Source organism: Heteronotia binoei, chromosome 9 (genome assembly GCF_032191835.1).
Source record: "Heteronotia binoei isolate CCM8104 ecotype False Entrance Well chromosome 9, APGP_CSIRO_Hbin_v1, whole genome shotgun sequence".
In the NCBI taxonomy this organism is placed as follows: Eukaryota; Metazoa; Chordata; class Lepidosauria; order Squamata; family Gekkonidae; genus Heteronotia; species Heteronotia binoei.
Genome location: NC_083231.1, coordinates 108,874,620 through 109,017,564, shown reverse-complemented (window position 1 = coordinate 109,017,564; position 142,945 = coordinate 108,874,620). Strand labels below are relative to the sequence as shown.

At 45.1% G+C, this 142,945-nt stretch overlaps 3 protein-coding genes across 4 annotated transcripts; all 3 read left to right on the top strand.

The window, feature by feature from the left end:
• The first annotated feature begins 9,425 nt into the window (after nt 1-9,425).
• Nucleotides 9,426-24,448, top strand: CCNG2 (cyclin G2). Its single transcript, XM_060247161.1, has 8 exons — nt 9,426-9,748; nt 14,138-14,266; nt 16,825-16,962; nt 18,119-18,369; nt 19,210-19,288; nt 19,380-19,478; nt 20,905-21,110; nt 23,979-24,448. Exons 2-8 carry the CDS (start codon nt 14,138-14,140, stop codon nt 24,097-24,099), a joined length of 1,023 nt encoding a protein of 340 aa, XP_060103144.1. The 5' UTR covers nt 9,426-9,748; the 3' UTR covers nt 24,100-24,448.
• Nucleotides 24,449-33,302: 8,854 nt separating this feature from the next.
• TMEM237 (transmembrane protein 237) lies at nt 33,303-66,090 on the top strand. 2 transcript variants are annotated; one of them, XM_060247465.1, is made up of 13 exons: nt 33,303-33,405; nt 38,623-38,654; nt 38,881-38,894; nt 40,167-40,223; nt 41,838-41,951; nt 43,578-43,671; nt 47,847-48,001; nt 52,098-52,221; nt 54,098-54,289; nt 59,112-59,185; nt 62,014-62,107; nt 64,475-64,596; nt 65,794-66,090. In XM_060247465.1, the coding sequence occupies exons 1-13, from the start codon at nt 33,388-33,390 to the stop codon at nt 65,853-65,855; spliced, it is 1,152 nt and encodes a 383-aa protein (XP_060103448.1). In that variant the 5' UTR covers nt 33,303-33,387; the 3' UTR covers nt 65,856-66,090. The 2 variants fall into 2 exon arrangements, with proteins under 2 accessions (XP_060103448.1, XP_060103449.1); XM_060247466.1 differs by lacking the exons at nt 38,623-38,654; nt 38,881-38,894 and having other exon boundaries at nt 33,334-33,445.
• Nucleotides 66,091-72,655: 6,565 nt separating this feature from the next.
• Nucleotides 72,656-127,370, top strand: APAF1 (apoptotic peptidase activating factor 1). Its single transcript, XM_060247153.1, has 28 exons — nt 72,656-72,752; nt 75,427-75,579; nt 76,125-76,305; nt 77,787-77,976; nt 80,039-80,236; nt 81,452-81,635; nt 84,599-84,711; nt 86,600-86,731; nt 88,411-88,649; nt 89,443-89,610; nt 95,150-95,281; nt 95,970-96,083; nt 99,037-99,221; nt 100,518-100,644; nt 101,934-102,059; nt 102,889-103,023; nt 105,147-105,272; nt 106,686-106,847; nt 110,192-110,320; nt 111,442-111,567; nt 114,647-114,766; nt 117,323-117,448; nt 119,616-119,741; nt 120,674-120,793; nt 122,105-122,230; nt 122,421-122,546; nt 124,762-124,908; nt 126,867-127,370. The coding sequence occupies exons 3-28, from the start codon at nt 76,168-76,170 to the stop codon at nt 127,020-127,022; spliced, it is 3,771 nt and encodes a 1,256-aa protein (XP_060103136.1). The 5' UTR covers nt 72,656-72,752; nt 75,427-75,579; nt 76,125-76,167; the 3' UTR covers nt 127,023-127,370.
• Nucleotides 127,371-142,945: the final 15,575 nt, after the last annotated feature.

Below are 142,945 nucleotides of genomic sequence, written 5' to 3'. Positions count from 1 at the left end.
TGTGAACATTAATGCATCGAACCCAGTATTTCACACAATCCCCAGGTGGTAGTTTGAGATCTGCTATTACAACTGAACTCCAGGTGACAGTTCACCTTAGGGGTGCCAGATTACCGCTGAGGGTAGGTAACCCCCATTTTTGCAGGGTGCGTCCCACCCGCAAGTGGCCCGACAGGCAATGTGATAATATCACCTGGAAGTGATGTCATCACATGGCCAATGTTGCACAGCCACACTCTAGCTTTTAGGCAAAACTCTATAGTAAAATTGACTACCAACTATAGAGTTTTGCCCAAAAACTAGCATGCCATGCCTGACGTCAGCAACGTGATGTGCTGCCTTTTGGGCCAGATGGGGATGCGATAAAATCCTGGAAAGGACCCAGGATCCCCCCCACCAGCTGCAAGGCAGGAACTGGCAACCCTAATTCACCTGTAGAAAATTTATTTATTTATTACTTTAAATTTCCATCCCGCCCTCTCCGCAAACGGACTCAGGGCGGCTGACAACATTCATGTTCTCAAGTTAAAACCAATAAAAACCAATAAAACATAATTACAATTTAAACTTTTAAAAACCATTTTGTGGTGCTGTGTAAATAAATAATAAAAAAATACATAAACCTGTAGAAAATGGCCACTTTGGAAATTGACGCATAGCACTATACGTAATTGAAGCCCCTCCCCTCCTCAAATCCGCAAATTAAACAATTAGGCTCTACCCCAAAAATCTCCAGGTATTTCCCAACCTAGAGCCGGCACCCATAACTTTCCACCTATGAAGGGTGTATTGGGTGAAGTGAGGGGCACTTTTAAATGTATCTTCCTAAGTGTTATGAGAAAACAGCCAGAAAGAAGCGTTTGTCCAAATATAAAAGCAAGAGGAGTAAGGGAAAGTCAGGACCTCTTGCATGCACTGAAACCAGGAAGCGAAACATTAATAAAGAACAACCAGTAACAAAAACAGAAGAACTCCTCTACTCGACTACACCTACTGGTTGTAATACTTTCATGATGTTTAATCCGGAAACTATGACTCCTACAACTTTGCGCACACTAATGCAAACAAATATATAACCCAGAACCAACCTTGCAAGTTGTAGAATCTTAACATTCTCCAAGATGCGATTGTCGACAGCGCGCAGAGAAGTACAGCATTCTGGTGTTGAGCAGAAGCAGCTCTGCAGCTAGTGGCTGATTTTGAGCTTGGCTCGGCAAGGAGAGAATGTCCATTGGGGTTTAAGACAGTGAGAAGCAGTGTACCTCCCTGAATAGAAACCCAGTTGGGGCCGGACACATAGCGGAATAGAAGATAGGTACTGTGTTCTCTGTCTCATTATGACCTCCTTCTGATGGCAAGATGAAGGCATTTCCAACAAGAGCTTCCATGTCTCAGTCTTGTAGACAGGCAAAAGAGAAATCAAGCTTAGGTACGGTTTACCATCTTTGCCAAAATGTGGCATATAAAGCAGCGCTTATTACATCGTTTCCTGATAGAGAAAGACACAAACACTTTTATTAGCATGCTTTCTACAGGAGAAATTAAACAATTACAGTTCCATTAACCCTGATGTTCACAAAAGATACAATCCCATTAAAAATTATTGTTTTAGTTCATACTTTTAAAATTGTTACAGATTCTCTGTTATTTGTTTCAGTAATAAAAATACATAGCAATAAAATAACAGGAAATACCCACTGAAAATTTATGTACTATATATGTCATGTATGCGTTATTATTTGTTAGGATTGCCAATTTTGGATTGGGAAATTCTTGGAAATTTGGGGGGGGGGTGGAGCCTGGAGAGGGTGGAGTATGGAGAGGAGAGGGGCCACAGCAGAGTATAATGCCATAAATCCACCTTCTAACCTTGAGGGGTTTTCTGTCCTCTCTAGTTGCCTTCAGATTACTGGTTACAGACAGGAGGGAAAGGGGGAATGAGACTAGGCCAAAATTTACCTAAAGTTCGATGGTCTCCTCACAGATAGTTAAATCCCCACACACAAAATGGCATTTCTCTAGAGAGACAATTGTCCAACCCCAGAAAGATAAAAATGGCTCTGTTGTGGTCACAGCTTCCCACATTTTCCCCTTTTAATTGCCTGAGGGTTCCAAGGACAACTATTGGATAATGGGCTCTTACAACATGATATGCATTTTAAAGGGAGGGGGGCATAAGAAGAGCCCTGGTGTATGAGGCCAATGGTCCATCTAGACTAGCATCCTGTCTCCCGCAGTGGCCAACCAGTTCTTCCAGGAAGCCAACAAAAGGACATACAAACCAAGACCTTCCCCGGATGTTGCTTCCTGGCTCTGGGATTCAAAATGTGGAGGCTTCCCTCAGTAACCATGGCTACTAGTAATTGATAGACATCCTCCATGAATCTATCTAATCCCCCGTTAAAGCTGTTTATTCTTGCGGCCAGGGCTTTTATTTTCTGGGGGAACATGGTGGAATTCTGGAACCTCTTCATGGAAAAAGAATTCTAAAAAAATGTCTAAAAGTTCACATGGAACATTTGTGTCTCTCCTTCATTTCCCTCTTGAGAGTTCTGGCACCTCTTTTTCCAGAAAAAAAAGCCCTGTCTGTGGCCATCACTATACCCTCTGGCAGTGAATTCCACATTGGAATCACTCCCTGTGTAAAGAAGTATTTTCTACCCCTGACTTCTGTCCATCTTGAACCTACTGCCCTTCAGCTTCACTGGATTCTCATGAAATATTAGTAAGACATATTTTTGCATGTGTGTGTGACTTGTGACGTCTTGGCTGCATCTTGCATCACAGTCGGATTTGCAAAACAGGCCTGGCTTCCTTTCTGAATCATCCCACATTCATTTTTAAGAAATGCTGGGCGGGCAAAACCCACACAGGGTTTATCAGCTTAAATCTTAATCTTGTCGAGGGTCACATGTAGATATAACATTCTTGTTGCCACCTCCCTAAATGTACTTGTCTTTCCTCACAGCAAGCCTCTGGGGCTGCTCATTCAGGTTTTTCTAACCCGAGGGAGGCTTCAGTAAGAAATCCTTTTATCTTACTTTCTGGAGGAGTGTCCTCAACTTGTACAATCATTACCGCTGTACCAATGGTGATAATCTTCTTATTCCGTGCAGGCGAAGGCTTTCTGAATCAAGTGTAACGCAGCGGCTAAGAGACTGAGCTGTGAACCATGGTCTAAATGTTGAAAGTTGTGATACGCTGAACATGTGAAGGTGCTATTTGTTGAAACTAATCATTGGTCCATCCAACTCTGTTCCACGTGGGATTGATTCCCTGTTGTGCATTTATTGCACTGTGCATGTGGTGGAGGGTCCATGCAGAAGTATTCCCTGTAGTATGTTGTAGTGGCTCTCACCCCTTATTCTCCATCACTGCAAATACTTTTTAAAGGTTGAATGGAGGGATGCTTGCCTGCCAAGTAAAAAGCAGTACAAGCAGGCCCCACTTCTCCAGCTCAGCCCAGGCCAAAACTGTAACACCCAAGTCTAGGGTTGCCAGCTTTGGGCCAGGAAATTCCTGGGAATCTGGAGGTGGAGCTTGGGAAGGGTGGCTTTGGGGATAGGAAGGACTTCTGCAAGATACAGTGCCATAGAATCCTCCCTCCAAAACAGCTGTTTCCTTTAGGGGAACTGGTCTCTATAATCTGGAGACCAGTTGTAGTTCCATGAGGTCTCCAGGCTCCCCCCTGGAGGCTGGCAACCTTCCACTAAGACTCCGTTGCTCAACCTGGAGATTTCTCTTGAAATGGAAAATCAAAAGTTGCTCACAGGCTGCCAGCTGGTCATCTTGGAAATAAATGCCTGCCTCAGTTCTATTCCATTTCCATTGTTACTACATCAGCACCCTTGGGCATGGAACTGTCTTTTCATAAACCACAGCTATTATTTCCATGGCTTAAAAACTGCTCTGAGGCTTGTTCTCAAATGGCAAAAATCATTGGCTTGCAGGCAAGTCACAAAGCCTTAGTCAAATTAGTACATCCCAGAGTCCTGAAATCTCCAAATTGGGGTTGCATTAGTGCAATCATGCTTCTCAACTCACGTACAATGAATCAGCTTGGTGACCATCATGAAAATTATATGCTTCACAGGGATTTGTAATAAGCTACAGAATACCTTCCTGCACCTTAGCAGCCTGCATCGCACAGCAACAAAGGTAAGAATGAAAAGCTCATTACTCAGAGCAAAAACTGCATTGCTTTGTGAAAATATGCAGTGTTTATCCCCAAAACATATCAACACCCAGAAAAATAAAGGGAAGTGGGTAATATTGCTGAGCAACTTGCATGAGTCATAACTTTTCAAAATGTTTACCTTTAGAACTAAAATTTTCCAGACGGGGCCTTCTCTCAGAAGTATTGCTCTAAAAAATTCCTTTGGGTAACTATCCCATCCCAAAAACCTAGCAGTTGTCCTAACTAGAAAAGATGGCAAGTATAGCTAGGGTTGCAGATGGTTATTTTAAAAGAGCTGCTCAATGAGGGGAGGGGGGAGGAATCAGAAGCCATGCAAAGCAGACAGAATCTAAAATTTACTGATTTTAATGGTTGTTTCTGCTTACCTGGCAGAACACATACTTATTCATAAAATTATTGCTACTAAGTCCTGCCAAAATCAAGTACTTTTCAGTCCCACTGACTTTCATTGGAAAGTGCTGAGAACCCATTCGGATCCATAGAATTTAAGACTATAACAGAAGTAATGTAAAGGGATTCATGAAAAGATTCCTCACATATTTCAAAGAGTGCTTTTGGCTGCTACAAAGGGGCCTAATTTAAATTGCACCTGCAGCTGGCAGGGGAATGATGACCACCTTCCCTTTATTTCTTCCATAAAGACTCATTCCCTCTCCCAGAGCTGCTTTTGCCCCGCATGGGAAGCACAGTCATATGGTTGTCATCTTCCACGTGGGGTAGGGTTGCCAATCCCCGGGTGGGGGCAGGGGATCCCCCGGTTTGGAGACACTCCCCCAGCTTCAGGGTCATCGGAAAGCGGGGGAGGGGAGGGAAATGTCTGCTGGGAACTCTGTTATTCCCTATGGAGATTTATTCCCATAGAAAATCATGGAGAATTGATCCGCAGGTATCTGCGGCTCTGTGGGGGCTGTTTTTTTGCGGTAGAGGCACCAAATTTTCAATGTAGCATCTAGTGCTTCTCCCCAAAATACCCCCCAAGTTTCAAAAAGATTGGACCAGGGAGTCCAATTCTATGAGCCCCAAAAGAAGGTGCCCCTATCCTTCATTATTTCCTATGGAAGGAAGGACTTGTGATGGCCAGAACTCCCTTGGAGTTCAATTGTGCTTGTCACAACCTTGCTCCTGGCTCCACCCCCAAAGTCCCCAGATATTTCTTGAATTGGACTTGGCAACCCTAACGTAGGGCCTGAAGAACATTAGGAAGAACTTCCTGACAGAGCGATTCCTCAGTGGAACAGGCTTCCTCCTTGGGAGGTGGTGGGCTCTCCTTCCTTGGAGGTTTTTAAACACAGGCTAGATGGCCATCTGACAGCAATGAAGATCCTGGGGATTTAGGGGGAGGTATTTGTGAGTTTCCTGCATTGTGCAGGGGGTTGGACTGGATGAGCCTGGAGGGTCCCTTCCAGCTCTATGATTATGTGGGTTGTTAACCACCAAGTGGGAGCTGGAAATCTCCTGGAATTACAACTTATCTTCAGGCTACTGAGATCAATTCCCCCTGGAGAAAATGACAGCTTTGAATGGTGGACTCTTGGCATTATACTCATGGCTGAGGTCTTCCCCTTCGCTAACCTTACCACCCCAGGCCCCAGATCTCTGGAATTTCTAGAGCTAGCAACCCTACCTGTAGACTTTCCAGAATGATAACTGATCTCCAGACTACAGAGATGAGTTCTCTTGGAGAAAATGGCTGCTTATCTCTGCCAGCTAGAGATCAAGTTGTAAAATCAGGAGATCTCCAGGCTCCACCTGGAGGCTGGCAATGCTACCCTTTCCCTGGGCTCTACACCACCACCCTATTCTGTATGAATTTCCCATTCTGGCATTGGCGATCCTAATTTAAAATGCTGATGCGTTTGCCCCAGAGGGCAAATAGCCATTTTTATGAAGGTAACTGAAGAAGGACCACAGGGAACCCTGTGCTCCAATCTGAAATGCCCCTCAGCTGCTACTTATTGTTTAAAAAAAGACCCATTCACATATTTCCTGATGCCGCTCTTACTTCGGCCCTGATGTTTAAAGAATCAGGTTCAAACCACAATTCCCAGCATACAAAGGAAGATATACTCAGCACGACGAGTTAACATAACCCGACTGTGGTGCACTTTATTTAGTGTTTCTACTTGTTTAATTTTAATGTATTGCTTTGACTTTGAATTGTAGGTTATTGTTATTATTATATGTTGTGATCCGCCCTGAACCTGTTTACAGGAAAGGTAGGAATATAAGCCTATAAATAACATAATAGCTAGAGAAAGGCTTATAACTTCACTTGCAATCTCTTTGTTTAACCTGCACCCCCCATCACTTAGTAGGGTTGCCAGCCTTAGTAGGCCTGGAGATCTCCTGCTTTTACAACAGGCCTGCAGCTGGCAGAGATCAGCTCCCCTTGGGAAAATAGCTGCTTTGAAGGGTGGACTCTGTGGCATTGTACCATGCTGAGACCCCTCCCCAAACCCTGCCCTCTCCCAGATACACCCCCAAAGTCTCCAGGTATTTCCCAACACAGACCTGGCAGCTGTACTTAACAGATCTTTTTTCCAGGCTTGTGCAGGACCTCATTATTTTTGTGTCAAAAATCCTACATAGTCTTGTAGAGAATCAGTGGGAGAGACTTGCTTCATAAACCACTGTTTTTAATTATGGCCTTCACATAACAATTAGCCTTCCCGATAATATCCCACTCTAATCAATAGGGAGCAATTTACCCACCTGTAATGATTCTCAGTCAACATCTGGGCTGACTAGCCTGGACATGCTAATTCACACCATGAGTGGGATTGGGGCAGTCTCAACATGTTTAGGATCTGGGATCAGGAGATGTGAAGTACTGCCTGTTCTCATAGCGTTGTGCTGACCTTAATGGACCTTGCTGATATGTTTCTAGGCTTCTTTAAACAAGTTAGGCAAGCAGCAGTGTCTGGCAGTTTTCTTTTTCAGCTCGAGTTTTGGAACTCCCTCCTCAACGAAGTTCACCAGGATCCAAATGCACAAACTTTGTAGGGATCAGACAAAGCCATTTGAAATGTCTTAAGGTTTTAAGGTTGACCTTCCCTGCAGTTGGTTCCTTTTGTTTATATATTTGTCAGGTTTTAAAGTATACTAATTAATGATAATTCCTGGTTTCTCCTCTATTTTGGTTGGTGTTTCTAAACATGAAATACTTATGCTGCTATAATTATTAGCTGCCCCCCTTTTTAATGCAAACTTATTAATAATTGTATTGCTTTTTGTTAGGAATGCATGCTGCTAGTTTTTCTGGTTTAAGTTGGTTTATTGTTTCAATGAGTGTTGAAAGCAGCCTCAGAAAAGTCCCCCACCAGAGTTGCCAGTCTCCAGGTGGGGCCTGGAGATCTCCTGCTTTTACAACTGATCTCCAGCTGACAGAGATCAGCTCCCCTGGAGAAAATGGCTGCTTTGAAGGGTGGACTCTATGGCACTGGACCATGCTGAGGCCCCTCCCCTCCCCAAACCCCACCCTCTCCCAGATCCACCCCCTAAATTTCCAGGTATTTTTCAACCCAAACTGGTAACCCTAACCCAAAAATTGAGTATGCAGGCATAAATATTTCAAATGGGTATATTGTTATTAGCTAAACAAAATAAAAGTCCAGTAGCACCTTAAGGATTAACATTTATTTCAATATGAGCTTTTGTGAGTCAGAGCTCACTTCTTCAGATACGGTGAAAAAAGCAAACTAAATTTGGGGGATTATAGGGTTGCCAGTTCAAGGTTGGGAAATACCAGATTTTGGGGGGGGGGGGGAGTTAGGGGAAGGTGGGGTTTGGGGAGGAGTAATACCATACAGTCCACCTTCCAAAGCAGCCATTTTCTCCAGAGGAACAATTTTGGTTGCCTGGAGACCAGTTGTAATTTCAGGAGATATCCTGGAGATTGGTAACCCTAAAATAAGGAAGGGATTGAAAATAATGCCTCTGTGTAGATCTATGATGTGGTCTCATTTGGAAAACCTTGCACAGTTCTAGTCACCATATCTTAAAAAGGACATTGCAGAGCTGAAAAAAGTACAGAAGATAGCAACCAATTTGATTAGGTAGTTGGAGCAGCTTTCCTATTGGGAAACCTACTGGGACTTGTCAGTTTAGAAAAGAGATAACTAAGGGGAGACATGATAGAGTTTTTTTCTGAAGAAGCGTGCATGCACACAAAAGCTTAAACCCACAATTTAGCTTTGTTGGTCTTCAAGGTGCAATATCTGAAGAAGCGTGCATACACACAAAAGCTTATACCCAGAATTAAACTTTGGTCTGAAAGGTGCTGGTACTTGAAGAAGTGTGCATGCACACAAAAGCTTATACCCAAAATTAAATTTTGGTCTGAAAGGTGCTGGTACTTGAAGAAGTGTGCATGCACACAAAAGCTTATACCCAAAATTAAACTTTGTCGGTCTTGATTGTGCCACTGGACTACCGACTTTGTTCCACAACAGGAAACTTAACGTTGCGTTGGGTTTAACTCACAACCACAGAACTGTCTGCTGCTGTACTTTCAAAAGGGCTTCAAGAGACTTTGGTTCTGCCGTTTGTGCCGCTCAGAATGAAGCTTTGTCTATCTATTTTCCACCTCCTGTCACTTTTGACCGTTGTACTGCCCCCCCCCCCTTCTAAAACCAGCCTCGGGTAGCGGGAGGGGGATGGGTAGGGAGGAAGCAGAGAAGTCTCTTCTTATTGGTCAGTTGAGAGCTTTGCCGTCACCAGCTGTCCTAACAACACACCAATTCTTCCAGCCACAAAAACATCCGGGAAAGTTTGGCCCGGCAACCCTGCCTCTGTCCAATGAGCGCTCGCGCCACGCCGACCAATCACCAGGCGGACATTTGGGCGGACTTTTCAAAACGCGGCAGCCTCCGCCCCTCCCCTTGTCCCTTTAAAGGAGTGATTTAACCTCAGTCTCCTTCCGCCTTTCTGTTGCCCTCAAAGCAAACCGAGCAAAAAAACAAAACTCAAGGCGGCCGAGCAAACCTCACTTCATGTGAGAAACTAACCTCTTCTACTCAGCACTGGGGCTTTATGATCCCCCAAATGAAGTAAAGAAAACCTTAAAAAAAAATACCGACGAAGGACGCATCCCTCGATTTAAGTATCCCTCCGCGCGGGAGGAAAAACAAAAGCAACAGGCGGAGCCGTCGTGGGAGGGTCATGTGACTGAGGGGGGCGTGGCCAGAGGGGGGTGTCCGTTGCTCTCGGTTGGGGCCGACTCCATTTTGAGGTCTCGCTGAGGCGCTTCTGGCTCGGCTGCCGCGCGGAGGCGTCCGGAGCTGGGCCCGGAGATGGTGTTGCCGCTGGTCTTGCGCTGACTCCCGGGGCGGGCGGGGGAAGATCGGGGCTTGAAGAAGGGGCAGCAGGGGAGCCAAGGCGCGGGGGCGGCTGGATGCGGCGGGGCTTGTGGGGAGAAAAGGGCCACAGCTGTCGTCGTCGGGCTCGGCCGCCGCCTCCCTCCTCCTCCTCTGCGGCCGCCGCTGCTGCTTCTTCAGCCCCCGACCTTCCTCCTCCGTCCTCTCCGAGGGAAGGCGAGGAGGCGCCGCTGAAGTGAGTGGGGAGACCGGGGAGGGCTCTGCTTGTGCGTTGCCAGGTTCGATTCAAGAGATCTTTGGGGGCGGGGCCGGGAGGTTTGGGGGCGGGGTCAGGAGCAAGGTTGGGACAGACGTGATTGAACCTGCAAAGGGAGTTCTGAGCATCGCGTTTAAAAGCGACCGCGCACCTTTTAAATGCCTTCCCTCCATTGGAAATCATGAAGGATAGGCGCACCTTTTTGGGGGGCTCAGAGAATTGGGTCCCCTGGTGCAATCTTTTTGAAACCTAGGAGGGGGGGGGTGTTTTGAGGAGACGCACAGGATTCTGTGCTGAAAAATATGGTGCCTCTGTCTCAAAAAATAGTCGCCCCCCCCATACCTGCGGATCCATTCTCCATTATACCTTAAGGGATTAGTTTCCATAGGGAATAATGGAGTGCCCAGCAGATATTTCCCTCTCCCCCGCTTTCTGATGACCCTGAAGCGGAGGGAAGGGCTCCAAACCGGGGGATCCCCTGCTCCCCACCTGGCAACTCTACTCCGCTGCCACTGGGAAAGGCTCTCCGAGAGCCAGCCTTCCTTCCCACCCTCTCCCGAAAGGCTGAGGGGGTGGGATAGGGAGACGCTCTTCTTTATTTTGGAGGCTGCTGCCAGATTTGTAATTGGGGCACGCCTCAAGACAGCTGCTGCAAGATCTGTGTGTTGTTGTTTTGGGGAGGCATCGGGGATAAAGCGTGCAGGGCTTCGGACTCTTGGAAGCTGAGGCTGGGCTATTAAAAGGGGGAAAAAAACCCTGGCTGGTTTGGAACAATAGCCATAAGGGTGTCCCGCGTGAATCTCTCCAGACGGCTTTAGAAGGGGGGTAGACAGATTTGTGCCCTGGCCTTGATATCCCAGGCTAGCTCGATCTGGCCAGGTCTTGGAAAGCTTCTTAGGTCAGCCCTGGTTAGTACTTGGTTGGGAGATAATCAAGGAAGTCAGGTTTCTATACTGAGGCAGGCGACGGCAAAACCATCTCTGCTCCTCTCTTGCCTTGACCTGGATGGCCCGGGCTAGCCCAATCTGGACAGATCTTGGAAAGCCACGCAGGGTTAGCCCTAGTTAGTAGTTGGATGGAAGACCACCAAGGAAGTCCAGGGTTTCTAGGCAGAGGCAGGCAACAGCAAAATTCACCTCTTGCATATCTTTTGTTCTGACCTGAATGGCCCAGGCTAGGCCAGTCTCATCAAGATCTTGGAAGCTAAGCAGAGTCGACCCTGGTTGGTACTTGGATGAGATACCATCCAGGAACTCTGAGGTTGCTACGCAGAGATGGGCCATGGCAAAGCCACCTCTGTTCCTCTCTTGCCCTGATTTGGATGGCCCAGGCTAGAGCAATCTGGACAGATCTTGGAAACCAAGCAGGGTTGGCCCTGGTTAGTATTTGGATGGGAGACCACCAAGGAAGTCCCTTCGCAGAGGGAGGCAGTGGTAGATCAGCTTTGAGCATCTCTTGCTTTGAAAGCCCTGCCTACGGGGTTACTGTAAGTTGGCTGCAACTTGATGCCCCCCCCCAAACATAATAATAATGGAGGACAAGGCTATCTGGCTGCTAGCCACAGTGAATTATCAGATGCGGTAAACGTGAATCCTAGAGTCCGTGCCTCAGCCTGTATGCCCTGTTGGGCCACCAGTGGAACCAGTATGAGATGGAATGCTGGACTAGATGGACCACTGGTCTGATCCAGCCAGGGGTCATCTTGTGCTCTTGTGACAAAGGAAAGCAGCAGGGCCCATATGAGCATTTTATTTCCCTGAGGGGAAGCTGTGTGAGATTGTTACCACAGAAGTCATTCAGAAGATGAGGTTTGCATCAATTTAAAAGATTTTTTTTTTCCATTTCCTAGCATAGACCTATGAATGCTAATGCTGGATTAAAATCTTGGGGCATTTTATTGAGAGCTGAGACTTGGGAGGGTGGGGTTGAAGGACTTCTTGGTTCTTAGGAAGTGTGCATGCACACAAAAGCCTGTACTCATAATTAAACTTTGTTGGTCTTAAAGGTGCCATTGGATTCCGACTTTGTTCTGGCTCTCAGTCTGGGTAATTAACACCTTTCTTTAGATGCAGTGCTGTTGAGCTTCCTCCCCATAGATAACTCATATTCACGGCCCCTTTCTACATCAGCTTCTTCCTCACCCCTTACTGAGATGTACACTTGAAAGGCTGATGATGTAATGGACATCAAGCCTTTTCCCAGCCCCATAAGATTTCTCTTCAGTTTTCCTATTGCATGTCTTTCTGGCGAAGCTGCTCATGAAATAAATGTCACCAGTCTTGGACTGGTGCTGCTGCTGGATTTCTGTTTTATTTTTGCTATGTCAGGGCACAGGATTTAGAAATCCGAAACATTTTATTTGGAGGGAGAGTTTGGCCAAAGGTGGCGGTGGAAGACACTTGCCCAAAATGCAGGAGAAGGCCAATTGGAGAGGGTTCTTGTTGTGGTGAGAGGCTGACGATGCTTTGAGAAGGAGGGTCTGATTGCATGCCTGGAATGGGTGAGTGCAGTGTTGATCAGGAGTGAGTCTTTTATGGAAGGAAGCAGGGTGTTGTAGAAAGCGATCAGAGTTTTTCAGGATCACTAGGGATAGGCTAAGGGTGAACAGAAGACACTCTGGAAGTTCAGGCTGGTGAGACGGTGCCAGAGGTAATATAATAAGGGCTGAAGTTCTTTTCAGAGGGTTTCTTAGGTAGGGAGTGGTATACTTGCTAGAGAAGAGTAGCAAAGAAAGCTGGGGAAGGCATTCGTAATTAGCATAGATTGCAGTGTTTCTTGGGAGGACTGAATTGTGTGGAAAGTCAGTAGAAAAAAAATCAGGAATTAGCTAATTCTGGACGAGTAGCAATATCAGTGATGTGCTGTGAAAACAACATTTTAAAACCAGTAGCTGATCCAGGGGGCAGATGAAGCAGAATAATTCTGCTTTCTTATAAAGCAAAAGAAATTCTTCAGGATGGAAGGTAGTTGTCTGCATGAGGTGTGTATGTGCGATTCAGGAACTATTCATCATTTGACTTGTAGCAGCATTAATTGTCTCCTGTAGATGTGGGTGTCATTAGGATCCTGGCCTGTTTGCATTAATCATTTTCATTTATGTACCAAAGGCTTATTTTATCTGGCCTCGAGCTCTGGTTTTGAGGAGCTTGGCTTTGAAGGCCAATGCGGATGAGAAAGTAGCTGGAGATAAGTACTTAATCTACTCCTGCCTCAGCTTCTCTGGTTTGTTTGTGTGTGTGTGTGGTATTTAGAAGGTGAACAAAGAATGCCCCCATATGCTGAACAAAGGACAATCAGGGTTGTACAAATGTCCATAAACTAGCAACTAGGCAGGGGTAGTGAGATCCAGCCAAGCTCCCATTGTGTTAGGAATGCACTAAAACTTTGTGGATAACCCCTGAAATCTGGTAGTAAAAGTGCAGGCTCACAAGGCCATAAACAAAATAGGAGTCAAGTCGCACCTCTAAGACCAACTTAGTTTTATTCAGAACGTAAGCTTTCATGTCCTCTCTAAGCACACTTCATCAGACAAGGAATACGGTACAGTGGGCAAAGCCACGTTGTAGCTGGTAGTCAGTGGCTCAGAATGCAAACTGGTACAAATTTAAGAACCAATGAGAGTATTGTAAAAGTATCTGGTAGGGAGTGGTTTAGAATGCAAAACGGTAAAAAAAAAAATAAGATTCAATGACAGAATAGTAAAATTAACAAATTGAGCAAACCTTTGATCTGAGTAGCATGGCCATAAACAGCTACTAGAGGACGTCAGTGTTGTCTTCCAGGATGGACTGTCAGAGGCGAAGGCTTCCTCAGAATTTAGGCGCATTGATTTCAGTGGCTCTTACTTCCATGAAGTAAGTGCATGGCTGCAACTTGATTGTGAATGTGCTGGAGCTAATTGCTTGTTTCTGTGGATGCCTGATTTCTTCTTTTTCTCCCCCTCCCTTGTTTGCTCATACGGAAATTGCTACCACGGTGCATACGTGACAACTGCTCTTCTTACACTTCCCCTCCTCCCCTCAGCAGCCTCTCTGTCAAATGCACCCTGTGAAAGAGGGAGGAGTTCCATTGTTTTCAATGTGAGCCAGTGCAACATCATATCTTGTCTCTCTCAACGCTTTTGACATCCGCTGTAAAAAGATTAGATTAGACAGATGGATCAGTTAAAAATACATAGTTAAGCCCCACCCCCTCAGGATCGTTAGTTTTTTAGATAAGGCAGATTGGAAATTTAACACTTGTCTTTGGGGTTTAGATGAATGTTGATTACATTGACTATATAGCTTTAAACTGTACAGCTATAAGCAAATGTACCATTTTAGATTTTTTTAAATTCATCTGAGAATACATTTTTTTTCTCTTTCTAAGATGAAGGATACTGGAGCGGAAGAACAGATGGGCACTTGGCTCTTCAAGCAGCTGAAGCTTCATTTAGAGCAAGAATGGAAATACCAACCTCAGGAGAAGGGCTTGAGCCTGATTGAGTGCACTGCGGAGGTGAGAAGGCGCTTGTGCCCCCCGGGGATGGGGATTAATGATGGAGCGGCAGCCCGGGCAAAATAATCTTCCAAGGGAATGGCCAAAAGCACAGCTTCCTCTCCTCGCTGCCTTTTGTTGTGCAAGGAGAACATCTTGCTTTCAGCCCGTTCTGGCTCTTTCAAGGCTGGATGCAAACAAGCCCCAGTTTAAGCTCTGTAAATCTCATTGATTAGTTAGAGAGCTTTTGGCATGGGGGTAGCTGTCCTGTTCAGATCTGCGGAGCGTTCAGTTGTCAGTATTGCCTAACAGAAACAAAAGGATGTTATCACGGGTATATACACCTGTCCTTGCTGGAACAATCTCTTCGTCCTCGTGACAGCTTTTTTGTAAAGTCTGCCCGATGGCACTGCACTCTTAAGAGCCCGAATAGTGTGATGCTGGTCCTTAAAAATTAAACAAGAAGTATTAAGAATGAAAGAGCCCCGTGGCGCAGAGTGGTAAAGCTGCAGTACTGCAGCCTGAACTCTCCGCTCACGACCTGAGTTCGATCCTGGCGGAAGCTGGATTCAGGTAGCCGGCTCCAGGCTGACTCAGCCTTCCATCCTTCCGAGGTCAGTAAAATGAGTACCCAGCTTGCTGTGGGGAAAGTGTAGATGACTGGGGAAGGCAATGTTTGCGGTGAAAACATTGTGAAAGCAACATCACCCCAGAGTCGGAAACGACTGGTGCCTGCACAGGGGGCTACCTTTACCTTTTTATTAAGAATGTAGTTTGGCCTGAGGGACTACGGGAGTCCGAAAACCAAAGTCACGCTGCTGCTCAGCCATGCCTCCCCGTGTAATTTTAGGCAGGAACTGGCAAGTAGTGTAAGCGATGTGTGCTTTCTTTTGCAAGTGCCTGTTGAAAAAATGGAGGAAGAGAATGAGGGCAGCCTCTAAATTCCATATAAAAAGAGAGCTTGCCTGGACATCTGCTTTATGTGTCCTTTAGCCTGACTCTGCTTTGCTGTGCAATGACTTCATTGGCCAGTAGGGGCAGTGTCTCCTGGGTTCTTCAATCTGAGGCCGAACTCTCTCTAGGCTTGCAGTTTAGGTGATACCGGGACAGGATGGGAGTACCGTATTTGCCGGCGTATAAGACGACCCCCCCAACATTTCCACTCAAAATATAGAGTTTGTTATATACTCGCCGTATAAGACTACCCCCTCTTCCGCACACCTTCCACACACCAAATAAAAGGTAAAAGAACATCCGGCCCGCCCCTGCATCTCCCTGTGACTGGCACTAGTGCGCAAGTGTGCATGTGCGAGCTCTGCGTAGACAAGGGGCGGGCCGGAGCGCCGCTGCTTCCCACCGAGCAGAACGGGCCGGTCATGCCGAAAAGGCTGGCACCCTGTCTCGCTGCTGATGCTCGCCGCAGCCATGCTGATGACCCGCTGCAGCCGCACTGGATACCGCACAATAGTGGACGATATGTAGAATGAGGGGCGCAGGGATCGGGAGGCCACTATGGGCACCGGGCGAGCATCGGAAGGCCACTATGGGCAGCTATGTCTATCCCAACTGAAGTGCACCCGGCGTATAAGACGACCCCCCCACTTGGAGGCATGTTTTTTAGGGCAAAAAAGTAGTCTTATACGCCAGCAAATACTGTAGTTCTTGCCCCCTAGGCAGCTTGGTTGGAGGGTGTTTCCCTGATCTCACTGCCCTTCCCCCACATGAAGAAGCTTGTCATCGCTCTTCTATTAGAATGCATAGACAGGCATCCAAAAACGCTAGCTTCCCTTGACTTTGATTCCCTCTGCCCCTTCTCTGACAGGGAGAGGGAGTATGGGCTTGCTCCTGATGTTGCAGTGACTTCAGATCCATGCTGAAAGCAGCAAGGCTTCTGTCTACTTTCAAGGGGATTTTGTGGCTGCAGGCGATCAGGGGAAGCCCATGCCTTGTTCTTCACTCCTGGAGGCAGGTGGGAGAACTCTCAAATGTGTTCTCCCCTTTTCAGTGTGCTTTTGAGGTTCGGTGCCACATCTGGAAGTGTCTCTGCTCTTGGAGAAGGGAAGGGACAGGACTCTTTCTGCCCTTCTTGTCAATCTCACCCATTTGCAGAGGGGTGCCTTTTTTTGTTTTTCAAGCTTTTTTCAAATTTTATTTTCATAAAGGGAAAATTGGGGGGTTGTGGGAAAAGAATACGAAAAAGGAGAAAAATAGAATACAATTATTTCTACTTTTAAAAAGGGGGGGAGTATATAGTTCCTTATACCTGCAAGTATTCAGGATTATTACATAAGTTACATAAGTATTAATTTTAGATACTACAAAAATTTTGTGACCTTTTAGTATTTTTATACAATCCTACTGTTTTGCAAAGCATTTAATAACAAACTCCAGATTTATTTCTATCATATTACAAAGTCAGATCAAAATATCCTTAATCTCTAAGACAAAAAGAAGGAAAATAGCAAGAAATTCTGATCTTCAATACAAGCTTATTAACCACCAATATAGAACTGCTCCAGCTGTGTTCCTTTGTCTACGTTACTACCTTTCTGATGAACTTAATGTTTGTCTTGTTACAGAATGAAAACACTTTATGTCCAAAATTGAGGAATGCAAAAGTAGAAGATCTCTGGAGTCTAACCAACTTCTTTGGGTTTGCCATGGAAACATTTGTCCTGGCTGTCAACATTCTGGACAGATTTTTGGCCCTTATGAAGGTATCTAAAAGTGGAAAGAATTGTTGTATCAGATTGCATCCCGATTGTCTTGAGCAGGAGATCCCAACCTTTTGTGGGCACCGTTGGAATGCCAATACAGGCTGGTGGGCATAATCACAAAATGGCTGGCGCAGGAGGCAGAATTGTCGGGAATGAGGTTATATATAATTGTACCTCTTCAACAGTGTAGGCCGAGTGTTCTGTTTTAACAGGGTACCTTTTAATCTGCACAGCCAATTAGAAGCCCACTAGGCAAAAGCCCCACCCACTTGGTGGGCACCAGGAAAGATATCCATGGGTGTCATGGCCCCTACAGGCACAAATTGGGGATCCTTGCTCTTAAGTATGGACTTTTACAGATTTTGACACCAGCTTTGTCGTCTAAAGGCTATCATTCATTTCTGAGCATCTAGGACCATTACACGAGAAATTGTGTTCAGAATTGGGGAGTTCACTTCACGACATCCCATCTTGTTAAACGTTGGTGTGCAGATGTGTAATATTTAGTAATCCATGTTCTCTTCTCCGGTTTTCCTGCCTGAGCCTGTTGCTACCTGATCTCAACTATGATTGTTGTCATGCCCTTTCTAATGTGATCAATAGAATCCTTCTGCCCAATGCCAGGTGTGGCTTCGTAAATAATCTTGCAGAACTTCTAGTGAATGCCCTTTGTCATTTTTAGCAGTGTAAATGCAGTCGAGGGTTATGGACTGGATTAGCTGCAGTCTATTTTAGTATTGCAGTTGAGCCTAGCTTTCTGATTTAAGAGTCTTGTCCTAGTCCAGGGGTGGCCAACCATGGCTCAGGAACCACATGTGGCTCTTTCACACATATTGTGTGGCTTTTGAAGTTGCCACCACCCTGTTGGCTGGCTTGAAGAAGGCATTTAAAGTTAAAGTTCCTTTCTCTTTCCACCTCTCTCCCTCCTCCATCTATTTGCCTGCCTGCCTTCCTGTCTTGAGGCTCTCAAACATCTAATGTTTATTCTATATGGCTCTTAAATTAAGCAAGTTTGGCCACCCATGTCATAGTCCCTGTAACAACTGAATTTCAACATACCTCATGGAACATTGGATGAACCTGTTACATTTGCTGTCCTTTATGTATTATTGCCTGCCCTGTCATAGTTCTTAAGTGCTCTTTTCCTCCTCCTTAGGTGAAACCAAAGCATTTGTCATGCATTGGAGTTTGTTGTTTCCAGCTGGCCGCTCGAGTGGTCGAAGAGGAATGCAACATTCCATCCCTCCATGATGTCATCCGCATTAGCCAATGCAAATGCACCGTGTCCGACCTAAAGCGAATGGAAAAAATAATCTCGGAAAAACTGCACTTTGACTTCAAAGCTACTACTGCCTTAACCTTTTTGCACTTGTACCATACTATTGTACTCTGTCATACCTCAGAAAGGTAAGTGTTGGATCAGTTTATTTACCATCCTTCCTGATTTGCTTCTTCCCTGTGCCATCTTTATTTAGACTGACATAACATAAGAGAAGCCATGTTGGATCAGGCCAATGGCCCATCCAGTCCAAAACTCTGTGGCCTCTGAACCATAAGAACATAAGAGAAGCCATGTTGGATCAGGCCAATGGCCCATCCAGTCCAACACTGTGTCACACAGTGGCCAAAAAACCCAGGTGCCATCAGGAGGTCCATCAGTGGGGCCAGAACACCAGAAGTCCTCACGCTGTTGTCCCTCCCAAGCACCAAGAATACAGAGCATCATTTGCCCGAGACAGAGTTCCAACAATATGCTGTGGCTAATAGCCACTGATGGACTTCTGCTCCATATGTTTATCCAAACCCTTCTTGATTGGATAACTGTACTGATTTTAGGACAAAAGTACGAATCCAGTGGCACCTTTAAGACGAGCATACAGCTTCCCGTTTGCAACTGTTAAAACATCTTCATTATGTTGTATGCTAATTTGCTGTTCTATCTCTGCCTTATATGTATGGACTGGTAACTTCCATTTCAGTGTCTCTGAGGAAGTGTGCATGCACACAAAAACTCATACCTTGAATAAAACTTTGTTGGTCTTAAAGATGCCACAGGACTCAAACTTTGTTCTGCTGCTTCAGACCAACACAGCTGCCCACCTGGATCTATCTCTACTGGTTTTAGATATTCCAGTCCTGGTTGACATGTCACCTTTCATGGGCTCATGCACAATAGGGTACCTCTTGTTATGCATAGAGGCTTCTTTGTCCAACTTGTTTTTTTTCCCCCCATCTTGCTTCTTGTAGGAAAGAATTGCTGAATCTCGACAAACTGGAAGCACAACTCAAAGCTTGTAACTGCCGACTAGTTTTTTCAAAAGCAAAAGTAAGCAAATGTGATGGCTGTTGAGCAGTTAAGAGTCAGAGCAGAGTCACAAGTTACTAAATTAAGTGTTTTTTTGTGTGTGTGTTTTCAGCCATCCATCTTGGCCTTGTGCCTTCTCACTCTGGAAGTGCAGACTTTGAAATCCATTGAATTGTTTGAGATTGTCATGCATGTTCAGAAGCATTCAAAGGTAAAAAAAAAAAAAAAGTGGCTTTTTCCCCCTTCCCCCCCCCCCTTGGGCCCTGGAATCCTCTTGGTGTAATGAAATGCTCCTTTGGAAACTATAAAGAGGCTCTTGAAGGAAAGCTTCCACATGTACAATTGAAAAGGCAGATGTCTTAAGGCCAGAAGGCAAACTAGATGCAATAACAGTTCTTTGGAAAGTGTAACGAAAGCAGTAGTCTCACCTCATTGAGTGTCACATGGGGATTGTGAAGAAGAGATAGAAGCAGTAGTGAGGAGGCCTCAGGCAGCAGATTCATTGCAGTTGCTGCTTCTGAGCAACCCATATCTGTAGCAGCATATTTGAAAGTGGAGGCTGTGCAGTTACCAGCAATATTCCGTGGAGGAACTTAGGTATAAAGTTGGTAAAGTAGCTTAGAGATAAGAGCCAGTACTGGTATAGCAGCTAGAGTAGCAGATGAGGACTCTGGGTGATCTGGGTTCGAGTCCCTACTTCTACTGTGGACACTTGCTGGGTGACCTTGGACCTGTCACAAACTCTCAGTCTGGCCTACCTCCCTGGGTTGTGGAGGAGGCAGGGGAATGTTCTTCTGAAGCTACTTTGAGTCCCAACTGGGGAGAAAAGTGGGATAAATAAATTCATAGAAATCTACGTCACGAGTATATTTTGAAAATGCTCCTTTCTCAATGCAAATACCCCCTTCCCCTAGAAAAAAACACTTTGGTTGTGGAAGATTTTTATAAGATCTTTACTAGCTCAGCAATAGATGTGCTGTGACTGAGACGGTGAGAATGCCTATCTCATAGCAGACGCTGGCATGTGAGACCCGGCAAATAAGCAACGGCAAGAACGTTGAACACAGGTGACATTCCGGCATGTTTGTAAAGACCAATGGTGGCGGAAAGCACCGTCGAGTCACAGTTGATTCACGGTGACCCCTGTAAAGTTTTCAAGGCAAGAGAGGTTCTGAGGCGGTTTCCTTCCTCTGCATTGCGACCCTCAACCCCGTGGTGGTCTTCCATCCAAATGCTAATAGGCTGACCTCACTTAGGTCCTGAGGTCTGACAAGATCCAACTAGCCTGGGCCATCTGGATCAGGACTTGTATGGCTACCTGAAGCTGTACTTACCTGTTCATGATGTGTCCTGGACTGCAGTCCTCGACAGACTCCTTTGATGTAATCTCCTTTGGAATTTATGTATTTGCTTCAGGCAAGTGTGACTAGTGTGCTCTTTGAAATCCATCTACAGCATGAGCCTTTGCAACTTTGAAGTCACGGGGGCTTGTTTCCAAATTAGTGCATTCATGGGGGCTTACTTCCAAATTAGTGGTCATAGGATTCTAGTTGTCCTAGATTTGTTATCATTCTTTTTTAAAAAAAAAAAAACACCCTGTAATTTAATTGTAAAAATTCTTCGTTTCTTTGTTCAAGATAAGCGACAGTGACTTGCTGTATTGGAGAGAGCTGGTCTCAAAATGTTTAGCGGACTACTCTTCTCCTGCGTGCTGTAAGCCAGATCACAAAAAGCTAGTCTGGATTGTTTCAAGACGTACCGCCCAAAACCTTCAGAACAGCTACTACAGTGTTCCTGAATTGCCCACCATCCCTGAGGCTGGATGCTTTGATGAAAGTGAGAGGTAGGTCCCAGTGGCATGGGAAACAGCGGTTGAATCACTGAGGCAACACAAAAACAGCTTTGTGATGAGCGCCTCTGACATTGGACAAGATAAAACAAAGTTAAGGATATCAAAGATTTCAGGTTTTCACGACTGGCAACATCATTAGGGTTTGTAGAATCTTTCGGGCTCAAGTGCCGTGTTCTACTGGAGAAAGTTTTTCTTCCATGGAAGAAAAACTTTCTCCAGTAGAACACGGCACTTGAGCCCGAAAGATTCTACAAACCCTAATAAAGTTAAGGATATCTTAATGCAGACGATCCTATAAATGGTTGGGCATTATTTTTTCTGTGTTGTGCTCAGTGTTCCCTCTAAACTGAGTTAGCATGAGCTAGCTCACAGATTTTTAGCCTCCAACTCACACATTTTTGTCTTAGCTCAGGAAAAATGGCCCCAGAGCACAATAATTTATGCAGTAGCTCACAAAGTAGAAGTTTTGCTCACAAGACTCTGCAGCTTAGAGGGAACATTGGTTGTGATCCTGCATACTTTTTAAGAACACCAAGTGCTTTGCAGGTTATCCCAGTTCCTGGGATTCTTCTAACAAAAAAACTGGACTAGGTAAATTCTTTTGGAGGCATCCCAGTAAATGCCATGTAGTTAACCAGCAAGTGGCTAACAGTCTAGGAGAGAATAACCTCAGATTGATTACCATTGCTTTTACAATTCTTGGGAGCAGTAGCTCGAAAAACATCAGCTCCCAGCTTCTGCGTTACAAATATGGGTGATCAATACACAGAAGTACCCATCACTTTTTACACAATGCGCATTTGTACTTGGGTGCATCAGCCCAGTAACAAAATACGATTTTAAAAGCTGCTCTGTGTTTTCTGCAGTGAGTGGTGGCATAACTGCACGCCGTGGTGAATCAATTGGCACAACTGTCATCGTTGGATTAAACGCCTAGGAGTTGCTGACCAAAAGCCCAAAAAAGGATTTAGATCTCCTGCTGACTACTAGTGGAAATTTCATAGTCCATTACTGGCTTTGCAAACAGATCTAAATGCCAAAGGCCCTTTTAAGGAAGATAGCGTTTTCAAGCTTGCTGTGAGCAAGGAGGAGATACGAGGGTAGAAGTGTCAGTAGCATCCAGTCCTCTTTGCATGTAGAAGTGAAGAAAGCTTTCTGTGTAGTTAAATGATGTTTGCAAACACTTTGGGGCCTTCAGAAAGCCTTCAGATCTAGCAGAACCCATTTTGAAGAAGTCATTAGTATGGTACCATTTTAGTTGGTTTGGCTCAGCGCTGCTCTCTGAGTTAACCTGCCATGTTCCTGAGTTTTTGGTATTTGGGGCTGCTGGAGCTGGCCAGTGGCATGAGAGATCAAGCTTTGAGGCAATTGCTGGAAGTGCTCTCTGTGTCCTTTGGCAGTGTTTTGCAAGTGAAAGTGATTAGGCTTTGAATTTTACTCCTAAGTGATGGCCCCTAGCACCTTTGTTAAAATCCTGGGCAATAATTACATCTGGAAAAGGACTAGGCTTGTGAGCCTGTGGATGTTCATAGACCCCGGCTTTACTGTTTGGAAAGGAGGCTGGCATAGTGGCCAAAATCACCTTCTTTCAGCTGCGTTTGGTTCACCGGCTTTCTCCATTTGTACACTGACCAGTCCGGCCACACCTATCCTTTTGTAATTTCAAAGCTGGATTACTACAACATAATCTATATTGTGCTGCCCTTGAAGACAAGCCGAAACTGCAGGTGGTCTGGAATGTAGCAGCCTGATGACTGTCAACAGCTAGCCGGCAGGAATATGTTGCCCCTTTTGTTGGCTGCCGTTTTGTTTCTGAGTTCAATTCAGGGTGCCATTTATTACCTTTAAACCCCTCCATGGCTTGGGGCCTGCATAGCTGAAGGACCTCCTCCTTCCATATGTTCCTGTGTGCCCCCTACAGTTCTCAGATGGCCACTTGCTGGCTGTTCCCTACCCCCCCCCCCACACACACATACTTCAGGGTAGCCCACCTGGTAAACATGGGCATTTTCCATTGTGAGTCCCACATATTAGAATGGGCTTTCTCTGAAGAGGGCAGGGGAGATCCCTCAGTATTGATCTTCAGGAGGTGTCGCGAGGGTGGTTCGTTTGCCAGGGCTTTTGTTGGGAGGACTGGGCATCCTGGGGGTGGGGGGGAAGAGGTAACTGGGGTTTTAGTCAACATTTTGATTATGATTTGTAAGCTGTCTTGAACCAGGAGGAAAGGCGGGGTATTATAAAACTGTCTGGATGCTGGACTCATTTACTATAGGAAACAGTTTTTCTATGTGGGAGTATTCAACAATGTGGCTTTCCCTATCTGCAGATGGAAATATTAGTTAAAACGCCTTGCATTTCATTCTGAGTAATATTTTGGGAAACTCTTAATAAAATGCTCTGAAAGCTACATCATTTTACCTCATTGTCTCTGTTATGAGGGAGAACATTGGTTTGCTGTCACCTAGCTTGGTGGAAATTGCTGACTGCTGCGCGTTTTTAACAGAACTGCAGGAATTTGAAGAATTTGGTGTTTGTTACTTGAAAGCACTTATAACTATAATGTGAATGTCAGACGGTTTTAGAAAAAGTAGATTTTATCGTATCCTTTCATCAGTCTCTGAATAACTTAATGTGGGGGGTTTTTTTGTATCTGTCTTGAAGTTATTCTCCGGCATCTCCAGTTAAAAGGACCAGGCAGTAGGGGATGGGAAAGACCTCTGCTTGTGACCCTGGGGAGCTGCTGCCAGTCCAAGTAGACAGTCCTGATCTTGATGGGGCAAGGGTCCGACTCAGTAGGAAGCAGCTTCATTTGTGTTCATGTGTGACTGATCTGTGGCTTATTTCCTTCCTCTGTTCTAGTGAGGACTCCTGTGAAGATATGAGCTGTGGAGAAGAGAGCCTCAGCAGTTCTCCACGGGACCTGGAAAGCACTTTCTTTTTTGACCTTAAACCCAAAGCCAAGTGGCAGGCTCTCTTCTGACTTGCTGTGCTGCACGGAGCTGTTAATGTATGGTAGTACTTTCGGCAATAAGTAGCTAAGTGCACTCTGAACCTTGGCAGGAATTCTCACTGAACCCCCAAGCTGTGTGTTATGTACTTTCCCCCTTTAGTGTGGCAGTAAAGTCAAACGTAGCAAGTTAGATCAACTGAGGCTTCAGCAAGATGCATTAAAGGCATGCTGCCTCCTAGTACTTTAAAGGTAAAGGTAGTCCCCTGTGCAAGCAGCAGTCGTTTCCGACTCTGGGGTGACGTCGTATCACTTTTTCACGGCAGACTTTTTTTACAGGGTGGTTTGCCATTGCCTTCCCCAATCAACTACACTTTCCCCCCAGCAAGCTGGGCACTCATTTTACTGACCTCGGAAGGATGGAAAGCTGAGTCAACCTTGAGCTGGCGACCTGAACCCAGCTTCCGGTGGGATCGAACTCAGGTCGTGAGCAGAGTTTGGACTGCAGTTCTGCAGCTTTACCACTCTGTGCCACGCAGCTCCTATCCTAGTACTTTACAAGATGGCTGTTAATATGCTGGAATGCCCTGCTGAATGGGAAACCTGGGATATACTAGGTTAAATCTTAAAAGAGGCGTTTGGGGGTTGGCTAAACTGCAAAGAAGTATGTGCTTTATTTCATTTGAAACTGAAGTACTTAACCAAAGCTTTAGTTGTGCTTTCTTTTAAAGAAAGGAGTGGGTTTTTTTTTTTAAATATGTGTTCAATTTTAGGAAGCTTATATAATTGGGCAGATGCTCAGATTATTTAAGGAGACATCAAAGCCAGAGAACAGCCGGTTAACACACGCTAGGGTATGTATTTGTGTTAGTTTGTAAAGATCGGCTTTGACATCTTCACTCTGCCTTATAAAAATCGTAGCGTTGAACTTCAAAAAGCATTACTCTGAAATTGGAAAGATTGGTATTCAATGTAAATGCCACATTCCCTCTTAACTACTCACTCCTGTAGCTTATTCCAGTGTTTTCCCATTGTCATAAGTAAGTCCATTTCATAACGCGTTTGCATGCTTAAGTGAAACCTGTTAGCAGAAAAGCAGTTGATTTATGCGGAAGTGTTGGTAAAATGTGAAGTTGATGAAAGTGGTTGTAACGACACTTAATCGCTTGCAATTTTTTTCTTCTCGAAGCACACAGACTTCGTGGTTGTGTTATTTAGTATTTTTAAATATTATGCAAAGTGAGCAAAAGAAGAAATTGTACTCTGTAGTATGATGTAATTAGTGATGCCATGGTAGAAATGAAGGGGGGGGGCCAGCAGAAATTAGGGTTGTAGCCACGAATTCTGTAGCTCTTTGTGTAGGCTGACGTGCGGATGTGAATGGTAATGACGTGTGGTGTGCGTGCCCTGATTTTTATAAAGGAAGAAAAAGTTTACAAAAAAAATGTAAAAATGTAAATTAAAAGCTTGTATAAAAATGAAAAGGCAAAATAAGCTGAAATACTGTATTTTTACAGTGTGTATGTAACTAGGTATGTTGCATGTAGATATTAATTTATTGTATCTTGTATATGATATAAATACTGTACATTGAAGGCTTGCTCTTTTTTTGGTACTGCAAGCCTGAAGGTCAAAAAGACGTTTTTCTGGAAGCTATTTTCTCTCCAAAATAACACGGATCTCTTTGCTTCAGTTCAATAAAACCAAATGCATTTCCTATCGGAGTCTGCTGTAGTTTTGACAAAGATACCCAAAGCACAATGACGTTTTCTAGAATGTTTGTGCCTGCTGGTTGCTTGAACCATACATCTTAGGGCCAGAACATGCTTAATTCAGAAATCCTTTCTCAGATTTTGATAGCCTTCTCGAGTAGGTGTCAAACATACAGTTCGGAGGCTGAATCAGGCCCCCGGAGGGCTCCTATCAGGCCCTCAAGCAACTGGCTGTCATCTGCTTCCTTCTCCCTATGTCTTGCTTCCTTCTGCATAACAGCTTGCTTTGCAAGGCTTGCTCAATTGCACAGGAGCTACAGAGCAAAACTTCTATTTTCTCCATTGGCTGAGGCTCCTCCCGGGGAGGGGGAGCTTGTTTTGCCAGGCTCTCTCAATTGCACAGCAGATCTACTGAGCCAAGCCTCTCGTCCTTCCATTGGGTGAGGTTTCTCCCCCGGTCCCCTGGGGAAAAGAGCCAGAGCTTCCTTTGCCCATTTCCCTGGATCCCATGGGAGAAATACAAAAGAAAGCATCTTTAAGACCAATGAGTGCTAACATTTTAAGCATGTTTTATTTTTTAAAAAATATATGTATTTGTTTTTGTGTTCTTTATAAAATTTTTATCTCTGCTACCTAACCTTAAATAGGTACACGCATGGCCCAACCTGACATGACCAGGCCCAATAAGGTCTCATTTATGTCAGATCCGGCCCTCACAACAAATGAGTTTGACACCCCTGTTCTAGAGAGACGGCACTGAACTTCCTTTACTAGGTTCTTCAAGAGATCTATGACCGTTTACAATTATTGTAATACAACCGTCTAAGGCTATTCCTATTTGTACTGGAATCCTGGAAAGCTTTTAAAAACTTCTATAATCTGCAACTGTAAGATGAGTGAGTCCCTACCAAAGAGGTGAATTGCATTCTAATAGATAAAACCCTACATTTGTCCGCACAAATCTACCAGTGGGGAGCTTTCCTGCAGGCTTGTGGCCGTTCACCTTTGTGAAAACGTGCTGCACTTTCCCTTTGACGCAGCATAAAATGAAAATTTCAAATTAAAATGGATGGCAGGCAGTGCATGGAGCTCTAGCCTAACTTTATGGGTTCACCGTTGCAAAAGCAGGCCTTGCGGTAGGTGCCCAAACACACCATAGTGAAGATACATTCCTTCTCCCAGTACTACTAAAAAATCGGGGAAACGGGGCTGAAATCTGAATGCTTTCAGTCTGTAGGGACAGAAAAGGATGGTGAGTTAGCAACGACAAGTTTGTATCCTAACTATATTTCCTGTTCATGAGTGTCTGACTTCCATTGCAAGCCCCCCCTGCTGTTCCTAAGAGTGCAGCCTTCAAGGAGAAACGTCAACTGTGGGGTGACATGATAAGAGGTTTACAGAATTATGAATGGGATAGAGAAGGTAGAGAAAGAAGTACGTACTTTCCTCCCTTTCTCACAATATAAGAACTCGTGGTCGTGGACGTTCAGTGAGATTGCTGAGCAGTCGGGTTAGAACTGATAAAAGGAAGTCCTTCACCCAAAGGGTGATTAACATGTGGAATTCACTGCCACAGGAGGTGGTGGTGGATAAAGCATAGACAGCTTCAAGAGGGGATTGGATAAGCACATGGAACAGAGGTCCACCAGTGGCTACTAGCCACAGCATATTGTTGGAATTGTGGGGCAAGTGATGCTCTGTATTCTTGGTGTTTGGGGGAGGGGCACACTGGGAGCGCATCTAGTGTCCTGGTCCCACTGATGGACCTCCTGATGGCACCTGTTTTTTGGTGGCACTGTGTGACAGCGTGTTGGACTCGATGGGCCATTGGCCTGATCCAACATGGCTTCTCTTACGTTCTTATCTCCAGATAAAATGGTCAGGTGGTGAGGGGAAAGACCTCTATCGAAAGTCCCTGGGGAGCAACTGCAGGTCTATGTAGTCGATGTAGAGGAGGTGGTGGCGGCTACAAGCATAGCGAGCTTCAAGAGGGGATTGGATAAACATAGAGCAGAGGTCCATCAGTGGCTATTAGCCACTGTCTGGGGCAAGTGATGCTCTGTATTCTTGGTGCTTGGGGGGGCCTTCTAACCCCACTGGTGGATCTCCTATGGCACTTGGGGTCTTTTGGCCACTGTGTGACAGTGTTAGACTGGATGGGCCATTGGCCTGATCCAACATGGCTTCTCTTACGTTCTTATGACATGCTGTAGTGGGAGAGAGCTTTTCTCACGAGCGCTGCTTCATCACCTAGCAGAAGGTCTGAGTCAGAAAACTGGGGCTGCCCCTGCCAAATAGTGGTGACTGGGACATCTGTATGAATGTGGCCTACCTGACAGCTCAGCTATCGAGGCAGGATGCTTCCTAAGCCAAGCAGGTCTACATCAACGGTTTGGCGACCTGCAGTCTCAACATCACTTTACAATGTGGTTGAGTAGCCGTATGCAGTGGGCCATACTCTGGAAAGGAGATGGCACATACATAATAGAAGCAATGAGGGACTAGCCAGTTGTGGTCGTTTGGGATACCAGCGGTCCAGGAATGAAGGTAAAACATTTGCTTGGGGAGTGCAAGTCAAGAGTACAGCAGGAATTTAGAGGGATTATTAATACAGGGGGTTGGGGTATAAGAACATAAGGGAAGCCATGTTGGATCAGGCCAGTGGCCCATCCAGTCCAACACTCTGTGTCACAGAAGAACATAAGAGAAGCCCTGTTGGATCAGGCCAGTGGCCCATCCAGTCCAACACTCTGTGTCACAGAAGAACATAAGAGAAGCCATGTTGGATCAGGCCAGTGGCCCATCCAGTCCAACACTCTGTGTCACATAAGAACATAAGAGAAGCCATGTTGGATCAGGCCAATGGCCCATCCAGTCCAACACTCTGTGTCACATAAGAACATAAGAGAAGCCATGTTGGATCAGGCCAATGGCCCATCCAGTCCAACACTCTGTGTCACATAAGAACATAAGAGAAGCCATGTTGGATCAGGCCAGTGGCCCATCCAGTCCAACACTCTGTGTCACAGAAGAACATAAGAGAAGCCATGTTGGATCAGGCCAGTGGCCCATCCAGTCCAACACTCTGTGTCACAGAAGAACATAAGAGAAGCCATGTTGGATCAGGCCAGTGGCCCATCCAGTCCAACACTCTTTGTCACGCAGTGGCCAAAAAAACCCAGACACCATCAGGAGGTCCACCAGTGTGGCCAGGACACTAAAAGCCCTCCCACTATGCCCCCCCCAAGCACCAAGAATCCAGAGCATCACTGCCCCAGACAGAGAATTCCATCAATACCTTGTGGCTAACAGCCACTGATGGACCTCTGCTCCATATGCTTATCCAATCCCCTCTTGAAGCTGTATATAAGCTTTTTCCAGTTAATACTAGCAGAGGCTCTGACCCAGATGGCCCAGGCTGGCCTGAACGTGTCAGATCTCGGAAGCTAAGCAAGGTCAGCCCTGAATTAATACTTGGATGGGAGACCACCAAGGTAGTTCAGGGTTGCTGCGCAGAACCAGGCAAAGGCAAACCCCCTCTGAACACAGTTTGGGTGAGCTGGACAAAAGCGACTGTCTTCCATACCAGCCAAGTACAGGTAGTTCCCCTTCCAGGCTAGAGTCTGGGGTGGAGTTTTAGCAGGAGCTGCTTTGTATATTAGGCCACAGATCCCTGATGTAGCCAATCCTCCAAGAGCTTTCAAAAAAGAGCCTTGTAAGCTCCTCCCCCTCCTGGTTCCTTAGGGAAGGAAGGAAAGAGCCAGAGCTTCCTTTGCCCAGTTCCCTGGGCTCCACGGGAGAAATACAAATAAAGCACCTTTAAGACTGAATGCTAATATTTTAAGGATGTTTTAAGGTTTTTTTCAAAAAAATCTTTGTCTGTGTCCTTTATAAAGTTTATATCTCCGCTACCTAATCATAAATAGGTACACACATGGCCTGACCCAACAGTACACAGGCTGGGAGAACCGGGTTTGATCCCCCACTCCTCCACTTGCACCTACTGGAATGGCCTTGGGTCAGCCATAGCTCTCTCGCAAGAGTTGTCCTTGAAAAGGCAGCTGCTGTGAAAGCTCTCTCAGCCCCACCCACCTCACAAGGTGTCTGTTGTGGGGCGGGGGGGAGGTAAAGGAGATTGTGACCGCTCTGAGATTCAGAGTATAGGGTGGGATATAAATCCAAATTCAAAATTCCAATGTCAGATTCAGCCTTCGTAACAAATGAGTTTGACACCCCTAGTCTAAAATATTAACCAACATAGAAAGGGGGGAAATCCAAAGATGTCATTTTTAAAGAACAACTTCATTTATATGTGACTTGCATGTTGTATGTTATTAGCATTAGTCACCAAGCCAAGAGATAGCTGGTAGAATTTTTCCTAAGGAGACTTCTCGGTCATGGTGAGCTTCTTCGGGACATAGCAGTGTGTTCGCTCACTGGCTTGAGCAACTAGGATCCTATTTCACTGAATCTGGATTCTTTGCATTGTTAACTTGAGAAGGATAAGTTCTAGTGGTTTTGCCCTGCTGCTGGCGGCCTTCAATGAAATTCTGTCTGCTGAAGGAAATGTAGAAATTGTAAGTTTAATGGAGCTAAAATTCCCAACTACTCTAAATATTAACATAAATCAGGGGTTCTTTTGAGCAGGAATGCACAGGAACACAGTTCCGGCTGGCCTGGTGTCAGGGGGTCTGGCCTAATATGCAAATGAGACCCCACTAGGCTTTTTCTGCAAAAAAGCCCTGCATAGAACAATGGTGATGTCAGGGTGTGTGGCCTAATATGCAAATTAGTTCCTGCTCAGCTTTTTCGGCAAATAAAGCCCTGACAGGAATCGAATCATTAGGCTTTCTACTCTTTCCAACAGACCCACAAGATTAAAAGAGACAGACTTTTCATGGTTCAGCTCCTGCTAGTTTGTCTCCCAAATGGGCAGCCTTGTGAAAGATATTCTAAGCTGGCTGTGTTCCACAGCTCTTCTCACCACCTTGTATGCTCAGTCCCTGTTACTTTGCTAGATTTGCCTTCACTGGTTTGGACGTCCCTTTGAAGATCACTTTCACAGGCTTTTGAACTGAGAGATGCCATTCCCAGTTCTAGGCCTCCAAATGAAGACAGAAGCTCACATAATCATTAGCCAGGGTTGCCAATCCCCAGGTGGGGACAGGGGATCCCCCGATTTGGAGGCCCTCCCCCCGCTTCAGGGTCTTCAGAAAGCAGGGGAGGGGGATGTCTGCTGGGCACTCCATTATTCCCTATAGAGACCAATTCCCATAGAGTATAATGGAGAAGATATGTGGATATCTTGGGGGAGCTGGTTTTTTGAGGTAGAGGCACCAAATTTTCTGCATAGCATCCAGTGCCTCTCCTCAAAAGACCCTCCAAGTTTCAAAAAGATTGGAGCGGGGGGGGGGGGGGTTGCCAATTCCCAGGTGGGGGCAGGGGATCCCCCAATTTGGAGGTCTTCCCCTCACTTCAGGGGGGGAGGGAAATGTCTGCTGGGCATTCCGTTATTGGAGACAGATTATCATAGGGTATAACGGAGAATTGATCAGTGGGTATCTGGGGGGGGGCGCTGTTAGAGGCATCAAATTTTCAGCATAGCATCTGGTGCCTCTCCTCAAAAGACCCTCCAAGTTTCAAAAAGATTGGACCAGGGGTGTCCCTATCCTTCATTATTTTCAATGAAGGGAAGTCATTTAAAAGAAGCACTGTCCCTTTAAATGTGATGGACAGAACTCCCTTCGGAGTTCAATTATGCTTGCCACAACCTTGCTCCTGGCTCCACCCCCAAAGTCTCCTGGCTCCACCCCCAAAGTCCCCAGATATTTCTAGAAATGGACCTGGCAACCCTAAGTGACCATGTGATTTTGGAATTTACAGTCTTAGGGAAGGGAAAAGCTGTGTGTACGTAGTCAGACGTATAGGTTGGACTTCAGAGAAGCAAACTTTGACAAACATAGAGTTATGCTGGGTTAAATCCCATGGTCAGAAATACTTGAGGAGAAGGGAGTTCAAGAGGGATGGGAGTTTCTTAAAAGTGAAATATTGAAGACACAATCACAAACAATTTCTACGAGAAGGAAAAATGGGAGGAGCCTAAAAAAGCCAAGTCGGCTCCATAACTTAGAGCAGGGGTCCTCAAACTTTTAAAATAGGGGGCCAGTTCACTGTCCCTCAGACTGTTGGAGGGCCGGACTGCCGTTACTGTACAAGGCCACGGGCCGTCAGTTCTCCGTCTTCTGCATCTCTCTCCCTTCCCCACACCACACACCCCGGCCTGGGAACTCACCTCACCTCGGTATCACCTCACACTCTGTCTCCACCGCCTCAGCCCAGTGCTGGAAGTGTGCGTTGCTAACACGAGTTTAGGTCGAACATCACTTCCTGTCTGATTCTGCCATAACCCGGCGGGCCGCATAAACGTCCTCAGTGGGCCGCATCTGGCCCGCGGGCCGTAGTTTGAGGACCCCTGACTTAGAGTAATGCTGGGTTAAATCCCACGGGACTTCAGAGGCGGAGTGAAGAGACTTGGGGTGGAGCCAGGAGAAAGGTTGTGCAGGGCCGGATTAACAATTAGACCAAGTAGGCAATGGCCTATGGGCCCCCACACCTTTAGAGGCCCTGGACCAGCTTCCTCCCCCCATTTCCTCCCCTGCTTGCAACCCTCCCAGCCTGCACACGCATCACAAACTGAGCCGCTCTTTGCCCAACTTGCCTGGTGTGACTGCTGCTGGCGTTGTTGCCAAATTTGCCTCTCCCCTGCACCTTTGTCAAAGGAGCTTTTGATAAGGTGCCTGCATGCTGGGGCAGGGGGCTGCAGGTGGTGGGGCAGGTGCTCCAACTCTGAGGTCATTTGCTAGGGGGCCCTGCGATTGTGACTGCCTAGGGGCCTCCACAAGGTTTGATCCGGCACTGAGGTTGTGACAAGCATAATTGAACTCCAAAGGGAGTTTTGGCCATCGCATTTAAAAGGACCGCACACCTTTTAAATGCCTTCTCTCCACTGGAAATAATGAAGAGGGGCACCTTCTTTTGGGGCTCACAGAACTGGACCCCCTGGTCCAACCTTTTTGAAATTGGGAGGATCTTTTGAGGGGAGGCACTGGATGCTATGCTGAAAATTTGGTGCCTCCACCTCAAAAAACAGCCCCCACCCCCCAAGCCCCAGATATCCACAGATCAATTCTCCATTATACCCTATGGGAATCGGTCTCCATAGGGTATAATGAAGTGGCAGCAGACATTTCTCCCCCCTTTCTGATGACCCTGAAAACCCGGGGATCCCCTGCCCCCAATTGGGGATTGCAACCCTAGACACACGCCATGCATGCATGCACGCACGTATATTTGCAAACTGCAATGGCTCTGCGTTTTTGGGGGGGATTCAAGGAAAAGACGCCTAGAAGCTCCAGAGGCCAGCAGGGGCCGCCAAGACTCCAGCAGAAGCTGAAGCTCAGCCTTTCCTCTCTTTTCCCCACCCGGAACTGGCTCCTCTGCTCCCCCGCCTCTTCCCTAAGCTCTGTTTTAGCAGCGCCTTGGAGACTGGCGGGCTGCTATGGCGTTGCTGCTTCACAAGACTTACTGATTGAATCAGACAGGGAATAGGATGGAAAACGGCCGCCCGGTGAGGGAGCTCTCGCCACGTTGCAAAGCCATTGACTGTCGTGGAAGTGCTGCTAAACCCTGTTTTTGCTGGGGAAGGAATCTCCTTGTTGTTGTGGGTGGGGCTGGGTTTGCAGCTCCGGGAAGGATGTCATTTACACACCGCCTTCTTTAGCATTTAGGGTTTTGCCCCCCCCCCTTCAGGGTCATCAGAAAGGGGAGGGGGGATGTCTGGTGGACACTTCATTATTCCTTATAGAGACCGATTCCCATAAGGTATAATGGAAAATTGACCTACGGGTATCTGATGCTCTGGGGGAGCTGTTATTTAAGGTAGAGGCACCGAATTTTCAGCATAGCATCCAGTGCCTCTCCCCAAAAGACCTCCAAGTTTTAAAAAAGATTGGACCAGGGGGTCCAATTCTATGAGCCCCAAAAGAATGTGCCCCATCCTTCATTGTTTCCAATGAAGGGAAGCCATTTGAAAGGTGTGCTGTCCCTTTAAATGTGATGGCCAGAACTCCTTTGGAGTCAAAACGATGGTGGCATCAGGGGGTGTGGCCTAAGATGCAAATGAATTCCTGCTGGGCTTTTTCGACTAAAAAAGCCCTGAGTTCAAGTATGCTTGTCACAACCTTGCTCCTGGCTCCACCCCCAATGCCTCCTGGCCCTGCCCCCAAAGACTCCTGGCTCCACCCCCAATGTTCCCAGATATTTCTTGAATTGGACCTGGTAACCCTATTGACACTTTAGGGATTTTTCTAAGGAGTCTTCCTCAGGAGTATTTGCAATTGGAGCTGGGTTTTGGGTTTTTTTATGTTTTACTGTTTGTGACCATGGGGGCTTCCATTGTGGGGTGTTTTTTCCTCTCTGGAGTGGGGTTATTGTTGGGGATGCACTGAAAATGCCCAGGCTGAGACTGCAGCTGTATCACAGCATGTGAACATTTACGTCCCACCTAAAGGTCAGTTGGCATGGTAATACCTGCATTGTGGAGGATGGTTTGTATTGTTCTGCATGGTTCTTGAGCTCTTTGCACGTGGGACCAGGTTTTGATTTAATTTTTAATTCTTCCTCGTGAATTAGATTTTTGAGAAATCTTAATAAAGTACCTTAGCAAGAAATATTATACTTTGTCATATCTGTAATTACTTTTTTACATTCCCTCCTCCCATTATTGGACAGCACCAGAACATATGCAGAAAATCTATTCCAGACCACTGTAGAAGTTAAGAGTGGTGGAATCTAATTTAAAAAAAAAATTCTAAAGCTTTATTGAATAATTACAAACGTACAGGTATCATTAGCAAATAGCAGATTAAAAGTTTTACAAATGTAGAACCTTTAAATAACATTGAAAAGGTGAGTTTGGTTGGTATTATGGAGACTGTATAAAGCAAAGCAAGACAAAATCAAAGAAAATTTAAAAAAAAAAAGTGGGGGAAAGAAAGAAAAAAAAGGGGGGGAAAGAAAATGAAGAATCTGATATTGCTGATCAGTAGGCATACTCTAATCTTGAGAACCAGGTTTGATTCCCCACTTCTCCACATGCAGCCAGCTGGATAACCTTGGGCTAGTCACGGTTCTCTCAGAGCAGCTCTCTCAGCCCCATCTACTTCACAAAGTTCCTATTGTGGAGTGAGGAGGGAAGGCGATTGTACACTGCTTGGGGACTCCTAAAGGTAGAGAAAAGCAGGGTGTTATAAACCAGCTCTTCTTCTTTTGATGGCACAGACCGCTATCCAGCAATAAGCTCTATGCACAGCTTAAATTTAAAAGTTTCAGATACTACTGAAACTGGATTTTAAATGTTTTTTCATATATCTGATTATATTAGGTAAGAAAGATGTTTTAGACCAAATCCACTCCTAGTCTTCTGTTCCATCCCTTTCTCTGCAAAACTACAAACATCTGTGAAGTCACAGTGAGCCTATATTTTGTGCCAGTCGAGCCTTTTGTGGCATTACCTTCATAATCATATTTGCTCCTCTAAAATGGATGATTTCTCTGTAGCATTGTTAATATTCTATATTTAATGTTGAATCATTAATATTCAGCTGCTTTTAATGTGTTGTCTACTTAGTGATCTGCTTTTAGTATTGTTTATTTATAGTACACGTTGCTTTGGATAGTTTGTGGTTTGTATTATTCCCCGAGTCTGTTAATCCTAATCCCATCGCACTATTTGTTGTCCTCTGCTGTCTGACTGCACTGTTTATATCCTGTAACCCGCTTTGAGTTTCAGCAAGAAAGGCAGATGATAAATAAAGCAAATAATTGTAAGTAAGGGGAGGGATAGTGGCTTAGTGGTAGAACATCTGCTTGGTAAGCAAAAGGTCCTAGGTTCAATCCCTGGCATCTCCAACTAAAAAGGGTCCAGGCAAATAGGTGTGAAAAAACTCAGCTTGAGACCCTGGAGAGCCAAGGGATGGTGGCTCAGTGGTAGAGCATCTGCTTGGTAAGCAGAAGGTCCCTAGTTCAATCCCCGGCATCTCCAACTAAAAAGGGTCCAGGCAAATAGGTGTGAAAAACCTCAGTTTGAGACCCTGGAGAGCCAAGGGATGGTGGCTCAGTGGTAGAGCATCTGCTTGGTAAGCAGAAGGTCCCTGGTTCAATCCCCGGCATCTCCAACTAAAAAGGGTCCAGGCAAATAGGTGTGAAAAACCTCAGCTTGAGACCCTGGAGAGCCAAGGGATGGTGGCTCAGTGGTAGAGCATCTGCTTGGTAAGCAAAAGGTCCCAGGTTCAATCCTCGGCATCTCCAACTAAAAAGAGTCCAGGCAAATAGGCATGAAAAACCTTAGCTTGAGACCCTGGGAAGCTGCTGCCAGTCTGAGTAGACAAGACTGACTTTGATGGACCAAGGGTCTGATTCGGTATAAGACAGCTTCATATGTTCAAGTACACCTAGTTTGAAAATACTGGCATAAAGGCAATTTATTTTTTTTTTAAAGTTAATTTACATTTATTATTCTTATTCCATGGACAAAATAAATTACACCATTGAGTTCTTGCCAGGAAAGTTCACTAAATTCTTTTGAGATGCGTCATAACGTCTCTTTAAATTTTACATTTTGAGAAGGAGAAAGATTCCCTTTCATTTCAAAAACCACTCGTCAGCTTTAGGGTTTGAATCTGATATTCAGTGATGTGTGAACACTAATTCTTGTAGCTGCGAAATTATGCTCAATATGTGAAATTATACTCAATTTATGTTTTGGTAACACAACAGTGTAACATTATAAAATAACGTTGACTGAGAAAGGGAGATGTGTACCAAAGTCTTTTTAAAACTGTCAAACTTAGCACAGCCAACAACCATCTTCCTTATCTTCAAACCCCTTCCAACCCTCCCAGCAATTAAAACAGAACAATGGTCACATTCAACAGCCAGTTTCCTTATCACTACCCTTCCAGGAAGCCCCACCAAACAATGGGCACATCCACAAACCAATTGCCCTCTCACCACACCCCCTCCAGCCTAGAAATAGCAGCTCTCCAGCAGCCCTGGCTCCACTCAATGCACAGCAGCCAAGAAGGTCTGAGCGCCTGCTCCGGCTGCAACGCCACTGAGGATGTTCTCCACAGCTGAGAACGAAACGTCTGGAAGGAAAACTTTCTCCAGTAGAACACGGCACTTGATCCCGAAAGATTCTACAAACCCTAATGATGTTACCAGCCGTGAAAACCTGAAATCTTTTTAAAACTATTCTGCGACAGAAGACCAAGCCACATTTGGAGTATTGTGTGCAGTTCTGGAGGCCTCACTTCAAAAAGGATGTGGACAGAATGGAACAGGTGCAGAGGATAGCGACGAGGATGATCAGGGGCCTGAAGACAAAGCTCTAGGAGGAAAAGCTGAGGGACTTGGGAATGTTCTGTCTGGAGAAAAGGAGGTGGAGGGGGGGGACATGATGGTTCTCTGTAAGTATTTGAAGGGCTCTCACTTAAAGGAGGGCAGAGAGCTGTTCCTGTTAGCAGAGGAGACGACTTGCAATAATGGGTTTAAATTAAGAGCGGGAAGGTGTACTGGATGGATATTAGGAGGAACCTTTTTACAGTAAGAGTTGTTCCACAGTGGAATCAGCTTCTTAGGGAGGTGGTGAGCAGACGGTGGGACAAACACTTGTCAGGGATACTTAAAGCTGATCCTGCATTGAGCAGGGGGTTGGATTAGATGGCCTCAAGGCTACTTCCAACTCTGTGATACTTTGCTTCTAAGGCCAATATTTTTTTGCTCTGCAACATTTCCATCGCATAGGCAAGTGAGCCCTATAATTTTTAGCTGGAATAATAATAATAAGAATTGCAGATTTATATCCCGCCCTTCTCTCTGAATCAGAGACTCAGAGCGGCTTACAATCTCCTATGTCTTCTCCCACCACAACAGACACCCTGTGAGGTGGGTGGGGCTGAGAGGACTCTCACAGCAGCTGCCCTTTCAAGGACAACCTCTGCCAGAGCTATGGCTGACCCAAGGCCATTCCAGCAGGTGCGAGTGGAGGAGTGGGGAATCAAACCCGGTTCTCCCAGATAAGAGTCCGCACACTTAACCACTACACCAAACTGGCAATTAAAATCCATCCCGTCACTTCAGCCACTTATGTAAGCCAAGTCAATAACATAAATACTTAAGAACAAAACAGTGAAGGCAAGCCAGAGCATAAAGTATATAAAATGAATAAAGCATTCTAAAATACTTGATTCTGTAGCCATTACGAACCACACCAGATTTCAATGAAAGCACCATCATCCCCTTAATCAGATGTCACGTTTCCAACTAATTCTGGGCACTGGAAGTTTATTTTTAGTGCTGGATTAGCAAAGGTTACTGGCAGATCAGGAAATTGTTTTAGGTTGTAGAGAAACTCAATTGCAGCATGGGCAAGAAGCAAGTGGTAAGCCCAGTTTTTTCTTCACAGGTTTCTCTTGCTTGAAAGTGCAAAGATTTTTGTCTGATTTTTGGAAGCGAGTTTCCTTTTCTTGAATACACCTAATACAAAATCTGATTTTTAAACTGTCTTGTTGGAAGAGAGATAGCTGAGTTATAGGTTGTACTTTAGTTAGCCCGATAAAGAGCTTTCCGTTGCAAAACTTGTATTCAGAATGCTTATTCTTTCATTTTGCTAATAAGCATGATTAGATTGAGAAGCGTGTGATGGTTGTAAATACTGCTTTCTTATGCTAAGAACAGGTACCAGTGTTTAATAAACTAACACATATCTGGATTCTTGTTTCAGTGTCCGCCCCGTGTCCTTCCACCAGTACCAAGGTAAGATTGGCTGATTTACTGTGAAAGTTAACAAGACAAAATGTATTGAGGAAGCAGAGTAATCTTTTGTGCCCAAGGAGCTAATCTCTGGATATACTGAGGGAAATAATCCTATCTCACACACATGAAAGTTTTAACATTTCTGGTTGCTATTTGTTCCAAATTTAATAGTATTCTTTGTTTCTTTCTAACTTTTTTCATCTTGATTGGAAACATTTGTGATCAGCGGTGGAAACCAGGGTGAGTTTATTCATTGACCAATCCTCCATTTGTTAATTAACAGATTGCCATATATTTGCTTAAAATAGGCTGCTAACCAGAGGGATAAGGTAAAGCCTCCTCCTTCCTTTCTTACTGTTGTTTTGACTTGAAGAACTTGAACAGATTGAGATCCAGCTCTCTTATGGGCAATCACGCAGCTAAATATTTGGTGCTGGTACTGGTAGTTTTCTCATCCCCATCTACAATTAAAAACTGGACAATTTTTTTAGATGATAAATTTACATAACGTATCAAGGAGAGGGCAAATATCTTCCTCTCAAATCACACCAGATTCCACTCTCCAATAAAATGCGTTCTAGGCACTCAAGCTGACCAAATCCACATTTATAAATTCTGTCTGAATACCCTTTACCTGCAAATTGGCCTTCTAGTATGGCTGAGGGAAAAGAATTTAACCATGTGAGCTTGGACAACTTGTGTCTTTGGACATCCATGGTTTGAATGTGTAACATTGTGTACTCAAATGTTACTCCTTTAATGTTGGAATATTTTAATGTTTTCCTCCTTGGAGTTCCTATTTGAGTAGAGATGCAGCATAGAAATGTTTTAAATAAGTAAATAAATAAAGGAGGGCATCTTCAGCTGTGTTTTGGGTGCTACTTGAGCACAATCCTCCTGTTCAAGGTTCCCTTTAGTGTGAGCTTGTGAGCAAATACACACAGATTTTCATTGGTCTGCTCACAGTTTTTCAGTCTAAAAGCACAGACGCTTCCTCTAGGCTAAGTTTACACGATAGTCAAATGTAGGCTTGCTCACAACTTTAATGCTAGTAGCTCACACAGTTGAATTTTTGCCCACAAGAACCCCCAGCTTAGAGAGAATCCAGTTCATTTTTTTTTATACTTAGACCAAGGGTGGCCAAATTGTGGCTCAGGAGCCACATGTGGCTCTTTCACACGTAGTGTGTGACTCTTAGAGCCCCCACCACATTTCTCTCTTTAAATCACTTCTCTGAATCATGACAGCCAGCAGCTTGGAGAACGCATTTAAAGTTAAAGTTGATTTATTCCCACCTCTCCTTCCTTCCTTCCTTGCAGCGCTCAAACATCTGATGTTGATGTCTTTCGGCTTTCAAACAGCCGACATTTATTCTATGTGGCTCTTATGTTAAGCAAGTTTGGCCACCCCTGACTTAGATTCCTATCTCGTTCTCCTCCAAAGACCCAGTCGATGGCAGAAGTAAATTTCTTCATTGGGATGTAAACTTGTTTTCTTTTTTTCTTACTCCAGATGAAATCCCTCTCGGTCGTTCCAAAAAAAAAAAGGCTAAGGGAACGCATTCGTTAGGTAAGTGAGTGACTCAGTCAAGAGCGATGCATGGAAAATAGGGTTCCAAAGCCAATGCAGCATTTGAGGTGACAACATAGTGGAGGATGTAGCCATCCCATGATTCTTTCGTACTGTGTCAGCTGGCCCGGGTGATATTCTGCCGCCTCTGTGTAGAATCATAGAGTTGGAAGGGACCTACAGGGTTATCTAGTCCAAACTCCTGCATAATGCAGGAAATTCGCTTGTGGGGTATTTATTTATTACTTTAAATTTCTATCCCGTCCTCTCCGCAAGCGGACTCAGGGTGGCTAACAACATACATTTTTTCAATTTGGGTAGGGTGGGAGAGAAGTCCTGAAAATAAATAAGATTCACAAGTACCTTGCATGTGCACAAACACACCCAGTGAACATATGCAGCTGCTTTCTACTGAATCAGACCCTCGGTCCATCAAAGTCAGTATTGTCTACTCAGACTGGCAGCAGCTCTCCAGGGTCTCAAGCTGAGGTTTTTCACGCCTGTTTGCCTGGACCCTTTTCAGTTGGAGATGCTGGGGATTGAACCTGGGATCTTCTGCTTACCAAGCAGATGCTCTACCACTGAGCCACCATCCCTCCCCTTACCCTGGACCCCTGGTCCATGCCCAAAAGATGGCAAAAACCCTCCAGGATCCCTGGCCAAACTGTGGACAGACTTTTTGAAGCTGCATGTATATTATTTGTTTAACTTTGACTTGTAATATAGATACTTTTCTATCTTTCTAAAGTGTTATCTTTTTCTGGTGATTATTTTCGATTTGCAGTACTATTTGTACACCGGTTGCTGTTTAATTCCGTAGCCTATCTGGAGGCTGGCAATCCTAGCACCTATACCTTAGGAGCTGTCAGTACATCTGGTAACAAGCAATTGGATAGTCCAACAACTAAAATGAGCCACATGCATAGCTTACACCAGGGGTGTCAAACTTCTGGCCTGGGGGCCGAATCAGGCCCCTAGAAGGCTCCTGTCAGGCCCCCGAGAAACTGGCTGTCATCTGCTTCCTTCTCCCTCTCTCTTGCTTCCTTCTGTGTCACAGCTTGCTTTGCAAGGCTTGCTCAATCCCACAGGAGCTACAGAGCAAAGCTTCTATTTTCTCCATTGGTTGAGGCTCCTCCCTTGGGAAGGAAGGAGGGAAGGAAGAGCTTGCATTGCCAGACTATCACAATTGCACAGCAGAGCTACTGAGCCAAGCCTCTTTTCCTTCTATTGGCTGAGGCTCCTCCCTCTTCTGGCTCCCTGGGAAAGGAAGGAAAGAGCCTGAGCTTCCTTTGCCCAGTTCCCTGGATCCTGTGAGAGAGATACAAAGAAAGCACCTTTAAGAGCAATGAGTACTAATATTTTAAGCATGGTTTAAGTTTAAAAATTTTTGTGTGTGTTTGTCTGTGCCCTTTATAAAGTTTATATCCCAATTATCTAATCTTAAATAGGTACACACATGGCCCGGTCCAACATGGCCCAACCCTACAAAGTCTCATTTATATCAGATCTAGCCCTCATAACAAATGAGTTTGACACCCCTGGTTTACACGGATACCTCAGCAGCTACTTTGCTGGGGCGCGGCCTGAAGTTATTGTTGATTCTCACTCTTTCAGAAAGTATTGTTCCTGACGCCGTTCGCCGGCCATTTGAAAGCATCGGCCCTCTGACTTCCGAGGCGCGGGATGTTGCCCCTCAGAGGAAACGCAAGAAAAAGAAGTTACCTCTGGGTAAGTGGGCGTTTGCAGGACAGAATTCAAGCAGATAATACATTCAGCAGAGTAAGGCAAAGTTGTGGGGTGGCCAGAATTGGAGCGTGTGGGGGGCAAACCAACAAGGGAATCCACTTCCCTGGGGCCCAGGAAGTGCACAGCCTAAGGAAAGCCAGAGTTGCTGCTGGAAGTGAAAGAACAGACAGGCAGTATGATGAACAGGCCGGTTTTGACTTGTAGATCCTGCTCTGCCCACCCTTCCTTGGCGTTGCCAACTCCTGGAGGGGGGGGGGTTACTTCTTGCTTTCACTAGGATAACTCACTGCTGCCACCTGCAGTTTTGGGGGGTTTCCTGCTAGAGACAGACAGGACTCCTAGCTCCCCTTTCCAATCTGAGGCCCCTGCCTTGATGTCTGCCAGTACCCTGGTCGCCATGGAGACCAATGACAACTTTGCAGCTCCCCTGCAGAAATAGCCATGTCCATATGGACTGCTTCCCTCTTGACGGGGTGGGGGTGGGGTGGTGGCTTCTCTTGGGGAGCCAGTTTGGTGTAGTGGTTAAGTGTGCGGACTGTTATCTGGGAGAACCGGGTTTGACTCCCCACTCCTCCACTCGCACCTGCTAGCATTCCCTTGAGTCAGCGATAGCTCTGGCAGAGGTTGTCCTTGAAAGGGCAGCTGCTGTGAGAGCCCTCTCCAGCCTCCCCCCACCTCACAGGTGTCTGTTGTGGGGGAGGAAAGTAAAGGAGATTGTGAGCCGCTCTGAGACTCTTCGGAGTGGAGGGCGGGATATAAATCCAATATCACCTTCTTCTCTTGCCCTAGCATGTCTGAGACAGTGGGGGAATCTTGGTGGTACCAAGACTCCAAAGTAAAAAAAGATTTATCAAAAAGAAAATATTTACAAGCATCCTTAAGCAAAGCATTAGATCAGCAAACAGATTTCATGTCTAATCTTCTTTCCCTTTTCTAGACATCTCCTAATAAGGCACTGATGTTCTGTACCCATAGCAATCAGTATACACTGGTGATTTGTGGCCTTCTGAAAATTCTTAAGCACAGCCACTGAAAGTCAGCCCTTTTGGCCTGAGAAGTCTTTTTCTGTGTGCATGAAGTACAATTTCCCAAGTGATTTCTTTGCAAGACATCTTAAACATCTTCCTGGCATCTCTCTTACTGTCTTCTGTGCACCAGGCCAAAACATTTCTTTTAATTAGGAGTTTGATCTTTCCAGCTGATTTATGCTCAGTTCTTTGCCCCTTCAGTTTTACAGATAGTTTTATGCAGTTTTGATGTCCCTGGGCTCGTTTTAATGACTTGTTTGTTTTTATATTGACAATTTATCACGTTAACTTTGAGCTACTTTGAGCAGCGCTCAGGAAAGGTGGCATCGAAGTCTCCTAAATAAAAAAGCAAATGCAGGACTTAATGGAATATTGTCAGTTTTATTACTGCAGTAAACAGAAAGAGCTCTAAAATTAAGGCTTGTGGTTGCATTCCTAAATCTATCAGAATTAACTATTAGATGTTGGAATCGCAGGGGGAAAATGCTCTCTTCCCAGCCTTGTGATGTTCCCATACATATAGACTGTATCGCTGGCTTGCAGTGCAGTTTATCTTGTTTTTCCATTTTTAAACATGCAGAATTGGAGAGCTCCTTCACTAAACAGAACAGAAATGGCTTGGATCCTGGGCCGGTCGAAGAAATCCTAACTCATAAGCCTCGGAAAAAAGTCAAGTAAGGATTTGCCACTTGGTTCTCCTCTCCCCCAAGACATTCCGTGGCCAAGTTCTATTATTTCTCTTTGAAACTGTTGCATCTGGGTAACCATTCCAGTCCACCACAGTTCATTTGCTCTTAGAATATAATGGTATTTTGATGATCCTAATCTCTGTACCATATCTGATCTCGGCCACCTGTCTCACAGTCATAAGAACATAAGAGAAGCCATGTTGGATCAGGCCAGTGGCCCATCCGGTCCAACACTCTGTGTCACACGGTGGCCAAAAAAACCCAGGTGCCATCAGGAGGTCCACCAATGGGGTTAGGACACTAGAAGCCCTCCCACTGTGCCCCTTCCCAAGCACCAAGAATACAGAGCATCATGTGCCTCAGACAGAGAATTCCAACAATACGCTCTGGCATAATGATCTGCTTATTTACCACACAGCACTCAATGAGCGCTCCCATTCTGCAGGCACCCTATTGGCTCTTCATTTGTTACTGGACTCATGAAAACATGAAGCTGCCTTATACTGAACCCCTGGTCCATCAAACCCTTATACTGAACCCCTGGTCCAACAAAGTCAGTGCTGTCTACTCAGGCAGACAGTAGCTCTGCAGGGTCTCAGGCAGGGGTCTTTCCCATCACCTCCTACCTGAGTTTTATCCTGGCTATAAACTTTTGTGTACACGCTCCTTTTGTCCCCAGCAGAAGAGTCAATGGAATCCAGTTTGCTCTAATAAAGCTGATGACAATATTAAACCTAAGCGGAGCCACAGATCGGGCATAAATTTACAGCCCTGATGTGCGAGACAGAAATGACACCGGAGAGAGATGGTCATTTTTAGTCCAATAATGTAACTGGCCCACCATGCCGATGCAGAACTAGTAACGGGATATTCGGAGAAAAGGGCTCTTTTTCTAGCAGGAGCTCCTCTGCATAGTAGGCCACTCCCCCTGACGTAGCCAGTCCTCCTGGAGTTTGCAGTAGGCCCTGTACTAAGAGCCCTCTAAGCCCTTGGAGGATTGGCTACATCAGGGGGCGCGTGGCCTAATATGCAGAGGAGCTCCTGCTAGAAAAAGAGCCTGTACGGTTGTTGAATCAGTCCAGGCCAGGCTATATGGGCAGAGCTTGACGACTTGTGCTGTATTTAATTCCATTTCTGCTCCTTGGGAAAACACACGCACACACAAAACCAAGCTGCGCTGTGTCAGATACAGCTTGCCCCACACCCTCAAGACACCTGGCGCCACCGAGAGTTCCAGGGCCCCGCATACCCAACCCTTTTGCAAGACTGACGTTTCACATTTGCACAGGGATTAACTGCCTGATCTAGCTGCTGATTTCATCGAGGGAGGAAGGCCATCTGAGAAGAAGGGGGAAGGCATAGTGAGGCTTTACAAAGAACCACAAGGAATGATTCCTTCTGAGCCGCCCTGAGCCCGCTTCGGCGGGGAGGGCGGGATATAAATTTAATAAATAATAATAACTACAGACCTCAACAGATCTTGGAAGCTCAGCAGGGCTGGCCCTATTTAGTACTTGGATGGAAGTCCACCACGGAAGTCCAGGGTTGCTAGGCAGAGACCAAACTATGTATCTCACATATAAGATAAACAATAACAGATATTTTTCAAAGATTTCAGGTTTTCACGGCTGGTAACATCATTAGGGTTTGTAGAATCTTTCGGGATCAAGTGCCGTGTTCTACTGGAAAAAGTTTTCCTTCCAGACGTTTCGTTCTCAGCTGCGAACATCCTCAGTGGCGTTGCAGCTGGAGCAGGCGCTCAGACCTTCTTGGCTGCTGTGCATTGAGTGGGGCCAGGGCTGCTGGAGAGCTGCTATTTCTAGGCTGGAGGGGGTGTGATGAAAGGGCAATTGGTTTGTGGATGTGCCCATTGTTTGGTGGGGCTTCCTGGAAGGGTAGTGATAAGGAAACTGGTTGTTGAATGTGACCATTGTTCTGTGTTAATTGCTGGGAGGGTTGGAAGGGGTTTGAAGATAAGGAAGATGGTTGTTGACTGTGCTGATTGTTCTGTGGAATTTGCTGGTTGTTCTGAGACTTTCTGCAATTTATCGTCTGTAGGGTGTTTTGCAGAGCTGGGTACCAAGATTGGTGGATGAAAATGCCTTCTTCCTTTCTGTTAAAATTGTGCTGGTGTTTGTGAATCTCAATAGCTTCTCTGTTCAGGCGGGTATGATAATGTGAGACCGTAGAAAGGACTTCAGTTCTTTCAAAGTGGATGACGTGGTCTCCTTCTTGAAGTGCATGTTCAGCTACAGCTGATTTTTCTGGCTGAAACAAGCGACAGTGTCTCTTGTGTTCGGTGAGACGGGTGTTGATACTGCGTTGGGTAGTGCCAATGTAGACTGCACCACAGGAGCAGGGTATTTTGTAGACTCCAGGGGTTGAAAGATATTTTTGTTTGAAATCTACTTCCTCACATGCTTATATTCAAAACTCGTTCTCATTCTGTTTCTGCATTGGATTACGTTTATATTCATAGCAATACGTTGGTTTACAGTTTTCAAACTGTTTCTCATTCTACATTTGTCTCCTTGTATAATAAGCATTCCATCTCTCCACTTAAAGGTGCCACTGGACTCAAACTTTGTTCTATTTACTTGCAGCAGGCCTTGACTTCAGCAGGAGCTCACAGGAGCACAGCTCCTGAACTTTTCTGACGGCTCTCCCCCTCCTCCCCACCTACCTTGTCCATTGAATAGTAGGTGCAGCTGCATAACAATCCCTGGATTAGGAGAGCGGGCAGCCAGCCAGCCACCAGGAGCTTTGCCACACCCCCAGCAGCCCTCATTAACCCCTGGAGAAGCCCACACCACCCTTTCTCCACTTCTTATATGATTTTGGGCAGCGGGTGGCTTGCTGGCCTTTTGACTGGGTGGGGGGGGGGGGCGGGTGGCCAAAGAAAGCCCCAGGCAAGTGAGGCCTGCTTGGGCTGGCTGGGTTTCTAGCCAGCCCAAGCAGGCCTCACTTGCCTGGGGCTCTTCTTTCTTGCATGGGGTTGCTTTTGGCTGTGGGGGGACGGCATACGCTAATGAGTTATGCTAATCAGCTCCACCACCTGTTTGTCTACAAAACGACCCCTGATCTGCAGAAGCCTTGTTTGCGTTAACAGAGTTTCTATCCAAAATAAATGTGTCGAGAACTGCAATAAGATGAAAGGTCTTCAGGCTGAATGTGTTTGTTGCGTAGATTTGAATTAAGAATCACAGACACACACCCAGCCATGTACACCCTGGTGCTTTTGAAGCCAAAGGAGCACAGGTTTGTTCACCCTTGGAATTCCATGTGGCGTGACAAGCCAGGGGGGATTTGTCCCTCTACCACGCAATGCGATTTGTGGGGAGAGACAGTAGCTCAGTGGTAGAGCATCTGCTTGGTAAGCAGAAGGTCCCAGGATCAATCCCCGGCATCTCCAACTAAAAATGGTCCAAGCAAGTAGGCGTGAAAGACTTCAGCTTGAGACCCTGGAAAGCCAAGCGATGGTGGCTCAGTGGTAGAGCATTTGCTTGGTAAGCAGAAGGTCCCAGGTTCAATCCCCAGCATCTCCAACTAAAAAAGGTCCAGGCAAGTGGCGTGAAAAACCTCAGCTTGAGACCCTGGAGAGCCAAGGGATGGTGGCTCAGTGGTAGAGCATTTGCTTGGTAAGCAGAAGGTCCCAGGTTCAATCCCCAGCATCTCCAACTAAAAAGGGTCCAGGCAAGTGGCGTGAAAAACCTCAGCTTGAGACTCTGGAGAGCCAAGGGATGGTGGCTCAGTGGTAGAGCATTTGCTTGGTATGCAGAAGGTCCCAGGTTCAATCCCCAGCATCTCCAGCTAAAAAGGGTCCAAGCAAGTAGGCATGAAAAACCTCAGCTTGAGACCTTGGAGAGCTGCTGCCAGTCTGAGTAGACAATACTGACTTTGATGGACCGAGGGTCTGATTCCGTATAAGGCAGCTTCATATGTTCATATATGTTCATATGTGTTACTGCGCCTCAGTTCTTGTTTTTGCCCATGCATAGTCACAGACTCTATAACTGCATGCAGTTGTGCCAGTTCTTTGAATCACATGCTACTGAATTTCAGCACAGCGTGGCCAAGTCCGTGACGTGCAGCTGTTTCCCCCAGCCCCAGAGGGGAGGATCACTGCTGTCCCTTTTCTTTCTTTCCTCTCGTACTGGCAGGAAAACTCGGCCTATGGAAACTGCCAACGAATTAGGTGTGGAGGAAGAGGATATAATCGAAGAGGAACAAGTCCGACGCTCAGAACAACAGCTTGTGTTTGCTGTTCCAGTCAGCGTTAGCCAGCCAGTGAGCAAGGTGTTCGTTGAAAAAAATCGTAAGTAATTTCTCAGTGTTTCAATGTCAGAGCGTGCATACGTGATTTTTTTTTAAAGGAGAGCCGGTTTGGGTAGTTGGTTAAGTGGGAGAACTGGGTTTGATTCCCCACTCCTCCACTTGCAGCTGGTGGAATGGCCTTGGGTCAGCCATAGCTCTGGAAGAGCTGTCCTTGAAAGGGCAGCTTCTGGGAGAGCTCTCTCAGCCCCACCTACCACACAGGGTGTCTGTTGTGGGAAAAAAAGATAAAGGAGATTGTGAGCTGCTCTGAGACTCAGATTCTGAGAGAAGGGCGGGATATAAATCTGCAATCTTCTTCTAGAGAGAGAGTTTGGTGTAGCAGTTAAGTATGCGGACTCTTATCTGGGAGAATCGGGTTTGATTCCCCCCTTCTCCACTTGCAGCTGCTGGAATGGCCTTGGGGAAGCCATAGCTCTGGCAGAGCTGTCATTGAAAGGGCAGCTTCTGTGAGAGTTCTCTCAGCTCCACCTACCTCATAGGGTGTCTGATGTGGGGGAGTCAGGTAAAGGAGATTGCAAGCTGTTCTGAAACTCTGAGACGCTTTTAGATGCTTTGGCTTCTCTTATGTTCTTATTAAAACGGATAAAAGGAAGTACTTCTTCACCCAAAGGGTGATTAACATGTGGAATTCACTGCCACAGGAGGTGGTGGCGGCCACAAGCATAGCCACCTTCAAGAGGGGTTTAGATAAAAATATGGAGCAGAGGTCCATCAGTGGCTATTAGCCACAGTGTGTGTGTGTGTGTGTGTATATATATTTATAATTTTTTTTGGCCACTGTGTGACACAGAGTGTTGGACTGGGTGGGCCATTGGTCTGATCCAACATGGCTTCTCTTATGTTCTTATGTGACACAGAGTGTTGGACTGGATGGGCCACTGGCCTGATCCAACATGGCTTCTCTTATGTTCTTAGATGCTTTTAGACAGGTTGCCCTTTGGGACAAGTTATGATTTTGGGTTTCTTAAGCTAGTCCCATTTATACTGTGTATAATGAAAACTGGCCCTGACTTGGATGGCCCAGGCCAGCCTGATCTCCTCAGTTTCGGAAGCTAAGCAGGGTAGTCCCTGGTTAATACTTGGATGGGAGACCCACAAGGAAGCGCAGGGTCACGATGCCGAGGCAGGCAATGGCAAATCACCTCTGTTCAACCCTTGCCTTGCAAAACCCTATGGGGTTGCCATGAATGGGCTGGGCTTGATGGCATTTTTCACCACCATTAAAAATGGTGTTTAATGTTTCTGCCTACAGGACCAGCATACCTTAAGGCAGGGGTGTCAAACATGCAGCTTGGGGGCAAATCAGGCCCCCGGAGGGCTCCTATCAGGCCCCAAGCAACTGGCTGTCATCTGCTTCCTTCTCCCTCTCTCTTGCTTCCTTCTGCATCTCAGCTTGCTTTGCCAGGCTTGCTCAATCACACAGGAGCTACAGAGCAAAGCCTCTATTTTCTCCATTGGCTGAGGCTCCTCCCCCTCCTGGTCCCCTGGGGAGGGAGGGAAAGAGCCAGAGGCTTCCTTTGCCCAGTTCCCTGGATCCCATGGAAGAAATACAAAGAAAGCACCTTTAAGACCACTTGCTAATGTTTTAAGCATGTTTTATTTTAAGTTTTTTAAAAAGCCTTTAGTTGTGTTTGTCGTTTAAAAAGCTTATATCTCTGCTTCCTAATCTTAAATATGCCCAACACGGCCCGGCCCAACAAGGTCTCATTTATGTCAGATCCAGCCCTCATGAGTGCGACACCCCTGTCTTAAGGGCTGCCTACTCCCATCTGAACCTACCTGACCACTCCGCTCATCTGAGAGCCAGTTTGGTGTGGTGGGATAAGTGCACGGACTCTTATCTGGGAGAACCGGTTTTGATTCCCCACTTCTTCACTTGCACCTGCTGGAGTGACGTTGGGTCAATCACAGTCCTCTTAGAGCTGTTCTCTCAAGAGCAGTTCTCTCAGAGCTCTCTCAGCCCCACCTGCCTCACAGAACATAAGAGAAGCCATGTTGGATCAGGCCACTGGCCCATCCAGTCCAACACTCTGTGTCACACAGTGGCCAAATACACACACACACACACACACACTGTGGCTAATAGCCACTGATGGACCGCTGCTCCATATTTTTATCTAACCCCGTCTTGAAGCTGGCTATACTTGTAGCCACCACCACCTCCTGTGGCAGTGAATTCCACATGTTAATCACCCTTTGGGTAAAGAAGTACTTCCTTTTATCCGTTTTAACCTGACTGCTCAGCAATTTCATCGAATGCCCATGAGTTCTTGTATTGTGAGAAAGGGAGAAAAGTACTTCTTTCTCTACTTTCTCCATCCCATGCATAATCTTGTAAACCTCTATCATGTCACCCCGCAGTCGACGTTTCTCCAAGCTAAAGAGCCCCAAGCGTTTTAACCTTTCTTCATAGGGAAAGTGTTCCGAACCTTTAATCATTCTAGTTGCCCTTTTCTGCACTTTTTCCAATGCTATAATATCCTTTTTGAGATGCGGTGACCAGAATTGTACACAGTATTCCAAATGAGACCGCACCATCGATTTATACAGGGGCATTATGATACTGGCTGATTTGTTTTCAATTCCCTTCCTAATAATTCCCAGCATGGTGTTGGCCTTTTTTATTGCAAACGCACGCTGCCTTGACATTTTCAGTGAGTTATCTACTATGACCCCAAGATCTCTCTCTTGGTCAGTCTCTGCCAGTTCACACCCCATCAACTTGTATTTGTAGCTGGGATTCTTGGCCCCAATGTGCATTACTTTGCACTTGGCCACATTGAACACCTCATCTGCCACGTTGATGCCCACTCACCCAGCCTCAAAAGATCCCTTTGGAGTGCCTCACAATCCTCTCTGGTTCTCACCACCCTGAACAATTTAGTGTCATCCGCAAATCTGGCCACTTCACTGCTCACTCCCAACTCCAAATCATTTATGAACAAGTTGTGAACAACAGGGTGTCTCTTGTGGGGAGAGGAAGGGAAGGAGGTTATAAGTTGCTCTGAGACTCCAAGTGAAGGACAGGGTATATATGCACTCTCCTCCTCTTCATCATCTTCATGGGCCCCTGCCATCTGAGGGTAGACAGGTGGCAACCTGAGAAAGGGCCTTCTTGGTTGTGGCACTTTTGCCTTTCTTGCCTCTCCCACTTCGTTCCTGCCTCTGCAGCGGGTGATTACATCAGTTTTGCTCCCCTATTCACAAAGGAGAAAAGGAAGCATGGCTTTTGTTTCAACATCTTACTTGACCCTGCCTATGCACACTAATTTATGCAAGTTCAGTTTTGTTCATTGGGGTTTACGAGTAAACGAGCATAGCATTGTATACTTGGTACAGTAATGATGAGGGCGAGCCAGTTTGGTGTAGTGGTTAAGTGTGCGGACTCTTATCTGGGAGAACCGGGTTTGATTCCCCACTCCTCCACTTGCACCTGCTGAGATGGCCTTGGGTCAGCCATAGCTCTGGCAGAGGTTGTCCTTGAAAGGGCAGCTGCTGTGAGAGCCCTCTCCAGCCCCACCCACCTCACAGGGTGTCTGTTGTGGGGGAGGAAGGGAAAGGAGATTGTGAGCCGCTCTGAGACTCTTCGGAGTGGTGGGCGGGATAGAAATCCAATATCTTCTTCTTCTGTGGAGAACTGCAGTGAAATGAGCTCTGTTATAGCAAAAAGCCTCCTGGTACAATCTGGATTTAGTAATCGGTAGCCCTGCACATACTTTAGGGTTGCCAGTCTCCAGGTGGTGGCTGGAGATCTCTCAGAATTACAGCTGGTCTCCAAGTAACAGAGATCCGTTCCCCTGGAGAAAATGGCTGCTGTAGAGAGTGGGCTCTGTGGCGTTATACCTCCACTGAGGTCCCTTCTGAAGCACTGCCCCCAATTTTCCTGACATCTCCCACATGGGTGTGTTTGGGAATTTTCCTTTTTATATATTTCATAAACACTTTTACCACAGTTCCCCAAACCAACCTGAAACTCTCAGGAATTCAATACATGAGAACCCAGTAGCTTTTCAAAACAACCCTGGCACACTTTTACAAGAAAAAGAAGTCACAGAGTCCTCTGCTTCTCTCCTAAGGGCGTTTCCAGGCAGCCGACCGCAATGATTTGATCAAAACCACTGAAAACATTGATGTATTTTTGGACATGAAGTCTTCTTGGACCACCAAGGATGTGGCGCTCTCGGTTCACCGCAGTTTTAGGTATGAGATCAGTCCCCCTAGGATGTCATCGTTTGAGGTGGACGGACGGTTTAACTGGATGCAATTCCCCAGCGGTTCCTTTTCCTGAAACGACCATGGGTGAACATGGAAAGGTTTAAAGCGGGCAGGGGCAGACTGCTTTAAACCTTTCTGGGAGCTGCTTTTAGAAAATGAAGTCTTTGGGACCAGTTGTTCCCAAAATGGTGGCTCTGTGGCTGGAGAAGCCAACAAAAAGGGGGTAGAAAAAGACCTGCAAGCAACCCAGGGACCCTGAAAACAAGAGAAATTGATACAGATAAATATCTAAGTGCTGAATTATAAATCCAACATCTACATCGGGGTGGCCAAATTTGTTTAACATGAGAGCCACACAGACTAAACACCAGATGTTTGAGAACCTCAAGACACAAATGTCAGATGTTTGAAAGCCACAAGGGAGGGAAGGAAGGAAGAAAAACGGGGAGGGAGGATGGTGGAAAGAAAGCAACTTTAACTTTAAATGAGTTCTCCAAGCTGCAATGATTTACAGAGATAAATGAAATGCATTAGGGTTTGTAGAGATAAATGCCTTCTCCAAGCTGGCTGACAGGGCGGTGGGGGCTTCAAGAGCCACACAATATATGTGAAAGAGCCACATGTGGCTCCAAAGCACCATCTTTGAGGCAGGGATCGATATCATGGTGCTTTGCTGTCCTGAGAAAGAGTGAGTGAGTGTGTGTGGGTGCATGAAGGAGGAGAAAAGACAGATGGAAAAGGGGCTGGTACTGTTGCTTTTGGAATTTTTGATACAAGCTTGTAAACGTAATTTGAGAGAAGACACAATTTTTCTTTAAGATGGTAACATCACAACACAGTGTCATGAACAGTTTTCCTGCTTTTGACATTGCTGGTTGTTTAACCCGCGGTGCAGAGGCTAAGGGTAGCAGATGCCAATCTGGATAATTGGGTTTGATTCCCCATGCCTCCTCCACCTGAAGTCTGCTGGGTGACCTTGGGCTAATCACAGTTCTCTCAGAACTCTCTCGGCCCCACCTCTGCAACTCCTTTAGATAGATAAAAGTGGGGTATAACCAGGAACTCCTTTGCCTATTAGGCCACCCACCCCTGATGTAGCCAATCCTCCTGGAGCTTACAGTAGGTCCTGTAATAAGAGCCCTGTAAGCTCTTGGAGGATTGGCTACATCAGGAATGTGTCCCCTAATATGCAAAGGAGTTCCTGCTACAAAATAAGCCCTGGGTATTTTTGGTGTAGTGGTTAAGTGTGTGGACTGTTATCTGGGAGAACCGGGTTTGATTCCCCACTCCTCCACTTGCACCTGCTGGCATGGCCTTGGGTCAGCCATAGCTCTGGCAGAGGTTGTCCTTGAAAGGGCAGCTGCTGTGAGAGCCCTCTCCAGCCCCACCCACCTCACAGGCTGTCTGTTGTGGGGGAGGAAGGTAAAGGAGATTGTGAACCGCTCTGAGACTCTTCGGAGTGGAGGGCGGGATACAAATCCAATATCTTCATCTACCTCACAGGCTGTCTGTTGTGGGGTGGGGGGAGGTAAAGATATTGTGAGCCGCTCTGAGACTCTTCGGAGTGGAGGGTGGGATATAAATCCAATATCTTCATCTACCTCACAGGGTGTCTGTTGTGGAGGGGGGGAGGTAAAGGAGATTGTGAGCCGCTCTGAGACTCTTCGGAGTGGAGGGCGGGATATAAATCCAATATCTTCATCTACCTCACAGGGTGTTTGTTGTGGGGGAGGAAGGGAAAGGAGATTGTGAGCCGCTCTGAGACTCTTCAGAGTGGAGGGCGGAATATAAATCCAACATCTTCTTCTTCTCTGAAGCATTAATACCAGCTTAAACTTTGTTTGTTTTTGTGTCTATTTAGGGTGGTTGGACTTTTCACTCACGGCTTCCTCGCTGGCTCTGCCATCTGGAACATCATTGTGATTTACGCCTTGGGAGGAAACCAGCTTTCCACTCCCTCAAACTTGCTGGAACAATATAAGATGTTGGCTTATCCTGCTCAGAGTCTCTTTTACCTTCTGCTTGCCATTTGCACTGTTTCAGCTTTTGACCGGTATGGTTTTCATACCAAAACCAAATCCCTTTATTGGCATAGAAATAAAAAGTACAGCATAGCAAATTTCATACATTGCCCTGGCATTATGGTGGAGGGTATGGTTTCCTTCCAGAGTCATCTGGGTAGTGAAAATGAATTGAATTCGCCAGCAATACTAATTGTTTACTGATGGGCCCTGACTTAGATAGCGCAGGCTAGCCTGATCTGGGAAGAGAAGCTGGTTTGGCCCTGGTCAATACGCAATTCCCTGGTCAGGAATACTCAAAAGAGAGCAATGGCTTACCACCTCTGAATACCTCTTGCCTTGAAAACCCCTGGGGTCATTGTAAATCGGATGTGACTTCATGGCAAAAAACAAACAAACAGATGGTTATAGAAATACGTCTTCCATAGTGTTTCAAAACGTTGATTTATTTTATTCATTCATTCATTCATTCGATTTATATCCCGCCCTCTCCACCAAGGCAGGCTCAGGGCGGCTTACAACACAGAATTCAAAACAATAAGGTTAATAAATATTAAAATACATTGAATAATTTACAGCAGTTAAAACTATAAAACAAGAAAACAATCTAACAGTTCGGTGCTGTTCTCACAAGCATTCCTTCGCAGTTTTTAGGTGCCAGTCAGTACCAACCGGAAGAGGGACCGTCTTACAGGCCTTGCGGAACCGCCCAAGGTTCCGCAAGGCCCTCACCTCTTCCGGTAGCTGGTTTCACCAGCAGGGGGCTGTGATTGAAAAGGCCCTATCCCTAGTTGACTTCAGACGGGCCTCCTTCGGCCTGGGGATTACTAGCAGATTTTGGGAACCATATCTAAGCACTCTCTGAGGAACATGTGGGGAGAGACGGTCCCTAAGGTAGGTAGGTCCTTGGCCATCTAGGGCTTTAAAGGTGATAACCAGCACCTTGTACCGAACCCAGTATATTATTGGCAGCCAGTGCAGTCCCCGAAGCCCCGGCTGAATGTGCTCCCACCTGGGGAGCCCTAATAACAGCCAGGCAGCAGCATTCTGCACTAGCTGCAACTTCCGGGTTCGGCACAGGGGCAGTCCCATGTAGAGGGCATTACAGTAGTCCAACCTCGAAGTGACCGTTGCATGGATCACTGTTGCCAGGTCGCCATGCTCCAGGAAAGGGGCCAGCTGCCTTGAACAACATACACAAAATGTTGTGTAACATTAAACCATAAAAAACAACCAGAAGTGTGATCTTTAGGTGAATGTAGCCACAACAGTGTACTACGGGCAGGAGCTCCTTTGCCTATTAGGCCACACCCCCTTGATGTAGCCAATCCTCTAAGAGCTTGCAAAAACGAGCCTTGTAAGCTCTTGGAGGATTGGCTACATCAAGGGGTGCGGCCTAATAGGCGAAGGAGCTCCTGCTAGAATCCCACCCCTGACTACAGATATATCCCCCTTGTGCTCTGCTTCCTTGTATTTCCCAACTATGCATCAGCTTTAAGTGGTAATGGTGGTGGTGGAAAGGGCTGTCATATGGCACCCTTCTGCTTAAAAACAAATTAACCATATAAAACATTAAAAACAGATCACACCATAAAATCAGCCAATACAGTTTACAGTCATTTAAGACCAAGATGTGCGTTTCTAATTGCTCTGAATGATCTCGCTTCACTTACGGCGGTTCAGTGGGATTATCGGTTCAGTGGGATTATCCATTTTATGGCAAGCCCTCACGGGATTTTCAAGGCAAGAGAAGAACAGAGGTGGTTTGCCTCTGCATAGCAACCCTGGGATTCCTTGGTGGTTTCCCATCCAAGTACTAACTGGGGTTGACCTTCTGCATCCACCCATAGTGTTTGCATTCATTCTATCCACGCTTCCTGTCCCAGGCTGCCTCTCTGCCTCTTTCCTTTGTGTAAACACGCCTTTGAAGCCGAGGCCCTTCTTTCACTTTCCCCTGAATGCATAAAATCATTTTTGCCATCTTTTTGACATTTGCCCTGGAGCTCAGAACCTGTCAACACCTTGTTTTGTCTTCAGCGCTGTGTGCATGACAGCCTAAATAGCCCAGCTTAGCCCTGTGAGAGAGCCAGTTTGGTGTAGTGGTTAAGTGTGATTCCCCACTCCTCCACTTGCACCTGCTAGCATGGCCTTGGGTCAGCCATAGCTCCGGCAGAGGGCAGCTGCTGTGAGAGCCCTCTCCAGCCCCACCCACCTCACAGGGTGTCTGTTGTGGGGGAGAAAGGGAAAGGAGACTGTGAGCCGCTCTGAGACTCTGTCCTTGAAAGGGCAGCTACTGTGAGAACCCTCTCAGCCCCACCCACCTCACAAGGTGTCTGTTGTGGGGGAGGAAGGGAAAGGAGATTGTGAGCCGCTCTGAGACTCTTCGGAGTGGAGGGCGGGATATAAATCCAATATCTTCATCTACTTCACAGGGTGTCTGTTGTGGGGGAGGAAGGGAAAGGAGATTGTGAGCCGCTCTGAGACTCTTCGGAGTGGAGGGCGGGATATAAATCCAATATCTTCATCTACCTCACAGGCTGTCTGTTGTGGGGGAGGAAGGTAAAGGAGATTGTGAGCCGCTCTGAGACTCTTCGGAGTGGAGGGCGGGATATAAATCCAATATCTTCATCTACCTCACAGGGTGTCTGTTGTGGGGGAGGAAGGGAAAGGAGATTGTGAGCCGCTCTGAGACTCTTCGGAGTGGAGGGCGGGATATAAATCCAATATCTTCATCTACCTCACAGGGTGTCTGTTGTGGGGGAGGAAGGTAAAGGAGATTGTGAGCTGCTCTGAGACTTTTCGGAGTGGAGGGCGGGATATAAATCCAATATCTTCATCTACCTCACAGGGTGTCTGTTGTGGGGGAGGAAGGGAAAGGAGATTGTGAGCTGCTCTGAGACTCTTCAGAGTGGAGGGCGGGATATAAATCCAATATCTTCATCTACCTCACAGGCTTTCTGTTGTGGGGGAGGAAGGTAAAGGAGATTGTGAGCCGCTCTGAGACTCTTCGGAGTGGAGGGCAGGATATAAATCCAATATCTTCATCTCCCTCACAGGGTGTCTGTTGTGGGGGAGGAAGGGAAAGGAGATTGTGAGCCGCTCTGAGACTCTTCGGAGTGGAGGGCAGGATATAAATCCAATATCTTCATCTACCTCACAGGGTGTCTGTTGTGGGGGAGGAAGGGAAAGGAGATTGTGAGCCGCTCTGAGACTCTTCGGAGTGGAGGGCGGGATCTAAATCCAATATCATCATCATCATCTGTGTCATCAGAGATTGGGAGTTAAGTAGGGTTGGCCATGGTCCATTCTTGGATGGGAAGTCCAAAAAGGAAGAGAGGAAGGTGAGGCAAACCACCTCTGTTCATCTCTTGCCTAGAGCGCCCCATGGCTGTGGTCGCCGTGAATTGGCCACACATGCTTCTAGGCTGGTGTGCATAATGCAGGCAGCTGTGCCTGGCAGCAGGGGATTCTTGAAGTGGATTGAAGGCAGGGTCAGGGATGGTCTCCGATTGCAAACCCAGTGCTAGATCACTACAGAGGGACAGCCGAAGTGGCTTTTAGCAGTCACAGAAGGATGTGAGGGATTCCAGCTGGGCCAAGGCAGCTTTTTCCCCCCTCTAAATATTTTTTATTATATTTTGAAATAAGTAATAAACATAAATTTACAGGATTGACATATTAAAAAAAACCAGTATTAACAAAAAAAGTCTTAATAATGAAAATAATAATAACAGTAACTTCAACCATAATAATAATGTCAACAGTAACAATAATATTAATAATTATGTTTCGTATTTATCAAAAGTGTAAGGCTGAAACTACATCTGGGGTTTCTTGTTGCTGTTGTAAATAGTCTAAGACTGGATACCGCAATGTAAAGAAATCGGTATATTCTGCTTCTGTATCTACTTTAGCCATATCAGTAAATTTAGTCATTTGAGAGAGAGAGGGAGAGGTTTTCACGGCAGACTTTTTACAAAGTGGTTTGCCATTGCCTTCCCCAGCCATCTACGCTTTCCCCCCAGCAAGCTGGGGACTCATTTTACCAACCTCGGAAGGATGGAGTCAACCAAGTTTTATTGTTTTAATATTGCTTATTGTTTATTATATATTTTATACTGTTAGCTGCCGTGAGTCTGCATAGAATGGGTGGGATATAAATATAACGTAAATAAATAAATATACATAAATAAATACCTGAACCCAGCTTCTGCCGGGATCAATCTCAGGTCGTGAGCAGAGCTTGGACCGCAGTAGTGCAGCTGACCACTCTGCACCATAGGGTGGGCTGTCTATCTATCTGTCTGTCTGTCTTCGTCTATCTTCTATCATCTACCTACCTACCTATCTTTCATCCATCGTCATCTATCATCTATCTATCTAAACTTTATGACATTCAAAAATCTGGAATATATATATCTGGAATGAAAATATATATATCTGGAATGAAAATATCTGGAATGAATATATATATATATATTCATTCCAGATATTTTTTGAATGCCATAAAGTTAAATTAGGAGCTATATCCATTTTCCATTTATGTGCAATTGCTAACTTTGCTGCAAAAAGTAGGAGTGCTGTTCTCTGATGCATAATAGATGACATCCTAACTCCAGATCAAACATTCAATAAAACAGCCTCAGGTGCCGAAGGCAGGGAGGCAGCTCTCTCTAATGCCAGTCTGGCAAACCTGTGTGGGAATCGTCTCCCTGTCTCCCTTCTCCCCATGTAATCACACTCCGAAGAAATTTGCCAAGGCTTGCTGCTAATCAGAATAAAACAGACTGCTCTGCTTCTTGTGGTTTTGTTAGGCTGACTTATAAACAAGTCCATTTGCTATCCACTCTTCAGGATTGACTTGGCCAAAGCGTCAATAGCAGTGCGAGGCTTCCTGACCCTGAACCCAGCAGCGGTCGCCTCTTTCCGTGAGTATTGCGGACCAGCCTAATTAATTAATTATCTTGCAGAATGGTCTGGAGAGCCGAAGATTGTCTGGCAGCCGGAAGTTCTAGCTCGTTTGCGTTATGCACCACTAGGTGGCGAGCTAGACTTGTTTTTAAGACAAGAGACGTTTCAGAGGTGGTTTGCCATTGTTTACCGGGTCCGTTACAAGGTGCTGGTCATTACCTTTAAAGCCCTATATGGTCGAAGACCTGCCTACCTTATGGACCGCCTCTCTCCATATGTTCCCCAGAGAGCACTACGATCAAGTTCAAAAAATCTTCTCGAAATCCCTGGGCCAAAAGAAACCAAACTAAAAACTACCAGAGAACAGGCGTTCTCTATGAAGGCCCTGATAACCTCAATAACACCGAGCCATCTTATACACAATTTGATTATATTATAATGTTATATTGTTTTATTGGTTTTACTGTTTAAATTATTAATTATATTATATATTGTTTTATTGTATCATGGTTTTACCATGTCTTGTTAGCCGCCCTGAGCCTGCCTTGGCGGGGAGGGCGGGATATAAATAAAAGTTTATTATTATTATTGCCTGCCTGCACGTTGCAGCCCTGGTATTCCTTGGAGGTTGCCCTTTCAAATACTAGCCAAGGAAGGCTGACCCTGCTTAGCTTCTGAGATTGGACGGGATCAGGCTTGCCTGGGCTGTCTGGGTCAGGGCAGCACAGCCTGACAATGAAATGCTTCAAGAAATAGCTTGAAGATGACTGGGATGGTATATTTGCTGTCGACTTAAAGGAGAACGTCCTTCTTTGAAAAGTGCTTACGGTGTTGTCTGTGCAACCCAACGGCTTGTATCCTACTGTCTGTTTCTGACGGATGGACACTTCTTAAATTAATTAATTAAATTTAATTTTTAGATTTATATCCCTCCCTATCTCGCAAGCTGGTTCAGGGTGGCTAACAACAATAAAACAACAGTTAAAATAATATCATAAAAGCAGACATTACGAAACAGGAGCACCACAGTAAACAGTCTTACAGACAGAGGCGGTAAAAAAGTATGCGGCTGACGGCTAACGGCATAACATAACACCATAATGGTGAAATGCTGGGGGAGGTGATGACTTTCAAAGGATGCCTGCTGGATTAATTAAAAGTCTGACGGAAGAGCTCCATCTTACAAACCCTGCGAAACCTTGATAAGTCCCGCAGGGCCCAGATCTCCAGCGGGAGCTCATTCCACCAGGTAGGGGCCCAGACCGAAAAGGCCCTGGCCTTCATTGAAGCCAGCCAGGCATCCTTAGGACCAGGGACTATGAGAAGATGTTGAGCAGCAGACCTCAGAGCCTAGGGGGGTTCTTATGGGGAGAGGCGGTCCCAAAGATATGCAGGCCCCTGGCCATAAAGGGCCTTAAAGGTAAGGACCAATACCTTGAACTGGATCCGGTACTCGAGAGGTAGCCAGTGCAGTTCAAGCAGCGCCGGATGCATCCGTGCTTGCGTAAGCCTCGATGCCAACAACCAGGCTGCTGCGTTCTGCACCCGCTGGAGTTTCCGGAGCAGGGTCAGGGGAAGCCCCTGTTGCCGGAATTGGTGGTGGAGTGGAGCGTGATTTCCAGAGACTGCCCATTCCTACAGCAGACCTTCATTTTGCCCCCTGTTCCTTCCCCCCCACCCCCAAACACACACACGTTGGGGAGTCCTCAGTTGGCTGTACTAGGAGGGAGAGGATGGGAAAGGCACTGGAGTGGGCCTACTCCTAAGATAAAAGCCGTTGTTTCCTTAAAAATGATTGCTGTCTACGAATCATAGAGTTGGAAGGGAACATACAGGCCATCTAGTCCAGTCCCCCGCTCAGTGCAGGATCAGCCTAGAAGAATCCCTGACAAGTGCTTAAAGATTGCCAGTGAGGGGGAGTTCACCGCCTCCCTTAGTAGTCTTTAACTGATCATAGTCCCAGGCTGAGATGTTTCACATCACTCCCCTCCTGATCTTTTTAACTGGAGATGAACCCTCATGAAGCTGCCTTATTCTGAACTGGCCTATCAAAGTCAGCATTTACTGCAACTGGCAGCAGCTCTCCAGGGTCTCAGGCAGAGGTCTTTCACACGGGGCTCTTTTTGTAGCAGGAACTCCTTTGCATAGTAGGCCACACACTTCTGATGTAGCCAATCCTCCAAGAGCTTGCAGGATTTTTAGTACAGGGCCTACTGTAAGCTCCAGGAGGATTGGCTACATCAGGAGTGAGTGGCCTAATATGCAAAAGAGTTCCGTACAAAAAAAGCACTGCTTTCACGTCACCTACCATCTGCTGCTTTTGACTGGAGATGCTGGGGATTGAACCTGGGATCTTCTGGACATCTAACAGATGGTCTATCCCTGAGCCCATTCCTCCCATTCCTTTATAGGGTGGTCATGATGGGTCACTGAAGTAACTTTGAAGTTACTCCTTCATCCTTCTGTTTCCTTGGTAAGAATGTGTGGGAAATATCCAAAAGTATAAGAACCGAAGGATGTGTATAGATCCAGGTCGGTAGCCGTGTGGGTCTGAAGCAACAGAACAAAATTAGAATCCAGTGGCACCTTTAAGACCAACAGAGTTAATAAAACTTTGAAAGATGTGTATGTCGTGATACAAAACATTGATTGAGTTTGGTGGACAGAAGGTTGGGAAATGGCTCAGGATATTTTGGCGGGAAGTGTCATTTTTGTGCATCTGTTGAGAGAAATCTAGGTGCTGACAGAATTTGGAAGTCAGAGGTCACATGGAGGGGGTGCAGTAGTTTAAGTGACATTGTGTTTATTAAAAGTTACTGATTTCACTGTTTTTTTTTTCTCTCAGTGTATTTCATAGCTCTCATCTTGTTGCTGAGCCAGCAAATGACGAGTGACAAAATCAACCTGTACACGTCACCTTCAAAAAACGGCAGCTTCTGGTAGGACTTCCTTCTCAAGAGATCCAATGCCAAGCAGTAAAAAAGGAAAAGAAAATCAATTACTGCTTGGTTTGTGATGTACAGTATTGCTGTAAATCCCATCAGACTCCTTTAACCACTCCAGTGGTCACTTTGGGTGCCCAACATCTTCATAGCTGTTCTCTATTAATTCTGGAGAGCCAGTTTGGTGTAGTGGTTAAATGCGTGGACACTTACCTGGGTTTGATTCTTTACTGCTCCACATGTACCTGCTGATGTGATCTTGAGTCAATCACAAGTTCTCCTACAGCTGTTCTGCTCAAGAGCGATTTCTGTCAGAGCTCTCTCACCTCCACCTACCTCACAGGTGTCTGTTGTGGGAGGGGGAGGGGAAGGAGATTGTAAGCTACTCTGAGACTCCTTCGGATCATAAAGGGCGGAGTATAAATCCAATCTTCTCCTCTTCCTCCTTCTCTTCTTTCTTCTTCTCTGCATTATCTATCTGTAAAAAGGTTATATCTACTGGATGAGCCAGTTTGGTGTAGTGGTTAAGTGTGCGGACTCTTATCTGGGAGAACCAGGTTTGATTCCCCACTCCTCCACTTGCACCTGCTAGCATGGCCTTGGGTCAGCCATAGCTCTGGCAGAGGTTGTCCTTGAAAGGGCAGCTGCTGTGAGAGCCCTCTCCAGCCCCACCCACCTCACAGGGTGCCTGTTGTGGAGGAGGAAGGTAAAGGAGATTGTGAGCCGCTCTGAGACTCTTCGGAGTGGAGGGCGGGATATAAATCCAATATCTTCTTCTTCATCATCTTCTTTTTTAGTTCTCCTAGATTCCGTGCCATGCTTTCTCCCACTCTCTGAGAAATTTGGCATTTTATGAACCTATAAAGATCTGTAGGGTATTTGTTGCTCCAGATTTTGTCCTGATTTGGATGGGCCAGGCTAGTCAGATCTCAGAAACTTAGGAGGGTGGGCCCTGGTGAATACCTGGAGGAGAGACCACCAGGGAAGTCTAGGTTTGCTACACAGAGGCAGGCAATGACCAGCCTTCTCTGTTCATCTCTTGCCTTGAAAACCTTCATAAGTCAGCTGTGACTTAACAGCACTTTCCCTCACCAGATTTGTAAAAAGTGCTGTTCTGGTGGAAGATGCAGCCTTTGCATAAAATAACTATTACCAGATTCAGGTGAGTAGCCGTGTTGGTCTGAAGCAACAGAACAATATTTGAGTCCAGTGGCACCTTTAATCTGAAAACAGGCACGTGCACATGAAAGCTAATAGCCAGAATAAAACTTTGTTGGTCTTAAAGGTGCCACTGAACTCAAACATTGTTCTGTTAACAAGCCAGAGATGGATACACTCAGCATGCGATTTTAAATCTGAACCACCACGAATTCCTGTCCTGTCCTTTAACTGCTGTTGAGTCAAGCATGAATGTACCATTTATTCATTCAAGGAGCGACAGAGAACGTTCACCCCCAGAACGAAAAATATATGCTGATTTGCTTGCCAGCATTGCAGTGATATTATAATGGCTTTCAGTATTTCACTAGAAATGGTGGAACGCACAAGGACTTGACAGCAGAGGTTTTACTTTTTGTTATCAGCCAAGCTCTGATACTGAAAGTCCACAAGCATAGCCACCTTCAAGAAGGGGTTAGATAAAAATATGGAGCAGAGGTCCATCAGTGGCTATTAGCCACAGTGTGTGTGTGTGTGTGTGTATATATATATATATTTGGCCGCTGTGTGACACAGAATGTTGGACTGGATGGGCCATTGGCCTGATCTAACATGGCTTCTCTTATGTTCTTATGTTCTTATGAAAGTGATCGATCAGGTGAAAAGCACTTGGGAAAAGAGACTTCAGGGGGGTATCCAGCAGGCAGAGGCAGAATTCAGCATTTTTCCTCATGGTCCCCTTATACAAGCATTCCTCATTGGGACAATTCTGTGTTTAAATGCCCACAATCGTCATGTCTAGCTTATCTTTATCGACAGGTATTTTGCCACTGAGGGTTATTTCAGGGTTTGTATCTGCCAATAATAGGGTTATCACCCAAGGTTCCATCGGACGTTGATACCTTTGGAGAACGGGGGTACTCCATAAGGATCTTAAAATGTTCCTGAAACTGTCCTCATCAGTATTATGCACTATAAATTTATAATAAAATTTTAAATTCCAAGGGGTTTATAAATTTAATAACAATGCTATGTGATTTTAACTTGATTTTTAAACTGTTGTGGAATTTTGTTTCTGTACATTTGCCTTTGTTTGCAGCTTTATCCAATGTCCTGTTTATTATGCTGAGCTTATGACCATTGGTCAAAGAAGCTAACGAATAAAGGAAAAGGCTTATCTTTAAGTACTTGTACGTTTCTTTTCAGGATCCCCGGCACAGAGGAAGAGATTCTTCAGCCCTGGATTGTGGTCAATCTAGTTATAGCCCTCCTCGTTGGTATCTCTTGGCTGTTCTTGTCCTATAGGCCTGAGCTAGATCACAGTGAAGGTATGGAACAGGGGGTGCCATATTGTGATCCTCACACTCACTACACCCTCTAAGCTGTGGTGTTTTGTGAGCAAAAATTCTACTTTGTGAGCTACAGGCATTAAAGTTGTGAGCTACTGCATAAATTAGGTTGTTTTGGGACCATTTTTCTTGAACTAAGACAAAAATGTGTGAGCTGGAGGCTAAAAAAATCTGTGAGCTAACTCACACTAACTCAGCTTAGAGGGAACACTGCTCACACTGCTGCTTGCCAAATTTCTTGTTCTTTCTTAGCCTCAGTAGCTTTAGGAGGGTTGTATGGGAAGGGAGGAAAAAGTAGCGAGCGGTGGTGTTGACAGCAGCATATTTTGTGGGCAGTGACATAAAGGTCTGGAAGTAGATGAATGCTGTTCTGACCCAGATACCCTGGTTAGCCCGATCTCCTCAGATTTCAGGAGCTAAACAGGGTCAGCCCTAGTTAGTACTTGGATGGGAGAGCACCAAAGAAGTTCAAGGATGCTATGCTGAGGCAGGCAAGGGCAAACCGTCTCTGAATATGTCTAGCCTTGAAAACCCTGTGGGGTTACCTTAAGTTGTCTGCAATTTGATGCCAAAAAAGATGAGTGGTACAAAAAGACAGTGAGACATGGAAACAGAGCACAGTGGAATAATTTAGGGAAAAAGAAACAGTGGAGAATAAATGAGTGATGGTTGGAAGACTCTGTACCTCATTGTGAGAGTTTCATTCTCTCAAAAAGTGAGTTTCCTTGATGGGACGAGGTGGGGACAAAACACAGCTTCCTGTAATCACTGTGGGAGGTGTCTTCCTTCCTCTCAGGCAGTGCTTTTCCTGCCTTGGCCAAAAGTCTAGGGATCATTGAGGCGCTTTTCACCGTGCTCTTGAACCAGTTTTCTTCCATTTTCTCACTTTTCTTTCCCTCACATTTTTAAAATTAGCTTCATAGTTGTTCACAATATGACCAGGAGATCTGAAAATTGTCTGGCAGCTAGAAGTTCTAGCTCTTTTGTATTATGCACGCCTAGGTGGCGAGTTAGACTTGTTTTTAAGGCAAGAAACATTTCAGAGGTGATTTGTCACTGCCTGTTGCAGCCCTGGTATTCCTTGGAGGTTGCCCTTCCAAATACCTGCCAAGTCCGACACTGCTTAGCTTTGAACTACCTTTGAACGACCTACCCTACTTTCTTCTCCCCTTGTAGAACTGTTCAATGCTGATATCGAAGACTACCCACCACTAGATAAAGAAGCCCAAGTCACGTAATGATACAGAGAACCTCTTCAAAAACTGAAGCTAAACTTGCTGAACTTTATATATTTATACTTGTACGTAATTTTCTGTTTTAATGTGTTTTCATGTTGAATATTTACTTTGCATTGATATTGTAATGACACTATTTTTGTATTTTCCAATTTTTATTAAATTTTAAGACAATTTTGCAGGTTACTTCTGTAAGAATCTTCAGAAATGACTCAATAAAAACCTAGTTTTGCTAATGTTAATACTGATATATCAAAATAGGACAGTCAAAAGAACAGGACCACACCTTTGGCAGTATTCATCCTTAATAGCCACCATTGTGAAGTTTTTTTGCTAATGCCCATCTACCTAAACAGCATTTCTGTTTGGTCAGATATCCTTCATAGCTAAAAATGGTATTCTCTGTACAGAAAACTAAAGCTAAGCACGTTTCTGTTCAAAATATCACAATTTGATTAGGGAAATAAGAGTCTCACGTTGGTGCAGGGTTATTTATTTTCAACTGCTGCTGACTAGTCAAAGATGTTGCATTACCCTGGGGTTTTTTTGTAGGAGTGAAAGTATCCATTTTTTGGAGTGCTGAAACAATTTAGTTAGAACTATTTTTTCCCAAGGGATATCAAAAGGCAGGGAACGTGTGGAGCCAAAATGTCATAGAGTCTACCTATGACGAGAGCCAATTTTGTGTAGTGGCTAAGAGTAGCAGACTCTAATCTGGAGAACTGGGTTTGATTCCCCCTTTCGCCATATGCAGCTGCTTGGATGACCTTGAGTCAGTCATAGTTCTCTCAGAACTGTTCTCTCAAGGGCAGTTCTCTCAGAGCTCTCTCAGCTGCACCTACCTCACAGGGTGTCTGTTGTGGGAAGAGTCCTCTTTTTAGAGGTCATGTTCTCTTTTTTGGGCATCTGTCCTCTTTTGGACTTTAAAAAAAAAACTGATGAAAATGTGCTCTTTCTGGGTTGGAAGGTTAGGAATGTTCCTTGTTAGTAGCAATTATCACAGCTAAAATAGTAGGGGTATTAAAAATGAGACTTGTCATAGTGATCGCTTGTTTGAAGTAGTCAGTTGGGAAATGTGTCCTTTTTTTTTTTCTTTCCAAAATATGGTAGCTCTAAATATTGCCAGGGGTCAAGCCTACTTAACTTCCAAGATCTGATGAGATTAGGCTAGCCTAAACTAACTCTTACACACTTGCAGTTACTACAAAGTTTGAGTCCAGTGGCACCTTTAAGACCAAACAAAATTTTATTCAAGGTATGAGCTTTCGTATGTATGCACACTTCCTCAGAAACACTGAAATGTAGGGTTGCCAAGTCCAATTCAAGAAATATCTGGGTACTTTGGGGGTGGAGCCAGGAGACTTTGGGGGTGGAGCCAGGATACATTAGGGGTGGAGCCAAGATCAAGGCTGTGACAAGCATAATTGAACTCCAAAGGGAGTTCTGGCCATCACATTTAAAGGGACTGCACACCTTCCATAGGAAATAATGAAGGATAGGGGCACCTTCTTTTGGGGCTCATAGAATTGGACCCCCTCGTCCAATCTTTTTGAAACTTGGGGGGTATTTTGGGGAGAGGCACTAGATGTTATACTAAAAAATTGGCGCTTCTACTCCAAAAAGCAGCCCCCCCCCAGATACCCGCGGATCAATTGTCCATGATTTTCTATGGGAATAAATCTCCATAGGGGATAACAGAGTTCCTAGCAGACATTTCCCTCCCCTCCCCCCACTTTCTGATGACCCTGAAGCGGGGGGAGGGTCTCCAAACCGGGGGATCCCCTGCCCCCACCTGGGGATTGGCAACCCTACTGAAATGTGTGGTAACAGTTTAAACGTATAACAACCAGAGGCTGACCAGCTTATTAGCATGCAACCATGATCATGTGTTAAGATAACTTGGAATAAAACTTTGCTCAGAGTCCAGTAGCATCTTTAAGACCAACAAAGATTTATTCAGACTCAGGTGGGCAGCCATGTTGGTCTGAATAGAACAAAGCAGGAGTCCAGTAGCACCTTTAAGACCAACGAAGTTGTATTCAGAATGTAAGTTTTTGTGTGCTTACATTCTGAATAAAACTCTGTTGGCCTTAACGGTGCTATAGGACTCCCAACTTTTGTTCTGTTGCTTCAGACCAATATGGCTGCCCACCTGGATCTATTTGCTCTACTACTTCGGACCCAGACAGCTGCCACTCCTCGCCTGCATCCACCCTTGCTGTATTTTCAGTGCTATTTCCACCGAGATTGCAAATGGGTAGTCGTAGCCCCTCCTCGTTAGTCTGCCTAGTAACATGAACACACAAGCCCTGTCAAATCAAATCAGAACTGAGCGGCTCGCCTTAAATCCCATGAATAGCCGCTCTCTGCTTTGTTTTTTAGAAGAAAAAGAAGAAGATATTGGATTTATATCCCGCCCTCCACTCCGAAGAGTCTCAGAGCAGCTCACAATCTCCTTTACCTTCCTCCCCCACAACAGACACCCTGTGAGGTAGATGAAGATATTGGATTTATATCCCGCCCTCCACTCCTAAGAGTCTCAGAGCGGCTCACAATCTCCTTTACCTTCCTCCCCCACAACAGACACCCTGTGAGGTAGATGAAGATATTGGATTTATATCCCGCCCTCCACTCCGAAGAGTCTCAGAGTGGCTCACAATCTCCTTTATCTTCCTCCCCCACAACAGACACCCTGTGAGGTAGATGAAGATATTGGATTTATATCCCGCCCTCCACTCCTAAGAGTCTCAGAGCGGCTCACAATCTCCTTTACCTTCCTCCCCCACAACAGACACCCTGTGAGGTAGATGAAGATAATGGATTTATATCCCGCCCTCCACTCCGAAGAGTCTCAGAGCGGCTCACAATCTCCTTTACCTTCCTCCCCCACAACAGACACCCTGTGAGGTAGATGAAGATAATGGATTTATATCCCGCCCTCCACTCCGAAGAGTCTCAGAGTGGCTCACAATCTCCTTTACCTTCCTCCCCCACAACAGACACCCTGTGAGGTAGATGAAGATATTTGATTTTTTCCCGCCCTCCACTCCTAAGAGTCTCAGAGCGGCTCACAATCTCCTTTACCTTCCTCCCGCACAACAGACACCCTGTGAGGTAGATGAAGATATTGGATTTATATCCCGCCCTCCACTTCGAAGAGTCTCAGAGCGGCTCACAATCTCCTTTACCTTCCTTCCCCCCCCACAACAGACACCCTGTGAGGTAGATGAAGATATTGGATTTATATCCTGCCCTCCACTCCAAAGAGTCTCAGAGCAGCTCACAATCTCCTTCATCTTCCTCCCCCACAACAGACACCCTGTGAGGTGGGTGGGGCTGGAGAGGGCTCTCACAGCAGCTGCCCTTTCAAGGACAACCTCTGCCAGAGCTATGGCTGACCCAAGGCCATGCCAGCAGGTGCAAGTGGAGGAGTGGGGAATCAAACCTGGTTCTCCCAGATAAGAGTCCGCACACTTAACCACTGCACCAAACTGGCTCTCCAGGGGCATCCTCAGCCTCATGCAAAGGAACACATACATTTAATATACATTCCCTCCTTTCCAACTTTCTCTTCAGCTTCCTGTGCTGGGTGTGTGTGTGTGGATGAGGTGACTATTGCTTTATGTCAGGTGCTTGCCCGAGCACTAAGATGATTAAAGCAGGAGTCCGGTAGCACCTTTTGAGACCAACCAAGTTTTATTCAGAATGTAAGGTTTCGTGTGCTAGAAGCATACTTCATCAGACCATAGGATGGAATGGCAAGCAGTCCTAAATATAGAGAAAGTGGGCAGTGAATTAGTATGCAAAATCATGGCAATGTTTTTAGGCAGATTAAAAGAATCAAAAGTTAGAGTCTGGTGATTGCCAGCCTGGGTTGACTGAGCTAAAACAACAAAAAACAAGGCAATATATGTCAGAATAGCAGATTGATGTCCGCGTCGCCAGGTATCCTGTGACCTGCAATAAATAAGAGTCTGTTGGAATGTTAAAAAGGTAAAGGGTGGTCCCCTGTGCAAACACCAGTCATTTCTGACTCTGGGGTGACGTTGCTTTTTTTGGACTGCAGTACTGCAGCTTTACCACTCTGCACCACGGGGCTCTAATGTTGGAATAAAGCAGTAGACAAGTTGCACCTTTAAGACCAACTAAATTTTATTCAGAATGCAAGCTTTCGTATGCTCTAAGCAGACTTCATCAGACAAAGCAGATCTGCTTAGAGCATACGAAGGCTTACATTCTGAATAAAACTTTTTTGTTGTTCAGCTGCACAGTCGAGTCCGACTCTTTGCGACCCCATGAAACTTAGTTCGTCTTAAAGGTGCCGCTTGTCTACTGCTTTGTTCTATTGCTTCAGACCAACACGGCTGTCCACTTGGATCTATCTAATGTTGGAATGTTAGCTCTGGGTTAAAAAGAGGGCATTAGAAAAAAAGAATACATTAGAATATAGTGGAAGATGGGTTTAGTATATGTAATGAAATAAACAGCCAATATCCCTTATTTTATGTCAGTACAAAAAACATTCTGATTTTTGTTGTTCAGTCACACAGTCGAGTCCGACTCTTTGCGACCCCATGGACAAAGTCACGCCAGGCCCTCCTGTCTTCCACCATCCTTCGAAGTCTGCTCAAATTCGTGTTTGTTACATCAGTAACACTGTCTAGCCATCTCATCTTTTGCCGTCCCATTCTTCTTTTGCCTTCTGTCTTTCCTAGCATCACAATCTTCTCCATGGTTCTCATTTGGTGGCCAAAGCTTTAGCTTCAGCAACTGACCTTCTGGGGAACAGTCTGGGTTGATTTCCCTTAGGACTGACTGATTTGATCTTCTTGCAGTCCAAGGGACTCTCAAGAGTTTTTTCCAGCACCACATCTCAAAAGCATCTATTCTGCGCTCAGCCTTCCTTCTGGTCCAGCTCTCACAGCCATACATTGCTACTGGGGATACCATCGCTTTGACTACACGGACTTTTGTTGGCAGACTGATGTCTCTACTTTTTATTATACTGCCTAGGTTCACCATAACTGCCCTCCCAAGGAGCAAAGGTCTTTTAATTTCATGGCTACAGTCACCATCTGCAGTGATCTTGGATCCCAGAAATGTGAAGTCTGTCACTACTTCCATGTCATAAGAACATAAGAGAAGCCATGTTGGATCAGGCCAATGGCCCATCCAGTCCAACACTCTGTGTCACACAGTGGCAAATATATATATATATATATATATATACACACACACACACACACACACACACACACACTGGCTAATAGCCACTGATGGACCTCTGCTCCATATTTTTATCTAAACCCTTCTTGAAGGTGGCTATGCTTGTGGCCACCACCACCTCCTGTGGCAGTGAATTCCACATGTTAATCACCCTTTGGGTGAAGTACTTCCTTTTATCCGTTTTAACCCGACTGCTCAGCAATTTCATCGAATGCCCATGAGTTCTTGTATTGTGTATTTCTCCATCCCATGCATAATCTTGTAAACCTCTATCATGTCACCCCGCAGTCGACGTTTCTCCACGCTAGAGTCCCAAGTGTTTCAACTTTTCTTCATAGGGAAAGTGTTCCAGCCGTTTAATCGTTCTAGTTGCCCTTTTCTGGACTTTCTCCAATGCTATAATATCCTTTTTGAGGTGCGGCGACCAGAACTGCACACAGTACTCCAAATGAGACCGCACCATCGATTTATACAGGGGCATTATGATGCTGGCTGATTTGTTTTCAATTCCCTTCCTAATAATTCCCAGCATGGCGTTGGCCTTTTTTATTGCAAACGCACACTGTCTTGACATTTTCAGTGAGTTATCTACCACGACCCCAAGATCTCTCTCTTGGTCAGTCTCTGTATTTGTAGCTGGGATTCTTGGCCCCAAAGTGCATTACTTTGCACTTGGCCACATTGAACCACATCTGCTACGTTGACGCCCACTCACCCAGCCTCAACAGATCCCTTTGGAGTTCCTCACAATCCTCTCTGGTTCTCACCACCCTGAACAATTTAGTGTCATCCGCAAACCTGGCCACTTCACTGCTCACTCCCAACTCTAAATCATTTATGAAGTTAAAGAGCATGGGACCCAGTACCGAGCCCTGCGGCACCCCACTGCTTACCGTCCTCCACTGCGAAGACTGCCCATTTATACTCACTCTCTGCTTCCTATTACTCAGCCAGTTTTTGATCCACAAGAGGACCTGTCCTTTTACTCTATGACTCTCAAGCTTTCTAAGGAGCCTTTGATGAGGAACTTCATCAAAAGCTTTCTGGAAGTCAAGGTAAACAACATCTATCTGGTCTCCTTTGTCTTCCCCTTCTATTTGCCAAGGTGTGATGGGGCCGGATGCCATGATCTTAGTTGTTTTTGTTGATGTTGAGTTTCAAGCCTACTTTTGCGCTCTCCTCTTTCACCCTCAACAAGAGGTCCTTTAGGTCCTCCTCACTGTCTGCCATTAGAGTAGTGTCAGCTGCATATCATCATCAGAGGATTCTTCTGATACACTAGTCTAAACGAGAAATGCATTGGAATACTGTGGACGACTGCCTGCCTGCCTCCTTCCTTCCCGGGCACGAGCCTTTCCCCTTCTATGCCGCACGAGCGCGCGTCCCTCCTCGCCAGCCTGCCAGGAGCACGCGCGCTTTGTCCCCGCCGAGGCCCTTTCTAGGCTTGTTTTGACTTGCCTGCCTTATCGGGCGCCGCGTTGGAGACAGACCCTGGGCTCCTCCTCCTCCTTCCCTCCCTCCCGAGCCCGCCTCTCCCCGAGTGCAGGAGGAAGCGGACGGCTGGTTCCTTTCTCTCCAGGACTGTCTCCCTTCGTGGGGAGAGGAAATGCGGTGGGGGCAGAATTGCCTGGTGGGATTTGCATTCTCCCCCCTCCCCGTCCCCTCCTTCCTGAGGTAACCCCTCTTGGGAACCCTGCCTGGGCTTGCAAGGAGGCCTTTGTGGGGAGGGGGCTTGTAGAGAGTGTGGCGAACTGGTGCAGGGAGCGGGGGGGGGGTCTGCGGTGGGGAGGAGATGCTTGCAGGAAGGCAAGCTTGCATGCGTTCTGCATAGCAATAGGGAAGGGGGGTGGTACGGTCCGCTTGCGGTGTTGTCGTTTGCTCAATGCAAATATGATTTTGCTTCTTGACTTTGCTCGGGTCTGAAACTACCCTGGAAAACCTTGTTGGGCTCTATAGGGCTGCTGGATGTATAGATGTCATCCTCCTGGGGATTATCCCCTGGAATTACAGCTCATCTCGAGGCTACTGGAGAAAAGGGATGGTTTGGAGGATGGGCTTTATGCCATCGTGCCCCAACTGAAGTCTCTGGTTTCCCCAGGCTCCATCTCCAGGCGTTTCTCACCCTGGATCTGGCAACTCTACCCCCTCACTCTCACCAGTGGCCGGGGGTGGGATGGGGAGGGGGAGAGAATCTGCCAACCCTAAAACTGTCCTCCTGCAGGCCAACGTCTAGCCTTCTGAAACCGTTTTGCTTTGAGCTTTGTCAGGCTATGTTTGTTGACGCATGCTTGCGTTTGAGGAAGTGAGCGTTGACTCAGGGAAACTTACAAAGTTGGAGTCCAGGAGCACTTTTAAGACCAACAAAGTTTTGTTCAGAATGTAAGCTTTCGTGGGCGAACACACTTCGTCAGACAATGAAATGGGGTTACAGTGGGCAGTGCTACATATAGCTGGTGGGCAGTGGTTTGCTTACGAAATATAGTAATTTAGGCTGGGATGGATTTTGCTGGTGTTTAAAGAACCGTTGCACTCCTGTTTAAGATCGTGTAAAGATTACTTTGGAGTAAGTGCATTGCTTGGTAGTTGTGCTCTCCACAGTTGTATCCTGCAGTGGGGTTTGTAGTTCTGGGAAGGATCGGTTCTTAACTCTATCAGGTAGAAGACAGGGTATATAAATCTCTTAAATACCTCTTTGGGCTCCATGCCATATCTCTTTTCCCCCTGTGTTTGACCAGATTAGGGGATTCAACATCTGGTATTAGTAAAAAAGTATTTGCAACTGCTGTTGTAAATAGATCTGCTTTTGGACAGCGCATAAAGTCTTAGCAAGTTTGGAATTTCTTTTGGTAATGTGCCACAGCTGAGAACTTGATGACTTTAAGCCGGGGTGGCCAACGGTAGCTCTCCAGATGTTTTTGCCTACAACTCCCATCAGCCCCTGCCATTGGCCATGCTGGCTGGGGCTGATGGGAGTTGTAGGCAAAAACATCTGGAGAGCTACCGTTGGCAACCCCTGCTGTAAGCAATTGCACTTTATGGTTAGCAGGTATCACTAGGCCTTACACTTGGGAGACTCATCTGTTGCTCACAGGTGTACAGTGGCCCAAACTCAACATATTTCTCATTGGGACTCAATGTGGATTACGCAGAGTGAGTTAATATAATCAGTAGGATGGAACATTCAACAAACAGTGTACTAGGATTATAAATTTTGTCCATTTTAAGCTCTGGATCAGTCCTAAATGTTTCAGAGATCTCATTGCTGATATCAATAGTGTTAAATCTGACAAGAATATCCCTAGCTAAATTTCTTCTTTGAGCCACTCTGCTGATAATTCTGAAAGCTGACACTATTTTAACTTCCCTATTGAACTCTAAACCCAGACAGCCAGTAAAATGGTCTGTAAGATTTCTTTTAATGATCGTATTTGTGAATCAGACTTCCTTAACCTGTTATCGTTGTTTCAGTATGATCATTAAGTCTCGCTTTGGGATTCTAAAGGACATTTTCTAGTTTTTCTGTCTTGTTAACAATCTTAGTATTACTTCAGTTCCTCTACTGTGGCTATACTTATTTTAAGCTTGATTTCAATAGTGTGTAGTTGAGTTTCCAAATCATGAAATCTGTTAGTTTCTACTTTTTTTCATCTTGCTGATGATATCCTTTTTGGTTCCTTAAATATTCTTTCAGTTTTATACATTTAGCATGGAATAACCTCTGTTATTCTGGTATACCTTCCTTGTGTTGTTTCTCTTTAGTATATCTTGTTTAATTGGAAAGAAACAGTGAATATCTTCTGAGCTTGTGTCAAAACTCACCCTGCCTTGGTGCTGTAAGTGCTGCCAACTCATGACGATCATATGAATTAATCACCACCAAAAGGTCCTGTTGCTAATAACCTCACTCAGGGTCTTGCAAACTGAGGACCGTGGCTTCTTTGATTGGGTCAAACCATCTCATGTTGGGTTTTCCTTTTTCCAGCTTGATAAATAAAGTAAATGATATAAATAGCATACATTTTAGCACTGCGAATGGAACCCCTTCAGTGCGTATAGTAATGGATGTTTACTTTCGTTTTGCTATTTCTAATGTAAATGTGGCACTTGAGCAATGTAAATTGTCTAGTTAATTTGAGTATCCAAAAGATTTGAACTTTTCTCCAACTTAACAAACATTCTCCAACTTAACATTATAGTAGATAATCAGCCAATGAGCTGAATTTAGAAGCTTATTCAGTTATTGTGGAAAAAATGGTCAGTTCATGTCTATATCAAATATGGAAACTGATGGAAATCAATTCGTGTTAGTAATTTTATTTAAATCTAGTTCGGGTTTTCTTTTTTCCAGAGCCAAAGCTACTAAAAGATGTCACACATTGTCTTTACTGTGTTACATTTGGTAACCTGCCTGGAACTGTGCATTATAAGCATTGGAGAACCCTAATTTCACTGCCTGTTTTTATACTGATGGTTCCAGAATCAGTTGCAAGTAGAAATACTGGTAAGTGCTGTCCATCTGATAAAAGTCCACAGCATCATCTAAAGCAGAGGCCCATGAATTCCTACCATCACCTTAACTGGTACCCTCTTTAGTGTTTTTAGAAAGTGGGTAGAGCCAGGTGACACTTTTGCCCTGCACAGGTTGTGCTTAGCCACTTGAGAGCTGATTGGCTGTACAGATTAAAATAACAGTTGCTTCAGCAGCAGCTCTCCCCCACCCCCCCCCGCCCGCAACACACAAGTGACTCTTCTCACTTCCCTTTCTGAGTGTATTGGTTAGATAATAAAAATCTCTTTCCCCTGCCCTTTGACTTCTTCTAGGTGTGCGTGTGGACTGTCTTCCTACAGCAGCCATTTTATGGTTGCACCCACTACCATGTGTCAGAATTTCAAAGGTGACCATAGGGTCAAGGTTGGGTACCCCGTTCTAATGTAAAAATCCCTTTTGACTTTGTTTTCTGTTCTGTTTTTGTGTGTGGGGGGGGGTGGTTTCCTGAATGTAATGTGTGGTGATGCATACTTTGACGTTTTCTGTGTTTTGGCTAGCTCATGTTTCCATTTAGCAAGAAAGAAGTAAACAGGAATAAAAATGGACTTGAACGCTCGAAGTTATCTACTTCAGAACTCCAAATCCTTGGAAAGAGATATCAAAACTTCTTACATAATGGATCATATGATTTCGGATGAGGCATTGACATTGCAAGATGAGGAGAACGTGAAAGCGCAGGTGAGTGATGTGCATTAAAAAAAAAAAGAAATTCCTGTTTATCAGGACTTTGGGGGTTTTACAACTGCAGCCACAGGAATAGGAAGTCAAGATGTGGAGCCGGGGAAAGTACAAAGAAGGGCAACCGAGATGATTAAGGGGTTGGAGCAGTTTTTCCATGAGGAAAGGCTGGAAAATCCAGGACTTTCCATTCTCAAACAAAAAAAACGAAAGGTGAGACATAATATTTATAAAATTATACGTGGGTTAAAGAAAGTCAGTAGAGCTTTTTCTTCCTTTCCCATACTAGAACTCAGGGTCACCTAGTGAAGGTGCTGGGAAATAGGTTCAGGACAGAGAAAAGGAAATGCTTTTTTATTCAATGAGTAATTAAACTGTGGAACTCACTGCTGGTTGAGGTAGTGATGGCCACTAACATAAGTGACTTTAAAAGGAGGTTAGACGGATTCATGGAGCAGAGAGATTCATCAGTGAGTACTGGTCATGGTGAAAAAAGGGAGGTTTCATCTATGGAGGCAGCAAACCTCTGAATACCAATTATGGGAGGTAGCGTCAGGGTGGGAGCCTTTACCTCTATACCCTGTTTATTGAGCCCTCCAGATGAGCTGACTAGCCTCTGTGTGAGACAGGATGCTGGACTAGGTGGACCACTGGTCTGATCCAGCAGTTTTTATAAAGGCCTCAGCCTCTACATTCTTATGTTGGCCCTCCAGAAGAACTGGTTGGCCATTGTGTGAAACAGTTTGCTGGACTAGATGGACTGCCAGTCTGATTCAGCAGGCTTCATGTACATTCTTAAAATCCAGCATTAGTATTTGTGTATCAGTGACATGAGCCAGTTTGGTGTAGTGGTTAAGTGTGAGGAGAGAACTGGGAGAACTGGGAGAGAACTGGGCTTGGGAGAGAACTGGGAGAACTGGGCTTGATTCCCCACTCCTTCACTTGCACCTGCTGGAATGGCCTTGGATCAGCCAGGCAGAGGTTGTCCTTGAAAGGGTAGCTACCGTAAGAGCTCTCTCAGCCCCACCTACCTCACAGGGTGTCTGTTGTGGGGGAGGAAGATAAAGGAGATTGTGAGCCTCTCTGAGATTTGGAGTTGAGGGCAGGATATAAATCGAATATCTGCTTCTCAGAAGGTGGGACTGGTGCAACATTTATGCTAACGGTTGTTATTGCGAGAAAGAGTTCAGTACTCAGCTGAGTTTAGCAGGGGTAAAACGGGGAAGGATTATATGTGGATTTCTGAAAGTTCCTCTGGTTCTTTATTATTATTTATTCAATTCATTAACTGCCCTCTCTCGACTGCCACTGAGCTCTGGGCAGTGTATATCAACAGTGTAAGCACATTAGAATCTCTTCGATTTAAGTGGGAAATGTTATACTCCGTATTTATCTCTTCCACTGAAATCATAGAAGTTAAAAGTGCTGAACGTTTGGTGGATTGTACCAAATGTATGATGGTGTCCTTTTTCTTCCATTAGACTACTCAGAGAGAACGAGCAGCTATGCTTGTAAAGATAATTCTCACCAAAGATAATCATGCATACATATCCTTTTATAATGCTCTGCTCCATGAGGGTTACAAGGATCTCGCTTCCCTTCTCCAAGACGGCATCCCTATTATTTCACCTCAGAATGGAAAGAATTCAGTGGATGGAGTAACCTCCTATGGTCAGTCGGGCAAGTTGTTATGTATAAGAATTTAATAGACATAAACTTTTGTTTGAAATAATAGTTTAAATTGTCCTTTTTTGAAGAAGCCTTTCAGGGGGAAAAAATCACTGTAGAGTCTTCATTTCATTGTGATTCGGGCTTGGATCCAAACTGTTATGTTAGTTGGCGTTAGAGGAGATGTGATTTTTTTTTATGCTTACCCACACTGTTTTAGGAGGGTCCACTGACCCCCAGAACCACAGTTTATTTATTTATTTATTTGGATTTACATCCTGCCCATACCCCGAAGCAGACTCAGGGCGGCTCACAACATATGGCATACAATAAAACATTTACATTAAAAAACATTAAAACAGTTTAAGAACAATTTGGTGCTAGTTTCAGTACAGATTAAGATCTCATTCAATGATCTTAAGCACCCGCTCGATCTAACATCTTGGTAATGGAGGTCAGCATCTCAGTTAAATGTTAACTGAAACAGTGTTGTTTTGGGAACAAAGAAAATAGTGGGAGTAGAGAGTTGAGGAATTGTTTTCTGTTGCCCCAAAAGGTCGGACCAGAACCAACAGATTGAAATTAGATCAGAAAGGTTTCCAGCTCAACATTAGGAAGAACTTCCTGACAGCTAAAGAGGTTCCTTGGTGGAACAGGCTTCCTTGTGAGGTGGTGGGCTCTCCTTCCTTGGAGGTTTTTAAACAGAGGCTAGATGGCCATCTGACAGCAATGAGGATCCTGTGAATTTAGGGGGAGGGATTTGTGAGTTTAGAGCTGTTCCTCAGTGGAACAGGCTTCCTCAGGAGGTGGTGGGCTCTCCTTCCTTGGAGGTTTTTAAACAGAGGCTAGATGGCCATCTGACAGCAATGCAGATCCTGTGAACTTAGGGGGAGGGATTTGTGGATTTCCTGCATTGTTCAGGGGGTTGGACTAGGTGACCCTGGAGGGTCCCTTTCAACTCTATAATTCGATGATTTTATGAATTTGCCTTCTGACTCTGCACTGTTTAGGAGCTAAGCCAAAATGTATATTGAATTTAGGATATCAAAGTGCACACATAAGTGTGAAGGGAAACTGAAATGCTATTGGGTGTGTTCTGCTTGTACTATAACCCTTAGAAATGTGGCTAGATCCAGGTGAGCAGCTGTGTTGGTCTGAAGCAGTAGAACAAAGCAGGAGTCAAGTTTCACCTTTAAGACCAACAAGGTTTTATTCAGAATGTCAGCTCTCATGTGCTAGAAGCGCACTTCTTCAGACAATAGGATGGAGTGGTAAGCAGTCGTAAATATAGAGAAAGTGGGCAGCGATTTAGTATGCAAAATCATGGAAATGTTTTTTAGCAGATTAAAGGAATCACAAGTTGGGGTCCTCCTTAGAAATGTGATTATTCTTACAGAGCTGAATTCATATTTCAGTTCAGAGCTGGAACATACTGATTGTCTTGTAGAATTACATTAAGGACGGTCTCAGTTTCTTCCTTTTGATACTAATAGCCATCTGTTTTGCCTTTCTTTTGGAGGCTAGGAATCATTCTCTATATCTGATGGGGCAAACCACTGGCTGTGCCATTGCTACGTGCTTGTGAGCTACTTAATTATCAACAATGGACTTTGGAAATGTATGCTTGTGTGCAGTGACATATTCGTCTAGAAGCAGACTTCCATATGCGTATCCTTAGCTGGCAGAAAAATTGTAGGCATGATTTCACTTGACGCAGCAATTGGATCTATAAGTATTTAGTCCTTTCTTTTAAAAAAAGGATGTTTAAATGGAGTGTTGCGTATGGTCCACCTCCTATATTCTTCCTTCCGCATTAAATTAATGACAAGTGTGCTACTTGCTTTCCTTGAAAGGACCGACCACTGTAGTCGCACACTGTTGGATCAACATCACTCTCATTCACTCTAATGGTAGCCTACATGAAAGATCTGATGTGGAGATGACTGCATTAGTTTAGATATTGAGGCTGTTGAACTAGTATGTCTGATCCATACTGCAAAAAGTAAAGAATTTAAGAATTGTATTAACTGTCTTCTCTTTTGTATTTCTTTTTTCTGGATTTCAGTTAAGACTATCCTTTGTGAAGGTGGCGTTCCACAGCGACCAGTAGTCTTTGTCACTCGTCCAGAACTAACAAAAACAATCCAGCAGAAACTGTACCGGTTAAAAAGTGATTCTGGATGGGTTATTGTTTATGGAATGGCAGGGTGTGGAAAGTCTGTCTTGGCAGCAGAAGCTCTGCGTGACCACAGTCTTTTGAAAGGTATTTCTAATCACCTTGTATCAATTATATATGTGTGTATTTTCCATTTTTCTAGTTCTGAAACTAAGCTTCCTTAAGACAATGCAAGAAGTTGTCAAGGGAACACGTTTCCCATTTGCTGTGTGCATAATGCTTCAACCAGCGGTAGAATGAGTTAGTCCAGTCCAATGTTCCCTCTAAGCTGCAGTCTTGTGAGCAAAAATTCTACTTTGTGAGCTACTGGCATTAAAGTTGTGAGCTACTGCATAAATTAGTGTGCTCTGGGGTCATCCTTCCTGAGCTAAGACACCAATGTGTGAACTGGAGGCTAAACATCTGTGAGCTAGGTCACACTAACTCAGCTTAGAGGGAACACTGGTCCCTTCTGTGGCTACTTTTCCAAAAGCTTCCATGCTTTCCCTACTGGAAGAAAGAGTGCAGTCAAAGATACCTTTTGACTCTTCCCCACACTACAAAATGCACTTTGAATTAACTTTCAGTGCACTTTAGCAATTGCTTGCAAGTGGATTTTTTGCAATTTCAGACAGTACAATCCAGTTGTACAGTGCATTGAAAGTTCATTATTCAGTATGTGTGAAAGTACCATTTTGTGTGAAATTCTGTTGCCACAGATTGATCATGATTCTGAATGGAGCATCATTACACAAGGCAGTTTGTACTTCTTTGGTCTTATGGTGATCCAATCTAAGCAGAATTTGCAGGGTGTGCAATGTACAACATATAATGATTTAGGTAACTTGATTCTGTAGCTCTTTTCCTTGAATAGCTGTATCTGCAGATAGATGTTTAGAAATGCCTGTGTGTGTCTGTTTTTTTAAACCAATACAGCAATGATTAACAATGGTTATCTGTTAAAACTGAGTCTGTGGCCATTTTTATAAAACCTGTGACCCGGTACTGAATACACAGAATCAAAGGCTGGTTTCCTGTGCACTTGTAACAAGCAAGTAGCATATTAGGATGGTGTCGCTTAGTTACTTTGCATAGCCTGCTGTTGCTAGCACAGCCCAAGGATTTGAGTGTCAGTATTTTAGAGTTAGAAGGCTGAGTGTATGCCTTGGTTTTAAGATGCATGCATTGAGTCTACTAGAATGAATGCAAATGTCTTCCGTTAGCTTTTTGTTTTTTAAAAACGTCCTGACTCAGTTTCGATTTTGTTCAGGCATGCTTGTTCACTGTGATACCTTAATTATATCTTGGCCTCTTTTTTCCTAGATTGCTTCCCTGGGGGAGTACATTGGGTTTCTGTTGGCAAACAAGACAAGGCAGGGCTGCTCATGAAACTCCAAAATCTGTGCATGAGACTAGACCAAGACTTCACCTTTTCGCAGAGGCCGCCGCTGAATATAGAGGAAGCTAAAGATCGCCTTCGTTGGCTGATGTTACGCAAATACCCAAGGTGCTGTCTATGGAACAGAGCAGTTTAAATCAGCTTGGCTAAGGTTGTGCTGTTTTCCCAGCCCCTTTCTCCAAGCTTTTGCATGCAGCATGTGCAGATCAAATTCTTATTTTCAGTTTCCAAATAAATTATGTGGAAGGAGTTTATTCCAGAGATCAGAACATAAGAAAAACCCTGCTGGATCTGACCAAGAGTCCATCTAGCCCAGCAACTTGTCTCACACAGTAGCCAACCAGTTCCTCTAGGGCCAACAGCAGGGCATAGAGGGCGAAGCCTTTCCCTCATAAAAACATAAGAGCCCTGATCCATCTAGTCTAGCATCCTGTCTCACACAGCGACCAACCAGTTCCTCTGGAGGGCCAACAACAGGGCATAGAGGCTGAGGCCTTCATAAAACATCAGAAGAGCCCCACTGGGTCAGACCAGTGGTCCATCTAGTCCAGCATCCTGTCTCACACAGTGGCCAACCAGTTCCTCTGGAGGGCCAACAACAGGGCATAGAGGCTGAGGCCTTCATAAGAACATCAGAAGAGCCCCACTGGGTCAGACCAGTGGTCCATCTAGTCCAGCATCCTGTCTCACACAGTGGCCAACCAGTTCCTCTGGAGGGCCAACAACAGGCTGAGGCTGTTTTCCTCATAAGAACCAAAGAAGAACCCTGCTGGATCAGACCAATGGTCCATCTAGTCGAGCATCCTGTCTCACACAGTGGCCAACCAGTTCCTCTGCAGGACCAACAACAGGGCATAGAGGCTGAGGCCTTCCCCTGATGTTGCCTCCTGGCTCTGGGATTCAGAGACTTCATGCCTCTGTATGTGGAGGTTCTCTTCAGCCACCGTGGCTGGTAGCCATTGATAAACTTGTTCTCCATGAATCAATCTAATCCCCTTTCAAAGCTGTTTATTCCTGTGGCCATCGCTACATCATCTGGAAGCTTGCTGGGTGACCTTTGGCCAGTCACACACACACACAGACTCTCTCTCTCTCTCTCTCTCTCTCTCTCAGCCTAAATTATCTCAGGGTTGTTGTGAGGAGAATTATGTAAGCCACTTTGAATCCTCCTTGGAGAGAGAGGCAGGGTATAAGGGAAGTAAATTAATAATAACAATAATATGTAAAGTGATTCAGATGTGTGTAAATCTTCCCTATTTTGTGGCTTGGGTTGGACAAGTGTTTCTGAAAGGATTCCCATTATTAAAAATGTAGTGTGGGTAATGTTCTCTGGTGAGAACCAGAGAGGATTGTGAGGAACTCCAAAGGGATCTGTTGAGGCTGGGTGAGTGGGCGTCAACGTAGCAGATGCGGTTCAATGTGGCCAAGTGCAAAGTAATGCACATTGGGACCAAGAATCCCAGCTACCAATACAAGTTGATGGGGTGTGAACTGGCAGAGACTGACCAAGAGAGAGATCTTGGGGTCGTGGTAGATAACTCACTGAAAATGTCAAGACAGTGTGCGTTTGCAATAAAAAAGGCCAACGCCATGCTGGGAATTATTAGGAAGGGAATTGAAAACAAATCAGCCAGTATCATAATGCCCCTGTATAAATCGATGGTGCGGTCTCATTTGGAGTACTGTGTGCAGTTCTGGTCGCCGCACCTCAAAAAGGATATTATAGCATTGGAGAAAGTCCAGAAAAGGGCAACTAGAATGATTAAAGGGCTGGAACACTTTCCCTATGAAGAAAGGTTGAAACGCTTGGGACTCTTTAGCTTGGAGAAACGTCGACTGCGGGGTGACATGATAGATGTTTACAAGATAATGCATGGGATGGAGAAAGTAGAGAAAGAAGTACTTTTCTCCCTTTCTCACAATACAAGAACTCGTGGGCATTCGATGAAATTGCTGAGCAGACAGGTTAAAATGAATAAAAGGAAGTACTTCTTCACCCAAAGGGTGATTGGCATGTGGAATTCACTGCCACAGGAGGTGGTGGCAGCCACAAGCACAGCCACCTTCAAGAGGGGTTTAGATAAAAATATGGAGCACAGGTCCATCAGTGGCTATTAGCCACAGTGTGTGTGTATATATGAAATTTTTTGCCACTGTGTGACACAGAGTGTTGGACTGGATGGACCATTGGCCTGATCCAACATGGCTTCTCTTATGTTCTTAAATAGTTACGCAGTGTGAAAAAATCTGTTTAACTGAGACTTTCATTACGTACAAAATTAACCATGTCACTATTTGTTAACTTAATTTGACAAATATAAAATGCTTAGAAAATGTTGTTAAATTATGTTTATTACCGCTGTAGCCTCAAAAATCTTCCCAAAGAACTTTGTTTTCTTCGGGCCTCTTTAATTGTCATGAATATATTTTTGCATCTATGAAACTTAACATTTGACTGCTATAAACAGTGCACTTATGACTTTACTGAATTTGAATAATTTAGAAAAAATGTAATCAGATTCTCAAATGTTTGACGAACATATGTACTATGTCAAGCATGGTAAAATGTAGTGGTGATTTATGGTTTTAGGGCCCTCCATAAAGCTGGTCCGTAGAACATCATGGAGTGCCGAAGAAACATGGCTCTGTTATTCTCCCCCCCCCCTCCTGCTTTATGCCTTTTGTAGTGAATTAGAAAAGGAAACTAGTAGAGAAGGAGTGACACCTTCCCATACATTCCTGCATGGAAGTGTAGACCATCTGGGAAAGCAAAGACGAGATACTGATAACGTAGTGAGAATGTAGACTTTTATGATAATTGATGCGCCGGCTGGCATTCCTCAACCCTTCCCGTGAGAACCCTTTGATGTATGCCTTAAAAGAAGTGTATCGATGTATTGTGAGCATCACTCTCAAGGTCCTGAACCAAGAGAGCATATCGGTTTAACAATAACGTTAGTTTTGTATCAACTTGACTCGTTCTTTTGAAAATCGCATGCTTGACATACAGGGGCGCAAAATTCATTCACAGATTGACTCCAAGTTTGCCATCTTTTTTTTTTTATACATAGGTCTCTCTTAGTACTCGATGACATCTGGGATTCTTGGGTATTAAAAGCATTTGATAGTCATTGTCAGATTCTTATCACCAGTAGAGACAGGAGTGTGGCAGATTCTGTGAGTGGTAAGGATTTTTTTCTTTCCCTAATTTCATGTGTACTTTTCTTGTTGATACAAGTGATGGTGGCTCAGTAGTAGAGCATCTGCTTGGTAAGCAGAAGTTCCCAGGTTCAATCCCCGGCATCTCCAAATAAAAATGTCCAGGCCAATAGCTATGAAAAACCTCAGCTTGAGACCCTGGAGAGCCGCTGCCAGTCTGAGCAGACAATAGTAACTTTGATGGACCAAGGGTCTGATTCAGTATAAGGCAGCTTCTTAAGTTCATATGTTCAAGGCCATTTTGAATGGTAACTCGGTTCACGTGCCATGGAAGAGCGGAAAGGAGAACAGGAACCCATTTACCTTTTCTTCTTGTCCACAGAAAGGAAGGCAGGCAGATAGGCAAATGGATTGGGGGGAGGGAGAGGTAGAAAGAAAGCAGCATTAACTTTAAATGCATTCTCCAAGCTGCCAGCTGGCTTGGCTCGGAGAAGTGGTTTAAAGAGACAAATGCCTTCTCCAAGCCGGCCAACAGAGTGGTGGGGGCTTCGAGAGCCACACAATATGTGTGAAAGAGCCATATGTCGTTCCGGAGCCGCAGGTCGGCCACCCCTGGATTAGAGGAACCTTTTAAAAGTTATCAGTGGCTATCTTGGTACCCATCCTGAAACATTTTTTTTTTTGGGGGGGGGGGTGGAATTAATTTTCTATATTGATTATGTAGATAGTTAAACATTAGCTAATATTAGCTAACCAGGAATATGAATTGTTAGGCAGTAAGCACTACACCAGGGACTGGAAAGAGACACAAACCATAAATAAAGTATTACATCACCATAATGACTCAAACAGACTGCAAATAACAAATACCTAAAAGTCAGTGAGTTGAGTAGATTATAAAATTTACAGAATACTGTATCTTCAGTAAATCTAATGTAACATCTAGATTCCTACCCAAAAAGGGATTCAAGAAAAAAATTATCTCAGTCTTCCCAGATATGTAATTGCCACCTCATAAAGGAAGCATATTTATTTCTTGAAATAATTTATCAAAAGCATTGAAACATCAGCATCTGTATTGGTTCAAAGCAAGGCTTGTTTTACAGACAAAGCCCAGTAGGAACTCATTTGCATATTAGACCACACCTCTGACACCAAGCCAGCTGGAATTGTGTTCCTCTGCATTCCTGCTCAAAAAAAGCCCCAGTTCAAAGTAAATGTAAGGTTAAGTTTCCTCTTCATGTTTATTTGTCTAAAACATAATGAGAAAAGTCTATTTTTCAAGAAATTTATCGCATACTAAATACTCATTATTTAGTGTTTATAATAAGTCATTTTCGTTAAATACGCAGTATTCCAAATTTTATACAACCATTCTGATACAGTGAGTGTATTTATACATTTCTGCTGAAATTCTCTATATATTTGTGCAGTAATTAGCATATTCAAATGATTTAAAGATCAACATCAGGAACTCTGTTTTTGAGTAAAACCAGGGCTTTCTTTGTAACAGGAACTCATTTGCATGTTAGGCCACACATCCCTGATGTAGCCAATCCTCCAAGAGCCTCTTAGTACAGGGCCTCCAGGAGGAATGACTACATCAGGGGTGTGTGGCCTTATATGCAAAAGAGTTCCGTCTACAAAAAAAGCCCTGAGTAAAACATAGTAAAACTCTGAGCTTGCTTTGGTGGGGAGGGTAGGATATAAATCTAATAAAATAAATAAAATCACTTTTGGATTTTGAAATATTTCAAAGCAATGGGGAATGACGGGGTATTTTTAAGCAGTCAAATCTCGTTGAAATTTGGCTGTCACATTTAATGGAATGCATACTAACTATATGATACTTAGAGCTTTCACAAGTTAGTAAGTGTATTTTTTGCTAATTTCAAATTTTAACCCTAACCCAGGCAACAAATACGAGGTTCCTCTGGAAAGTGGGTTACCACATGACAAAGCACTTGAAATTTTATCTCTGTTTGTTAATATGGAAATAATGAAGCTGCCAGAAAAAGCTGATAGTATTGTAAAAGAATGCAAAGGTATGGATTTTTATTTTTTCTCCCTTATAAAGATATTAACAGTTTCTTAGTGCTTATTTGCACAAATGCCATTTTTGAAAAAAATTACTTCATAAATTTGTTTCCATTCTGATGATTGTGAGCCCTTCTCTGATGTTGCATCTCTTTCAAAGCACCGCCTTTGCCATTTTGTGGTCTTTTTTCACTAAAAAAAGTTCTAATCTGTTACTTCCCACTCACTACTGGCCAGGGCTTTTTTTGTAGCAGAAACTCCTTTGCATATTAGGCCACACACCCCTGATGTAATCAAGCCTCCTAGAGCTTACAAGGTTCTTCTTACAGGGCCTCCTGTAAGCTCCAGGAGGATAGGCTACATCAGGGTGTGTGGCCTAATATGCAAAGGAGTTCCTGCTGCAAAAAAGCCCTGCTACTGGTGCATATTTGTCATCTGGTCAGTGGAAGACATGAGGAGCAGGATGCTTCCTTCTCACCCTCTCTTCTCCCCAGTCTCAAATGATTACACAGCTCCAACTGTCCGTTGTTCCCTGGTCCGCTACAGATTCATTGTCAGGGTTCTCAAAACCCCCAACGAGTCTGGAATCTGTGTGAATCCATGAATCGCTGAGGGTGGGCCTTCCTAATAAGAACATAAGAGAAGCCCTGTTGGATCAGGCCAATGGCCCATCCAGTCGAACACTCTGTGTCACAGAAGAACATAAGAGAAGCCATGTTGAATCAGGCCAATAGCCCCTCCAGTTCAACACTCTGTGTCACAGAAGAACATAAGAGAAGCCATGTTGGATCAGGCCAATGGCCCATCCAGTCCAACACTCTGTGTCACACAGTGGCCAAAACCCAGGGGTCATCAGGAGGTCCATCAGTGAGGCCAGGATACTAGAAGTCCTCACACAGTTGCCCCCCCCCCACCGCCCCAGCACCAAGAATACAGAGCATCACTTGCCCCAGACAGAGAGTTCCAACAATACGGTGTGGCTAATAGCCATTGATGGACCTCTGCTCCGTATGTTTATCCAGTCTCCTCTTGAAGCTATCTATGCCTGTAGCTGCCGCCACCTCCTGTGGCAGTGAATTCCACAAGTTAATCACCCTTTGGGTGAAGAAGTATTTCCTTTTATCTATTCTAACCCGACTACTCAGCAATTTCATTGAGTGCCCACGAGTTCTTGTACTGTGAGAGGGAGAGTAATCTTGTATTGTGAGAGAGGGAGAAAAGTAGTAGTAGTTAATCACATGTACAGAAGGAGGCTGTAATCTCAACCATGCCTTTAGCAGATGATGATCCAGTGGGGGCTGGGGTTGGCTCTCTAGCCATTGTGTATTTGAATAAGCTTTTTGTCTTCCTGAGTTTTCCATAAGAGAAGTCATGTTGGATCAGGCCTGTCCAGTCCAACACTCTGTGTCACACAGTGGCCAAAACCCAGGTGCCATCAGGAGGTTCACCAGTGGGGCCAGAACTCCAGAAGTCCTCCCATGTTTTTCTCTCTCTCTCATGTTCTGTTCTCATGATGCCTTTAAAAGAAGCAAAAATCCTTCCTTTCCTCAGTCATTAAATTAAGGAAATAAATATCGAATATATTTAAAACTCACCTTTCTCCCCACAAGGGAACCAAAGGAACAAGGATGACATACACCCATTTCCCCCCTCTTTCCAATTCAACCTATTTGTTTCTGTGTTTCAGGTTCTCCTCTTGTGGTGTCATTGATAGGAGCATTATTACGCGATTTTCCCAATCGCTGGGATTATTACCATAAACAACTTCAAAATAAGCAGTTTAAAAGAATAAGGAAGTCATCCTCTTACGATTATGAGGCGCTCGATGAAGCAATGTCCATAAGCGTTGAAATGCTGCGAAAAGATCTTAAAGACTACTACGCAGATCTTTCTGTCCTTCAAAAGGACGTTAAAGTGCCTTCAAAAGTAAGAGCCGTTCTAAGTCAATACCTCTGGTCTGTGTGTGATGATTGTGAGAATTACGATATCAGTTACTGGCTAGTTATTTAGAATGTTGATAACCTGTGTTTCTCCAAGTATTAGGATAGTGGCTGCCACGAACATAAGGTGCATGTGGAAGCAGAACTTCCACACCTCCCCTTTCCGTACCTAAGATACCGCGTCATGGGGGTTCTGTGATATATAGTCTGTCTTCAATTATTTTTAAAAGGAGTGTTGTAACATGTCAGTATGTTTAAAGAATATGAAGCTTTTAAAACACAAATAATGGTGCTGTCCTTTGCTCAGGCAGCAGTAGACTTCCCCCTTGTTGATATTTTGCAGTTGATATTCGCAGAGTGTGAACATTTTTCTTAACTCCATGTATGGGGTGTCTCACCTTTTTTTGTAGCAGGAACTCCTTTGCATATTAGGCCACACACCCCTGATGTAGCCTATCCTCCTGGAGCTTACAGGAGGCCCTGTGGGAAGAGCCCTGTAAGCTCTTGGAGGATCGGCTACATCAGAGAGGTGTGGCCTAATATGCAAATGAGTCCTTGCTACAAAAAAAGCCTGGGGGAGTGCATTTCTGGAAGTTGAGCCTGTTGATCATTTTGGCTATGTGTGAACAAACTCTGCTGGTTTTACTGGTATTTTGGTGTTTTTTTATCATTGTGTATTAAACGTATTCATTTAGCACACTTTTGTTTGTGAAACAGAATACTACTGCTGCAGTGATTTGTTTCTTGACCAGTTCTTTTGTTTCACAATGTATTTTTAGGTGTTTTGTATTCTTTGGGACATGGAGACTGAAGAAGCTGAGGATATACTGCAGGAGTTTGTTAACAAATCTCTTTTATTTTGTGATCGGAATGGAAAATCATTCCGTTATTATTTGCATGACCTTCAGCTCGATTTTCTTACAGAGAAGAATCGTTCTCAGCTGCAGGTATCTCTAGCCATTCCTTTCAGACATCTACTTTTGTAGGAAAGTAGGTAAACATTAAAACACAAATAACTGCGTGTTTAGTCAATATATAAAATCCGTTACTGATAACACAAGTTTGTCAGTAGAGACCTAGGGTCCCCAATGCTTTCTGAACCACCACAAAGTAGCTGCTTTATGGGTGGGGCCAGGGCTTTCTTTGTAGCAGGAGCTCCTTTGCATATTAGGCCATGCCCTCCTGATGTAGCCAATCCTCCAAGAGCTTACAGGGCTGTTAGTACAGGGGTGTGTGTCAAGAGTCTACTCCAAACTGTATCCTCTTGCCATAAAACAACAGGCTATTGTTAATCCAAGGACTGGAAGTATTCTGTAACTGTTGATTGAGACAGTCTGTACTCTAATCTAAGAATTATGACTTTTGCTCTGCTTCGCATAACTTTCATTTTGCTAATAGGCGCATCCCCAACAGTTATCTTTGCAGCTTGTTAACATGGCAACCAAGGTCGCGCTGGAGGAGCTTGGAGGAGACTGTAGATACGGCACCTGGATTGTAGTGGGGGGGAAGGGAAATGTAGAATGCCTGCCAAATGTATCCGCTGCTTTGCTTGAATTGATAACTATCCACCGAGGGTATATAGCTGGTACTTCTAGCCTGATGCTTCAGTTTCAGCAGAGTCCTGTATTGCTCTAAGGTGCTTGGAAATAAATGTCTGAGTTAACCCTTTGCATGTTCCTTCACTCTGGGATCTGACATATTGCTGAAACTCTGCAACGACCCCCGCTACCTGACCATGGCCGATGAGCAGGATCAAGCAACGGGAACCACTGTTATTACGACAGGGGAAGAGGAGCCCAAGCCGGAGGGGCCCAGGACCACTCCGTCCACTGTCACAGTTTGGAGAAAGGAGTGGGGGACAATAGATTTCCGGGAGAGTATTATCGGAGATCTACACAGTGACGCTCCCTCATGGTTCCGTACTTCGGGCCTACAGCGTTCCTCCCGACCCTGGGGATTCCAAGGTGAAGACAATAGCCTGGACCACTCGAGAAGGAGCGGATTCGGGGACAGTTCTACGGAGTGGGTGCAAGAGGTGCTCGCTGCCCAGAGCCGACAGTTGTGAGATGAGATGTTGGCCATGAATGCCTTCATGGTACAAGAGATGCAGGGACTCACACACCAGATGCGCAAGTGGCTGCTGGGGCTCCGCCGTGTCAGGCACCCCCGGCCGACCGACCACCGGAGGCCCCAGGTGAGCAGCCGGGGCCGCTCACAGGGGGAGAACCACCTGTGGGGGGTGATCAACTGCTAATATCCCCCCTCCTCAACTGGTGAAACCCATGCTGGTGCTGGGAGGCCCCCGGGTGAGCGAGGTCAGATTCGATGGTGATCCGGTGAAACTGGCCTACTTCATTGTACTAGTGAGAGGACATCTAAGTGTGTGGGCCCGCAACTTTCCAATGGGGCAGTCGAGAGTGGTCTATATAGGAGACTGCCTGGAGGGAGCCACCACCAACTGGCTCGTCATGTTGTTTGAGAGCCGTTCCCCCGCACTCAACTCAGCGAGGGAACTGCTAAGGGCCCTGCGACACCAATTCGAAAAACCCCCTGCAGGAAACTAATGCCATCTAGGCGCTTCAAGACCTGAAGCAAGGTGTGAAGACCATGCGGGAATACACCAGAGAGTTCCACGCCCTCAAGGTCCACCGCTGGGATGATGGGGCATGGGTTGATTAGCTCAAGAGAGGGCTGAACGCCAATGTTTTCAGGGAAGCCCTCAAGGTGGGAGAGCCCCACAGTCTGATCGACTGGATCCAGCTAGCCTGCGAGATCGAGAACTGCCATAAAATCATTGCCCTCCACTGCAAGCAACATGGAGGGGGGCCGCACGATGGAAAAAAGCCCACCAAAGCGGTCCCCCCCCCAAACGGGGAACAGACTCGGGGGTTTCCCAGATGGAGAGGGAGCAGAGAGCCAGGGCAAAGCTATGCTTCAAATGCGGGGGTGAAAATCACATTGCCAGCGAATGTCCCAGCAAACCGTGGGGCTCGGTGGCCTCGGCTCCCATGAAACTGAGTACCAAGAAGAGGTCAGGGGAAACAGGCCCTGCGATCGCAAAGGGGAAGGCGGCGGCCCTACTGTACCGCGATCCAACTCCCAAGGCATCCGGAGAGGACAACGACAGTCAGTTGGCGGGAAATGACAATGACCTGCTGTGAAGTGCGCGCAACAGCAGGTCCATGTGACAGCCACGCCAGTTCGGGTGAGACTCTCAGGCACTTTATATTATGTTCCAATCACCTTAGTGAACCTGGTAACTAAGCACTTTTCTTGCGTAAGGGCATTGTTGGACTCGGGGTGCTCTAAAGACGTACTCTCCCCGAACCTTGTGGAAGCCCTGGGACTGAGGACCGCTCCACTACCCAACCCGTTAGTGTTCGAGCAGATGGATGGCAGGGCGATGAAGGGGAAGCCCTGCACGGAAGGCACCGAGCCCTGTGCCCTGGAGGTAGGGGAACACTGGGAACCCCATTCATTCGTGGTTGCCCCGGCATCCAAGTTCCAGACGGTGCTGAGCCTGAAATAGTTAGCAGACCATGACCCTTTTGTGCAATGGAGTGGCAGTGCCATTTATTTCCAGGACAAGGAATGCGACCGCCAATGGTGGGATAAAACCTGGGGCCTTCAACCTCCCCCACAAGTAGAGAGACTGTGCTTAACAGCAGAGGAGGTTTCCGCCATCCCCCTGGAGTACCAAGACCAACAAGGGGTCTTTGACGCCCAGGAAGCCGATGAGTGGCCCCTGCATTGGGACACCGATTGCGCCATTGAACTGGTAGAGGGGGAGCCCCTCCCTAAGGCGAAGCTGTACTCAATGAGTAGAGCGGAGCAGGAGGAGCTGCAAAAGTTTCTAGAGCTCAACCTAGAGAGGGGGTTCATCCAGCCAGCAAAATCCCCCCATGCTGCCGCTTTTCCGTTCCAAAAGAAAAAGGACGGCAGTCTAAGGCTATGTACGGACTATAGGGGTTTGAACGCTATTTCTATGAGCAGTGCTTACCCCCTCCCCCTGATAAGGGATTTACTAGGCGAAGTCTCCCAAGAGAAGAACTTCACTAAGCTGAATCTTCGAGACGCCTACTTCCGCGTCCGAATCAAGGAGAGGGATGAATGGAAAACGGCTTTCAATACGCCGTTGGGACAGTACGAATACTTGGTGATGCCATTTGGGCTGAAGGGCGCACCCAGGGTGTTTATGAACTTAATCAATGAAGTGTTGCAATGCTTTTTGTATAAAGGCATGGTTTGTTACCTAGATGATGTGTTAATCTATTCACAAGACCTCCCCTCACACGTTGAAGTAGTGCGGCGGGTGCTCCAAACACTGTATGAGCACAGAGTATTTGCAAAACTGTCCAAGTGCGAATTCCACCAAACTGAACTTGGTTTCCTGGGTAACCCTTTTAAGTGGGGGGACTGGGGATGGATCCCACCAAGATAAGGGCCGTAGTGGATTGGGAGGCCCCCCGCACCCGTAAACAACTACAAAGTTTCCTCGGGTCCAATTTTTACAGGGGGTTCATAAACAATTTCGCAGAGGCGACCTGAAGGGCAATGCGATGACGGATTACAATCGCAATGTTCCCCAGAGGGACTATGAAAAAAAGGTGACAAATTATTTGTGCCAAACAGTTTGCGGGGCAAAGTGATCAAGAGGGCACACGATTTGAAATTTGTGGGCCATTTTGGCTTTGTGAAAACTGTTCATTTAGTGCAGAGACAATTCTGGTGGCCAGGGTTACAAAAGAACATAGCGCAGTATGTAACCAGTTGCCCTACGTGTGTGATGGCTAAAAAACGGGGGGGGGGGCTTCCCCCCCCCCCCCGGGAAGTTACAACCTTTACCCCCTGTGTCCAGGCCGTGGGAATGCATCTCTGGATTTTATTACAGACCTTCCCCCTTCCCAAGGGAAGACCGTGGTATGGGTGGTAGTGGATACATTTTCCAAACAGGCCCATTTCATTCCCTGTAAACAGCTACCCACCGCTAAAAAACTGGCCAAGTTGTTCATCCAGCAAGTATTCCGCCTTCATGCTTTCCTGCGCAAGGTCATATCCGACCACGGCCCACAATTTGTTGCTAACTTCTGAGAGCACCTATGCAATCTGGCTTGGATCGAAGGGGGGGTCAGTTCGGCCTATCACCCCCAGACCGACGGCCAGACGGAACGAACCAACGCGGTTTTCGAGATGCTATACGTCCTTCCAGCAGGACAATTGGGTAGAACTTTTGCTGTTTGCAGAGTATGCCTATAATAATAGTGTGCACAGTGCCACAAAAGCCTCACCCTTCCAGATTGTAAATGGTTACGAAGGGAAACCTTTCCCCGAGCTGCCATCTCCCCCCTCTGCACCCGTGGAGTTCACAGACTGGTGGCCTAAAATGCAAAGGAGCTCCTGCTTACAAAAAAAGCCCCGGGTGGGGCAAACCACAAAATGGCCGCTAGGGGAGAAGCAGATTATTGTGGCTTGGGACTGCCCATTAGCATACAGCGTATAGAACTCTCTGGAAAAGACTATAATGCTAAGTAAGTTGAAGGCAGTAGGGAGAACCAAAGTGAAAAGGATGGACTCCTTTGTTTAGAAGGGCCAGAGCAAAGCCGTTAATGAGGAGTACATTTTAAAAGTCATTCATTCATAGGGTTGCCATAAGTTCGAAGTGACTCAACAGCATGTAATACCCACAGGGTTATCTACATCTATGTTGCAGGTAGTCAGTATTGCTATCTGTGCTGCATTTTATGTTTGGGGTGTAATCTGTTATTTTATTTCAGTCAGATGGCTTGGATCCCATCTAGAATTTCTGAGAGGCACAAGGGAGGATGAGTTTTATACATCCCCCCAGCAGGGTTTTTTTTTTGTAGGAGAAACTCATTCGCACATTAGACCACACACCCCTGATGTAGCCAATCCTCCAAGAGTTTAAAGGGCTCTTAATACAGGGCTTACTGTAAGCTCCAGGAGGACTGGCTACATGAGGGGTGCATGACCTAATATGCAAAGGAGTTCCTGCTACTAAAAAGCCCTGCCCCCAGCATTCCAAAATCTCCCCCCCCCCCAAAAAAAATACTGTCCCTGTGCAATGGGGACCCCCAGGAATAGCTTCTGAGGGTAATAAGGGAAAGGAATTGGAGATCATGGGAGAACCAGTTTGGTGTGGTGGTTAAGTGTGCAAACTCTTATCTGGGAGAACCGGGTTTGATTCCCCAACTCCTCCACTTGCAGCTGTTGGAACAGCCTTGGGTCAGCCATAGCTCTTACAGGAGACCTCTCTCAGCCCCACCTACCTTACAGAGTGGGGGCAGGGGAGGTATAGGAGATTGTGACCATTCTGAGATTCAGAGTATCGGGCAGGATATAAATCCAGTATCATCATCATCCTTTTTCTTTTCCTTCCACCTACGGAAGTTTAGGAGGGATCCAAGTCAATGCCTAACCAAAAGAGAAATCCAGTAATGTAATATTAATATTTTATTCATTGCATAGGAGCTACATAAAAAGGCAGTCCATCAATACAAAAGACATTATAAGTATTCTGTGCCAAATCCATCACAAGAGGACTGCATGTATTGGTATAATTTTCTGGCTTACCATATGGCAAGTGCTGATATGCACGAGGTAAGTGAAAGCTAATGTGTCTTCCTTCCTTCCTTCCTTCCTTCCTTCCTTCCTTCCTTCCTTCCTTCCTTCCTTCCTTCCTTCCTTCCTTCCTTCCTTCCTCCCTTCCTCCCTTCCTCCCTTCCTCCCTTCCTCCCTTCCTCCCTTCCTCCCTCCCTCCCTCCCTCCCTTCCTTCCTTCCTTCCTTGTGGCTCTCAAACATATGATATTCATGTCTTGTGGCTCTAATGTTAAACAAGTTTGGCCACCCCGATCTAGGATCTGGAATCCCTAGATACACATCCCCACAAGTGTGTGGGGTGACTTGGGGCCAGTCTCAGCCTAATGTGCCTTCCAGAGTTGTTGTGAGGATAAAATGAAGTAGAGAACGATGTATGCTTAGAGCTTTTTTTTTGTAGCAAGAGCTCCTTGGCATATTAGGCCACACCCCTCTTATGTAGCCAATCCTTCTAGAGCTTACAGCGCCTATTGTAAGCTCTTGGAGGATTGGCTACATCAGGGGTGTGTGGCCTAATATGCAAAGGGGTTCCTGCTACAAAAAAAACTCTGTGTACACTTCAGTTGGGGGCATAAATGAAATAAGGAAGCAGAGTGGATTTCCAGAGAAAATAATAAAGCTAGCTAGCAGTTTTAAAAGTAACTGTTAACCGTAATTGCAAAAATTGTCTGTTCCTCTCCCTTTTTATAGGAACTCTGTGCCCTCCTGTTTTCACTTGACTGGATTAAAACCAAAACAGAACTCTTGGGGCCTGCTCATTTGATTCACGAATATGTTGAATATAGTCGAATACTGGATCAGAAGGTATAGTATGATAGATATACAACTGCTTGACACAGTTCACACTTCAGTTTACAGTTGCCTGAGATAATTTTACCAAAAAAGTGCAGGTAATTTTGCTTTGAAGTGCATTTGCTTTGAAGTGCCAATAATTTTGTGGGGTTTTTACAAGTCCTTGCACAACCAATGTTGTCCAAGTTAGTTTGTATTGTGCTGGTGGCACTGTTGGCATACTCTTATGTTCTTATAGACAGTTTCAAGAGGGGTTGGATAAGCATATGGAGCAGAGGTCCATCAGTGGCTATTAGCCACAGCTTATCGTTGGAACTCTCTGTCTGGGGCAGTGATGCTCTGTATTCTGGGTGCTTGGGGGGGGGCATAGTGGGAGGGCTTTTAGTGTCCTGGCCCCACTGGTGGACCTCTTGATGGAGCCTGGGTTTTTTGGCCACTGTGTGATACAGAGCGTTGGACTGGATGGGCCTGATCCAACATGGCTTCTCTTATGTTCATACCTGGTGATTTGCAAAGAATTATAAGCAGGCCCCGGGTAAGGAGCTTGCAGTTTCAGTTTCAGCAATAGAAGGAGGCAATAGAGGGAGAGGGAAAAGTAGCAAAATCTGCATTAGGTATAGGGATATCTTGCCCAAAGGCTACTTTGCAGTCACCTGCCTTAAGTGAAGATGTTGGCAGAGAAATCTGAATTCAGTCAAAGGGGTCCTGATGGGTAAAACCAGGGCTTTTTTTGTAGCAGGAAATTCCTTCCCCTTATTACCCTCACAAGCTATTCCTGGGGGTCCCCATCCCACAGGGACAGTATTTTTTTTGGGGGGGGGGTGAGATTCTGAATGCTGGGGGCAGGGCTTTTTTATAGCAGGAACTCCTTTGCATGTTAGGCCACACCCCTGATGTAGCCAATCCTCCAAAAGCTTACAGTAGGCCCTGTACTAAGAGTCCTGTAAGCACTTGAAGGAGTGGCTACATCAGGGGTGTGTGGCCTAATATGCAAAGGAGTTCCTGCAATAAAAGAAGGAGATATTGGATTTATATCCCGCCCTATACTCTGAATCTCAAAGTCTCAGAGCAGTCACAATCTCCTTTACCTTCCTCCCCACAACAGACACAGGGGAAGGTAAAGGAGATTGTAGGTGGGACTGAGAGACAAGGACAACCCCTGCCAGAGCTATGGCTGACCCATTCCAGCAGCTGCAAGCGGAGGAGTGGGGAATCAAACCCAGTTCTTCCAGATAAGAGTCCACACACTTAAGCACGACACCAAACTGGTTCTCAGAGCAGCTGCCCCCCTTTCAAGGACAAGCTCTGTGAGTGATCTATGGCTGACTCAAGGCCATTCCAGCAGCTGCAAGCGGAGGAGTGGGGAATCAAACCCGGTTCTCCCAGATAAGAGAGCTATGGCTGACCCAAGGCCATTCCAGCAGCTGCAAGTGGAGGAGTGGGGAATCAAACCCAGTTCTTCCAGATAAGAGAGCTATGGCTGACCCAAGGCCATTCCAGCAGCTGCAAGTGGAGGAGTGGGGAATCAAACCCAGTTCTTCCAGATAAGAGTCCACACACTTAAGCACGACACCAAACTGGTTCTCAGAGCAGCTGCCCCCCTTTCAAGGACAAGCTCTGTGAGTGATCTATGGCTGACTCAAGGCCATTCCAGCAGCTGCAAGCGGAGGAGTGGGGAATCAAACCCGGTTCTCCCAGATAAGAGAGCTATGGCTGACCCAAGGCCATTCCAGCAGCTGCAAGCGGAGGAGTGGGGAATCAAACCCGGTTCTCCCAGATAAGAGAGCTATGGCTGACTCAAGGCCATTCCAGCAGCTGCAAGCGGAGGAGTGGGGAATCAAACCCGGTTCTCCCAGATAAGAGAGCTATGGCTGACTCAAGGCCATTCCAGCAGCTGCAAGCGGAGGAGTGGGGAATCAAACCCGGTTCTCCCAGATAAAAGAGCTATGGCTGACCCAAGGCCATTCCAGCAGGTGCAAGTGGAGGAGTGGGGAACCAAATCCAGTTCTCCCAGATAAGAGAGCTATGGCTGACCCAAGGCCATTCCAGCAGCTGCAAGTGGAGGAGTGGGGAATCAAACCTGGTTCTCCCAGATAAGAGTTTGTGCACTTAACCACTACATCAAACTGGCTCTCCAAAAAAAAAAAAAAAGCCCTGAGTAAAACTATGTTCATTTGGAAGCAAGATCTTTATTCAATTTACTGTGGTTAAGGAAAGTCTGTCCGTACAAAAGTCCAAGACACTGACAGCTTTAGAAACAAAACCTAAGTGTATATAGGCAAATGAACATCATTTTGCAGAACAGTTACCCCAATTACACCATGACAATGCAATACAGCACCAAATCTAAATCAATAGAAAAGCAATCTACTACTTCCTTATCTGTGGTACGCTAAAAGTACAACACGAAACTGCAGACCACTGTAGTTTAAGGAAACGGGATCTGTGTTAAAGTTTAGTTTAGGTTAGTTTACCCAGTGAGGCGAGAAATACAAACTTTTGCAGACTTTCACTGGAAACACAGATAGCAAGAGCGGGCTCATCCAGTACTGAGTCAAAACGTTTCCCTCAATTCTTTACTTGGCCTTCACAGACATGGCTACATGATGGCCCATTCACATTTCACCTTTCTTCCCATCAGTTCCTACAGAGTAACAATAATAACAATAATAACAAGGTTTGTCATACCCAGGGCTTTTTTTTTGAGCAGGAACGCAGTTCCGGCTGGCTTGGTGTCAGGGTGTGTGGCCTAATATGCAAATGAACCCCTGCTAGGTTTTTTCCTACAAAAAGTCCTATGTAAAAGGATGATACCAGAGGGTGTTTATTTTATTTACATTAGACTTTTATCCCGCCCTCTCTGCAAGCGGACTCCGTGTGGCCTAATGTTCAAATGAGTTCCTGCTGGCCAAGGTTCTGGTTTTACCAATTACACAGTCTGTGATGAGGTATTTCTTGTTTGCAGGATAGCACTGTACGCGAAAACTTCCAGGAATTTCTGTCTTTGAACGGACATCTCCTTGGAAGGCAGCCATTTCCAGACATTGTACAGTTAGGATTGTGTCAGCCCGAAGACTCAGAAGTGTATCGGCAAGCAAAACAACAAGCCCTACAAGAATGTGCCAAAGGATCCTTTTATGTGGAATGGATGTTAGTAGACGTTTTCTTCTTTTTTAAAATAACATTTGGCCCAATGAAGAGTTCTAAAAAGCTTGCATTCTATTATGTGTTATTGGGTTTGTCCGAATAAAGGTATTTAAATGGATCGTATTTTTGGCTTTGTTGGCTTTTACTTTCAGACCAACAATGGCTGTAAACAACTTGTTTATTTGCTCTACAGTCGTCATGCAAAACACTTTCCATTTCGAGAAACTGAAACTGTTTTTGAAACTCTTTTTTGTTCACTTTGAGCCCAATCCAAGAGTATCTTTTCATGTATGCTTGTCTTAAAGTGTGGTGCAGGGGGTTCCTATATTCTGGGGTTTCTTTTTAATGCTGGCTTTTTCATTTCAAACTGAAAGCAGTTAATGAAACCTTCCAGCTAATTTCAGAAGCAGCTTCCTATGCAGGCCAAGGAAATTACTTTTGAGAAAATAAATAGGTTCTTAGATAAAACACATAGCAACCCCGTGGCACAGAGTGGTAAAGCTGCAGTACTGCAGTCTGAGCTCTCTACTCACAAAATGAGTTTGATCCTGGCAGAAGCTGGGTTCAGGTAGCCAGTTCAAGGTTGACTCGGCCTTCCATCCTTCCAAGGTCGGTAAAATGAGTACCCAGCTTGCTGGAGTTAAAGTGTAGATGACTGGGGAAGGCAATGGCAAACCACCCGATAAAAAGTCTGCCGTGAAAACGTTGTTATGCGACGTCACCCCAGAGTCGGAAATGACTGGTGCTTGCACAGGGGACTACCTTTACCTTTACCTTTTTAGATGAAACACAGTTCTGGTACTGTTCTTGAGCTGGAACCTGTCTGTGTGGCATATAACTACTGATCTACCTGTCATATACACAAGAGTCCAGTTTGCATACATGAATTTTCTCCCTCTCCCCGCACCCCGTTTTCCTTTTATGTAACATACAGCTGTAGAACAAAATAAATGACCTCCCATTACCTCTGCAGAAATAATATAACACACCCTATTGATGAAGCAATCACTTAAATAACAGAATTATCACTCTGTTTGATGGCAGCCCTCCCCCCACAAGTTAATTTGCAGTTTGGTTGGCTAAAGCCTATGTTAAATTTCCCTGCTGAAATGCATTAAAGAAAGATTTGTGTAACAATTACAAATATGTAAGTCAAAGGTTTTTTTCAAACACATTTTATTGCTTGTTTTAATAACGGTAGATAACTTTTTTACATTCATTCTGAAGTTAGTAAAGGCATTGTCCTCTTTTATGTTAAAGTTAGTAAACGTCCTGTCCTCTTGTTTTTCTGCAATGCAGAAACAAAAAATCCATGAGGAACACCTGCCGTTTGGTTGTGCATCCCCATAAAGGTGCAGTTTACCATGCTTGCTTTTCCCAGGATAGACAGAGAATAGCATCATGTGGATCTGATAAAACATTGCAGGTAAGATATATTGGCAGGCATACATTGGCCATTAGTTTAGTGTTTGTTGGGTAGTGTGTGGTCTCGCTTACACAAAAGTGCAGTTTCAGAAAAGGGGGGAAATACACCCACCCAATAACAATGCAAAGTGGGTGCATTTCTTTTTGGAAACCACATTCAGTTACACTGAAAAAAATTAGAGCTATGAGTGGTCTGTTTTGAAGTTATGTAAAAGAAATATGTACATCAAAAACAAGAAAATTAAAAAAAAAATGAATGAGAAAATAGCACTCAAGAAGAAATGAGCGACATCATTGAAAAGTCAGCCACAAATCAAAAAGCTGGAGAGCCAGTTTGGTGTAGTGGTTAAGTGTGCGGACTCTTATCTGGGAGAACCGGGTTTGATTCCCCACTCCTCCACTTGCAGCTGCTGGAATGGCCTTGGGTCAGCCATGGCTCTGGCAGAGGTTGTCCTTGAATGGGCAGCTGCTGGAATGGCCTTGGGTCAACCATAGCTCTGGCAGAGGTTGTCCTTGAAAGGGCAGCTGCTGTGAGAGCCCTCTCCAGCCCCACCCACCTCACAGGGTGTCTGTTGTGGGGGAGGAAGGTAAAGGAGATTGTGAGCTGCTCTGAAACTCTTCGGAGTGGAGGGCGGGATATAAATCCAATATCTTCTTCTTCTAATGAATAATACTACACAGCTCCTAGCAGGATGTTCCAGATTATATTTGAATAAAAGAATAACATTTATTTATCTGGAGAAAATAAAGTATGCGTTTTTCCTTTCTAACAGACTCACTCAACACAAGGTCACAGCTGTTGCACAGATGTTTTCCCTTTTCTTCTGTTGAGCTTTTTCGTAGGTTGTTTTGAGAGATCGCCTTTTTCGTTATCATGCACGTGAAAGCTCATTCTGCAATAAGCTGTGTAATGTTCTGCATGATGTGTTTTCATTCGCTGTATGTAATTATGGCGTGTTGAACACTTACATGTAATTCAAATAACTTGATCCCATAGATCAACTCTTACCAGTTTTGATATACAAATTGTCTCTTATGTGCAGAACTTCTAAGAATACTAAAATCTGGTGTGGGCATAATGCTGTCTGATCTCCTGATACTGGTTACAGTTGCTCGTGCATTTCTTCCCCACACATACTGTACACCTTGTGCTTGCATCGCTTTACTCTGTCTTTCCGTTTTGAAACCACTACTAGTGTTTCATCTTTACTATTACCGTTGTTAGCCCAGGCTAGAATTGTTTGAAAATCGATCAAAGCTCATGCATTTGTTATTCTTGTACTTAACTAGATTTTTAAAGCGGAAAGTGGAGAAAAGCTCCTGGAAGTAAAAGCTCACGATGACGAAGTGCTCTGCTGCGCCTTTTCCGCTGATGACAAGTTTGTCGCCACTTGTTCTGCAGATAAAAAAGTGAAAGTAAGCAGGTTGATGGCAAATCAAGTTCTTCTCCTTAAGCCTAAATAGTTGGTTCTGTTTATAACTCTTACCCTTGAGAATCCAGGCGTGTATTTAATTTGCTTGTTGTTTGCCAGGGATCCTCAACTTTTTTGAGCCTGTGGCGCCTTTGGACTTCTGATAGCTTGTAGTGGTCACAGCCACAAAATGGCTTCCGCAGGAGGTGGAGCCAGCCACAAAATGGCTGCCACAGCTGTGCTTCAGTCACAGAGTGCAGATCCCTGTGTGGTGGATCCTGACCTGGGTAGCCCAGGCAAGCCCAAGCTTGTCCGCTCTCAGAAGCCATGCAGGGTCAACTGTAGTTAGTACTTGAATGGAAGACCTCGTTGGAATACCAGCAGTCGGGAGGGCAAGGGCAGGCTTTATTCAGCCACTTCTCTGAATATCCTCCAGGCCCCCCAGTAGGGGTCAGTCATCAGAGGTCACCATGGCTTCCAGGTGTGTGCACACACAAAAATACAAAAAATCCTTACGTGGTGGCAGCCACTGCCAAAGTAGCATTTAAAAATCTGCAGAGCCAATCAGATCTCTCGTGCTCAGTCAGCAGCCTTACTGGGCAAAACCCCCATCTGGCCCAGCTCACTTTCTAAAAACGTTTGGTGCGGCACCACTGTTTAAAAACAGTAGGCTGACGGTGCCCATGGGTACCACATTTATGCTTTCTGTGGAGATTTTATTTTTTATGCTGTAATGCAAAATTATTTCAGAAGGCTTTTTTTTTTGTCACGTTGCCAAGGTAAGTTTATATATTAAACAGCCATTTCATAAAATTTTAAAATCTTCTTTTAAGGTCTGGAATTCAAGAACGGGTCAGCTTGTGAATTTATTTGAAGAACATACGGAACAGGTCAACTGTTGCCAATTTAACCACCTGAATCCTCACCTGTATCTGTTAGCTACCTGTTCCAATGATACTTTTATTAAAGTGAGTAGAAAATCATAAAATAAAATTTGTCTTTATATTGAAGTACAGTTATAATTGAAGACTAGGGCAGGGGTGTCAGACTCATTTGTTCTGAGGGCCGGATCTGACATAAATGAGACCTTGTCAGGCTGGGCCTTGTGTGTATCTATTTCAGTTAGGTAGCAGAGATATTAACTTTACGAAGGACACAGACAAACACAAAAGATTTCTTTTTAATGCTAAAATAAAACATGCTTAAAACATTAGCACTCGTTGGTCTTAAAGGTGCTTTCTTTGTATCTCTCCTGTACGATCCAGGGAACTGGGCAAAGGAAGCTCTCTTTCCTTCCCTCCCTAGGGGACCAGGAGGGAGAGGAGCCTCAGCCAATAGAAAGACGAGAGACTTGGCTCAGTAGCTCCGCTATGCAATTGAGAGAGCCTGGCAAAGCAAGTTATCTCTCCCCCTCTTCCTCCCCAAGGGAGGAGCCTCAACCAATGGAGAAAATAAGAGACTTTGCTCTGTAGAGAGCCTGACGAAGCAAGCTATCCCTCCCCCTCTTCCTTCCCAAGGGAGGAGCTTCAACCAATGGAGAAGATAAGAGGCTTTGCTCTGTAGCTCCTGTGCAATTGAGCAAGCCTGGCAAAGCAAGCTGTGAGGCAGAAGGAAGCAAGAGAGAGGAAGAAAGAAGCAGATGACAGCCAGTTGCTCAGGGGCCTGATAGGAGCCTTCCGGGGGCCTGATTCGGCTCCTGGGGTGCATGTTTGATGCCCCTGGACTAGAGTATTCAAATTACTGGTCAACTGTGAATTTAGTATTACTTTTGTCTTGCAGTTCCCACTTTTAGCCAATGGGAGGTACATGGATTTGTGCAGACTTTTCAGAGCGAGAGAGAACATTACTACTTCACTTCTATATATATTTATCTTTTCTGTTCCGGGTTTTCTTTGCTTCTGAACATCTTGCAGTTTCCTTTGAGCTGTCCGTGCTTGTCCCCCAGCAAAGGATCCTTCTCTTGACCTTTACTAGCTGGCTCCTCCTGTGTTCGAGGGTCGTTCTCTTGGCCCTTGCTTCCTTCCATCTGGAGATCTGCTTTACATTTTAGGCCACCTTTTTTGGCCCTATTGATGCTGTTCTCAGTCTGCAAAATTTAATTAGAGGTTGGGGTACTGAAACTAAAAGGGAAACCAGTAAAAGGGAAGAGAACTGGCAGCAGAACAGTGGATGATGATAATGATGATATTGGATTTATATCCCTCCCTTCACTCAGGGACCGATTTTGCACTAGGCTTGTTCCGGGTGGCGAGCCCTTTCACTACTGAGGCTTCTCCCCATTTTTGCACAAGTTGCCCCAGAGTTGCAAGTTGGCACACCGCTATTCCACAGCAAGCGAGATCCTCTTCCAAGTGGTTTCTGTTTGCTTCCAAGTTGCTCCAGGGCAACTTGTGCGAAAACGAAGAGAAGCACCGGGATCAAAATGGCTCTCCCCTAGGAACAAGCCCTAGTGTGAAATCAGTCAGAGTCTCAGAGCGGCTAACGATCTCCTTTACCTTCCTCCCCCACAACAGACAGCCTGTGAGGTAGATGAAGATATTGGATTTATATCCCGCCCTCCACTCCGAAGAGTCTCAGAGCGGCTCACAATCTCCTTTACCTTCCTCCTCCACAACAGACACCCTGTGAGGTAGATGAAGATATTGGATTTATATCCCGCCCTCCACTCCGAAGAGTCTCAGAGCGGCTCACAATCTCCTTTACCTTCCTCCTCCACAACAGACACCCTGTGAGGTAGATGAAGATATTGGATTTATATCCCACCCTCCACTCCGAAGAGTCTCAGAGCGGCTCACAATCTCCTTTATCTTCCTCCCCCACAACAGACTCCCTGTGAACTAGACGGGGCTGAGAGAGCTCTCCCAGATACGAGTCCGTGCACTTAACCACTACATCAAACTGGCTCTCAGTGCAAAAGATGCATCCTTTGGTTTCCACTCTTGCAAACAAAGTTCTTTATGTCCTCAAATTCTGTAGAACATGTAGTAGAAGCTGTTGGCTGGAGGAAAGAAAACATTTGTAGTGAAGTTTAACGGTAGCCATGTTTTCAAATGAGTTCATGCAGTTCTTTTCCTCTTTTTTTTAAATACAGCTCTGGGATCTGAACAAGAAGTACTGCCGTAACACAGTGTTTGGCCACATGAATTCTGTTACTCACTGCAGATTCTCACCAGATGACAAGTATATAGCTAGCTGTTCAACAGATGGAACTTTGAAGGTATGCTTCTGACCAACACGGCTGCCCACCCAGATCACAGTATAGGGAAGCCCAGCAAATCTGATAGAGCAGGGGTGGCCAACGGTAGCTCTCCAGATGTTTATTTTTGCCTACAACTCCCTTCAGCCCCAGCCATCAGCCCTGTGATAGATTCTAGAGAGGGTCATTGGAAATCTCTGTGTATATAGAGAGTTCAGAGATATGTTACACCTGAAAAGTTCTTCCTTTCTGCATATATGATCATCTTTAAAGGCCCTATTTCGTTTGCCTCCATCATCTGAGGCTAGACAGATGGCAACCTGAGAAAGGGCCTTCTCTCTTGTGACATCAGAACTCTGGAACTCCCTCTCCCGGGTGCCTATAACCACCAGGTGAAGTCTTTTTTGTTTCATTTGGCATTCCCCCAGTAATTACGATTGGCCACTTGTTCTGGTGTGTGTTTTGATTGGACTATTTAATAATTTTTAACTGCTTCTAATTGTTGAAATGTTTTCATGTCATGTTTATCACCTTGGGGAACCTGAGAAGGGTGGAAAGGTGGCATGAAATGTTTTAAATAAAATAAATATATAAATATCAACAAACCACCACCACCACTTCTGACAGGTGTTTTTGCGATAGCCATTTTGTGTCCACAGAACTCTTGCCCAAACGAATGTCATTTTGATTGCCACGTACATTGTTGTTTGGAACAGTTAGATTAGTTAGATGTAAAATAAGCCCTAACGTTATAACCTGGAATCAATTTAATGTTGACATGGAAAGCAGGCACTCAGCTATAATACCAATGGATCACTTGTTTGTTCTGTTGGTTTTTATATAAGAACATAAGAGAAGCCATGTTGGATCAGGCCAATGGCCCATCCAGTCCAACACTCTGTGTCACAGAAGAACATAAGAGAAGCCATGTTGGATCAGGCCAATGGCCCATCCAGTCCAACACTCTGTGTCACATAAGAACATAAGAGAAGCCATGCTGGATCAGGCCAATGGCCCATCCAGTCCAACACTCTGTGTCACACAGTAGTGGTAAGCTGCAGTATTGCAGTCCAAGCTCTGCTCATGACCTGAGTTTGATCCCAGCAGAAGCTGGGTTCAGGTAACCAGCTCAAGGTTGACTCAGCCTTCCATCCTTCCGAGGTCGGTAAAATGAGTACCCAGCTTGCTGGGGGGAAAGTGTAGACTGGGGAAGGCAATGGCAAACCACTCCATAAAACGTCTGCCATGAAAACATCATGATGCAACGTCACCCCAGAGTTGGAAACGACTGGTGCTTGCACAGGGGACTACCTTTATATTTGTAAATATTACCTCTGCGAGGTAAAAATTTCTAAAGATTAGCTAACAGGCATTTGATTTAATTTTCTGTTGCAGAAAATTAATATACTTCATCTGATCTGTTCCTTCTTGCAGCTTTCGTACGTGCAGTCCGCAAACGAACTGAAAACTATTTACATGAGCGACTATTTCAGGAATATTGATAAATATTATGATGATGCGGAAGTGTTGGTGAAATGCTGCTGCTGGTCAGCAGATGGCGCTACCATCATTGCGGCAGCCAAAAATAAACTTTTTGTAAGTACTGTATCACCATGGTATGGATAAGCTTTGCTTTTATAGGGCCACATTCTTTTTCCAGTTTCTGTTTCAACATCATGTGCAACTGAACTAGTAATTTTTTCATAGAAGAAAAAGGCTCTGATGTCCAACTCTCTCCTTTTAATTTTTTGAAATAGTTTTAATTTTTTTATTGAAGCTGGCAATGCTTGTAGCCACCAACACCTCCTGTGGCGGTGAATTCCACATGTTGATCGCTCAAAGTTCTAGAAGCAGGCTGTAAAAGTAAGAATGTATTGGGTGCCCTCATACATATATTATAATTAAAGGAGGGGTTTCCTTTTTTGATTAAAGACAATAATATTAGGAAGAGCAGCAGGGAAAGCACTAGTAGACAAAGCTCCAATATGAGATGGATGGACTCAAGAAGTTTGCAAGACTGTTCATGTTAGGATGTTTTGGAGGTCATTCAGTCGTAGGGTTGCCAAGTCATACGTGACTTGATGACAGGTAACTCACACAAGCACAGAGGGTGGCCAAACTGTGACTCATGAGCCACATGTGGCTCTTTCACACCCATTGTGTGGCTCTCAAAGCCCCCACCACCCCATTGGCCTGTTTGGAGAAGGCATTTCTCACTTTAAATCACTTCACCAAGCCAGCTAGAAACTTGGAAAATACACTTAAAAGTTAAAGTTCCTTCCTTCCTTCCTTCCTTCCTTCCTTCCTTCCTTCCTTCCTTCCTTCCTTCCTTCCTTCCTTCCTTCCTTCCTTCCTTCCTTCCTTCCTTCCTTCCTTCCTCCCTCCCTCCCTCCCTCCCTCCCTCCCTCCCTCCCTCCTTCCTTCCTTCCTTCCTTCCTTCCTTCCTTCCTTCCTTCCTTCCTTCCCTCCTTCCCTCCTTCCCTCCTTCCCTCCTTCCCTCCTTCCTTCCCTCCCTCCCTCCCTCCAGCATCTGATGTTCATGTCTTGTGGCTCTCAAATGATGACATTTATTCTGTGTAGCTCTTACATTAAGCAAGTTTGGCGACTCCTGTGCTAGAGAGATGAGGGCGTGAGGAGAAGAGAGCATATAATCCTGCTTCTGTTTCTCAGCCTGTTCATTTGTAATTCAGAGATTGCTCCATTAGGACTGCCCTGGCCCAAGTATGGTTTCCCTCCCCTCCCGTTCTTGTACGTAACGACATCTTCCAATAGCATGTTCATAGATGAATATGAAAATTTAAACTGTTGCAGAGTTATACTGATAAGAAATGAATAAAAGACATTGATTTATGGGGACAGTGTTTGCAGATAAAATAAACGTTCAACAACATGTAAGTTGCATTTACAAAAATGAAGGACTCTTGTGGCAAGAAGAATTCGACTTTATTTCAGCATAATCGTTCATGGACTGAATGCCCCCTCGTAGTGTCTGAAGAAGTGGGCTTTGGTTTGGATAAAACTGTGTTGATTTTTAAAGTGCCCAAAGACTCCTGCCGATTTCGCATTATGCTTGTTCCGGGGTGGAGAGCCCTTTTGCTTCTGGGGCTTCTCTCTGTTTCCGCATAAGTTGCCCCAGAGCTGCGAGTTGGCACACCACTATTTCTCAGCAAGCAGGACATGCTGACAAGTGGTTTCCGCTTGCTGCGGAATAGTGGCGCGCCAAATCGCAGCTCTGGGGCAACTTGTGCGAAAATGGAGAGAAGCCCCCGTAGCAAAAGGGCTCTCCACCCCGGAACAAGCATAGTGCGAAATTGGTCAAATTTTATTAGTCTGTTCAGTAGTCTTTTTTTTTTTTTTTACTTTAAATTTTTATTAATTTTTCAACAATAATCAACAATTCAAACACGCTCTTAACAACCATTTAAACCCAATAGAATAATTATATTACATTTATGTCTTAGATATCTTTTAGATTAATATTACAGTACCTCCTCTAATTCCTCCTAGCATTACACTCAAATATAGAATAATAATACAGTACCAAACAATATATAACCTGTTCAGTAGTCTTCTATTCAGGGGTGGCCAACGGTAGCTCTCCAGATGTTTTTTGCCTACAACTCCCATCAGCCCCAGCCAGCATGGCTGATGACTGGGGCTGATGGGAGTTGTAGGCAAAAAACATCTGGAGAGCTACCGTTGGCCATCCCTGTTCTATATAAACCATATTTCTGGTTTATAATGAAAGTAAATCGGCTAAGGTCGTTTTAATAAAGCTCTGAAATTATCCAGAATATTGCTCTATAAGAGATTTGACCACTGCAAATTAATTTGCAAGACTATTTAAAATTCAATTGTGCACTGTAGTATACCTAGAGCAGGGGTGTCAAACATGTGGCCCAGGGGCCGAATCAGGCCCTCTGAGGGCTCCTATCAGCCCCCTGAGCAACTGGCTGTCATCTGCTTCCTTCTCCCACTTCTGCTTCCTTCTGCATAACGGCTTGCTTTACAAGGCTTGCTCAACTGCACAGGAGCTACAGAACAAAACCTCCATTTTCTCCATTGGCTGAGGCTCTTCCCTTGGGGAGGAAGGGGGGAGGGAGTCCTTTACCAGGCGCTCTCAGTTGCACAGCAGAACTACTGAGCCAAGCCTCTCTTCCTTCTATTGGCTGAGGCTCCTCTCCCTCGTGGCCCCCTTGGAAAGGAAGGAAAGATCCAGAGCTTCTTTTGCCCAGTTCCCTGGATACAAAGAGAGATACAAAGAAAGCACCTTTAAGACCAACGAGTGCAAATGTTTTAAGCATGTTTTATTTTAAGGTGTTTAAAAAAAAACCTTTGTGTTTGTCTGTGTCCTTTGTTAAGTTTATGTCTCTGCTACCTAATCTTAAATAGGTACACACACGGCATGACCCAACAAGGTCACATTGATGTCAGATCCGGCGCTCATAACAAATGAATTCGGCGCCCCTAACTTAGAGGACTTTTTTTTTTAATTAAGGGATAATGCTGTTTCTTCATAGTATAATTGTAAAAATATTCTTAAATCTGGGCCCTTTTCAGTTAATACAGGCCAAAAGCTCACAGGGAATTGTGGAGAATGGATTCAGCGCAGAATATCCATCCCCTGTTCCCAGAGTCTCCAGAATTCAAGAGAATTAATTGCCTTGTGAAAGGAGAATTAATTTCCCCTTTCCCTGTAATAGACCTTCTGACCTCATCAGACTTGAGGTTTTGCTCCTTCGTCATCTGCACAGATCCGGCCAGTTTATTTTTGTAGTCTTGTAAAGTCAAAAGAAATCATAAGTCATTGTTTTGATTTGAAGGTCTGGGCTATGGTCAGAGTCATTACTGATATTAATATCCGTACCCGTACAAAATGTAACTTTTAATTGTTTAGTATGAGTAGACCCGCTGTCTTAGAACAGTTATTGTGCTTACAGCTGTTTGACTTCAAGACCAGCGATTTATTGGCTGAGATCCTTATAAGCAGCCACAGTACTATTCAGTACTGTGATTTTTGTCCCAACAGTCAAATGGTAGCAGTTGCTTTATCGCATTGTTCTGTTGAGGTAAGTTGACTGCTTTTTAAGACACTTTATATCTCCTCCAGTGTCCACCCCTAAGCTGAGTTAGTGTGAGCTAGCTCACTGTTTTTTAGCCTCCGTCTCACACATTTTTGTCTTACCTCAGGAAGGAGGGCCCCAGAGCAAACGAATTTCTGCAGTAGCTCACAACTTTTAATGCCAGTAGCTCACAAAGTAGAATTTTTGCTCACATGACTCCACAGCTTAGAGGGAGTATTGATCTCCTCCCCTTCCCCTTCGGCCACTGTTTTGATGGATGGTTGTACAAGTTGAGAAGAAGAAGAAGAAAAGATGATGATATTGGATTTATATCCTGCCCTCCACTTCGAATCTGAGTCTCAGAGCTGCTCACAATCTCCTTTACCTTCCTCCCCCACAACAGACACCCTGTGAGGTGGGTGGGGCTGAGAGGACTCTTACAGCAGCTGCCCATTCAAGGACAACCTCTGCCAGAGCTATGGCTGACCCAAGGCCATTCTAGCAAATGCAAGTGGAGGGGGGGGGAATCAAACCCGGTTCTCCCAGATAAGAGAGCTATGGCTGACCCAAGGCCATTCCAGCAGGTGCAAGTGGAGAGGGGGGGGGGGGTGGAATCAAACCCTGTTCTCCCAGATAAGAGTCCGCACACTTAACCACTACACCAAACTGGCTGTTTGGTGGGAGCACCCAGAGCAAGGCTTCCAAAGATGACTGGACTTGGATGAGTAGGATGTGCAACATCAAAACTGAGGAAATACCCACCTACCCACATTTTTTTGGGGGGGGGGCCAGGGAGGAGCCCTTCCTCCCCCAGTTGGAGCATTCTGAGTCCAAACCGACTCTCCTTTATATTTAATAGTGATTCCCAGCAGCTGCTGTTTGGTTGGGGGGGGGGGCACATCTAGTTTGGCCCTTAGCAGAAGGCAGTAACTGGATGGAACTTAGCAAAAGACAGAAATTAAAGCTAACCCCATTGCTTTTTCACAGTAAATTCAGAGCTTAATCGAAACCCAGTGAAGTGCATTATTTAAAAGTGACAAAAATGCCTGCTACGATAATATGTACTGCTATGATAATATAGTTTGGGTTTATTTAAAAAAAGCAAAAACTTTCTCTGTTTGCTCTAGATATGGGATATCAAAACCTATTCCAGAACAGCAGACTGCCGAGGACATAAGAGCTGGGTACATTCTGTGACATTTTCGCTTGATGGGTCTTTATTTCTGACATCTTCTGATGATCAGACAATTAGAGTAAGTTAAATTGCTTCTTATTTATTAATTTTGCTTATTTATACCCAACTCTTCTCCTCTTTGGGAGCCCAGAGTGGCTCACAACATGGTTCTCTCTACTTTATTCAAACAAGAACCACTGGGTGAGGCGGGTTAAGGCTGGGAGTGTGGCACTAGTCCAAGGTCATCCAACAAGCTGCCATGACAGAGTGGAGGAGTTGAACCCAGATCCCCGAGATCCCAGTATGACAGTCTGTCTACTACATCATGTTATATGTGCTGGGAATTGTTCTGCGTATCTAAAAAACAGGCGAGATTATGAGATTAATTGGTTGCCTTCTCTTGTATTTTTGTTGTACTGCAACATATGGAGCAGAGGTCCATCAGTGGCTCTTAGCCACAGCGTATTGTTGGAACTCTCTGTCTGGGGTTCTGTATTCTTGGTGCTTGGGAGGGGCAACAGTGTGAGGACTTCTAGTGTCCTGGCCTCACTGATGGACCTCCTGATGGCACCTGAGTTTTTTGGCCGCCGTGTGACACAGAGTGTTGGACTGGGTGGACCACTGGCCTGATCCAACATGGCTTCTCTTATGTTCTTAACATTCCATGATAGATATCTCTTGAGATGAGTCATATAGATCAAGATGGGTAGCCGTGTTAGTCTGTCTGTAGCAGCAAAAAAGAGCGGGAGTCCTGGAGCACCTTAAAGGCTAACAAAATTTGTGGCAGGGAGGGGTTTTCCCGAGTCACTGCTCACTTCGGGTATCTGGACAAATGAGCAGTGACTCGTGAAAGCTTATACTGTGTCACGAATTTTGTAATTCAAATAAAGAATAATGACTGTTCAGAGCATTCAATGAAACTTCATCAAATTTGGATACGTTTGCTAGTTCCTTTGTTTTTATCATTGCCTTACTGAAAAATACAGTTGCAAATTGATATATCTGTTCCTGCTCAATATGTATATTGTCTTGATTTTATCTATTATTTTGTTAACGCACTGTTTCTTAGGCTTACAAGGAATGTAATGTAATTTTACAAAGTAACTGATTTTTTTATCCGAGTAGGAAGGCCTGGTTATCAATGTAATAAATCAAAGATTTCAGGTTTTCACGGCTGGTAACATCATTAGGGTTTGTAGAATCTTTCGGGATCAAGTGCCGTGTTCTACTGGAGAAAGTTTTCCTTCCAGACATTTCGTTCTCAGCTGCGGAGAACATCCTCAGTGGCGTTGCAGCCGGAGCAGGCACTCAGACCTTCTTGGCTGCTGTGCATTGAGTGGGGCCAGGGCTGCTGGAGAGCTGCTATTTGTAGGCTGAAGGGGGTGTGATGAAAGGGCAATTGGTTTGTGGATGTGCCCATTTTAACAGAAAGGAAGAAGGCATTTTCATCCACCAATCTTGGTACCCAGCTCTGCAAGACACCCTACAGACTATAAATTGCAGAAAGTCTCAGAACAACCAGCAAATTCCACAGAACAATCAGCACAGTCAACAACCATCTTCCTTATCTTCAAACCCCTTCCAACCTTCTCAGCAATTAACACAGAACAATGGTCACATTCAACAGCCAGTTTCCTTATCTACCCTTCCAGGAAGCCCCACCAAACAATGGGCACATCCACAAACCAATTGCCCTTTCATCACACCCCCTCCAGCCTACAAATAGCAGCTCTCCAGCAGCCCTGGCCCCACTCAATGCACAGCAGCCAAGAAGGTCAGAGCGCCTGCTCCGGCTGCAACGCCACTGAGGATGTTCTCCGCAGCTGAGAACGAAATGTCTGGAAGGAAAACTTTCTCCAGTAGAACACGGCACTTGATCCCAAAAGATTCTACAAACCCTAATGTAATAAATATAATTAATGATGTTTTTATTATCAGAGGTTTGTCTGGCCAGAGGCATTGCTGCTGTGTACCGTATTAAAATTCTGCAAAATAGTACAATGAAGTAGAGTAAACATATTAAATCAGCACTCAGACAGCACTGTCATTGTTGATAATACACTCAGACATTAAAATCAATCAGCCCTAGCAGTTGCATAGCCAGAAAACAGTACAGCAAAAAACCCCAAAAAAAAATTGGTAGTAAAAACATTAAAAAGCATAAAATGAGGAATGGTTGTCCACCAGTTAGGAGCCCCATGGCACAGAGTGGTAAAGCTGCAGTACTGCAGTCCGAGCTCTCTGCTCACGACCTGAGTTCGATCCTGGCGGAAGCTGGGTTCAGGTAGCCGGCTCAAGGTTGACTCCGCCTTCCATCCTTCTGAGGTCGGTGAAATGAGTACCCAGCTTGCTAGGGGGGAAGTGTAGATGACTGGGGAAGGCAATGGCAAATCACCCTGTAAAAAGTCTGCTGTGAAAATGTCGTGATGCGACGTCTCCCCAGAGTCAGAAATAACTGGTGCTTGCAGAGGGGACTACCTTTTCTTCCCTCCACCAGTAGAGGCCTTTAAAAAAAAAAAGAACTTCTTCACTTGCTGATAGAACATTGCTGGGGGGGAGGGCTGTGTAGGTTTCCTCTGCCCAATGTAGGTGCCACCAAGAAAAATACCATGTTCCTAGTCCTTGCTAACTTCATGTGGACAAATTACGGGACTTGCAAACTGAAACCCTCCTCCTTCTCTGAGATCAGAAGAAACCTTTGGGAAAAATACATCCATGAACAGCAGCTAATTTTAGGAAGAAGAAGAAGATATTGGATTTATATCCCGCCCTCCACTCCGAAGAGTCTCAGAGCGGCTCACAATCTCCTTTACCTTCCTCCCCCACAACAGACACCCTGTGAGGTGAGTGGGGCTGGAGAGGGCTCTCACAGCTGCCCTTTCAAGGACAACCTCTGCCAGAGCTATGGCTGACCCAAGGCCATTCCAGCAGGTGCAAGTAGAGGAGTGGCGAATCAAACCCGGTTCTCCCAGATAAGAGTCCGCACACTTAACCACTACACCAAACTGGCTCTCTAATTTTAGCATTAAGTAGCTTAATATGTGAAAGTTAAGGAAGTCATTTTAAGAATGCTTGCAAGTCCTAAATTTAAACTTCTGAACTGTGCATGTGATTAAAAGTTTGGCTTTGCAAAACTTGTGCCTCATGTCTTTTAACAGATTTGGGAGACGAATAAAGTCTGCAAATCCTCTGCCGTTGTATTAAAACGTGAAATAGATGTTTCGTTTCGGGGTAATGAAGTGATCGTTTTAGCCATTGACAGTCTGAAGCGGCTGCAGGTAATTTCACTTCCATTGAAGAATGTTACGGATTTGGCCTGACTTTGGGTATCATTTCAGTTGTGTGTTTGGTGGATACTGATGTATAAATTATATTTATGCATATATAAACTGCACGGAGAGAATGGTCTTTTGCAGGATTGTTCCTGGTACAAACGCACATGTTGTTCATAGTGGCAGTTTTATATATAGTTCATGTTTGCAAAACTGCACCTTAAAGATATCAGCCTAGACCAGGGGCATCAAACGCGGCCCAGGGGCCAAATCAGGCCCCCGGAGGGCTCTTATCAGGCCCCCGAGTAACTGGCTGTCATCTGCTGCCTTCTCCCTATCTCTTGCTTCCTTCTGCGTAATAGCTTGCTTTGCAAGGCTTGCTCAATTGCACCGCAGAGCCACTGAGCCAAGCCTTTCTTCCTTTTCTTGGCTGAGGCTCCTCCCTTGCTTGGTCCCCAGGGGAAGGAAGGACAGAGCCAGAACTTCCTTTGCCCAGTTCCCTGGATCCCATGGGAGAAATACAAAGAAAGCACCTTTAAGACCGAGTGCAATCGTTTTAAACATGTTTTAAGTTTTTAAGAAATACATATTTAATTTGATTGTGTCCTTTATAAAGTTTGTATCTGTCCTAATCTTAAATAGGTACACTCATGGCCCAGCCCAACATGGCTCAACCCAACTCAGCGTGGCCTGGCCCAACAAGGTCTCCTTTGTGTCAGATCCGGCCCTCATAACAAATGAGTTCGACACCCCTGGCCCAGACAGTGTTTTGCCATTTATTGGCGTTCTACATAATACCATCCCTGAGAGCTTGTTCACCTGAAAAGATCCAAACATTAAATTTTCAAGATTTGTACTTTCAACAAGCTAGTATTTTGAAACCTGTTAGGAGTGTAAGCTAACTTTCGAGTTCTATACAAGGTATCTTTGATAAGGATAACTAATCTCAAATTTCCCCACTCTTCTTGAATGACAAGCAATAGACTTACATGCGCTGGGAGTAATTTGGAGAGGGCATTAACATTTGGATAGCTTGTTTTCCTTATTTTCTGGCAAGGCGTAGGGTTGCTAGCCACAGGGTGGGGACGGAATTACAGCTGCACAGATGAGTTCCCCTGGAGGAAATGGATGCTTTGGAGGGTGACTCTGGGACATCACAGGCCTGCTGAGCTCCCACTCCATACCATGCCTTTCCCACACTCCGCCCCCGAATCTCCAGGAATTTCCCATCCTTGACTTGGCAACTCTAAGCTGTGAAACAAAATTATTTTGTGGAGTATCTGCAGTGCTCTCAGCTAAGCCAGGGAATAGGTGTACACAGGGGTGGAATTCTAACACCTCCTTTGCATATTAGGCCACACCCCCATGATGTAGCCAATCCTCCAAGAGCTTACAAGGCTCTTTTTTGTAAGCTCTTGGAGGACTGGCTACATCAGGGGTGTGTGGCCTGATATGCAAAGGAGCTCCTGCTAGAATTCCACCCCTGAGTGTACAAGATATTGTTTTAAATATACTTTATGTTTTAATGCTTTTTCGTTATGTGGTTTTATACGGTTTTAATTTTTCTGTATTGTTACTTGTCTTAGGTCCTGACTTGGTCAGGAGAAAAGTGAGCTTGTAAGCATTTTAAATAAATAGTCAATTAAGCTTCAGCAAGTTAATACAGTTTACATACCAATGAGTCTTACATACATGTCCACTAAACTCAGTTATATTTGTAAAATCGATCCAGCTTCATAAACCAGAGGCTTTCCTATCTGGCCTGTTTGATAATTCGGTCAGTCGAATAACTTTATGCAAATCTTTCATCTTTTTCGTCCACTTCTAAAAGATGACCACTTTATGTAGAGCAGAGGCGGCCAAATTTGTTTAAGAAGACTCCAGATTTATACCCCTCCCTTCTCTGAATCACATACTCAGAGCAGCTTACAATCTCCTTTATCTTCTCCCCCCACAACAGACACCCTGTGAGGTGGGTGGGGCTGAGAAGGCTCTCCCAGCAGCTGCTTTTCCCAGGACAACCTCTTCCAGAGCTATGGCTGACCCAAGGCCACTCCAGCAGCTGCAAGTGGAGGAGTGGGGAATCAAACCCAGTTCTCTCAGATAAGAGTCTGCACACTTAACCGCTACACCAAACTGGCTCTCTGATTTGTTTAACATAAGAGCCACATAGAATAAACATCAGATGTTTGAGAGCCACAATACAGGAAGTAAGGGAAAATATAAAGAAAGGTGAGGAAAAAGCAAATAGATGGGGGAGGGAGGGAGGGAGAAGTGGAAAGAAAGGAGCTTTAACTTTAAATGCATTTTCCAAGCTTCCAGCTGGCTTGGTTTGGAGAAGGGATTTAAAGAGACAAATGCCTTCTCCAAGCCAGCTGATGGGGTGATGGGGACTTTGAGAGCCACACAATATGTAAGAAAGAGCCACGTGTGGCTCCCGAGCCACAGTTTGGTCGCTCCTGATGTAGAGAATAAGACGGGAGGGTTTCCATAGGCTTGCCATCTCTTGATCATTGAAGAGCATTCTGCAATAATAACATCCAGGTTTGTGTTGCGTTGTAGCTGATTAATGGATGCACAGGCCAAACTCTGTATCAGACTGACGTCCAGGAGCATTTCATTTGTTGCTGTTGCCTGAGTGAAGATCTGCAAATGGCTGGGTTTGGAGACAAGGATGGGACAGTGAAGGTAACAGTCTTGAATGAGTCGCTTGGGGGTCATGAGCTTTTCAGGCATGATACAAAAGGGCCACCATCTATATTAAAGAAGCAATAGACTGAAAAGGAAACCAGCACTTGAAAAATGAAGTCCAACAGGAATTGAATGCCCTGTTTCTCTTCCTGAATGATCTCACATTTGACATTGCATTAATTGAGGAAAGATAATTTCAGAGGGTAGCCGCGTTAGACTGCAATAGGACAGCTGGATTCTAGTCCAGCTGGATTTGTTAGCCGCCCTGAGCCTGCCTTGGCGGGGAGGGCGGGATATAAATGTGAAAAATAAATTAATTAATTAAATAGTCCAGTAGATTTAGAGACTAACAAGATTGGAGGTGGGGGGGGACAAACTTGGGGGAGTCAGAGCCCCCTTTGTCAGTTACAAAGGGAGTTTTGCCTCTTGAAAGCTGGTGTGCCTCAAAAGGTTGGTCTCTGTGGTTCTACTGGACTGAAATTTAGCCAAGAAAATAATTTCTTCCTTGATATAAGCTTACAGTCACAAAGGCCTCACTGTTTCTTTCATAAAGCTTTTTTTTTTTGCCTTGTTTAACATTTAATACTTAATTGTTATGCTGTGCTTAGTATTTTTTCAGTCTGCCTGTGTAGGCACTTTACAAATCTTTATTATCTTTATGCATGGGATGGAGAAAGTAGAGAAAGAAGTCCTTTTCTCCCTTTCTCACAATACAAGACCTTGTGGGCATTCAATGAAATTGCTGAGCAGACAGGTTAAAACGGATAAAAGGAAGTCCTTCTTCACCCAAAGGGTGATTAACATGTGGAATTCACTGCCACAGGAGGTGGCGGCAGCTACAAGCATAGCTAGCTTTAAGAGGGGATTGGATAAAAATATGGAGCAGAGATCCATCAGTGACTATTAGCCACAGTATATATATATGTGTGTGTGTGTATATGTGTGTGTGCGTGTGTGTATGTGTGTATATATATATATATATATATATATATATATATATACACACACACATATTGGCCACTGTGTGACACAGAGTGTTGGACTGGATGAGCCATTGGCCTGATCCAACATGGCTTCTCTTATGTTCTTATGTGACACAGACTGTTGGACTGGGTGGGCCATTGGCCTGATCCAACATGGCTTCTCTTATGTTCCTGTGTGACACAGAGTGTTGGACTGGAAGGGCCACTGGCCTGATCCAACATGGCTTCTCTTATGTTCTTATGTGACACAGAGTGTTGGACTGGATGGGCCATTGGCCTGATCCAACATGGATTCTCTTATGTTCTTATGTGACACAGAGTGTTGGACTGGATGAGCCATTGGCCTGATCCAACATGGATTCTCTTATGTTCTTATGTAGTATATGTAGACACTTTATAAATAAATCAATTACTGTTACAATACAATGAAATATAGGAGATAGCAGATGTGTAGTATTTTGGGTTGGCGTCAATATTTCTCTAAACAGGATGAGTTCAGCAAACCAATTTTTATGTGAACTTGCTTTGTTCACTAAAGCTTTGTGTCCAACCATAAAGATACTAATGAAGGAAAACATATAGGTCATTCACATGTAGTTTATTTTTCTATATATCCCGTGTCTGTAGATCAGGGGCCCTTGATCTTTTTCACTCAGGGGGCGCCTTTGGAATTCTGTCACAGCGTGGTGGGCGCATCCACAAAATGGCTGCCAGAAGATGCTTGCTGCAGAAGGCAGAGGACAGCCCCACATTGACTGCCACAGTTTACCTTCTGTCCTGTGGTAGAGGCTCTTGTGCTGTGGTGGCTGCTGCTGCCAAAACAACATTTTCAAAAATCTGCACAGCCAGTCAGAACCCTTGCTGGGCAAAATCCCCGTCTGGCTCCACCCTTTTTCTACAAACACTTGTTGGGCACCAGGAAAGGTGGCAGCAGGGACCATGGCACCCAAAGGCAGCATGTTGGCGCCCCCTACTGTAGATTATTCAGGAAACTTGAATTCCAGGCTGCACAATTTTCTCCTGTTCAGCTATTATGCTTTTTAATTTAGTGATGCAGAATGTGGTAAAGTAGCTTTTCCCCCAGCTATTTATTGATTTGTTTTTCAATTTTTTTCATTATCTAATGTGACTGCAAATCAGGTCTTCACAAAGCTCCATTGTCTGGTTTCTTTTTTGAAAAGGTATTGAGCCTGTCGAGTGGGAAAATTGTAAAATCCAGAACTGGACACCGGAAGGCTGTACAACATTGTCAGTTTACTTCTGATGGGCAGACCCTCCTTTCAGGCTCTGATGATGCAACAATTCAGGTGCAGAAATGTTTTTAATGGCTATTTGTTATGGTGTGATTTCCCCCAAAGAACTTGAGTGCCGTTCAGAGGCACCCGTGCTTCACTTTAAATCCCAGGAAGTCAGCCGAAGGTGGTCAAAATTACTGAGAACGATTCCAATTTTATTACCTTCAGCCAGTTCCCCCGTTCTAGAATTTGACCACCTTAGAATAAGGCACTATGAAAATTTATGTTTCTCTGACCTGAGAAGGACCCCTCACAGTGAGTATCCAAGGGTTGTTCTAATCTCTAGTAATTTTCATTAGATGATTTTGAAATGTTTAGAGGTTGTTGTTGTTTTTTTCAAAGTAGTCCATGATCTTAGAATTGGTGCTGCATGTACAGTTTCTGTCATGAATAGCAGGAGGGGGGCAGTTTTGTTGTGGAGAAGGGAAGGGAAAGGAAAGGAAATTGTAAGCCGGTCTGAGACTCCTTCGGATAGTGAAGGGTGGGGTATAAATCCAATCTCTTTTCCTCTTCTCTTCTAATAAAGGGTAGGGGAGGGGGGTAGAATTTGGTCAAATGGAGTGAGCTGGCAGGATTCAGCCTTGTGTACATCCGTCACTTGAATAAAATGCCTCAGGAGACTGGGGGGGATTTTCCTCTCTGGAAAGAAAATCTGAAAGAGACAGAGGTAAGGCAGAAATCTCCCTACTTAATTTTCCTACTTTGGAGAGGAGCTGCGGCTCGATGGGAGAACATCTACTTGGCACGTTGAAGGTCACAGGTTCATTCCCCAGCATCTCCAGTTAAAAGGACCAGGTGGTAGGTGACAGAAAAGACCTTAGACTGAGGCTCTGGAGAGCAACCTGAGTAGATAGAACTGGCCTTGATGGACTAATGTTCTTTGATTCAGTATAAAGCACCTTTGTGTTTTTCCTGTCATCCATTTTCCTGTCTTTAAAAATCAGGTATGGAACTGGCAGACAGATGAATCTGTTCTCCTGAAAGGTCATGCAGAATCCGTCAAGAATTTCAAGCTTCTGGAAAACTCCAGGCTTCTTTCGTGGTCATTCGATGGGACAGTTAAGGTAGACAAAAGTCAACAGATTGAGAGCGGAGATCATTTCTTCCTGTTTTCTATGGCTTGGTGGTTTAAGTATTGTGTTAATGACATGCAGTTTGGGAGGAAGGGAGTTGTAGATTTTAATGGTTTTTAAGATGTGCTTTTATTATGTATGTTTCTAATCCGTTAGCTGCCTCACTGGCTCTGATGAGGATAGAAAGGTGGAGTTCTGCATTTTGTGCAATTAATGTTTGTAAAGCAAAAGCAAGCCATGGGAACTCTGTATTTATTTTTTGTGTTTGTTTTTACAAACACCAAATTCTTGCAATCAGTCTCTGGCCTATATTTATTTATTTGCTACGTATACATCCTGTTTTTCTCCCGGTTTGAACCTGAGGCAGTTTAAATGGTTATCCTCACTACAGCCCCTGTGATGGAGGCTAAGCGGAGAGTTTGCAACTGGCCCAAGGTCACCCATCGAGTTTCCATGGTAGAGCAGAGATTCAAACCTGGGTCTTCCAGATCTCAGGCTAATGCACAGCCATTGTACTGTGCTATATAACATAGCTGGCATTTACCTTTTAGCTTTTTTAGGATACTTGTTTTTGCTTTTTTTGCTTGAGGGATGGTGAATGTTGAAAAGGTTTTGCTGGGTCTTGTAACCACTGTAATTGTTCTGTTTTTTTGTGTTTTGTAGCCAATCCTCCAAGAACTTAATACAGGGCCTACTGTAAGCTCTGGGAGGATTGGCTACATTTTGTGTATCTTTATCATTTTCAGTGCAATCAGCCTCAGTAGCCAGACTGGCTGAGGAGTGTGGGAAACAAACATGTAAAATGAACAAATAGCTGCACCTGAAGCCAAACCTGCAGTTGGTGTAGTGGTTAAGCGCACAGACTCTAATCTGGGAGAACCGGGTTTGATTCTCCACTCCTCTGTTGCTGTGTGACCTTGGGTCAGTCACAGTTCTCTCAGCGCTGTTCTGCTCAAGGGCAGTTCTTGGAGAGCTCTCTCAGCCCCACCTACCTCACAGGGTGTCTGTTGAGGGGAAAGGGAGGAAAGGAGATTGTAAATTGTTCTGAGACCCCTCCAAAGAGGGGTATAAATCCAATCTCTTCTCTTCTTCTCTATATAAGTGGTAAAATGGTGCAACTCAATAGCTGTTACTGTTGAAAGTTTTGTGTTTTTTTTTAAACTGTTCTAATTCTGGCTATTTAAGTTTGAAAAATAACTATCTGTGGCAGAATATTTCTGAAGCGAAGCAAAACTTCAAATGGTGTTCTTCTGGGAAGCTTTGTACAGCAACATTTTTCACTAGTACTTCTTTGTATTTCAGCTCTGGAACATAGTTACTGGAGAAATGGAAAGAGATCTTCCCTGCCACGAATATCCTATTCTTTCTTGTGCTGTTTCACACGATGCCACCAAATTTGCTACTGCCTCTGCTGACAAGATTGCCAAAGTTAGTAAAAAACCTACAGATTAACGCTAACATTTGTATGGATATAAAATCTCAGTTACAAGCCAGCCAAAGATAAACATTTTTACATCCTCTTGATTTCAGCGGGAGGGTTGGAGACTTGCCTGAGTGTGCTGAATGTTTGAATTGAGTAGTGCTGAAATTTCAATGAATTGTTATGTTTCAAATCTAGATATGGAGTTTTGAAAGTTCGTCTGTTCTTTACAAATTGAGTGGCCATGAAGGTTGTGTGAGATGCTGTGCCTTCTCCCTTGATAATGAACTGCTGGCCACAGGAGATGACAATGGAGAAATACGGGTAATTATCCTTTTGTGTTACTTTTAAAATGATTTGTTTAATCATTCAATGTAGAAATGCTATTGGCCTGTATCCAACCAACCACACGTTCTGGAAACCGAAGACGACACATTTTTTTAAGAAGAAGAAGAAGATTTTGGATTTATATCCCACCCTCCACTCCGAAGAGTCTCAGAGCGGCTCACAATATCCTTTACCTTCCTCCCCCACAACAGACACCCTGTGAGGTGGGTGGGGCTGGAGAGGGCTCTCACAGCAGCTGCCCTTTCAAGGACAGAGGCTCAGAGCTGCCTACAATCTCCTTTACCTTCCTTCCCCACAACAGACACCTTGTGAGGTGGGTGGGGCTGGAGAGGGCTCTCACAGCAGCTGCCCTTTCAAGGACAGTCTCAGAGTGGCCTACAATCTCCATTATCTTCTCCCCCCACAACAGACACCCTGTGAGGTGGGTGGGTCTGAGAGGGCTCTCACAGCAGCTGCCCTTTCAAGGACAGAGTCTCAGAGCGGCCTACAATCTCCATTATCTTCTCCCCCCACAACAGACACCCTGTGAGGTGGGTGGGGCTGTGAGGGCTCTCACAGCAGCTGCCCTTTCAAGGACAACCTCTGCCAGAGTTATGGCTGACCCAAGGCCATTCCAGCAGGTGCAAGCGGAGGAGTGGGGAATCAAACCCGGTTCTCCCAGATAAGAGTCTGCACACTTAATCACTACACCAAACTGGCTCCCTGGTCCAACATGGCTTCTCTGAGGGGGCACCGACTTCCTCTAGACTCCCACTTTGCCCATATTCTGTTTCCAGGAGTCCAGTGACTGCACCCCTAGAGCAAACTTGTGGTCTGAATTTCCAAGAAAGGCACAGATTAGAGCTGCTGGTCTATTTTGCCTTCCTTCTCCACTGTGCTGGAGCCTCTGGATGGAGACACAGAGGTGACCTGATAATGGGTTGGATCCAACCAGCTTCTTCACTCAGTATTGCCTAATTCCTTTCTTTGTCACAGCTACCATCCTAGTGGCTTTTTGTTGTACCAGTCCCATGATACTCCAGCATAGTCTTTTTGGTAGTGAAAGGGGGGGGGAACTCTTCTTTTGTCAGCAGAAATTATGATAGGGAGAGCTTCTGGAGCTCTGGCCCGACAGGCGGACTGCTTGATGGCATCTGGGTTTTGGCCACTGTGTGACACAGAGTGTTGGACTGGGTGGGCCATTGGCCTGATCTAACATGGCTTCTCTGATGTTCTTATTGGATCTAAACCCCATAGTTAGTGGGCTTGCAAGTCCACTTCAAATTATATCTTCCAGTTCTGGCTTACCAGATATGTTTATTTCCTTGCTTCGTTTCTTGTCCATCTTTCTCAAAGAGACTCAAGATGAATTACATGTGATCACAAGCAATACTCTCTCTAAGCTGTGAAGTCTTGTGAGCAAAAATTCTACTTGTGTGAGCTACTGGCATTAAAACTGTGAGCTCCTGCATAGATTAGTTTGCTCTGGGGCCGTTTTTCCTGAACTGAAAAATATGTGAGCCAGAGGCTAAAAAACTGTGAGCTAGCTCACACTAACTCAGCTTAGAGGGAACACTGATCACAAGATACTGTTCACTTCAGAGATAATGCTACAGTAAAGTTTCTTGCCTTTTCTCTTAAAGAAGGATTTTTGATCCTACGACAATTGCAATGAATAGTATGTGAATTAATGTGTTTAAATGTCAGAATGGTGCATTTAACCTGAATGTTATGATAACTTGTGGGAATCTCAAGAAAATTAAAGACAAATACACGTCTAGCTTAGAAAAAAGAGCTTTGTAAGCTCTTGGGGATTGGCTACATCAGGGATCTGTGGCCTAATATGCAAAGGAGCTCCTGCTAGAATTCCAACCCTGTCTAGATAGTATAAAAGAGCAAGAGTCCATGAGCACCTTAATGACTAACAAAATTTGTGGCAGGGTATCAGCTTTTGTGAGTCACTGAAGAAATTAAGGTGGCTTGTGAAAGTTTATACCCCGCCACGAATTTTGTTAGCCTTTGTGGTGCTCTTGCTCTTTTCTGCTGCTACAAACGGACTAACGTGGCTACCCATCTTAACTACATCTACATGTCTAGATAGTTCAGGTATAAGATCTGGTTTTATGGACCGAAGGAACCTCTAACATCAAGATTCTTTGTGAATGTTTCTGACCGCATGCTGCATGCACGTTTTGTATTCTTCATGTCTCAGATTTGGAACGTTTCAAGAGGGGAGCAGCTTCATCTCTGTTCCCGGACTTCAGTAGATGATGGAGAATCAGCACATGGAGGCTGGGTAACAGACCTTTGCTTTTCTCCAGACAGTAAGATGCTGGTTTCTTCGGGGGGATACGTTAAGGTAAGTGCACAACAAAAAAAGTATAAAAAATGCAGTGTGCTGCTTTTCCCTGCACAGAAGCATAACTTTTCTGCCCTCCCCCCACCCCACCAGCAGCCCCAAATGCTATCTAAAATACTATTCATGGGAAATGGAGAACCCACCCACCCAGGGCTTTTTTTGTAGCAAGAATTCCTTTGCATATTAGGCTACGCACCCCTGATGGAGCCAATCCTCCAAGAGCTTGCAGTAGGCCCTGTAAGGGGAGCCCTGTAAGCACTTGGAGGATTGGCTACATCAGGGGTGTGGCCTAATATGCAAAGGAGTTCCTGCTGCAAAAAAAGCCCTGCACCCACCCTCCCACTCACACACACAAGCAATGGTGGCGGGGAGTTAAAGGGCTGCCCTAGGAGAAAGAATTGTCCTCTCTCTTGCACTTGTGGGTCTTTTTGACAAAGCAGCATAGTAGTGCGGGGAAGGGATTATCTTTGTTTTTTCCTGTTTGTTTGAAAATACTGTATGTGAAACTTTAAATGGTTCATGGATCACTAGATGGGCAATGAATTGTCTGTATGTAAATTACTTTTGTAAATTACCCTAATGTCACATTATGAGACAGCAAGACTCACTGGAAGAGACAGTGACGCTATGAAAAGAGGAAGGCAGCAGCAAAAGTGGAAGACCCAACATGGAATGGACTGACTTGAATCAAGGATGCCACAGCCCTTAGTTTGCAAGGCTCATCATTAGGGTATTTTGGAAGTTGTTAATGCATGGGGTCGCTGTAAATCAGAAGCAACTTTGACAGCACACATATAGCACACATAAAAATTTCAGGTTTGTTTGTTTATTTATTTATTTATTTATTTATTACTTTAGTCTTCTATCCCGCCCTCTCCACAAGCGGACTCAGGGTGGCTGACATTCAATTCAAAAGCATTCACCATTGCAGTTTAAAATGGTAAAATAGCAATTTAAAATACATTTTTAGGTGCTGTTCAGCTTCAGTAAGGCGGGATCTTTGCACTATAAAGTGGGACTATAAATATGGACTATAAAGTGCAATCGGACAGTTATTGAAATGGCAATATTTTGAGCCAGAAGCCAAAGTTGTATCAGAAGAGTTCTGAGCTGTCCTGTTCTGAAACCCTGAAACCAGAACGTGGCAAAGGCTCACACCTGAGTTTTCATCTATTGAATTTGTAGGTTGGGGGCAGACAGGGCCGGCGCTAGACTGTCTGGCACCTTAGACAAGGCTAACTTCTGGCACACCCACCCACACTAATAACATCACCAAGTCACATGGAGGACACCCAGTTTGGGGCTCCCAGCAGGCTGGCGCCCTAGGCAATCACCTATGTCGGCTAGGGTTGCCAAGTCCAATTCAAGAAATATCTGGGGACTTTGGGGGTGGAGCCAGGAGACATTAGGGGTGGAGCCAAGATCAAGGCTGTGACAAGCATAATTGAACTCCAAACGGAGTTCTGGCCCTCACATTTAAAGGGGCAGCACACCTTTTTAATTCCTTCCTTCCATAGGAAATAATGAAGGATAGGGGCACCTTCTTTTGGGGCTCATAGAATTGGACCCCCTGGTCCAATCTTTTTGAAACTTGGGGGGTATTTTGGGGAGAGGCACTAGATGCTATACTGAAAATTTGGTGCCTCTACCCCAAAAAACAGCCCCCCCCCAGAGCCCCAGATACCTGCAGATCAATTCTCCATGATTTTCTATGGGACTAAATCTCCATAGGGAATAATAGAGTTCCCAGCAGACTTTTCCCTCCCCTCCCCCCGCTTTCTGAAGCGGGGGAAGGGTCTCCAAACCGGGGGATCCCCTTCCCTCACCTGGGGATTGGCAACCCTAATGTCGGCCCTGGGAGCAGACATAATTTTTGTAGGTGTTGCCTATAACATGCTGGTATTCAGTATTCAAATGTAAATTCTTTCTAACTTAAGTTCTTTTTCTCTTCCTTGCAGTGGTGGAGTGTGGATTCTGGTCAGCCCCTACAAACATTCTACACAAATGGCACCAATCTGAAATCCCTCCATGTGTCTCCGGATTTCAAAGTGTGTGTGACTGTTGATAACCTTGGAATTCTTTATGTGCTGCAGATTATGGAATATGGACTATAAAGCGGGATCGGACAGCTGTTGAAATGGCAATATTTTGAGCCAGAAGCCGATTCCCCATTTTTACACACTCATTCAGCTGTGAAGTGATCTCACGAGTTACGTATATGGATCTTTTTGCACGATACATTTGTGAACATTTTCAGATCAGTGTACAGTTAACTTTGGGTTTGGACTAAATGACGACGTATTTTCCACTGTTATGCTGAGAAATGTTTCTACAAGCTGTTGCACTAGTGATCGTCAAAGGCGGCTTAGTAAGTGTGCATAGCACAGACCAAAGCTTGAGTCCAGTGGCACTTTTAAGATTCATGGTATACGCTTTTGTGTGCAAGCTGTACTGGAAAAGTGTGTTTGCGCAAGCAAGCTCTTACGTAGAATTAAGCTTTGTCGATCTTAAAGGTGCCACTGGACTCAAACGCGGTTCTGTTGCTTCAGACAACATGGCTACCCGTATGCACACAGTACAATCATGGATCCAGTGGCAAATCCTTCCAAGCCATAAATATGATGCTGTAAAGTATCTTAAACTGCTCTTTCACTTTGTGCGATTTTGTCTTAAGTCACCGGGGAGGGGGGGGGGTGTTGAATCTTGTTAATGTTCTATTTTTTTAAAAAAATTATTTTGTAATTACTTTGGGTTTTGGTATACTATGTGAATAATCAAAAAGCCCAGTACCCTAGACAAATATATTACAGCAGAAGGCACCGACAGTCGGTAGTCCCTTGCCTTTCCCTGTCCCTCGAGCAATTTTCAAATCCTATAAGGCTTATTTTCTGGTGTCAAAGGGCACACGCGGACTAAAAGTCATACAGGCTGGGCAGTTGCATTGAGGAGGGGAAAGAGATTTTTGAGATCACCCTTTCTGACTTGTGCTTGAGCAGAGCTCTGCCGGTGGAAGAAGAGAAGGATTTCACACACACCCTTCCACCTGCAACCCTCCAAAACATGCAAGATCTTCAAGCTTGGTAATAAAATTACAGCAGCTTGGAAAGGGCAGGGGTGGAATTCTAGCAGGAGCTCCTTTGCATATTAGGCCACACACCCCTGATGTAGCCAATCCTCCACGAGTTTACAAGGCTCTTTTTTGTAAGCTCTTGGAGGATTGGCTACATTGGGGAATTCTACATCATATGTTAAATATGCAAAGGAGCTCCTGCTAGAATTCCACCCCTCAGAAAGGGTTTATTGGGAAGGGATGGCAGGAAGGGACAATCCCATGATCCTTGTCCCTACAGATTTCATGGTCCAACCCTACGTCTTTTCAGTGAAGATGCATGAAGCAACTGATTTTGCAAGCAAAAAAAAAAAATCTGAAATAGTTCTACACATTCAAATTTTACCATTTTGGAAAATTAAAGCTTGTACTTTTTAGCAAGGCTAACTTTAGCTCCTTTGGGGTTTTAATTGGGCTATCACTGACATCACTTCCATAAGGTTGGGGAAGTCCTCCCTTCAGACTGCTGTGTCCAAAGTGACCGTGTCTGCTGCATTTTGTAACTGCTGGCTCAGTGGGAAACCCGTTTTTTATTTTGTGCATGTTTCAGAGGGGAGGAAGGTCACAAAATTCATTCCTGCTTAATTGGCTAAAGAATACATTGCAGCTAAGTGAACTGAGAGTGTGGTACGTTCATATGTTAAATAAGTGTAAATCAGTTGCACCTGTTGGACAAAGTTATGGTCATTCCTGGGTCCCATACCAACATTATCTTTAGTGGCGTGAAGCTAAAAGAGTGTCTTTGGGGTATGTGAGTGAACACTGCATGTCAGAATTTCCCCACCGACGTTGGAGAGCTTTATAAATAAAAAAGGAAGTATTTCCAGATAACCAATGCATAAGCAAATTGTAGTAATAATAGCAGCAGTGGATTGTATTGTTTGTTTCAAAGTGTCAGCCCTCTGAAGAGCCTTTTCAGTAGCTTTTATATTACATTTCAGATTAAATTTTATGGTCTTTTTGTGTTTGCCAAACTTTACCTGCATCTAGAAAAATTCTAACTCTAGGGCAACGCTAAATACATCAAATTTATCAAATGAGACAGCATACAGGACATCCTCATCTTCTGTGGATGCTCTACACCACAGCAGGCTGCCATGTTAACTAGCTATCCTTATACTTTACCTGAGCATGACTTTATGGCACTGTCTTCACCTTCACTCAGCCAGGCAACTCTGTTCTTACCTCTGCTCTGCTCGCCAGAAAACCCCCTAGGCCCAAAAGACCCATAATATGCCTTGCAATGGATATAAAGGAAACCTACCCCTTTGCACAGCACTCTGCAGTCTGGCTGTCCAGAAACTAGTAGGATAGGAATTACTTGTGTTTTTTCGCTTGTTCATTATTAATATTTGGGAAGAATGCTTGGAGAAGCAAAAGGGCTGTTTTTTCCGTGTTTCAGAATACCTGCAACTTGTGCCAGCTCCTGGGAAATATGTCTGCCTGGGAAAAGTACTTGAAATTGTGCACTGCAACTGAAGATTCTAAGAAACTTGATGAACAACCTTCTGTTTAAATAATTACAATTGGAAGATATTGCTTCCAATTCGGTGCTACAGTAGTTAATAGTCTGTTTCAACATTTTGCTCAGCGCATCCTGACGCCTTCCTCCAATTTGAATATCACTTTCAGCAGAGGAAAAGCCACTTTACGTTGGAGGAAGTCTCCTTGGCCGGAGGAAAGTTTCAAAAGTTTCTGAGCCAGAGGGGTTGGACTGTAGGCCGCCAGAATTCCTAACAGCATCATTTTCATGCTGGGCTAAAATGCCCGGCTTTTGTACTATTTGAAGTGTGTTTTTTAAAAAAAAGAAATTGCTAAATCTGTTGAATATGCTAGGGGGTTTTTTTAGATACTAAAACTTTTGATTTAACAAAGGTACTGGGTTTTAATAAGTTTGATGGTGTACCTTGAAGCAATAAATCTTTTACATGTAATATAGTGTGTTTGTGTGTGTCTCCTCACCTGTCTTGTTCAATTAGAAGATTTGGTCTCTCCTTCATTTGGTACTCAGCCAGGTTCTTTTTTGTAAGCTCCAGGAGGATTGGCTACATCAGGGTGTGTGACCTAATATGCAAAGGAGCTCCTGCCAGAATTCCACCCCTGTCTCAGCCTTATTTTTTTTTTCCTTCTCCCATCAAGCACAAAGCTAATATCCTGGAATGAAGAGCACTACATTTTTAAAAGCTAGATTGCTACCTGAAAAAGAGAGTTGGTTCCTGTAGAGAGCTGGTTTGTTGTGATGGTGAAGAGCAGCAGACTCTAATCTGGAGAACCAGGTTTGATTCCCCCACTCCACTTGCACTTGCTGGAGTGACTTTGAGTCAGTCACAAGTTCTCTTAAAGCTGTTCTCTCAAGAAAAGGAAAGGTCCCCTGTGCAAGCACCAGTCATTTCCGACTCGGGGGTGACGTTGCATTCACAAAGTTTTCACGGCAGACTTTTTATGGGGTGGTTTGCCATTGCCTTCCCCAGTCATCTACACTCCCCCCCCCAGCAAGCTGGGTACTCATTTCACCGACCTCGGAAGGATGGAAGGATGGAGCTTGCTACCTGAAAAAACCCAGCTACCACCGGGGATTGAACTCAGATCGTGAGCAGAGCTTAGGACTGTAGAACTGCAGCTTTAACACTCTGCGCCACGGGGCTCAAGAGCAGGGATATAAATCCACATCTCTTCCAGAGAGCCGGTGTGGTGTAGTGATTAGGAGCTCTAATCAAGAGTGCCAGGTTTGATTCCCCACTCGTCCACATGAAGCCAGCTGGTGACCTTGAGTCAGTTACAGTTCTCTCAGAACTCTCTCAGCCCCACCAGCCTCACAGGGTGTCTTATGGGGAGAGGAAGGGAAGGAGATTGTAAGCCACTCTGAGACTCAAAAGTGAAGGGCAGGGTTTAAATCCAATCTCTTCTAAACAGTGAGCTATGTTGACCTGATATCATGCAAGGGTGTAGAACACGGACCCGCAATATGGCATCATGCCTGTGGATGCTATGGAGCACACTGACACCTTTCTTAGCATCCACCAAGTGCTGCTAGAATGTGGGCAGGGCTAAGTGGAGCTTTTGTCCAGCAGGCCCATTGTAGATCTGATTGGCTCGGCAGAGTTTGTAAAATTTGCTCCAGCAACAACTACCAGCTTGGATAATGCATTTAAAGTTGTGTTCTTTCCACTTCTTCCTCCCCCATCTATTTTCCTCCTTCCAGCATCTGACGTTCATGTCTTGCAGCTCTCAAACATGTGGCGTTTATTGTATGTGGCTCTTGCATTAAGCAAGTTTGGCCTCCCCTGGTTTAGTTTGTACCTGATTGTATTGTTTTGGACTAGGGCAGTGGTCCCCAACCTTTTTGGCACCAGGGACCGGTTTTATGGAAGACCGTTTTTCCATGGACTAGTGGGGGTGCTGGGGGTTTTGCTGCCCCCATGCCCACACCCCATGAGGGGGGTAGGCAAAGGTCACTGCCACGCTTCCCCTTCCACCCGCCTGGGACCTGGGTGAATAAAAGAGGTAGTGCTTCAGAGTGAGGCTGCACTGCCTCTTTTGTCCACCTGGGACCCGGGCAGGCGAGAGGGGCAGTGTGGTGCCTCTGTCTCACTCGGCAGCCCGGTTGCTAACAGGCCATGGAGCGGAACTGGTCTGCGGCCCAGGGGTTGGGGACCCCTGGGCTAGGGTACTCCTGCCTGCCTTGACTTCCCAAATGCAACTCAAGAGCCTTTGAGAGGTCAAAGGATAAAGTGCAATTTCACTGGTAAACTACACAGAGCAATTCCAGGGGGTTTCTGAGTCCCTTGGCTGAGCTGTCCCATCCACCCACCCACCCACCCCCCTTCTTCTTGTGTAATTTGTATTGCTGCACTGAGGCTGTTTTCCGTTAGAGTTTCCTCATCTTGCAAAAGCTTCTTTGGCTATTCAAAAAACCCCAACAGCCCCGTTTCTATCAAAGCTCTGTGGCTGGTGGCCTTTTGAACTAATTTGACTTGCAGAACGGGCATGAGCAAAGTTGACTTTTTGACACGAGGGGGAGAGACCAACATCAGAATCTCCCTTTATCTCTGTTCCGTGCTGGCAATTTTTTAAACCAACTTCTGTATTGGGACACAGATGCTAAATAGCTAAACCTTTTATGATGTTGACTTCCGTTGGTATTAGACTTTGACGCCGGAGCCCTATGGTGATGCTTGGCCAGGGGTGCAATGGCAATATTTTATTCATAGAAACATAGAGCTGGTACTCCCAAGGGTCATTTAGTCCAGGGGTGGCGAAACTGTGGTTTGGGAGCCACATGCATTTCTTCCACACATATTATGCGGCTCCCAGAGATCAAGGAGGAACTTAATGCAGACTTATTCTCAAGTCTTCCCTATGCTGGTCTTATGGGGACTGTTATTCCCAGCTTTTGTTCTTAAAAAATCTTCTAACATGGTCATATTATATAGTGCATGCATATGTATTTTATTTTCTGTGCAAAGAAAATATTAGGAGTTTTCATAAAGATGTGTGTAATATTTGTTCATGTCCTGCAGCTCTAAAACATCTGATGAAGATTCTTTGTGGGACTTTTTATAAGGTATTTTTAAGGTTGTTCTAGATGGCTAAAATGTTCTGGTCAATGACTGTAATAATAAATTGAACTGAACTGATATTTATTCTATGTGGCTCTCAGGTTAAACAAGTTCGGCCACCCTTGATCTAGTCCAGCCCCCTGCGCAATGCAGGAAATTTCACATTTCCCCAACACACTGACCCCTGTTCAATACTCAGAGGAGGGCAAAAAAAAAAAACCCTCTAGGATCCCTGGGCCAATTTGGCCTGGAGGAAAATTCCTTCCTGACCCAAAATGATGATTGACATTACCCTGGACATGTAAGAAAAACCAAACACTGGCTCTTCCCTTCCTGTCCTCGTGATCTGCCCAAATTCACAAAACCATCATTGCTATCAGATGGCCTTCTACCTCCAAAGGAGAGCCCACCACCTCCCCAGGCAGCCTGTTCCACTGAGAAACTGTTTAACTGTTAGTTTAGCCAAAAACTTTTCAGATTTCATTTAAATCTGTTGGTTCTGGCCTGACCTTCTGGGACAACAGAAAACAACTCTGTATTATCAAAGATTTCAGGTTTTCACGGCTGGTAACATCATTAGGGTTTGTAGAATCTTTCGGGATCAAGTGCTGTGTTCTACTGGAGAAAGTTTTCCTTCTAGACGTTTCGTTCTCAGCTGCGGAGAACATCCTCAACGCCACTGAGGATGTTCTCCGCAGCTGAGAACGAAACGTCTAGAAGGAAAACTTTCTCCAGTAGAACACGGCACTTGATCCCGAAAGATTCTACAAACCCTAACAACTCTGTATTGTTTGTCTGGTGTTTTTCATAATCTTTTTTTAATATTGTAAGCCACCTTGAGTTCCGCAAGGGAGAAAGGCAGCTGATGACTGCTTTAAACAATAAATAATTTTGTGTCTCCAGCATCTGCCACCCTTGTATGTTCACTCATCAGCCACTTACACAGTGGAGCAGAGGTTGTCAATACTGTGTCTTGGCAGTGGTATAAACACCGCTCCCTATCTTTAGTAAATCATGGCTGTGTCCAGTCTTCCCTCTAAACTGAGTTAGGGTGAGCTAGCTCACAGGCTATTTAGCCTCCAGCTCACACATTATTGTCTTACCTCAGGAAAAATTGCCTCAGAGCAAATTTATGCAGGAGTTCACAACTTGAATGCCAGTAGCTCAGAGAGCCAGTTTGGTGTAGTGAAGTGTGCAGACTTTTATCTGGGAGAACCGGGTTTGATTTCCCACTCCTCCACTTGCAGCTGCTCCAATGGCCTTGGGTCAGCCATAGCTCTGGCATAAGAGAAGCCATGTTGGATCAGGCCAATGGCCCATCCAGTCGAACACTGTGTCACATAAGAACATCAGAGAAGCCATGTTGGATCAGGCCAGTGGCCTATCCAGTCCAACACTCTGTGTCACATGAGAACATAAGAGAAGCCATGTTGGATCAGGCCAATGGCCCATCCAGTCCAACACTCTGTGTCACACAGTGGCCAGTATATGTGTGTGTGTGTGTGTGTGTGTATATATACACATGCATAGACATACACACACACACATATAGGGTGGGGTATAAATCTATGGTCTTCTCATGAAGTAGAGTTTGGGCTCACAAAACTCCACAGTTTAGAGGACGCATTGCTCTTGCCCTTGCAGCATAGGGATGCTTTCAACATCAAGTTCAGTCATTCCTGGAGCAGAGGGCTGAAAAGAGAAGCCATTTATTGCTGACCCAACTTTCCATGACCTGACCTGGATGGCTTAGGCTAAGGCAAGCTCCTCAGATCTCAGAAGCTAAGGAGGGCTGACGCTAATCTTCAGAATGCCGCAAGATTCCAAGGTTCCTTTGGTACAACAGACTGAACACGCCTACCCCTCCAGTTTCATTCTTACGAGTAACTTCTCCAAGTCTGGCACGGACACCACACGATGTGTGTCAGAACACAACCACTGAAAGTCAACCAAGCTTGAACTCATCACCTCGACCTTCCTTGCTCTTCTCACAGGCGGCTGTTCCCCTCAAATGCTGCCACCTTTCAGCGTTTATTTATTGAGGTATCTGATTATGAGACTCACTATAACTTTGAGGGATTAATATTGACATAAGTTGAAAACAGGCATTAGGGGAGAAAGGAAGAAGAAAGATATTTGGCTTTGTCAGGCACGGGAGGAGAAAGATATTTGGCTTGTCAGGAATCCCGGGTTTTGAACGAAATCATCAAAACTCTATGTATTCAGAAAGAAGTTTCCCACTTTGTTGTCAGAAACCCTTATGGGGGAATTTGCTTTGTGTCTAGCACCCTGAGGTCAGATTGAACACTCCCTCCTTATTGAAACGTTATACTAAACTGTTAGGGGTTTGGTAAAACATTTCTGGGGGATTTCTTTCTGTTTAGCCAATTTGCTTCAAAGTGCTTGAGAGATGGTAAATGTCAGATTTATATTTTCCAGAAAGGGGCCACACAGTCTAACTGCAGTCTGGAAGACTTACAATGAAAACACAATAAAGTACTCTTGTTTCTCTTGTTAAGCAAAATTCTACTTCAGGAGGAGGACAGTAAAATGCAGGGAGACAATATAGCATAGGGAGCTAGGTAGGAAGGCAATGAGCTGGAATCTCTGGTTCGAATCCTGATTTTGCTGTGAACTAGGGTTGCCAAGTCCAATTCAAGAAATATCTGGGGACGTTGGGGGTGGAGCCAGGAGACTTTGGGGGCGGAGCCAGGAGCAAGGGTGTGACAAGCAGAATTGAACCCCAAGGGAGTTTTGGCCATCACATTTAAACGGACAGTACACCTTTTAAAATGCCTTCCTTCCATAGAAAACAATGAAAGATAGGGGCACCTTCTTTTGGGGCTCGTAGAATCGGACCCCCTGGTCCAATCTTTTTGAAACTTGGGGGGTATTTTGGGGAGAGGCACTAGATGCTATACTGAAAACTTGGCGCCTCTACCTCAAAAAACAGCCCCCCCCCAGAGCCCCCGATACCCGCAGATCAATCCCCCATCATTCCCTACGGGAATCGTTCATGGAGGTGCATAATGGCGGTGGGGGTAGGGCTTCCCTCGCCGGCCAGCTGGCTGGGGGAGGGGGGAAGCCTGTAAAACCGAGGGATCCCCTGCTGGGACCTGGGGATTGGGAAGCCTACCTAATGGTTAATCCAGCCCTGGTTGCTACTGATCTGCAAACATTAAGGTAAGTTCTGGACAAGTGAACATGGAAACTGGATGCCACCCTGCAGCAGAACACAGCCTGAGAAGGTGTTACCGTACAGCTGCCACCTCTGCATTTGGCTTTCCTGTACCTCATCCCTTTTTTCTGCAGATGTGGGGGCATTCCTTCGCAGTTACATTCTATAGAAAAAAAAACCCGGTCTTTTGAAGATGGGGACCTTCCCCAAAAAAAAACCTCATATCGTAACAGAGAGGAAGCAGATGGTCTGTAGCCTACTGAAGCTAAACAATTACCAAAACGCGGTGCTCGATAGACATAACTCGGACAAGAGAACGGGAAATGGAAACAAAACGCTGGGTCAGTTTACTGATAGTGTATCTAAAGATATCAATAGCGGTTGGGGGGCTTTTCGAAGTGCCGTTTTCACACAAAACAATGACAAAAAAAGAAAGTTCCTCTACCGAAAAGGGCTGGGAGAATACAAACACACACATACCCTTCATAAACTGTTGCCTATCTCCGGACTGAAGTTCAGAAAAGTATTGCAAGTGGTTTTTAAAAAGAAACAATGATGTCTACCCGTAATTCTTTGATGCTGGACTAGATGGACCACTGGTCTGATCCAGCAGGACTGATCAGACTTATTTGCATCTATCTATCTACCTGTAAGGAGCCCCGTGGCGCAGAGAGGTCAGCTGTGGCACTGTAGTGCAAACTCTGCTCACAACCTGAGTTTGATCCCAGCAGAAGCTGGGCTCAGGCAGCCTGCTCAGGGTTGACTCAGTCTTTCAGCCTTCCATCCTTCCAAGGTCGGTAAAATGAGTCCCGAGGTCAGTAAAATGCTGGGGGTAAAGTGTAGACGACTGGGGAAGGCAATGGCAAACCATCCCATTAAATCAAAGATTTCAGGTTTTCACGGCTGGTAACATCATTAGGGTTTGTAGAATCTTTCGGGATCAAGTGCCGTGTTCTACTGGAGAAAGTTTTCCTTCCAGACGTTTCGTTCTCAGCTGCAGAGAACATCCTCAGTGGCATTGCAGCCAGAGCAGGCGCTCTGACCATTAAAAGTCTGCCAAGAAAATGTCATGATGTGGCATCATCCCATGGGTTGGTAAGCATTCGGTGCTTGTACAGGGGGCTCCCTTTTACCTTCTTTACCTACCTATATAGCATTTTGAGAACAGAATCGTGCCCAAGGGAAGAATAGAAACGGGCCATTTTAAAAACTTTGTTTTTATTAGACTTTTACAAGTGACACAATTCAGCAGAATTAATGTTCATACAATACCAAACCCTTAATCCCCCACCAAACAGAAACCTATATAAAATACAACTGTTCAGTCATCTTACAATCAGATTCACGCAGTTATGGTTCATGAGGCGAGATCAATACAAAGGAAAATGAAATCTGTATCAATAAGTGTTGTGTACCCTTGTAGAGTCGTAGAAGGCAGCAATAACTGTCAGAACCAGACAGATCACATCGCACAAAATACCCAGGGTGAGGCAAAGTTCCCAGTCTTTTTTTTTTAAACCATTAAAAACAAGCTGCAGAAATGAGAGAGTGTGACTGCTTTTAGAAAAATATCAGATTGTTATAAAATTTGTTTTTAAGCAGAATGTTGAGGTCAGAGAGATATGCAACAATAGGAAACCAAAGCTCCACAAAGGCTTCCTCAGCCCTAGGTGAGTGTGTCTGAGAACTATGAGAAGATATCTTCAAGTGGGCCATTTCTGACTTCCTCTGTTCCTCCTGTTCCACAGGAGGTGGTGGGAGCTAGAAGCATAGACGGCTTCAAGAGGGGACTGGATAAACGTGGAGCAGAAGTCCATCAGTAGCTATTAGCCGCAAGGTAGATGGAACTCTCTGTCTGGGGCAGTGATGCTCTGTATTCTTGGTGCTTGGAGGAGCAGCAGTGGGAGGGCTTCTAGTGTCCTGGCCCCACTGGTGGACGTCCTGATGGCACCTGGGGTTTTTGGCCATTGTGTTGGACTGGATGGGCCATGGCCAGATCCAACATGCCTTTTCTTATGTTCTTACACAAAGAGGATGCTAAATTGCCCAGGTGGGGTGGACAGTGCAGAGAAGTAGAACCATACCCATATTGGGAGTCAATCTGAAGAGGAGGTGAACTGGGAAATTGTTACTCTCCTTGGAACGGCTGGGCATGGGGAGATATAGAGCCAAAAGATTAAACAGCTGGAATAATCCTGGTTGCGCCCTTGCTTCCACCTATCTAAGACCCTTTTCCTCCCTCAGCGAGCCATATATAAGTAAAGAGACAAATATTTGTTGTGCTGAATTCTGGAGTCTTTGCTCAAGGAAATACTTCTCTTTCAAAGATAATTCCTTTTTCCCAATGATCATGCTATAGTTTTACATAAAAGCAGTTTTGTGGACTGCTGGCCTATTTATAGTTCCGGGTTTTATTTTCGAAGTCTCAAACAACTGCAGGATTTTTTTCTGAACCTAGTTGCATATTCATTATAACATGGGGGAGACTTATCTTTGCAGCACTATGTATGAAACTAATCTAGGGGGCTTCGTGGACCACATGCTGAACATGAGTCAGCTGTGTGATGTGGCGGCCCAAAAGGCAAACACAATTTTGGGCTGTATCACCAAAAACCAAGTGTCCACATCATGTTCAGTGATCGTGTCATTTTACTCTGCTGTGGTTAGGACCCTCCTAGACTGCTGCGTTTAGTTTGGGGCACCACAGGTTAATAAGGAAACATGCCCAGAGGAGGGCAATGGAGATGATGAGGGATATGGAGACCAAGTCCTATGAGGAAAGGTTGAAGGAGCTGGGGATGTTTAGCCTGGAGAGGAGGCGGCTGAGAGGTGATATGATCACCATCTTCAATACTAGAAGGGCTGTCATATAGCGGATGGTGTGGAATTTTTTTTTGTGGCCCCAGAAGGTGGGATCAGAACCAATGGGTTGATATTAAATGAAAAGAGTTTATGGCTCAACAATAGGAAGAACTTCCTGACCATTAGAGCGGTTCCTCAGTGGAACAGGCTTCCTCGGGAGGTGGTGGGCTCTCCTTCCCTGGAGGTTTATAAACAGAGGCTAAATGGGCATCTGACGGCAATGAAGATCCTGTGAATTTTGGGGGAGGTGTTTGTGACTTTCCTGCATTGTGCACGGAGTTGGACTAGATGACCCTGGAGGTCCCTTCCAACTCTATGATTCTATACAATTCTATGATTTTAGTGTCGAACAGGGGTGGCCAACGGTAGCTCTCCAGAAGTATTTTTGCCTACAACTCCCATCAGCCCCAGCCATCAGCCATGCTGGCTGGGGCTGAAGGGAGTTGTAGGCAAAAAACATCTGGAGAGCTACCGTTGGCCACCCCTGGTGTAGAATGTCAGTTTGGGGACACCGCTAAACCAGGAATAAAGGTCTACTGTGAAATTGTTTTCCAAGACTCCTATCTTCTCATAAGAGGAACCATGAGGATCCGTGCCTCAAAAACATGTTTTGGATCCATGGTGCTGCCACGAAGCCATGGATCCGTTATATCTGTGGTGCAAGCTCTTTCCATGGATGCAACATGAGATTGGATGGTGAGCTTGGGATGATCCAATGCAGATATCATGAGGATCCATGAGGATATTTTATTTATTTTTTATTTATTTATTCGGGATTTGTATCCCGCCCTTCCCACGAGTGGCTCAGGGCGGCTTCCAACAATAACATTTTAACAATTTAAATATAAACAATTAAATACTTCACATTTAAACATTAAAACCAATACATTCAATTCATAAAAACAATGCAGCTTAAAACCAATAACATATCATTTATATAAACAGATGGCAGGCCAGTTACGTCAGGTTCCATCCCGGCTAGGTGTAAGCTAGCCGGAAGAGGGTCGTCTTACAGGCCCTGCGGAATTGAGCCAAGTCCCGCAGGGCCCTCACCTCTTCCGGCAGCTGATTCCACCAAGTGGGGGCCATAACGGAGAAAGCCCTATCTCGAGTGACTTTCAGGCGGGCTTCTTTTGGCCCGGGGATAGAGAGGAGATTTTGTGTTCCTGACCTCAGTGCTCTCTGGGGAACGTATGTGCTTCAAAGCCATGTTTTCGCTCCATGATGTTGCCACGATGCCCAGGATCCATGATTTCTGGGGTGTAAAATTTCTGGGGTGTAAACAATTTCTTCTTGGAGAGCCAGTTTGGTGTAGTGGTTAAGTGTGCGGACTCTTATCTGGGAGAACCGGGTTTGATTCCCCACTCCTCCACTTGCACCTGCTAGCATGGCCTTGGGTCAGCCATAGCTCTGGCAGAGGTTGTCCTTGAAAGGGCAGCTGCTGTGAGAGCCCTCTCCAGCCCCACCCACCTCACAGGGTGTCTGTTGTGGGGGAGGAAGGTAAAGGAGATTGTGAGCCGCTCTGAGACTCTTCGGAGTGGAGGGCGGGATATAAATCCAATATCTTCTTCTTCTTCTTCTTCCATGGTCTGCCATGAAGCCGTGGATCCATGATTTTTGTGGTGGAAGCTCTGCCCATGGACATGATATGCGATTGGATGGTGAGGTTCGGGGGATCCGAGGCAAAATTCAAGAGGAACTGTGGTCCAAAACGTAGTTTTTGGTCCCTGGCGCTTCCAAGAAGCCATTGATCCACGATTTCTGTGGTGGAAACTCTGCCCATGGACATGATAAGTGACTGGATGGAGGGCTTGGGGGGATCCGAAGCAGAAATCATGTGGATCCATGAGGATCCGTGGTCCAAAAGCAAGTTTTTGATCCCGGGGGCTGCCATGAAGCCGTGGATCCACGATTTCTGTGGGGCAAATTCTGCCCATGGACGTAATAAGTGACTGGATGGAGGGCTTGGGGGGATCCGAAGCAGAAATCATGTGGATCCATGAGGATCCGTGGTCCAAAACCAAGTTTTTGATCCCGGGGGCTGCCATGAAGCCGTGGATCCACGATTTCTGTGGTGCAAACTCTGCCCATGGACGTAATAAGTGACTGGGTGGAGGGCTTGGGGGGATCCGAAGCAGAAATCATGTGGATCCATGAGGATCCGTGGTCCAAAACCAAGTTTTTGATCCCGGGGGCTGCCATGAAGCCGTGGATCCACGATTTCTGTGGGGCAAATTCTGCCCATGGACGTAATAAGTGACTGGATGGAGGGCTTGGGGGGATCCGAAGCAGAAATCATGTGGATCCATGAGGATCCGTGGTCCAAAACCAAGTTTTTGATCCCGGGGGCTGCCATGAAGCTGTGGATCCATGATTTCTGTGCTTTAAACTCTGTCCATGGACATGATACGTGGCTGGATGGAGGGCTTGGGGGGATCCAAAGCAAAAATCACGTGGATCCATGAGGAACTGTGGTCCAAAACGTAGTTTTTGGTCCCTGGCGCTTCCAAGAAGCCGTTGATCCACGATTTCTGTGGTGGAAACTCTGCCCATGGACATGATAAGTGACTGGATGGAGGGCTTGGGGGGATCCGAAGCAGAAATCATGTGGATCTATGAGGATCCGTGGTCCAAAAGCAAGTTTTTGGTCCCTGGCACTGCCATGAAGCCGTGGATCCATGATTTCTGTGGTGCAAACTCTTCCCATGGACAGGATATGTGATTGGCTGGTTATCTTGGAGTGGCCCAAAGCAAAAAACATGAGGATCCATGAGGATCTGTGGTTTGGAAATATGTTTTTTCAGTGCTGTGGTGCCACAAATTCGTGGAGGCATGATTTTTCTGGTGCTGCCTATAGCCTAAGAGAGGATCTACAACATGATGGTGGTTTGATTTCATTTCACCATAAAAATCATATGAATTCATGAGGATTCATGCTTTGCAACTCAGTTTTTGCACTGCTGAGGCGCCACGAATTCGTGGAGGCATGATTTCTGTGGTCCTGCCTATAGTCTAAGACAGGATGTATAGAATTAAAGTGGTTTGATTTCATTTCAATGTAAAAATCATATGAATTCATGAAGATCCATGTAGATCCGACTTTTACCCAGACCCTTCAGGGACACTGCATGATGAACAAATATGTCAATCACCTTCACATTGTCGTGCTGAAGGAAGTAGCCTTTGGCCCAGTACTATTAGCTTAGCTGTTCAAACCTTAAATTAGGAGGTGCACCCAGGTTAACACTTGGCCCTTAAATAAAACATATATATAGCCTACCGAGATCGACTGTGGGCTTTTGTGAGCAAGAGGGGGGGATGATTAGCATTTCTTCCTGATGGAGGAGGAACACGAGTGCTGAGCATTTGCAATACTTTAGCCAGCTCTATTTGGGCTAGTCTTTAGGCACTCCATACAAGCTCAGAGGCTATACCACTGTACAATTCATAGAGCTGAGGCAATGAATATTTTCTGATTTTATAAGTGGCAGAGAAAGATGAGCTTGGGAGTTTCAAAGATTTACATTCAGCCAATTTGAAAGTTGAAATGGTCATTTCCTAACCATTTGCCCTGAACGTTTTGAATTAACAAAACCTTTTTCAACCTCTTTTTCTCAGGTTCTTGATTCTGCCATTTTAAAGGGTTAAAATAAAGATATTACATCAAACTCTCTACATGGGGCTACCCCTGACGCTAACCCGGAGACTACAACTAGTGCAGAACGCTGCGGCACGGCTGTTAATGGGGCTACCACGACGGGAGCACATTCAGCCAGTGCTGAGAGAGCTGCACTGGTTGCCTGTTGTGTTCCGAGTTCGCTTCAAGGTGTTGGTATTAACCTTTAAAGCCCTTTATGGTCAGGGACCTGCCTATCTACGGGACCGCTTTTCCCCATATATCCCCCAGAGAGCACTGCGATCAGGGACAAAAAATCTGCTGTCTGCCCCTGGCCCAAAAGAAGCCAGGCTATGCGCAACAAGATCCAGGGCTTTCTCGGTGGCAGCACCAGAACTTTGGAACACCCTCCCAGAAGCTATAAGGGCCCTGCGGGATTTGTCGGCGTTCCGCAGGGCCTGTAAGACCGAACTGTTTAGACAGGCTTTTCTGGTTGACTGAAAATGGGCTGCCACCGGACATCCTACAGAAGCTGGTGATCATAGTCAGAACCCAATACCGCCAGACTGGACTGAGACAGCGCAAATAGTTTTTAAATTGATAAGTAAATTATGGTTTTATATGTTTTACTGAATTGATTGTTTTTATGATGCTGTAAGCCGCCCTGAGTCCGCTTGCGGAGAGGGCGGGATATAAATGTAAAGTAATAATAA

What these genes read in the sequence shown, in the direction of transcription:
- TMEM237 (XM_060247465.1), top strand. An exon ending in GAAAAAGAAGTTACCTCTGG is followed by an intron (nt 41,952 to 43,577) that starts GTAAGTGGGCGT and finishes TTAAACATGCAG; the next exon opens with AATTGGAGAGCTCCTTCACT. An exon ending in AAGCCTCGGAAAAAAGTCAA is followed by an intron (nt 43,672 to 47,846) that starts GTAAGGATTTGC and finishes TCGTACTGGCAG; the next exon opens with GAAAACTCGGCCTATGGAAA.
- CCNG2 (XM_060247161.1), top strand. Translation starts at nt 14,138, where the DNA reads ATGAAGGATACTGGAGCGGAAGAACAGATGGGCACTTGGCTCTTCAAG. An exon ending in CTCTGTCATACCTCAGAAAG is followed by an intron (nt 18,370 to 19,209) that starts GTAAGTGTTGGA and finishes TGCTTCTTGTAG; the next exon opens with GAAAGAATTGCTGAATCTCG. An exon ending in TAGTTTTTTCAAAAGCAAAA is followed by an intron (nt 19,289 to 19,379) that starts GTAAGCAAATGT and finishes GTGTGTTTTCAG; the next exon opens with CCATCCATCTTGGCCTTGTG.
- APAF1 (XM_060247153.1), top strand. Translation starts at nt 76,168, where the DNA reads ATGGACTTGAACGCTCGAAGTTATCTACTTCAGAACTCCAAATCCTTG. An exon ending in CAGCCAAAAATAAACTTTTT is followed by an intron (nt 106,848 to 110,191) that starts GTAAGTACTGTA and finishes TTGTGCTTACAG; the next exon opens with CTGTTTGACTTCAAGACCAG. An exon ending in CTGCTGACAAGATTGCCAAA is followed by an intron (nt 122,231 to 122,420) that starts GTTAGTAAAAAA and finishes TTTCAAATCTAG; the next exon opens with ATATGGAGTTTTGAAAGTTC.